General features: G+C 41.9%; 4 protein-coding genes across 15 annotated transcripts in view; 3 read left to right on the top strand and 1 right to left on the bottom strand.

Moving 5' to 3' along the window:
- IRAG1 (inositol 1,4,5-triphosphate receptor associated 1) overlaps nt 1–22,761 on the top strand; it is a 97,832-nt gene extending 75,071 nt beyond the window's left edge. For all 8 annotated transcript variants that reach the window (XM_075188475.1, XM_075188476.1, XM_075188481.1 and 5 more), the window contains 12 exons: nt 2,752–2,830; nt 4,293–4,419; nt 6,869–6,899; nt 7,709–7,849; nt 8,367–8,498; nt 8,580–8,721; nt 10,150–10,199; nt 11,035–11,142; nt 12,639–12,703; nt 15,089–15,211; nt 16,103–16,231; nt 17,536–22,761. In XM_075188475.1, coding sequence (XP_075044576.1) covers nt 2,752–2,830; nt 4,293–4,419; nt 6,869–6,899; nt 7,709–7,849; nt 8,367–8,498; nt 8,580–8,721; nt 10,150–10,199; nt 11,035–11,142; nt 12,639–12,703; nt 15,089–15,211; nt 16,103–16,231; nt 17,536–17,776 — 1,368 coding nt within the window. In that variant the 3' untranslated portion in view covers nt 17,777–22,761. The remainder of the gene's footprint in view (nt 1–2,751; nt 2,831–4,292; nt 4,420–6,868; nt 6,900–7,708; nt 7,850–8,366; nt 8,499–8,579; nt 8,722–10,149; nt 10,200–11,034; nt 11,143–12,638; nt 12,704–15,088; nt 15,212–16,102; nt 16,232–17,535) is intronic.
- Nucleotides 22,762–26,437: 3,676 nt separating this feature from the next.
- LYVE1 (lymphatic vessel endothelial hyaluronan receptor 1) lies at nt 26,438–38,284 on the top strand. Its single transcript, XM_075188484.1, has 6 exons — nt 26,438–26,748; nt 32,862–33,033; nt 33,434–33,573; nt 35,362–35,697; nt 36,671–36,749; nt 37,398–38,284. The coding sequence occupies exons 1-6, from the start codon at nt 26,664–26,666 to the stop codon at nt 37,561–37,563; spliced, it is 978 nt and encodes a 325-aa protein (XP_075044585.1). The 5' UTR covers nt 26,438–26,663; the 3' UTR covers nt 37,564–38,284.
- A 17,024-nt stretch (nt 38,285–55,308) lies between these two features.
- On the top strand, nt 55,309–76,582 carry RNF141 (ring finger protein 141). Of its 3 annotated transcripts, none has more exons than XM_075188487.1 (6): nt 55,309–55,329; nt 66,542–66,740; nt 68,430–68,538; nt 70,188–70,372; nt 71,016–71,123; nt 73,662–76,582. In XM_075188487.1, exons 2-6 carry the CDS (start codon nt 66,604–66,606, stop codon nt 73,816–73,818), a joined length of 696 nt encoding a protein of 231 aa, XP_075044588.1. In that variant the 5' UTR covers nt 55,309–55,329; nt 66,542–66,603; the 3' UTR covers nt 73,819–76,582. The 3 variants fall into 3 exon arrangements, with proteins under 3 accessions (XP_075044588.1, XP_075044586.1, XP_075044587.1); XM_075188485.1 differs by lacking the exon at nt 55,309–55,329 and adding an exon at nt 63,977–64,118; XM_075188486.1 differs by lacking the exon at nt 55,309–55,329 and adding an exon at nt 64,630–64,640.
- A 1,218-nt stretch (nt 76,583–77,800) lies between these two features.
- On the bottom strand, nt 77,801–118,260 carry AMPD3 (adenosine monophosphate deaminase 3). 3 transcript variants are annotated; one of them, XM_075188489.1, is made up of 15 exons: nt 118,155–118,260; nt 107,825–108,050; nt 95,827–96,043; nt 95,121–95,286; nt 94,257–94,476; nt 91,507–91,636; nt 90,482–90,676; nt 90,047–90,178; nt 89,079–89,242; nt 88,372–88,498; nt 86,152–86,315; nt 84,379–84,499; nt 83,831–84,004; nt 82,521–82,631; nt 77,801–80,196 (listed from the first exon to the last, which is right to left on the bottom strand). In XM_075188489.1, the coding sequence occupies exons 2-15, from the start codon at nt 108,043–108,045 to the stop codon at nt 80,020–80,022; spliced, it is 2,319 nt and encodes a 772-aa protein (XP_075044590.1). In that variant the 5' UTR covers nt 108,046–108,050; nt 118,155–118,260; the 3' UTR covers nt 77,801–80,019. The 3 variants fall into 3 exon arrangements, with proteins under 3 accessions (XP_075044590.1, XP_075044591.1, XP_075044589.1); XM_075188490.1 differs by having other exon boundaries at nt 107,825–108,047; nt 118,155–118,259; XM_075188488.1 differs by lacking the exon at nt 118,155–118,260 and adding an exon at nt 115,725–116,763.
- Between the last annotated feature and the right edge of the window lie 25,919 nt (nt 118,261–144,179).

The raw sequence follows: 144,179 nt of genomic DNA on the forward strand, positions 1-144,179 counted from the left end.
GGCAGATTACTGTCTTCTCACCGGTTAGTGTAATGTTATGGGAAACCACGAATAAAGGAAGTCCTGTATTATCACCTGTCAGTGAAATGTTATGGGAAACCACACAGACGGCAGGTGCTGTATTCTCACCTGTTAGTGTAATGTTATGGGAAACCACACAGACGGCAGGTCCTGTATTCTCACCGGTTAGTGTAATGTTATAGGAAACCAACAGAAGGCAGATTACGGTCTTCTCACCTGTTAGTGTAATGTTATGGGAAACCACAAATAATGGAAGTCCTGTATTCTCACCTGTTAATGAAATGTTATGGGAAACCATCCAGATGGCAGGTCCTGTATTCTCACCTGTTAGTGTAATGTTATGGGATATTACACAGAAGATAGGTCCTGTATTCTCACCTGTTAGTGTAATGTTATGGGATATTACACAGAAGGTAGGTCCTGTATTCTCACCTGTTAGTGTAATGTTATAGGAAACCATACAGTAGGTAGGTCCTGTATTCTCACCTGTTAGTGTAATGTTATGGGAAACCACACAGAGAGCAGGTCCTGTATTCTCACCTGTTAGTGTAATGTTATGGGAAACCATCCAGATGGCAGGTCCTGTATTCTCACCTGTTAGTGTAATGTTATGGGATATTACACAGAAGATAGGTCCTGTATTCTCACCTGTTAGTGTAATGTTATGGGATATTACACAGAAGGTAGGTCCTGTATTCTCACCTGTTAGTGTAATGTTATAGGAAACCATACAGTAGGTAGGTCCTGTATTCTCACCTGTTAGTGTAATGTTATGGGAAACCATTCAGATGGTAGGTCCTGTATTCTCACCTGTTAGTGTAATGTTATGGGAAACCACACAGAGAGCAGGTCCTGTATTCTCACCTGTTAGTGTAATGTTATGGGAAACCATCCAGATGGCAGGTCCTGTATTCTCACCTGTTAGTGTAATGTTATGGGAAACCCCACAGACAGCAGGTCCAACAAATGAACCTCAAATGTGACAACTGACCATAATAATCTCTGCCCTCAGCACCCCTTCCTAGTGATCTTGCTGTCACAGAATAATCCAGGATTAGACACTGAGGTCTTTTCACCAGTTTGGTTAAATACTCATAGGTCAATATACTGTTTAATGATCTGTTCACTTAGGCGACAGATTTCCACCCTCCATATATTCCTTCTTTAATGAGATAGCTGATAAAACACATATAAATAAAAAAGATGCACAATATAATACAATTACAAATTCAGAAAGCTATTTGCTGGGTGTAGAATGCACATAAACAAAAGGCAGCAAACATTTAACGTGTGTCCCCTGAAGATATAGATATACATCTGGTGTTAGAAGTGGGTGATGGATGGAGTCCTGCGGGAGCTGGTGAGAGTCATAGATATGGACAGTGGTGGAACACCATGGGTACAGGGGTAATACCGGCTCCACCCCACCCCCCAGGCCTCGACATCCTCCCACCAAAGCTCCCACAGCAATATTAAGAGAGCAGAATGGAAGCCTCTTCTGCGCAGTGGGCGAATGTGCCAGACCGCGCTTGCTCAGATGAGGCCCCGTCTCTGTGCTTTTCAGCATCATCGACAGGCTCCTACACAGGTAATGCTATGGTGCCCCGTGATTCACTGTGGTAAAGGTGTATCATGGCGCACACAAAAATTAGCCATTAGTGGAAGTTAACAGGCAAATGGTAAATATTTCCTAAAATAAGGGGTTCTAGGTTGCCAGGTATGGTTCTAGCTGGCACAAGAAAAATACTGTGGCTAAACAGGCACAGATATAGATGGATACCGCCATAGCAACATGCAGAAAATCTGTATAAATAATAAGTAAATATCAGGTTCTTGGCTGTTAAACTGCTACTCTGGGAAATTATAAAGTACTTATCAGTTATAAAATGTATCCAGGTAAATCCTGAGCGTGGTTTAACTAACCAGGTGTGAAATAATAAACGTGCTCCCATGTTTATATTGCGTTTGCCTTTACGATGACATGTAATGTACTGAAAGGTGTTTGTATCGCGTTTGGTGTTCTGGCTCCAAGTATTACATAAATATATTGGTTGTCAGGGACAAAAACAGTTTCCAGACATAATAATACCGCTGGAAAAAGAAAGAGTTGAAGTGGGTGAAACGAGCTCCAAATCCCAAATTTCAAAGCTTTCCTAAACCTGGTCATTGAGACCTAATCCTCGGTGTGTAAACAGGAAAACGCTGATTAATCGTCGTGTCAGAGGACGGGGAATACTCAGGAATGAAATAGCTGACATGAGAGTATCCTCTTTCCAGAGACTTTCCTTCCTGAATTGATACGAACAACCTGTGAGGATCACATAGTGGAATCATCAGCTGAAGTCCTGGGGATAGGACATAGGATACATAATAATACTCATAGGCAGAATGTCATCATTCCCACATGTTCGTGCCATCTTCTTGTGCTCGGAATGTGTGGATTTAGCAGAATAGGGATATAAGAGAGTGTAGTAATAATAAACACCCTCTGTATATCTCAATATCCCAGAATCAAATCCTCTCTAGTCACACTATTACTCCGGGACAATTATCTGACATGTATCATATTCTTTGCTATCAAATTTAAACACTTTAGTCCATTTAAAAGTTCTTCTTCCTTGCTGGCAGGAGAGGTGGAAGCATGTGGAAGACGAGTTAATTATTGTTTCTTCTCCGGATATATAAATTTATATTAAACACTATCACTCACAAATATATTTTCCTGTTCAGGAACATAAGCTGCTGAGAAGCCAGAACCTCACAGGACAGAAGCTCCCAGACCTCAGTGAGGCGGCAGAACAGGAAAGAGGTATGCCATGGGAGGTATCCAATGTGTTCTTATAAATTATCCATCGCAAAGGAAAGAGCGATGCCCCCGGGATTGATACGGTCACTAAAGAAAGCACAAAAGGAAGGGTGGAAATTCCACTGTCGTTGACTAAGACTGTGGCGGTGTCAAGGTCAACTACCGTTAGTTCATATTTAATTTAATTCCCGTGTGACTGGTTTTCCCATCACGCAAACCAAGATGTGTTCCAGAGTTGGTCTTGGATACATATCTGTTGTTGTATAATTATCGTGGTCTCTCCGATTCTATCTCCTATGGTTGGGTGGACTTAACTATTACTAATGAAAACATTGGTGTGCTTGGTAATGTTCTATTCTAGAAACCTGGTGGATACCAAACAGTTCCAAGAGCTCCAGGAGGTCCTCAAGAGATTGGCCTTGTGACTCTCCTGGCAAAATTGTCCTTCTAGGCTCTTTGTTTTGGGGGTGACGACCTCTGTTTTTCTCCGGGGCAATGCTTCATGAATTAAAATTCCTCTACAGATCTATTCTAAACGCTCAATGAAGAATCAAGAGTCGTATGAAAGGCCCCTGAAGCCTTTCATACTGTCCACCGCTAGGTTTAGAACTTGTTTTGTTTGAGAGTCCATCATGTTGACCCAATATTCCAGCTGACAATCTATATTCAAGTGGTGACCAATAGCTGGAATACTTCATATTTAATATTTCTCAATTGAGGTTTCCATGCTGTATAAGTAGAATGTAGAGTAGACGCCTGCTACCCAATGATAAGAAGTCAGAAGGAATGATGGACGGCTTAGTCATGTCCTGCTGTGGTTGGTGTGGGTTTCTCGATGACAGGGAGCTCTAGACAAGACCTGCTCTTATTCCTGGGATACGAAGCGGCACGGGCAAAAACTCAATGGAGATAACAGGTTTTCTTTCACTTGTTTCTTAAATACCAGGTGATACAGAGTAGACAGTAGACACAGTTGTGGCTTAGTCACATTTATTTTGAGTCAGTTTCATGTTATTTCAAGGTCATGGTCTATGTCAAGGTTATTGTTGCCAGGACAGAGGCTGCAGATTAACTTTCCTTTGCTTATGTTTATGCAAAGAAAACACCAAATGTTAAAATGTAATCAGATATCGTCTATGGAAATACAATTAATCAATAATATTGATTTTAACTATTTGCAGAACAAAGCATTAATTGGCTTAAACAATTATCCATGGTTTCGAATCTCTCAGAATGTTTATGTTATAGGAGAAGACATTATTATCACTTATACAGAGAAGCCTCTTGTTCCCTTTTGAAACGCTACATGTTGCCTTTAGAGTAATGTATAACACCTGAAACGGTGAGAAATCTGAGGTCAGGTTGTAAATGGGAGATGCGCTTTCCCTGTCTGTGATTTCTGCATTGTAGGTGCAGAATTAATTTTGGGAGACATAACAGTTACTGCAGGTTCTGTTCCTCCCAGGTCCGTCTCCTGTCCAGTGTCTGTCCGCTGACGACGAAGAAGAGGCGAAGGGGGAAACGGATGTAATGCCCAATATCCCAGATATCTTGTTACGAAAACTGCGCATTCACAAAAGCCTTCAGAACAGGTAACGTATGATAGAACAGAGCATAGGTTATTGTGGCATTGTCTGGCCAGCCAGGATCCTTCTATTTCCAATCAATCCTGAGAAATAAAGTTATTATCATGTACATGTATTTGCATATTCTGCTGTAAGAAATTTAACCTTTGCAAAGTTCATTTTGCAGAATGATTTAACAAATCATATAGGATCATCATAAACCATTATATTCCCAAATAAGATTGTAGGTTTTCAATAAAGGACAATACTAATATTAACCAATTACAGGCATTGAAATTATTTGAACAATTAATACCAAGGGAGCTTTTCCCCTGAAAAATATTAATTGTAAATGTGTTTTATTATTACAGTAGAGTGTCCATAAGTTCTGCAGAAAATTTCTGGACGATATAGTGCATGTGAACAGAACATACTGGGCCTGATTCATTAAGGAACGTAAGTCCATTTACGTTCTGGATCTTGCGGAAAATCGTTCTGCGCATGAGCGAAAATGAGACTTCTGATTGTGGATTGGCAATATACAATAAGGGGAGAGCGCACACATACGGCCGATTCAATCCGTGGGCATCATGGTTTTTAGCCGTATCACTTGAACAAGCTACGGGGCAGGTGCAAGTGGCAATTGATAGCGATGACGGGCGCAAATGAATGCCCGAACAAGGGTTTGGAATTAAGACAAACTGTAAAAAATTTATTTCATGTACGGGAAGCATTAAGAACATCCTAATATATATATGTATTGCATGTAAAAAAAAAATATTAACTTTTTTTTAATGTGTTTTTATTAATGTGTATAGTATTGAGAGGTGTTAATGTATTTTTTCCCATGCGTTCTGATTTTATATTGCACATATGCATTGTGCGTATTCTGCAGCACGTTCTGTCCCGTCTACATACGGGCAGTAACGTAGAACTAGAGCGTACTTAGACACAAATTTAAATGGAAATGTTTCTTGAGAGACGTTTCTCTTTGATTACCGGAGGAGGTTTGTGCAACTTGCGTGCAATTTTTTTTTTGAAAATGCACGTTGCATTCAGATGGCGTTTCTTAATGACTGAGGCCCACTGTGACATTAATGTGTAGTATCGTATTATGTGAGTAAGAGTTTTTAATTTGTTTTTAAGTTCATCATTACTCTGAATCCTATAGTTCATTTCAGTATAAATGCTGTGTCTTCTTTATGTACTATATGGATAGTTGAGCGCTGCAACGTCTACGCGAGAATATAGCTTAGTAATAGGGGTGCAATCATGAAATGAGTGTGAGGGGTGGACAAAATATATTCCCTTTATTACAGGTGGTTAATATCATAAGACACTATTGCTCCTGTTGTTGTCAGCAGATGCTGGATTTATAAGTAAACTTGGTGCACATCAGTATACCTAAGAAACAGGTTATTTTAGCTATCCTGTACGGCTGTCTGTGATTATCTAATTACCCGTTAAAAGCCACCGGTGTGACGGGTGATGGTTTGCTGTTCCCATCACTCATTCTCCTCAACACCCTGACCTGCCCTGGCTTATTTTTTGATCTGGAACTTGACTTGGTGTCTCTGACCCTTGACCTGACTACCTATGAGTCTCATCCTATTGTCGCCTTGTTTGTACACGGTCAGCTACTAGCTGGTGTGGACAACTTTGGCGGTTCTCACTGCAAAGCCCATTAGCTTCTTTACCTCCGCCACCAGTCGTCCCTCAGGCTCTATGCCCGATGTGAGCCAACGTCAACCACTATCAGCGCAGTGGGTCTACATCCCAAGTAGGCAACCTCACCCACAGTCCGTGACATTATAGCTACCTATCAGTAGCTACAATGGTTCACAAACTACATTGTCTTGAAAAGCTACAAAGTTGGGGTTGTATTGAAGCACAGGACATCATCACACATGTATGGAACAAATGGTGTTACAGGGTGTCTGGTACCCAGGAGCCACTAAAGGAACAACTGGTGACCTGACTTTGGGTTCCTGAGTTGGCGACTCATGCAGTCTAAGGTGTGGAACCACACGGGGAAAGCTGAGTGTTGGTTGGGATATTGGTAGAAGGTTTGAGCGCTACGGAATTTGCTGGCGCTATATAAATAAATATTGATGATGATGATGAGCCAGGCTCTCATGCTTGTCAATACAATTATGGAACAGAATATCATCACAGAGTAATACAATGTCAACTTATATAGGACGCAATCGGTGACCCAATCACCTGCACAGTCCTCATGGGTCTCCTTATCACCACTAGATATTCCCCTATCTCTATCATACATCAGTTCAGGTATTGATCTGTATCTCTATTATTGGTCTGATTATTCCATAGCTGAGCTGACACCTGACAGGGTCACTCATCTCTGTTTCATGGATGTCTTGTTTCTTCCAATCATCTCCCTTTTCCTGTTTCTCTATTTCTTGTTTATATTACATTACATAACGTTCACTTCAGATTATATTTTCCATTTCAGTGCACCGGCGCTGAGTGAAAAGGACATAGAGGTGAGTCATACAGAAATCACAGGCAAGTTAAACAGCTACTTCTGCAGTAGTCCCATAGGATATCAGGTGTATTTCCCCAGTTGTTATTATGCACGTATTATACTGTGTTATATTTTGCACTATTACAGCACATACATAGGGTAAGCCCATCCCAAAATGCTGCTATTTCTGATGTGTGAACATTTGGACGTTACGCAGGGAACGTAGGGATGTCGGCTGGCTGTAATAACACTTCATTCCACTGCCAAATGCAATATTCAAAAGACTTTCTGCACATTAATTAGGGGGGTGTTTCTGGTTCCCCAGTGGTTACAGAACTTTCATGGCACAAATTGTCCAAATTTTTGCATTTCTTTTTGGATGGTGATAATTGCATGTTTAACATTAATTTTCAGGGTCTGTGTTTTGTGCTGCCTGAAATCTTTGGATTTTTCAGTCTGTCCAGACATCGGGTCGCACTTATAGTATAGAAGCAGCATCTCAGAGTGTAGAGTACGGTGGTGAATAATGTCATCTCCACGATAATTGCATAGAAGTTTGCCAGCTTAACACAGTTTGCACAGTTGATCTGCAGAAAGTGTAATTGGCAGATTGTTTAGTTTATGGGTAGTATACTAGATACCAGTATACAGAGAACCTGCCTAATACTGAACTGATTATATAAGTCCCGCGGGTAGACATCTTTATTGGGTAACTAAGTGTCTGAGTCCGCCTTGGCGTGGAAACTTCCATCTTGGTTTCTGTCCTGTGTGAGAGTCGAATTAGCAGCCAAAGATAATAGTTTGTAAAAAAAATCTGTAATTTTACAGAACGTGTTTGTCCAGCTCTCCCTGGCCTACCGGAATGACAGCTACACGTTGGAATCCCGGCTGAACCAGGCGGTGAGAGAGCGGAACCTGACCGAGGAGAATAACGAAAAGGAGTTAGAAACCTTTAAGGCGGCAGTCATGGTAAGAATGTGTTAATTAGTAAGGAGTTATATCTAAATAAATAGGGAGTTTCATTTTACTCCAATATATTTGGCTGCATGTTCTTTTTAAATTAATGGCAAGCAATATGAATTACCTGCAAAAATCCTATTATTATAAAATCGGGTACATAAGAAAAAGGTAGTGTTTCTTATAGCAACCAATTAGGCACTTGGGGCAAATGCAGAGTGGGACGTTCGCCAGATTGCGTAGCGTATCTTGCATGACATAGCGGAGAGTCACAGGTTGCACGCTTTGATCAAGATTAAAACCCATAAATATAAAAATAACATCAGCTTATTTTGGTTCAAGGTGTCTGTTCAATAGGACTTTATACACTTGTAATACAAATAGATGTAGCCGATAAATTCTCCATTAATACTGTATATTCCTGATACATAATTGTAACAAGATGGACTTACTCTACCAACCTGTCTCTTTTATCCCACTGCTGACACCAATGTATTAACTGACAACTTGCTCTTCTCTTTCCTTTCAGTCTTCAGTCTCATTGTGGCAAAATAGCGAGCAGCGGGAGGAGTACCAGAAGTTACTGGAGGACATCGCTGTCCTTCACCGTATAACCACCAGACTCTCCAGCCGGGCAGAGATGGTCGGAGCTGTGCGACAGGTACATCGCAGTCTGCACTGTACCTAATTGTGCACCATCACACAGATGTGTCTATTTAGCAGTTGTGCGTCTTTGTCCCAGGAAAAACGTATGTCGAGGGCCACAGAGGTCATGATGCAGTATGTGGAGAACTTGAAGAGGACGTATGAAAAGGACCACACGGAACTAATGGAATATAGAAAACTCGCCAACCAGAATTCTAGCCGGAATTACAGTGGATCTGGTAAACAATTCGCCAAAACTGGTTATTTTCTGACAGTTGAATGGAATTAATGCCATTTTTATATATAACATTTAATTTGTGTGACGTACATTTACAGAGGTGTCATAAGTTTTTGTCAGTAAATTGTTCTTGCTTTTTCTCACAGAGCCATGCGATACATTGACAGTCTAGATCTAGATCTGTCTTAGATCATCTCAGATAGCTTATGTCATTATAAAATAAATATTTACTTTTTTCCGACTCTCCAGGATGCATTTACACAGAATTGTTGTTGATTTCCGACATGAGAAGTGTTACTTTTAGAGGAGTACTTTAGTGCCATAGATTAAGACAAATCTCAAATGTTGTGAGACAATTTTGGTTCAGTTGCAGAAAAAACCTTTATCATCATCACCATTTATTAATAAAGCGCCACTAATTCTGCAGCGCTGTACAGAGAACTCACTCACATCAGTCCCTGCCCCATTGGTGCTTACAGTCTAAATTCCCTAACACACACACAGACAGAGAGAGAGACTAGGGTCAATTTTGATAGCAGCCAATTAACCTACTAGTATGTTTTGGAGTGTGGGAGGAAACCGGAGCACCTGGAGGAAACCCACGCAAACACGGGGAGAACTTACAAACTCCTCACAGATAAGGCCATGGTCAGGAATCAAACTCATGACCCCAGTGCTGTGAGACAGAAGTGCTAACCACTGAGCCGCCAGGGTGTTGAGTTCTAGGCTGTGTTAGTGGGTTTGTTATTTGCTCCAAGTAAGTGACAGTTCGTGTATATGTTGCAAAAATGATTCAACAACACCACTTTACAAAACATGGACCAAGACACCAACAGCTGTTTGGCAAATATACTGAGTTATGTACTAGGGAGCATAGATTGTTACTCTGTTGACTTACCGACAGAACTTGTCTCCCTTAGATAAGAATATATTTTGTCCTTGGAAAATATTCTCCAATAACATATATATCCTTCTTTAAGGATATGGATAATTAAGTCAACCTGTGGATCTCGAGTTGTTTAACCTACAAGCCCCAGCATGCCTTGCGGATTACTAGCTGATTTTTAGAGTAAGAATATGCAGGGTGTATAACACATAGGACAACAATCCATGTACTTATGGCAGTATAGAAACGGTTTGAAGATAATTTTATTTTATTTTATTTTCCTTCATTGCCTATTTGGTCTTGATCAACCGCCTGTTTCTGCTGGTGGGGTGCATTACATTACAGTGGGGTGCCCTAATTTAGGGTGTATTCGCTCACAAGTCTACACACTACTCTGGGCATATCTTAGATTAGGCTACATTAAATTTCTATTCTTCTATATGAGGTGGCGTCGTACTAATTACTATGTACAGCTCTCGGTTATAATCGTCTAGAAAACAAGGTAAATCTTATGAAAGGGCTCATTGTTTGATTTCATTGCAGACGACGGCGTGCCTCGCTCCTCCCGCTCTATGTCGCTGACCATCGGCAAGGTATGGCATGAATAGGACTCATTATTGACGGTTATGACCAGTTTGGTGCACATCTACCACTGGTGCGCTCACTGCACCGCATGCGAGATTTAAGGGGAGGAGAGTTAGGGGTAGCCTTGCTCTTCAGAAGTATTAGACACACCCCGAGGAGATGACCAGGCCCCATTGTAATGGGACCACACCCCTTTTATGATGTGAGTTGATGTCTTATATATTTATGGTTTACACATATATTTGATGTCATGTTACACTAGTATTATTACATAGACTAAAAATAACCAATGTCGGACCGAGTTATAAGAGGCCCACCGTGGAAAGCAGGGGCCCGCGCAATATCTTGCCATCAGAAGGGGTGTGGCCAGACATAGGAGGGTGTGACCAGCGCTCATCTAGTCAGCCCTCCAACCTCCCCCTCCAAGGTTTTGCAAATGATAAAGTTGGAATAACACAGCCCAGAAGTTTCCTATTAATGGGATTACCCACCTTGAAACAACCCACCAATTTCTCAGTAACCCTCAAAAGTAGTTCAGCAGTACAGGAATCACTATAATTACATTTTTACATAGTAACAGCCGCTCAATGTTGAAGACCAGAGCTGGGCACGGGATGTGTACTAACCGTCTGATTGGACAGAGTTTTTCTGTCCCCCCTCCCCCACCCCCACCGTACCTCCCATTAAATATAGAAGTGGGATCTACTATTATTTATATTTACATATTTATGATTGATTTATGCTTAGATTTTTTTAAATGAATGCAAATAGTATAAAAACTAAAATCAGGTGCATTTCTCTGTTACCCAAAATGCTGTTTTTTTTTGTTTTTTGTTTTTGTAGAACGTGCCCCGTAGAAGAGTGAGCGTCGCTGTTGTCCCAAAATTTAATTTACTGAATATCCCGGGACAGTCCCCGAACACCTCACCCATCCCCGCGCTCTCATCTCTTGTAAGTAGATTTTAAATACTGGAAACTCGCAGGTCAGTGTGTGAGGTCAGTGTGGTGTGAGGTCAGTGTGGTGTGAGGTCAGTGTGGTGTGAGGTCAGTGTGGTGTGAGGTCAGTGTGGTGTGAGGTCAGTGTGGTGTGAGGTCAGTGTGGTGTGAGGTCAGTGTGGTGTGAGGTCAGTGTGGTGTGAGGTCAGCGTGTGAGGTCAGCGTGTGAGGTCAGCGTGTGAGGTCAGCGTGTGAGGTCAGCGTGTGAGGTCAGCGTGTGAGGTCCGTGTGGTGTGAGGTCAGTGTGTGAGCTCAGAGTGTGAGGTCAGTGTGGTGTGAGGTCAGTGTGGTGTGAGGTCAGTGTGGTGTGAGGTCAGTGTGGTGTGAGGTCAGTGTGGTGTGAGGTCAGCGTGTGAGGTCAGCGTGTGAGGTCAGCGTGTGAGGTCAGCGTGTGAGGTCCGTGTGGTGTGAGGTCAGTGTGTGAGCTCAGAGTGTGAGGTCAGTGTGGTGTGAGGTCAGTGTGGTGTGAGGTCAGTGTGGTGTGAGGTCAGTGTGGTGTGAGGTCAGTGTGGTGTGAGGTCAGTGTGGTGTGAGGTCAGTGTTGTGTGAGGTCAGTGTGGTGTGAGGTCAGCGTGTGAGGTCAGTGTGTGAGGTCAGTGTGGTGTGAGGTCAGTGTGTGAGGTCAGTGTGTGAGGTCAGTGTGTGAGGTCAGTGTGTGAGGTCAGTGTGGTGTGAGGTCAGCGTGTGAGGTCAGCGTGTGAGGTCAGTGTGTGAGGTCCGTGTGGTGTGAGGTCAGCGTGTGAGGGCAGTGTGGTGTGAAATTCTTATTTTAATGGCTGCACCCTGTGTAGTTCTGTCACTGTTCTTTATTGCTTATTAGAGATGGCTCTCATGTTTGTTAAATGTACTGTAAATGCACTGAAAACACTAGAGGGCACAGACCATGCCAATAATTTATGAACATTATGACCCGTTTGGTGCACACCTAATTTTTTTCGCCTCTGAGCTGACCGCCATTTGCAGAGGATTTTATTTAAACACACCATCATTTCTCATTGGCTGACAATGGGATGGTTGTTCAGTTAGGTGAATTGACTTGAGCGCACCCAGCGCATTTCTTAACTGAGAAACTGCTAACATCTGCTCCTCCGGCTGAGAGTGTGGCGCTGTGATGTCACAGCCACACTCCTAGTCTGAAACAGAGGAGGGGAAGCCGCAAGCTTCACAGCACTCAAACCCCCCTTTCCACACCCCCAATGCCCTTATCCACTCAACCTTCTATTTATTCGGTCAGTCATGTAAACCCCACGCATTTCAGCCCCTGAAAACTAGAACAGTCTCATTAAATTCTGGACTGTTAGCTGATACACTTTTAATACAGATGTATCAAGAGTCTGAAGTCTAGGATAGGGAATTCTTGATGAGAAGGTCTTCTGCAATGTATGTGAGTCCTATTTCTAAGACCTCGCTCAGTATGTTCATTTTAACTGATGTTTGTCTTATCTCTCCAGGCGGAATCACCCAGCGGCAGAAACAGTCTACCGCCATCCCCGGCGCTCTCTCCGCTGATAGAGAAGTAAGTTCTGTCTTTTATCGCCATCTTGTTTATTAATTACAAGTTGAATCAAACTCCAACTGGTCGACTCAATGACTTTCCTCCGGCCCAAAGCTCCTAAGAGTTCCTACATGTCCTCCACTGTAGAAAATAATGTTGCGTCTTAGCAGAAAGCATAAGGGGTCTGCAACTTGATGAACTTGCAGATAAGTCCCCCAACACACTGCTATAGCCAGCAAAAGACCTGTCATTTCTACTGTAGATAAAAATGTAAAAGTTTTAGTTGCACACATTTGCAAATGTATGTTAAAGCCACCCGCCACTTCATGGCGCTTGTGCTAATAGGGTGGTCCTAACTCTAAACAGTGATAGTCCCATATATTTGGGCCATACATATATGTGTTTTTAAATTGAGGGCTAACTTACCAAAATGTACCCCAGTAGCCTCCAAACAGCAATACAGCGTCAGTATTCCCCCCTCAGCTACTGACACCAACATACCTCTCAGACAAATACAGAAGTGGAAGTTGCTCAATCATTTTATAGGCTCATAGCAGGTGCTTGAAAGGGTGGGTTATCCTAAAAGGAACAAACACACAGAAAATTCCCCCAGCACACTGCTATAGCCATCAAAAGACCTGCCATTTCTACTGTAAAAAATGCAAAAAGTCTTAGTTGCACACATTTGCAAATGTATGTAAACGCTACCCGCCACTCCACGGCGCTTTTGCTAATAGGTGGTCCTAACTCTAAACAATAATATATATATATATATATATATATATATATATATATATATATATATATATAAAATTGGCTGATTGGCATCAACGCGGTATAGTACCATTTAATCGCCTTGTACTGATTGGCATTTCTACTATGTCCTGTGTGCAGTTTAGATAACCGTCTGTAAATAAAATAAGAGGACACGCCCGCCGCGGGTGGCAAATTTTGACGGATGTTTCCACTGGGAACACAGGATGTCATACACTGTGGAAATACGTGTGACACACCCAGATCTCGTCTGGATACGGGTCACTCTCAGATATTAGTGCAGGAAACTGTCTCTTCACTGAAGAAATGGACTTTGCTGACCTGTCACAATGGGTGGAACATGGAGGATGAGATAAGAGAGAGTCTTTCAGAAGTCGGGGCGTTAATTGTGGACTTTGATTCATTAAATACAACTTTGTTAATGACCATGGAAAACCCAGGATTCCGTACATTAAAGCAATGTACGACGCCAGCTGGTCATATCGTTCCTTCCCGGAAGAAAATCGATGAAAAAATGCTTTATTATTTCAATAAAGCATTTTTTCAATTGTGAATTATTTTATAATATATACAAATATATATATTTTTAATTTATACAACTTATTTTTTATTTTTTTTACTAAATGAAACCAAAAGTCCAAGTCTATTTGACACTTTAACGGGTAGATTGATCAAACCGTCTAAAAAGAAGTGGAGGTGTTGCCCATAGCAACCAATCAGATTCTAGCTAGCATTTATCTACTAGATTCAAGAAAATGATAACTAGACTCTGATTGGTTGCTATGGGCAACACCTCCATTTTTTTCTTTTTAGACGGTTTGATACATTTACCCCTTGCTGTTTTCAATAGGGTCCGGACAGCAATATCTGTATTTATGGCAACTCTTGAAGATCATTTTGAAGATTATCCCCAATACCAAAAAAATTGTAACAAAGGAAGATGAGGAAATATTACTTAACAATATAATAGTGGTAATTATAACCTCCTACCCCACCTTTCCGGTCTTGGGCAGAGAAAATCAATTAAAACCAACTTTAATTTCCATCCAAAACCTAGATCTGTTTTTATGGACCAGTTGAAAATAAACAACGCCCTTTACATTCAGGACTCGGAGCTTGACAAAGGTCCGCACCCTATTTTCGTTGGACTGTCTCACTGTTCTGTTTTCTCACACTCGCCCTCATTCACCCACACACGCACGAACATTTAAATCTAAGAAAAATAAGCCTCAACGTTATGGCTTCAAGGGGTGAAATTGAAGTTAGATGCTTTCTGGAAATAATTGTATCAACCTCTACTAGACATCTCGAGGATTCTGCTCCAACATTCCGACCGACCAATTAACAAATACATGTAGCCATAATTATAGGAATATGGGGAACCCAGTATGTTTAGGTATGACCCAGAGCATGCTGGAGTATTATTTGCGTAATTAACACATGAGCGGAAGCCTCAGCTTTCAATATGCTTGGTGTTCCTCACTTACCCAGGTGTTTCCATGTTTTTTCCCACTACCTAGACAGTTCAGTATATGTTTGATGTTCTATAAAAGTATTTAATAGCTATCTATGTGCTATATTATTACTGTATTAGTGATGTGTTATTGACGCGTCTCTCTTCTGTGTAACAAGTGGAAAGCCCGGTGTGGATACAGACGGTTGTGAGATTCCGGTACCGGTGATAATACCGAATTGCGCAGAAGACATCAGTGCGGAGATGAAGGCAAAGATTGAAGAGGATGCATATAACAAGGGGTAACAGCGTCTTACTAATGCGGGGACTGGGGCTTTACTAAATGGTCATTTATACTAAATATTTGTTTTGTCATCTATCCTGTAGTGCTTAGACATTTAGAATGAATTTGATCTGTATGGGGGGGGGGGCATCAAGATGAGGGGCAAATGTGTACGATGCGGCTAAGTACATCATCACGCCGCTATCCTCTCCACCTGAGAGGTGGGCGTAGCTAGGCGACACAAACTGCGTCGTGTCCTCGCCCACCACTCAGGGAGGGAGACGCCCATGCTGGAGAATTGCCTGCCCACTCAGGATTTTAGGGGGGTCTCCCCCTAATTCAGAAGTATCCCAGACATTTGGGAAGATTAGGCGAACCTGCTGTATGTTTGCGGGATGAAGTCAGCCCCTGACGCAGGAAGTAAACACAACACTCGGCCCGGTCATACATGGGTAACTGCCTTAGTGCCTCAAAAAGTTTCGCCTTACACTACTAGGAGAGACAGTTTAATTCATAAATTATAAAGAACACAGGTCCCCAAAAATTAGTGCACTGTGTTTGCATTTTAACTACCCCTTTATAGACCTCAGAGATGAAGAATAGATATTGAGAAATTCATCTCACATGCAGAAAAAAACAATAGATTTTTAATGTCCTACAAAAATAGGGTTATTTCCAAAGACAGATTTTTAAAACCTGGGAATATACTTGTAAGTTCGAGTAACTTGGTATCAGTGCGGTTTCTGATGCTATGTGTAAAAATAAACTAGGATTAGACAGATTTTAAAAATAGTCTTAAGAGTGATTGCCTTTATTCTATAGAGAGAATGAAAACGTGTACATTATATTAATTCAGTCTGTGCATCTATCCCATTAATGTAATTTCAATAACTCCAAATCACCTCCCAAGGTATCAAGAAGGTTTAAAAAAAGTTCAAGTGCTTCAGGAATTTAAAGAGGAAGAGGAGGAGAAGTTATCTGAAAATCCAGCGGAGTATAAGGAAGAAGAAAAGGAAGAATTCACCAAGCTGAAGGGCAGGTAGGACCCCGGAACTCTGCAATACTTGTATAATCGTCACGCTAGGAAATGCTGAGACAGGGAAGTGTTATGAGTTTAAAGTTGTTTAGTATCTAAAGGGGGTTTACAAGTTGCAAAATAGGCGTCCTCCTAACTGTGCCTCAAGATTAGTGCTCTGCATCCATTTACTTGTCAGGCGTCTTGTCATTGCTGTTTATTTATAGATAGTGTTTGTCCTTATTTCCCTTCATTCAAACTTATCCCAGCTCCTCTGTCACCCCGATGAGATATCCTGAGATATCACAGAATCAGAGAACTATCCCCGGGACACTGACCAGCAAATGAGAGGCTATTTATTTTTGTACATAAAAATACAGAAATCTCAGTTGCACACATTTGCAAATGTATGGAAAGCCATCCGCCCCGTGAAGGTGCTTCTGCTAATAGGGTGGTCCTAACTCTAAACAACGAGAGTCTCTATTTTTGGGCCATACATAAATGTGTTTTTAAATTGAGATCTAACTTACCAAGAGGTACCCCAAACTCCTCCAAATGGCACTACAGCAAAACCACTCCCCATCAGCTACTAATACCATATCCTGCCTCTCAAACAAACAGAATCACCAACAATGTGAGGGCTCTGTTTGTTGGATATCACTAATTTTATTGATGTAACCTTAAATAAAGATTTCAAAACCTTTAGCTTTTATGTCCCGTGCCGTAAATTGATATTAGGCACTCATCTGTAACTAGGTGTCTGGAACTCTCTATCCATAAATACTTAATGGGTAGTGCAGAAGAGTTTAGAGACAATCAAAGAGATACATTAATTCAGTTTCCCCCCTTTCAGCTTTTAACCCATGGCTGGACGGAGTGTTCATCTAAGCCACATCAAACTATAACTATGAGTCACAAACACATTGTGCAGTTTTATATGACTAGTAATTAGCTTGCATATGACTCTGTAAATATAAATATTATAGGAAAAATATTACACAATTTCATTTAGCAATTGTGCTACCCTAAAAGGCATTGTAAACAAGCCATTGATAAGTGTGTTAACATTGCCCTGCCTAACAGCTTGCTGGTTTTATCTATTAAAATGAATGCTTTAACAGGTGCCCCCTAATTGGCACTGTCCGAGGCTGATGCTTCTTGTTGACGTTAGTGTTAGCACAGTTCAGATATATTATATGATATCAAACAGCTAAAGGGAGATTTGGGGTTTCTCAATGCAGATCAGGTCAACACAGAAAATTAAATAATAACATCTTATCTGACACATTGCAAATAACTGAAATTAAGTCCTTATTGCTTTGTTGCAGTAAAATCGAAGAATGCATTGACTACTTGCATATGCTGTATCCCAAATTACTCAAGCACTGGAGCGTCTTCTCCATTGTGGCAGCTGGGATAGTCCTACTTGCTGTCCTGATGAGCATTTACAATTCCTTCTCTTCTTGCACTGAACAGCCGGAAGGAGGCCACGGGAAGGCCACGTGTTCTGTGTCCCAGAAATTTTCCTGGTGGACATCAGGATCTCAGCACAAACAACGCAGACAATAGAAGACACAGGGTCCACCTCGTAGTGGTACCATCCTGGCCGGTGGTTCACGAGAAAGGACAATACAACGTGGAGGAACAGCTACCACCTACGGTTGGATAGGTGGATGGACAAATAGGTTTTAATTTGTTTGGGGTTTTTTTTTAGATTATTTGCCAGTTTCCTGCAAAAGACAATATTTTGCTTCATCACAAATGTAATGACAAGTAAAAATATTGCCCATGTTTGGGGTGTTCAAGCCACGATGAATAGGTCATCCTCTGCGGTATAATAGTGGGATCCATGTTTCGAAGAGACTCAGCTCCTTACTGTACTTTGTTGCGAGATTACCTTGTCCCTTCCGAGGCTCTGTGGTGAGTGTAAGAATTATTATAGCCTACCAAAATACCAAACGGGGCGAGCAGAAACAATATCACAAAAAAGTGATTATGTAATTATCTCATTGTGTATTTTATGCATAGTTGCCAACTTTCCGACTCTGAGGTCAAGTGACTAGTAGAGAGGAGGACTGCGCCATTACGCCATTGGGGGCTTGTCTTCAGCAAGGTCCTCGTCCTGGCCACTTAGCTAGGAATTTGGGAATCTCCAGGAGACTGGCCTAGTATTATTTTATGTAGGGAAACAGACACATGAACACAGTGTTGACAGTTAACGCAATCTGTTGGGCAAGGGTCAGTATAGTCAACGCACATGTATAAAGCAGTCAGCACTACCTAGGACATACTTGAATATGGTAAAGCATTATATAAATAAAGACATTTATGTAACTCCCCCTAGTGATTGCAGCAATGAAGTCACTTTATAAAAGCCATGCAAAACCAAACTTTATATAGCATGTGTTTATGACATTGCATTTGTTAATTATGGATATGTACAGAGTTTTAAGTAAAGTTCTAACAGGCCAATAATGAGCAAGGGTCAAAGTCAAGTCAGGGTCAAAGTTCAATGGGTCTATTGTTCAAATATAACCCCTATTTTATATCTAATCATTGGAAAGATACATTAGTTGAGTAGAGTGATCATGTCAAGCGGATTCTCTGTCTTAAATCCTCTGTCTCACCTGATCCGCACACCAGCATGTAACAGTCCTGGCGTCGCTGGGTTTGAACCAACAAGAGAGAACAAACAGCTTTTCATTCTCGTAATTTAAGATGCTGATGTTGACCAAATGTTGTAGCCAGGGGGACCTGATCTATCTTGTATCCCACTGATCTAGAATTAGCACCTTTCCTAGAACACTATTCTGTGAACATTATCAGATGTTGCAGTTCACGGCTACTGATGAAAATCTACATTTGCCTTGTGCCTCAGTGATGTCACTGGTTTCTAGTGACTGGATAGGCTGCATTCTAAGTGATGTCACTGGTTCCTAGTGACTGGATAGGCTGCATTCTCAGTGATGTCACTGGTTCCTAGTGACTGGATAGGCTGCACTCTCAGTGATGTCACTGGTTCCTAGTGAATGGATAGGCTGCATTCTCAGTGATGTCACTGGTTCCTGGTGATTCCTAGTGATTGGATAGGCTGCATTCTCAGTGATGTCACTAGTTCCTAGTGACTGGATAGGCTACATTCTCAGTGATGTCACTGGTTCCTAGTGACTGGATTGGCTGCATTCTCAGTGATGTCACTGGTTCCTAGTGATTGGATAGGCTGCATTCTCAGTGATGTCACTGGTTCTTACTGAATTAATTGGCTTCATGAATGTTCAGCCCGCACAATAGCTGCCTACATCGTTTATGAGATTGGCGCACTTTAATAATTAACTGATGTTGTTGAATTTTAGTTCTCTAAACCAGGAACAAAGAAATGTTAATCTGACATGTATAACAAGGATACTGGATTTTTTCATGTTATTTGCTTATTGTGTGTGGAGTGAGATTTTGAAAGCTCTAGATTCCAGCTGCATATACAGTTAATCTGCTTTTGATAAAGCGGAAATGAGAACCGTCTGGAATTAAATTCTTAAGAATACGAGTTACTCTCATGTCCTAGAATGAATCTGCAAGTGTTCACCTTCTATCAAATCACTCATAGGGGAAAGTTTTTAAAACTGATGGTGATTTCAGGGAACGTTTCATCCCGAGCGTGAAGAGAACTGTTTTAGATTCTGGGTACAGTCAGAAGGTTTATAGCACGTTGGATAAAATTCAGCAAAATATTCGTGTTCCAACAATGAGATAAAGGAGATGGGGACAGGTTTGGAGTTAGTCGTAATAGGCTTCTGCCTAAGGTGCTGAAAGTCAAGAGCTCCACAGTCACAGTTGCTCCGCCCATCTGGCAACAAGACACTCCCATATATAGCCTATTATTATGTGGCCCATTAAGACTTTTGTTTTTATGTAAAATCACACCTAATGTGGAAGCACACCAAAAATGCAGGATAAATGATTGTATTGGGTACTGCACTATGTACTTTCAGCATATAGTCTTCTTCCAGTGTGAATTACTCCATCGAGACACTCTTCACAGGAGCTCCTAGGATGCTAATTGGGGTTTGGTGATGACCTAGGACTGTAAAACTGTCTGACTGTAGGTTCTATCACACGTCAATTAGACCACCCGACATTCAGAGGAACCTAAAACCCGGGATGTATAAGCCATTATTTAAATTAAAGTCATTATTCATCTGTCCCAGTTGCCTGCACACCCCAATATACGGAGAGTATAAACCACCCTAATGCTTTGGAAAATTCTGGCCTCTCAACCAAAGCTTGGCGTTCCTGTGAGCCCTTTCCTAAAATAATTTGTATTCAGTAACTTTTATCTTCTCATTTTTAGAAATATAGAACATAAAGGTCCTGAATCATTAAGGCACACAAAATGAACGTAGTGTGCATTATCTTTAAAAAAAACGCATGTAATTCGGGTATACGCACGTCCGGATTCATCTACAAGCGGATCTGAAGAAACATCTCTTGTTTAATGGGAGTAAACGCGCTCTGCTTATACGGCACTTGGCGCATTGAGAAAGACAACGCACTGCTGGATACGTACAATATATATGTGGAATATAAAGTCCAAGCAGAACACACAGAAAAAAAAAGTATTAATTGTTACCTGTTAATAACATAGTAATTAATGAAAAAATCTAAAAAAAAACCATAAAATACATTTATTAGGATGTTATTAATGTCTACTGTACATAAAATACATTGTTACAGTTGCTCCTGATACAAACACATGTTCTAGCTGTATACACAGCCGTCATCACTAGTAATCAGCACTTACACCCGATCTGTAGCTGGTGCAGGTGATACAGCTGAAAATCACGTACCTGAGAGATGCCCAAAGCTTGAGTCAGACGCTGCTGTGTGCGCTGGAGCTTGTGCGTTGGAGCCCTTACTGTACACTGACTACGGGCATACGCCAAGTTCCCTCCCCAGTCTGCCCTTCAAAATGTAGGCTGTAGTAGGGTCATTTACGTGCGAAAATGAATTGCGTTCTTTGGCGCATGTTTCAATTTTGAGATTGAAAAAACTGAAAATACGCCACGTAGATGGACTTACGTTTCTTAATGAATCAGTCCCAGAAGCCCTACCTGTATAATGTACACCTCGATCATGGTTACCAGTAAAAACTTAATAGACATCAGTAAAAATATGGTAAGTCCGAACAGTACTAAAGTTCACATGTTGTTCACCACTTAGATGGTTTTGGGGGGTAATGGGGTTAAGCGCTCCCTATAAATACCTCCCAACATTTATAAATTGGTACCAAATAACACCCCAGATACACCCCAATACTGCCATGATCCGAAAACATCCACTGAATCGGGACATTTGGGGTATATGTCCTATTTTCAGACCCTAGATAAACAGCAGACGGTTTGGGGTCTGATGGATGAGAGTTGTGTATCTCCTATGTTTGATAACCCTGGTTGTTATATTAACGCAATAAAACGCTGAACATTCAATGTCGCTGATGAGAGAGATGATGGATCTCCTGGCTCAAGGATCAAATATTTCTACTTTATACAGAAAACGTTTTGTGTGTTTAATACAATGTTTTATTTATGTTAAATGCTGTCTTGAAAATGACTACTAGACCGAAAATTAAAAGACATCTTGTAAACCTCACAGATGTATAGACGTGTACGCCGCTGTGGTATCTAGCTGAGGGCAGTTGTTGCCCTCTCTAATCTTCCATGTTATACCTTGAGTAGCTCTTAACAATCATCTAAACGGTGTGCAGACAGGAAGGCGGGTGTGCATAGACAATCTATTCCCCCATGGATCGCTGAAATATCTTGAGTATATTTTGGATAACACCTACACAGATTTCTCTGAGAAACTTGTAAAATTAGCTATTTATTTGTTGCCCAATCCAAGCATTTTCTAAATGATCATTAAAAGATTGTTGTATATGGGGGCGACAAGAGATCGAATCTGCTCATTCAAATCATATATTGGTATATATGGATCTGGCTGTATAGATTTTTCTGTCTCTGGGTTTTGTAACCAACTAATGTACAAAAGTCACCAGTCTCTCTCCCCCCCCCCCCCCCACTACCAGTGTTTTGGGGTTACCATACCCCGTACAACCACCGTTTTGGCACCTTCGCCTGTACTGCATCGGATCCTCTTTCAGACTATGATCAAATTGGTCAACCGGAAACAGGAAACTCATTCGGTGTCTCCCGCTGAACTCTTCAGCAATTTGCAAGTGCAGTTCAGTGGTCCTCTAGAACCATCGCTGTTTAAGTTACTTTTATTTAACGCTTGCCTGACGATTCATCCTTTGTGTCATATATTTAAAGTTTTGCCTGATTTATAACCATGTATGTTGTTTTCAGGTTTGATTTTTTTTTTGTTCTCCCTTTTTGCCCTGCTCAGCACTGAAGCGTATTGATCTGAAAACAGAAGTCACTATTTTGTGTAGATTATTTAAATTTTTGTAGTAATGTTACCTGTTGCACAAGCCGTGCCGGTGTTGTACTGTAAAATACCACGTACTTGACTGTGAAAATAAACTAAGTGCAGTTTAAGCGTTGTGTTGCGTATTTGTTCTTTTACAACGGCATAACAAGGGGTTTGATTTCCTCGCTCCTTATTCCAGAAATGTAGCTAATATGGCATGGAAAAGCAGAGAATTTGCAACGCTAGAGAGATGAATGAGTAGAGTTACTAAACATTCTAAAAAAGAAGGTGGAGGTATTGTCCATAGTAACCAATCAGATTGTAGCTATCAGTAAGAATTTATCAGATAGATTTGTCTGGTACATTATAGAACATGATAGCTAGACTCTAATTGGCTGCTGTGGGAAACACCTCCAATTTTCCGTCCTATAAGCTTTATTAAATCTAGCCCCAAGTGTATATAGCAGCCGATTTAACTTCCACCTAAAGCAGCCAATGACTAAATGTTATTTGTAGTGTATAGTTGAGAATATTTTATGCTTCCTTTGGTTTGTCAGCCCTACTAATAAGGTCAGTCTTCGCTTTTCGTCTGGCCCACTGGTACAGTCAGTAACCAGGCTGAAGCCGCTGTAGATGTAACTATCGTCTTGGGCGTGTTTGCAAAACACATTTGTATCTGCCTCTGACCAATCACATTGAAGCACCTCTGTTACTCTAGAGAGTGCTCTTTTGTGACAACTACGGAATGTCTCAAGCAAAACTCTCCGGAAGAAAGTGGAAGAAACAGGTGCACACCGTAATTTCACTACGGCAACAAAGCAAATCGATTAGTAGTTGTCTAAGGCACCAGGTAGCAGTATAAAGATAAGTTGACAATTAAGTCCAATAAAAACATTTCCACAAACACAAAACACAGGCTTGCGTGAAGATTCTTCTGCGGTACCCATAGACGGCACAGCCATAAATAAATGAATGACAGGTAGGATTGTATTAAGTCCCACTTTTTAGCTTGTCTATAACAGGGACAAAAATGATTAATGTAGTCACAGGGGCAAAAGTCATGTAAATTGGGATAGATATGTATCTTGCATGCTACATTACTACAACTATTACCATATGGTCATGTTGCATGCATGTTAATTGCAGTACAGCCATGCATTATGTGTAATTCATTGTGTCAGGATTTACATGGCCAGTTTGGTAGTTCCAGGTGGAGTCGTATCACAATCTGTATAGACATTTACAGCACTGAATGTGACACAGTTGTGTAAAACTAAATGGCCCAAATAATAAGTTATGGATAAGTTTATTGAAAGAGAAGATTGTCCACATGTTCATGGAAACCTACATAGTGATTCCCACATCAGACACAAGGGCAAACGCAGGATTTGTAGAGGGGGGTTTCCACACCACACCACCAGTGGGCGTGACCAGCATGCATGGGGGCGTGGCTATGATATTAGACAGTACTTGGCTGCTCTCCAACTCTTCCTATCCCTATAATATACATGGGCAATGCTGTGTGCACTACTGTTAGGTGCATGTAGCTCTCCCTTTTCAAGCAGAGCCGTGTGAAGCAGGGGGCAGGGTCCAGTCACCTCAATTATACAGTGCCCCAGTCTTGGAGAGGGGTTTTCAGGCACTAGAAAACCCCCCCGTCGGTTTGCCTATGAGACACATTAACAAATTAAGTCAGGCAGCACAGTCCTAATTGACCTGGGTGGCTGGAAGCAGGTGCTGGGGATTTGGGTAAATATTAGGGATCATATAGGAGAGTAGGAAGCAAGGACAGGTATTCCAGCCTGCAGGGAGAAGAAAGGTTGGCTTATTTTGTACTAAAAGCTAAATTTATTCATTCACTTTTCTACCTAAAGATACAGTTGCCATCTTTGTTTATACTACTAAATAGCTAACAGCCAACCATGATCACAATCTGTCAGTTACATCCACTTTCCTAAAGCTATAATCCACTTGAAGGTCTGAAAATCAGGATAGTCTGACAAAATCAGAACTATTGTTAAGACTGTTAAGCCAAAGGCTATGTATGTATGAGCTGAATAATATATATCCAAAATAACTGGAGTGTTTAACGTTAACTAAATATGTTCATCACGCTCTCTGTCACTCCTCTGCAGCAGTTTGCAGTGATCGGAGGGATCAGCTTCTGTAACTAGACAGACAGCGTGTGACTGACAGCTTTGCAGAGTTGCTGTGGAGAAATGCACCACATGGATTGGTGGATTCATGCACAGGGAGGAGCATCAGTGATGTCACAGCAGCTCAACTGCCTGCAGTCCCAGCTTTTTTAGCCTGTACCAGACTGCAGGAGCACATTGCCCTATAAATGTAAGTGGAGCTGCACCAGTCTGTAATGGAGCGGGGTAATGCTTTAATTTTTAACAGATTTTCAGTAGAATGTATTTTACCTTCATTGTACATATCTGAGATTTAAAACTTTTGACATGTGGTTCTTTATTTCATAGGTATATGTCTGTTTTATTGGCACTTTATAAAACTAGCCTTAAACTGGCAAAAACATATAGGCACAATCCTTCATTAGTGCTACTAATGCCTCTGAATAAATCGTGTCTAACGATGAAACGCATCAGAAAAATAATAATATCTGTTTGCCGGACTCAAGCTGTTCCTAGTGTACTTTATTTGAAGACCAGTGGGAGCGGAGGAAACGGGTTTGATATCCATTCCACAGGTAAGCCAATGTATTGGACCTAGCGCACTTCTATCGAGACACACACATATACTTTTATCAAGGATATTTCTATCACGGATATTTATGTACCGAATGAAGCAGGTTTATTGACAAACACACTTGACTATCAGTGACTTTTATATATATCGTGTTTGAGGGAAATATATACCCAATTAAAGATCTAAGTGGAGTTCATACACTTCTATCAGTATTTCTGCTATGGGCGGAAATATGATACAGAAGGACTAATTGTCTCAGTGATTAGTCGGTCAAACAGCGATCATTATATTTAAACTGGATGGGTTTCATGATATCAACTTATTGATGTGATCTTGGTAATTACATTGGATTATATGATACAGTATAATTTGTATTATTGGTCTATTTTGAACTATTGTGTTTTATATTGTGGTATAATAGAGTTACCTCTAATATCCCTACGTATTGAATCGCTGTGATAATTCTACATAGAATATCATTACACATTGTACTGTTTTTATTTGATTGGTATTTTATTAAACTACTTGTTGTTACCATTTCATGAACTCAGCTATAATATTGGCAATTGGTTTCCAGCGCTGTTTCCTTTTTTTATTTAGTACCTTTTTAAAGAGCTCACAGACTCTTTTTACAGCAGCAGGTTACATTATCATCATCATCACTTATTTATATAGCGCCACCAATTCCGCAGCGCTGTACAGAGAACTCATTCACATCAGTCCCTGCCCCATTGGGGCTTACAGTCTAAATCCCCTAACACACACACAGACAGACTAGGGTCAATTTGTTATCAGCCAATTAACCTACCAGTATGTTTTTGGAGTGCGGGAGGAAACCAGAGCACCCGGAGGAAACCACGCAAGCACAGGGAGAACATATAAACTCCACACAGATAAGGCCATGGTCGGGAATTGAACTCATGACCCCAATGCTGTGAGGCAGAAGTGCTAACCACTGAGCAACCATGCTAAGGACTATTTCTCTGTTACAGGACTAAATAATCTGTTTACATGTTCCACTCCTAGTAGACATCGTGTTATCGTGTTTCCTCAGCTCCATGTTGCATGAATCAGCATTAGTGCAATTTTCCAGACTCCCGGCCACCAAATGTAACAGGGGGTTTTATACGTCAGGAGTTTCCACCCATTGTCCTCCAAGTGACAGGAGCACAGAGATGTTTATGAATTGAAATCCTTCTTCCCAACTTTCATTGTTATTCTGTAAAGAGCCTCATAAACCTTCATTCATTCCACAACACCCGGCCGGAGTGGATTCCCAGATCTCAGGATCCTCCGCCACTGTTAAAGTCTTTCAGCAAAGATGCTCTTTCCTTGTGGGATAATATTCCTGTTTCTGTCATTCTTCCTGACAATCTATTTAGCCGACAGCTCTGTTGATGTAACAGGTATGTATCATATTATAGTACATTTTCCGTATGCAGAGTATATTACTGGTATCAACATCTCACAATGGCCAAAGATGGATTTTCCTGATTATACGTTGGAAGCATTGAAAACTGGATCATTTATGATTTAATAACAATCTCTGCCATGTGGAAATGTTGGTAAAGCAGACACAGATAAAATATAACAAATTTGGGAATCCTTTCTCAAGAGTTGTGTGTTACATGTGCATTTATGACTATAAACACAGATTCTGCATCGCAATCCTGGGATGGTCCTAGTTTTTCCATTCTTTTGGAACATTTGGCAAAACAATGTCTCTGGTTTGAAATATTGACCAATGAGTAAAATTACTATTGTGTCTGTTGTTTAAATATAATTATGTATTAAAGATGCATAGTTAACATTTGTAGAATTTTCCAATTATTAGGTCATGTTGGAGGTGTAGTGTCCTATGTCTGTATACAGTGTAATAGAATTGTATTATGATCACATCCAGTGGTCAGGTCATGTTGGAGGTGTAGTGTCCTATGTCTGTATACAGTGTAATAGAATTGTATTATGATCACGTCCAGTGGTCAGGTGATGTTGGAGGTGTAGTGTCCTATGTCTGTATACAGTGTAATAGAATTGTATTATGATCACGTCCAGTGGTCAGGTCATGTTGGGGGTGTAGTGTCCTATGTCTGTATAGAGTGTAATAGAATTGTATTATGATCATGTCCAGTGGTCAGGTCATGTTGGGGTGTAGTGTCCTATGTCTGTATACAGTGTAATAGAATTGTATTATGATCATGTCCAGTGGTCAGGTCATGTTGGAGGTGTATTATTATTATTATTATTATTATTAATATTTATTTATAAGGCGCCACAAGGCATCCGCAGCGCCGTACAGAGACAAACAAAATCACAATACAATGGGAGACAGCACAGTACAGTAAACACAGCAACTCAGTACGCTCAATGCACAGCTAGAGAGGGCGGGGAAGGGGGAGGGAGGATCTGCAAACGACGGGGCCCAAGAAGGAGGGCGCGGAAGACAGGGAGACCCCCAGGGGGGAGGAGGGAGCGAGAGTGGACGTGGGGTGGAGGACCCTCGAGGAGGAGGGCTAAGTAGCTGGAGAGCAGAGTTAGAAATGGTGGAAACAGGAGGAGAGATGTCCCTGCTCAGAGGAGCGTACAATCTAAGGGGAGGGGTGGACAGACAGAGAGACGCAGGGGAGAGAGGGAGAGTAGGGGGACAGAGGCAGATGATAAGGTAGGAAGTTAAGTGGGAGACAGAAAGGCTTTAAGAAAAAGGTGGGTTTTTAGGGCCTGTTTGAAGCTGGACAGATTAGGGGAAGTTCTGATGGAGGGAGGGAGCTTGTTCCAGTGGAGGGGGGCAGTGCGGGCGAAGTTTTGGATACGCGCGTGGGAGGAGGTTATAAGGGGGGAAGAGAGGCGACGGTCAGAGGCGGAACGGAGAGGGCGGGATGGAGCATGAATAGAGAGGAGGGTGGAGATGTAGGGCGCAGTGGAGTTGGCGAGGGCCTTGTAGGTGAGTGTGAGGAGCTTAAAGAGGATTCTGAAGGGGAATGGGAGCCAGTGAAGGGCTAGGTAGAGGGGGGAGACAAAAGAGGAGCGGCGAGAGAGGAAAATAAGCCTAGCTGCAGCGTTAAGGACGGATCGAAGGGGATCGAGATGAGAGTGGGGGAGGCCAGGGAGGAGGAGGTTGCAGTAGTCCAGGCGGGAGATGATCAGAGAGTGGATAAGGCATTTGGTGGCATCTTGGGAGAGGAAGGGCCGGATGCGAGCGATGTTGCGCAGCTGGAAGCGGCAGGATTTAGCAAGAGAGAGGATGTGGGGGCCAAAGGAGAGAGAGGAGTCGAGGATGACACCAAGGCAGTGAAGTTGGGGGACAGGGGAGATAGAGGTGTTGTCGACAGTGATGGAGAGGTCAGAAGGGGATGGGGTATGAGAGGGAGGAAAAACTATGAGCTCAGTTTTGGCAAGGTTAAGTTTGAGGAATCGAGAGGACATCCAGGAGGAGATGGCAGAGAGGCAGGCGGACACCCTAGAGAGGAGGGAGGGAGAGAGATCAGGAGAGGAGAGGTATAGTTGAGTGTCGTCAGCGTAAAGGTGGTAGCTGAAGCCGAAGGAGCTGATGAGTTCACCCAGGGAGGAGGTGTATAGAGAGAAGAGTAAGGGTCCCAGAACAGAGCCCTGAGGGACCCCGACTGGAAGGGTGGATGGGGGGGAGAGAGACCCAGAGGTGGTGACAGAGAAGGAACGGTGAGTAAGGTAAGAGGTGAACCAGGACAGGACTGGGCCGGAGAGGCCGAAAGACTGGAGGGTGTGAAGGAGGAGGGGGTGGTCAACGGTGTCAAAGGCTGCAGAGAGGTCAAGGAGGATGAGAAGGGAGAAGTGGCCCCTGGCTTTTGCAGAGAGGAGGTCATTGGTGACTTTAGCCAGGGCAGTTTCAGTGGAGTGGAGGGGGCGGAAACCAGACTGGAGAGGATCAAGGAGGGAGTATTCAGAAAGGTAGGAGGTGAGACGGCTGCAGACGAGCCTCTCGAGAATTTTGGAGGCAAAAGGGAGAAGAGATATGGGGCGATAGTTCGAGAGAGAAGTGGGGTCGAGATTAGGTTTCTTAAGAATGGGGGATACGAGAGCATGTTTGAAGGAGGAGGGGAAGATGCCAGTGGAGAGGGAGAGATTAAAGAGGTGAGCGAGGTGGGAGCAGGTGGTGGGGGAAAGGGAGCGAAGAAGGTGGGAGGGGATGGGATCCAGGGGGCAGGTAGTGGGGGGGGAGGATAAAATGAGAGAGTGGACTTCCTCGCCGGTGGTGGGACGGAAGGAGTGGAGGGGAAGGTGGTTGGGGGGGGAGGACAGAAGAGTGGGAGGGGTGGAGGAGGAGATTTCAAGTCGGATGGCCTCGATTTTAGAGAAGAAGGAGGCGAAATCAGAGGCAGTCAGGGAGGAGGGGGTGGGGGGGGTAGTGTCCTATGTCTGTATAGAGTGTAATATAATTGTATTATGATCATGTCCAGTGGTCAGGTCATGTTGGGGGTGTAGTGTCCTATGTCTGTATACAGTGTAATAGAATTGTATTATGATCATGTCCAGTGGTCAGGTCATGTTGGAGGTGTAGTGTCCTAGGTCTGTATACAGTGTAATAGAATTGTATTATGATCATGTCCAGTGGTCAGGTCATGTTGGGGGTGTAGTGTCCTATGTCTGTATACAGTGTAATAGAATTGTATTATGATCATGTCCAGTGGTTAGGTCATGTTGGGGGTGTAGTGTCCTATGTCTGTATAGAGTGTAATAGAATTGTATTATGATCATGTCCAGTGGTCAGGTCATGTTGGAGGTGTAGTGTCCTATGTCTGTATACAGTGTAATAGAATTGTATTATGATCATGTCCAGTGGTCAGGTCATGTTGGGGGTGTAGTGTTCTATGTCTGTATAGAGTGTAATAGAATTGTATTATGATCATGTCCAGTGGTCAGGTCATGTTGGGGGTGTAGTGCCCAATGTCTACATAGAAAGTAGTTAAAAAATTGACTACAGATATTTACAGACATGTAATGAATATTAAATAAGACTAACCCAGAAGCTACTACATATTAATACATTAAATCAGTTTTGAGCCTGAAATAGACCCTTAATGGCTGGTGAATTTCTGACTCAAAAGCACCTTAGTGACTCCATAAATAATTGTTTATGAAATCTGAATTGTAGTGGTCTTTTGGGCATTTCTGTAAACTGGTGCTTAGTTATCAACCATTTAAGACCCCCTCTGAGAGCCGTCCTTGTTGTTGGTACCAATACAACTTTTCCTTCATCTAAAAATTGTCAGCAGAATCATGTGCACCCCGTGCGTTGCTGAGATCCAGAGTTTTGTACTGTTGTTTATGGAAATCTATTGTGTTAGATTCTTATTTGAGTCCAGATTGATATTGCGCTGCCAGGTTCATGTTATGCAGCTAGAACAACTTCTAATCTTAAAGTGCAAATTTCACCTAAACAATAATGGCAGCCGCTTTGTGGGATCAACCAATGTGCAAAAAAATCCAGTTCACTAGTAACCAGTTTCTTCTGCATATTAATCATGAAGTGCCTTAATGATGTCACTGGCTTCTAGTAAATTGTTAGGTTCTGGAATGCAGCATGGTGGCACAGGGGTTAGTATTGCTCCCTCACATGACTTGAGTCCTGAGTTCCAGTCCAGCCAGTGCCCTCTCTGTGTGGAGTTTGTATGTTCTCCACTAGTTCTCCGGCTTCCTCCTTCACTCAAACAAAATATACATAGTTGTAAGTTAATTGGCTGCTTGCAAAAATGGACCCTAGTGTGTTATGTGTATGTGACTGATGACATATACTCTGTACACAGCTGTGCAATAGGATTGGCGTTATATTAATAAGTGATAATAATATTGAGTTAGCCAATATAATGCCTGTCTCTACTGTGTTTAGTAATAGGCTGTCCAGAAATATCATTTTTTTCCATTCCAAAGGCAAATGTTGGTTATTAAGTTAATTAAACACGCAGGCTTACGTTTAGTGCAAATCTTGTACAAGATTGTGTCTCTTTGCACTGATTATTAATATATTTCAAAAGACAAAGTGAATTCTATTGTTTCATTTCCATTAGCAATTTCCATATTTTCTGTCCAAATAACCAGTGTATTAGATACACTAGTAAATAACCACAAATCTGTACTATGTTGTTTTTTTTTTAATCAAAGTACAGAATAGTATATCTTGTTACACCCTCAAATGCTGTATATATATATATATATATATATATATATATATATATATATATATATATATACTTTTTTTTAAATATTATTTGTTTTCCATCCCATAATATTTGTAACTCTATAAATTTATTTATATGACTACCGGAATTCAGTAAATAAGAAATAGCAAATAGTATGCATGTTATTTAAGAAACATTGCATTAAAGCTTAAAGCAGAAAACAGTTTGAGATTTCAAGGATAATTTTGATTTTTTTTTCCATGCAAAATAGGATGTGGTTTACAATTGTAACTGGGCAGTGCACATGGGTTCATTTTAAGACCAATTTAGCCCTTTCTGTAATTTTTAGTATTTAGGAAACAGAATCAGAAATATTTAATGTCTTCTAATCAGTTTGATTATTAGTCGTGGCTGTCTGGCTAATGTTAGCATCATCCAACTACTTGTCTAGAAAAAAACACAATAATGCAGCTACTAAAGAGAATTAGGTCATCAACATTTAGGTTCTGACATTTGGGTTCAAGATCATTTTGGAATGAATTTATTTAGGTGTTCAGTCAGTTTAAGCTTCCATGCATTTGTGTATTAGGCATAAGGGAATTTGGATTTAAGAGACTAGAATTAAGCGATCGGAACTGAGGTATGGATTAGGGACTGTATTTAAGGATTCGGGATTCAGGTTACGGATGGGATTTGGGTTTATGGCTGAAGACTGGGGACTAGGTTTAGGGAGAGGCAGGGGCAAACGCAGGATTTGTAGAGGGTGGTTTCCACACCACGCCACCAGTGGGCGTGACCAGCATGCATGGGGGCATGGCTAAAATTTTAGAGAGTACTTGGCTGCTCTCCAACTCTTCCTATCCCCATAATATAGATGGGCAATGCTGCGTGGACTACTGTTAGATGCACGCACCTCTCCCTTTTCAAGCAGAGCTGTGTGAAGTGGGAGCAGGGTCCAGCCACCTCAATTATACAGTGCCTCAGGCTTGGAGGGGGGTTTCCAGGCACTAGAAAACCCCCCACCCCCTCGGTTTGCCTATGAGAGGGTTAGAGAAGGAAGTCTAAGGGCTAGATTTACTAAGCTGCGGGTTTGAAAAAGTGGGGTTGTTGCCTATAGCAACCAATCAGATTCTAGCTGTCATTTTGTAGAAGGTACTAAATAAATGAAAGCTAGAATCTGATTGGTTGCTATAGGCAACATCCCCACTTTTTCAAACCCGCAGCTTAGTAAATCTGGCCCTAAGACTTAACCGGAAAGTATCCACATGAAAGTTCCTCTAATGAACTTATAATAAATGTTACCCAACAACTTAATGATACCCAACAAAAGTCAACGGTGACCCATTTTACCTGTGTGTCCATTGCAGACTTTGTGCACTCAAAATGCAGAATCGCTGGAGTGACTGTCGTTGAAAATAAGGATCGCTCAAAGAAATTTAACTACACCATGGCCGAGAATGTGTGCCCGTTACTGGGAATGCAGCTGGCCAGCAAAGCCAATTTGGAGAAGGCTTGGAGATATGGTTTTGAAACATGCAGGTATGCGCTTAGTGGAAAATAAGTGTACATGCCTGCAGAGGTGGTTGTGTCATTATGTGGAGCTATAAGTTGGGCCCTTTCATCCTAAGTTCCTGTAGTCATGTATTAAAATAGTGACACCGACAGCCTAGCACTGCGCTGAGAGGTCCTGAGATGTCTATGAAGGACTGACACCCAGTAACGAGGAAGCCACTACCTCACACGATCAATGCAAGTGGCTTTCTCACTCCATGGTGTCACAAATAGGGCAGCACCTGTCCGCAGATAATCTAGTCTCTGGCTGTTATAAGCTAAGTACATGGCTACCAGTGGTGCCGTAAATCACGCTCATATTGTAGAAATGCAATTTGGTGTTATCTTGTCCTCATTCTCCTGTTATTGTTACACTCATTCTCTGCAGCTATGGCTGGGTGTCAGACAAATTTGGAGTCATTTCACGAATTCAGAACAATGAAAAATGCGGCAAGAACCAGACCGGAGTACTTACATGGAGTATTCCGCTCTCCGGTTACTTTAATGCGTATTGTTTCAATGTATCCGGTGAGTAAAGTATTCTTATTATGGTATAATACATCAACGTGTAATCTTTCCTCATCTAGTCTGCCCATTTTTAACCTATGGTAACCTCAAACCCTATTTGATCCTTCGCTCTTTGTAAGGATATCCGTATGTCTATCCCAAGCATGGTTAAATTGCTCTACTGTATTATCCTCTACCACCTCTGATGGAGGCTATTCCATGTATCCACTACCCTTTCTGTGAAGTAGTTTTCTTCACATTTCCTCTGAACCTCCTTTTCCCCAGTGTCAGTGCATGTCCTCGTGTTCTAATACTTCTCTTCTTTTGTAAAATGTTTCCCTTGTGTGTCTTGTTATAACCCTGGATATATTTGAAAATTTCCATCATTTTGCCCCGTTCCCTTCCCTGCTCCAAACTATACATATTAAGATATTTTAGTCTTTCCGGGTAAGTTTTGTGCTGTAGACCATGCACCATTTTAGTTGCCCGTCTTTGTACAGTCTGTAATGTATTCTTCTGGAGATACGGCTTCCAGAATTGAACACAGTATTCTAGATGAGGCCGTACCAATGACCTATACAGAGGTATTATTACTTCTTTCTTTCTGCTACTGATTCCTCTCCCTAAACAACCAATCATCTGACTTGCCTTCATCATGAGGTAATATGATGTTTTGTGTGCAGACTCCGAAGGAACAGCACCCATAGGGGCCACATCCCGATTAAAAACAATTAAAAATTGCTTAATGGGCACCTGTCACAGACAGTCATTTGCTCACAAAATGGCTGCCTCCACTGTGTACAGGCGACAGATTCAGTTAAACACAGATATTGTGTACTCTCTTGCTCTTCTGTCATTTCTGACTCTGACTTTGCACCACAGCAAATCTTCTACAATCTTCCACAATATCACCTATTAAAGAGTAAAATTAAACTAGTAACTCCCCATTGCTTTTATTTCTCAGGATTTCAATAGTCTTTTCCTATGTGCCATTAGAGCAACTTAGGTAGTGACAAGCAACGTTACATTGTACTAATAACTAGCTGTTTCACTTCCTATGCCACCATCCCAAAAAAAACAAAACAAAGCTCACACACCACAGCAACCAATCAGAAGTGAGTTTTAATCTGTTCAGTGCAAGTTAGGGAATGAAAGCAAATACCTGATTGGTTGCTATGGTTTAGTGCAAATCTTATACCTATGTTAAGGGTTGGGTACTAAATCCCGACGGAAGAAATACCGTCACTCATCCTGCCGACATGAAAATGCTGACAGGCTAAGTGCTGGTACTTCGATTTCCCCAACACAGATAAAATATTGACATCGTGATTGCCAACAGTGAAAATGAGTTTGGGTCCGCAATAAAAAAAAAAAAAAAAAAAGCAGGCTCCCTCCCTAGGGGGTGCCGAGCCCCGTGCTGACAGCACTAGGGCTTTTCCCACACCAAAAGTTCATCATTATAAGACCAAACGCATAAGTATATTTGTCACATTGCAGTAATAGAAGTCAAAGAAGAAAGGACAAGGGATGTAGATAGACTCTGCGGCCGTTTCACACTTTACCATGTCGTGGGGACCCTAGATTCACCTGCTAGATATTAATTATGTGGAAATGGTTCATGTCAGTCAGTGAGGCTAATAATTGCTAACCATCTAGCTGTTGTGTCCAGTCATTATCAAGTGCTATCTGGATGTTTTGCGCTGTTAATTTCTGCTTTCGATTAATTATGGCAATCTGGAAAACAAGCACTGCTTGACCAAGGTGAGAATTTTATATTTGCTCATTCATCGCCTATTGATTTAATTTCAGATACCCAAATAAATTCTTGTAAGTCGGAGCTCATGGTCACTCGCCAACCAAGCACGGTGGCGCCACCAACTCCATCCACAGAGGTAATTAGCACTCGCGACCCAACTACCGAACTACACACTGTACAAACTACACCAAGAACCTCTGTGTATGTACCGTCCACGCCTAAAGAATCAACCACCCAGTCATTACTTACCACCCTGAAGACATCAAGGACTACAACAACACAAGCTACGACACAAAGAGTAACACCAACGACCGAACTACTCAACGAACTGGAGCGTCAGGAGACACCTAACCAGTTGCCACAAATGAATGAGAGACCCCTATTTGGAGGTATACATGACAAATTACTATAATTAGTAAATTATAGTTTTAACTGATTTGTTAAATTATTAAGTCAGTTGTTTTTTTGTTTTTTTTAAACATATTTTATTAGAAGGATTTTTCAGTTTTTAAAACAGTGTAAAGATTAAGTTACATTGATCAAACAACAAACACCTTACAAATGAGAAGAACAATGTAAGCTTTTGTCAATAACAGTAAAAACATAGAAAGGGAAAGAAAAGAGAGAAAGCGGGGGACAGGGGGGGGGGGCAGGAAAGGGGGGAAGGAAAGGAAAAGATGTTAGTATGGTTAGAGGGGGAAGGAAGAGGAGCACCCAACTTGGCATCCGTTTATTGAATCAGTTGTATGTTTTAAAGGTGAATGAAGAATAAAAGCCATAAATCCTAGGGGTACTCTCCTAGCCATTTGAAGGGTTCTCTCCCAACCTCTGACCGCAGATTACTCTCTAGGCTCCATAGGGCATATTGAGGTGTCAGAGTAGCGGATTATATTCCCCCATAGACCCAGTTATGATTGAATGTTTTCTAGGCAATGTGGCCTGGAGAACAATGAAAATAGAGGCAAAAGAGGGCTGGGTAATCATAATCTCTACTTTTCTTCTGCGTTCCCCTGGAGTCAGGATGCTTTGTACTATGGTTGCATGTCTCTAGATATGCTCCAACCATCATAGGACAGCTTAGGATAAGTAGTAGTGTACGGCTCATGACCTCTGAAACACCTCCAGAGATCTGCAATCTAAGTCCTCCCCAGTGGCGCCTCTTACTCAGAGGTCATTCATCAATGGAATATGGGATTCAGACGGAAAGGAGAGGTTGTGGGAATGGAAGATACTGTAGAGAAAGTAATATGAGTTTCATGAGTGTCCCTTTAAATATTAACTATGATAAGTTATAATTTTCCAGCACTGTGCCTGAACCTTCCATTATTGATAGAACTAATCGCATTGTTTACTCTCCCCCAGGATTACCTGTGACGTTGCTCATCTTGGCGCTCGTCTTTTTCATCGCAGCCGTGGTCCTCGCCATTTGCTACATGAAAAAGTAAGTCTGTCGCTGCAAATTGCTTTATAGTGACACATCTGATCGATTAATGACGACTGTCTGGTTCTGTTCTCTCGTCTCCATATTTGTTCTCACCTCAATTACGCAAAATACATTTTAAAAAGTTGGACGAAAACAGCGGAGAACTTCCCACAGGGAGGTGATAATAGTAGACATAAGATCAAGATCCGCTCGGTAGAATTACACTCAAGTTCCGTACACTTATTCAACCATAAGTTGTGTTTGGACGTGAATCAGGCCCATAAGGTCTACTACACACAGGTCCAGAATGAGGAAGATTGTGACAACATTAGAAATGCAAGCAATCTTTATTGGGATAGAGGTTTAATGATACTTCTGTACCTTTCGGAGTCACCCTGTTCTCCTTCATTCATTTGTGTCCACTCCTATAAACTTGACACTGTGCCATAATTCATGATTGATAATGAGTTTTCATTTTTGACCTTTGATCTTGAATTAGACAACCCAATATGCTTTGGTGACCAAAAGGAATTGTCTCCCGTGCTCTCAAATCATCATCTAAAAAATATCTAATTTGGCCAGTCCCTGCAGAAACACATACAGGATGTAGCATAACGTTTTACAGTAGGATGATGTGATTTATTGTATGTATGATTTACACTACAGGTACAAGACGAACTTGCTCTTCACCGAGAAAAAAGAGGAAAAAGAGTCCGTGGAAACAAAATTGTTTAAAGATACCACAACTGCCGAAAACACAGAAGAGGAGGAAAAAACCCAAAATGGAAAACAGGCAGCGACCACAGGAAATAGTATTGAGGCGGAGGTGTAATATCAGTAGGACTGGACTGAGCGATAAACTGATTATTTACTGGGCGTCGTGCCCAGTGTGTGAATCCGTGTGACTGCTGGTGGATAAACTGCTGAATTCTTTCCAACGTGGGAGTGTAATCCAGACTAACCCAGTCGCTGACACTCCTCAGACAGTTATGCCAACCGGAGATTTTGGTGGTTTTGACCTTCTCCCCCCCCCCATAACTAAATCATTATTTGACTAAGTGAACCATGTTTGAGAAATGCATGTAACTGAGACTGGACTCTGCAACAGGAGAGGATAAGATACAAGTTGTCACTTCCTGTCGCCCACATTACAATCAGTTCCTGCGCCTTAATAAATGTTCTGTGCGCTAAGGTCTTGGTGTTGTTTTACGATATACTAATGAACCAGTTTTCAAACCATCCCATGTATCCACCAGACTGTGAGGTCCGACAACAGATTTGAGAACCACTGGACTACCGTATAGGATCAGTGGTCAAAGTGGCGGGGGGGTAGACGGTGGTATGTCATATCACTTTCATATTCCAGTCACTTACATTCCCATTACAGTTTTCATTCCGTCACTTCTAAATTTCCACTTCAACCACTGTATAGGATGTCATGTATTTAACTTTTAATATGCTTTGTATTTGCTGGGCAATAACATTTTATGAAACAAAAAAAAAATGTCACCACTTGTAAAATTTGTTCCAAAAATAAAGGTCTTGAGAAACAATATGTTATTTGACATTTTTTCCATTTAACACAAATCCATTTACAAGAGGGCTGGTCCCCCCCAGCACTCCCCCCACCCCCACCTTTTATTGCATGCTGAAATACTTTGAAGCTACTCGCTGTTTAATTAACATTTCTTAAGACCGACCCATCCTGTTTTGGAACTCCGACAACCTTTGGGGGGTAAACTGTAAAATGCAGACACACACATTTGCTATAGTTCTCTCTGTAGCTGGACACACAAATATACACACTCTATCCCTTATCTAGACATCATGGGAGGAGTTCATGTGGGCCCTTATGGGCGCTGGTAATATTTGAACATGAGAGAATAGATAATGGTTAAATATTTTTCCATAGCGTTTAATGTGTTTCAGAGATATTGTTACTACAGATTGCATTGTGTAATTTATTTTACTAACATGTGCTCTCACCCCCTCGCCCTAAGGGAAGTCGTGAGACATGTATAAAGAGGACAATGTGTAATGACTGGTAGATAAAGAGATATTTGTGGTGGACTTGCAAGTATTGTATTGGATTAGTGTAGATTTACTGCTAACACTGGTTGTGTAGTTTAATAAGTTAAGAACGGGGCCTGTTGCAATAGTCATAAAGGTTGCATTGTTAATTATACGGACCGTATTGTGGTGACATGGTTTTGTGTCAGTAATAAATATACTATATATATATATATATATATATATATATATATATATATTTATATATATATTAGGATTGAGATAGAAATAATGCAGCTGACATGGGAATTGTAATGAATTCTGAGATACATACGCATACGCACACATACATACACGCATACACAAACATAATTAGCAAGAAATTAATAAGATATTTTACCTGCAGACAGAATGTCATCTATTAAATGTGCCGTGTGTAAGATTACGTTATTGAAATTATATTATTACATTGTTGTACAAGTAAATATTCTATTTCATGTTAGTATATAGGAGCGCTATGCTCCGTCTCCTAGCAACCCGGCGGTCTAGTGGAGGAGTAAATGGGGCGGCACTCCAATGTCCTGAAAGCGCTACTGTGCATGCGCAAGCATCACAATCCGCAGTTTGGCTTTGTGCTGTTACTTCCAGCCAATGTACGGGACCAGTCGCAGTATTAGTAGTTGCTTGCCACAGTATATGAAAAGCTTCAAAGTGCCCACAAAGTGACCCGGAAGCTCCCTATACATATGAGGAGAGTCTGTACCCACCACAATATAAACCTGCATGGACGTACTGTGTATTAGAGAGCTTGTACTTGCATCTATGTGTATCAGTGTGTACAGAAAGCTGTCACACACACATACAAGTGTGTCTTCATAAACTGTATTACCTGCTGTACTACCAACTGTGAGTACCTGCTGTGAGTACCTGCTGTGAGTACCTGCATTTATCATCTGTTGTCAAGTTCAATAAACAGCAACCTGTTTAAGTTCAAAAGCCTTTGTGGCCTCACATCCACCTACCACGGATGACACCTTACACAACATCAAAGGTATAAATAAAATATTTCAAACATACATATATGTCTGCGTTATGAATTTATAATGTCTTGATACAGGAGATATTATATATAGAATTCTGTGAGATACAAAAAATTAGGTTGAAAGGACTGACGTAGACGTGTCATAAGAGGGAAAGTGTAAGAGCGCGTGGTTATGTAACCGTGTCCCCAGCAGCAGAACTACGGCCTTTACCTATATTTATTTATTTTTGGGGGGAGAACGGCCCAATCATTACTCACTGTAGTCATATGAGGCTCCTACCTAGTATCTTTGTTAAAGCTTTAATCAATTTGTTGATTGAGGTGCACGAGGGTTATATATCCGTCACAAGCCCTAAGCAGCACCCCCCAGAGGCATCCCCCCCTTTTATATTGCGCTAAAGGACCTTTAACTTACCACAATTTAAAGTTGGTGGAACACCGTACTTTCAAAATCAATTTCAACTAAATCCCTTGGCTCACTGAGATATGCACGGTGCTCAGTCCAAACAAATATGCACGGGTAAACTTATATATTTTATAAAGAAATTGTAGGTGTATATAACGTCTCTTTGCCGAGCATTGTGTATTGAGAGAGAACCATAAACACCTTAGTGGGGGAGGGGTGGTGGATGTGATAGTAGGGCGTAGGGCGTGGTCAGTGGTATCAACTTGACATCTGCGAGAACTGCGCCTTTCCGTTCCACCGTTAACACTGCATGGATCGCGCACAAATCAGCTGCACCAGGACCTGAATGGAACTGCGCCAAAGACATTCACCACTAGGGCGTAAATATTCCCATGTTGGGTTTTATGTCCACAACAAAATAACAAACCTAACAGGCGCTAAATATTAATTATACAGAGAATAGAGATAATAACCCAGCTGACGCTTTAAGGAAATAGACGGGAATAAAAAGTGAGGCTTAGATGGTTATTAAATCAGAAATACAAAAAAAACTGTCAGTGATGCAAAATTCATTAACAAATACAGATATATACAAATATTACCACAAATAAATGGAATATAAAGGTATAATTCCTAATATAGTAAGGACATGGTGATCCTTCGTGATTGCAAACTCAAAGAGAGTTTAAGGTGCTGAGCTTCGATACCCTTCCTACTTCGTGCCCAAACTCACTACCCAACAGATAACGGCACGCAGACAATGTGTATGGCGGAAAACGGTCACAGCGCTTGTTTATGTTAAACTAATGAAGGGGAAAGGAAGGATAAAGGGGGTCAGCTAATGCGGACACCAGCTCTAAGCATCGCTTAACTTGAGGGCGGAGCCCTATATTGTACCCGCCCCCAAGGATCGTGCACTTCTTCGGGGGAGGGGACGACCCATCATCCACTGCTATATGTGGCCCTTGCATGTATTCACAACCTCCTTGGCTTTGTTTTTGATGTCCCCATGCGGGGGTGTCCTTCCCGTGTTGCCGAAGCCAAATGTATACCGCAGTGCTATTTTCCGTGGCTGGTCACAGCATTACCACCACCCCTGCACTGTATTACACCCACTTGTTGGGGTAGGGAGAGTGGAATTTTTTCAGGTCACTTGTAAAGAGGGACGGGACAGGAGAGTGAAGCCTCTGGGTTGAAGCTTTCGCACAATGGAAGCCCCCAGCCCAAGGGCCTCATTAAGGCTTCAGGCCGCCCTAGGCTAATACGCTTGTAACGCTCCCTCACCCTCCCTGCCTGGATGATACTACCATTGGTGTGGCAGGTGCCATACACTGGGGCCCCTGGAGATAATAGGGGTTAGGGGGCTCCAGTTCCCTCCCGGCCTCCCTGTACCGGGGCCCACAGGTTGCTTGTTCCACCTCTCAATACGTGATCTATAAAAACGAAACCATCCTTAGTTTAATATCCGGCTTCCTCCACCCCCACCCCTAATATTTATGTTCCTGTGTTTTCAAAACTAAGCTCCACTTGCCTTTTAAATGGGTCACAGTAATCTGTCACTCATTTCATTATCATTGTTAAATAAGAACTGTATTTCAGACCACAGGCGTCAGCGAGTGATACAGTTTTTTGTTTTTTTTTTATAATTTTTATTTTTGAATGGTCAAGTAACAAACAGAACCGACATGCACTGTCAGTAAGAAAAAAAACAAGCAATAGAAGCACATCACAGGTAACAAAGCATAAAATCAGTATAAAGATATAAATAATCAGTGCAACAATATGCGTGTATGGCAGTTGACCAAGGATTTTTAAAGAAATAAGGGAGGGGGCGAAATGCCTCAACAGAGAGTGGCATGACGCAGGAGGAGAAAAGGAGAGAGACTAGTGCAGTAGAGAACAGGAAAGGAAAGACCTGCCTCCAGTCTGCTGCTATTTGGCAGGTGAGTGATACAGTTTTACTTCCACCTCTACATATAAAATTAGGACTGATGAAACAATTTGTAAAAGCACTGCCTAAAGATGGAGAAACTTTCAAATATCTTTGAACCAAATTCCCTAACATATCCGATGCTAAATTGAAGGAGGCATTTTTACAGGCCCTGACATTACGGGCGTGTAATGAATATTGTGGAACTTTCGGCGTGGACTTCATTCAAACAAGTGATTTAAAAAATTTTAGGCAATGTCCAAACTACAAAAAAATTGTCAGGGAAATGCTTAATAGTTACAGAAACCTTGACTGCAATATGAGTTTAAAGGTACATTTTTTGAATTCCCATATTGAGCATTTCCAGAATAATTGCGGAAACTACAGTGAAGAACATGGTGAACGGTTCCACCATGACATTAAAGATGTAGAAAGAAGATACCAGGGTCGTTGGGACGTCAGCATGATGGCTGACTGCTGCTGGATGACACACAGAGACGTTACCAGGGTCGTTGGGACGTCAGCATGATGGCTGACTACTGCTGGATGACACACAGAGACGTTACCAGGGTCGTTGGGACATCGGCATGATGACTGACTGCTGCTGGATGACACACAGAGACGTTACCAGGGTCGTTGGGACGTTAGCATGATGGCTGACTGCTGCTGGATGACACACAGAGACGTTACCAGGGTCGTTGGGACGTCAGCATGATGGCTGACTGCTGCTGGATGAAACACAGAGACGTTACCAGAATCGTTGGGACGTCGGCAGGATGGCTGACTGCTGCTGGATGAAACACAGAGACGTTACCAAGGTCGTTGGGACGTTAGCATGATGGCTGACTGCTGCTGGATGATACACAGAGACGTTACCAGGGTCGTTGGGACGTCGGCATGATGGCTGACTGCTGCTGGATGACACACAGAGACGTTACCAGGGTCGTTGGGACGTCGGCATGATGGCTGACTGCTGCTGGATGATACACAGAGACGTTACCAGGGTCGTTGGGACGTCAGCATGATGGCTGACTGCTGCTGGATGACACACAGAGACGTTACCAGGGTCGTTGGGACGTCGGCATGATGGCTGACTGCTGCTGGATGACACACAGAGACGTTACCAGGGTCGTTGGGACGTCGGCATGATGGCTGACTGCTGCTGGATGACACACAGAGACGTTACCAGGGTCGTTGGGACGTCGGCATGATGGCTGACTGCTGCTGGATGATACACAGAGACGTTACCAGGGTCGTTGGGACGTCAGCATGATGGCTGACTGCTGCTGGATGACACACAGAGACGTTACCAGGGTCGTTGGGACGTCGGCATGATGGCTGACTGCTGCTGGATGACACACAGAGACGTTACCAGGGTCGTTGGGACGTCGGCATGATGGCTGACTGCTGCTGGATGACACACAGAGACGTTACCAGGGTCGTTGGGACGTCGGCATGATGGCTGACTGCTGCTGGATGACACACAGAGACGTTACCAGGGTCGTTGGGACGTCGGCATGATGGCTGACTGCTGCTGGATGACACACAGAGACGTTACCAGGGTCGTTGGGACGTCGGCATGATGGCTGACTGCTGCTGGATGACACACAGAGACGTTACCAGGGTCGTTGGGACGTCGGCATGATGGCTGACTGCTGCTGGATGACACACAGAGACGTTACCAGGGTCGTTGGGACGTCGGCATGATGGCTGACTGCTGCTGGATGACACACAGAGACGTTACCAGGGTCGTTGGGACGTCGGCATGATGGCTGACTGCTGCTGGATGATACACAGAGACGTTACCAGGGTCGTTGGGACGTCAGCATGATGGCTGACTGCTGCTGGATGACACACAGAGACGTTACCAGGGTCGTTGGGACGTCGGCATGATGACTGACTACTGCTGGATGATACACAGAGACATTACCAGGGTCGTTGGGACGTCGGCATGATGGCTGACTACTGCTGGATGACACACAGAGACGTTACCAGGGTCGTTGGGACGTCGGCATGATGGCTGACTGCTGCTGGATGACACACAGAGACGTTACCAGGGTCGTTGGGACGTCGGCATGATGGCTGACTGCTGCTGGATGATACACAGAGACGTTACCAGGGTCGTTGGGACGTCGGCATGATGGCTGACTGCTGCTGGATGATACACAGAGACGTTACCAGGGTGGTTGGGACGTCAGCATGATGGCTGACTGCTGCTGGATGACACACAGAGACGTTACCAGGGTCGTTGGGACGTTAGCATGATGGCTGACTGCTGCTGGATGACACACAGAGACGTTACCAGGGTCGTTGGGACGTCGGCATGATGGCTGACTGCTGCTGGATGACACACAGAGACGTTACCAGGGTCGTTGGGACGTCGGCATGATGGCTGACTGCTGCTGGATGACACACAGAGACGTTACCAGGGTCGTTGGGACGTCGGCATGATGGCTGACTGCTGCTGGATGACACACAGAGACGTTACCAGGGTGGTTGGGACGTCGGCATGATGGCTGACTACTGCTGGATGACACACAGAGACGTTACCAGGGTCGTTGGGACGTTAGCATGATGGCTGACTGCTGCTGGATGATACACAGAGACGTTACCAGGGTCGTTGGGACGTCGGCATGATGGCTGACTGCTGCTGGATGATACACAGAGACGTTACCAGGGTCGTTGGGACGTCAGCATGATGGCTGACTGCTGCTGGATGACACACAGAGACGTTACCAGGGTCGTTGGGACGTCAGCATGATGGCTGACTGCTGCTGGATGATACACAGAGACGTTACCAGGGTCGTTGGGACGTCGGCATGATGGCTGACTGCTGCTGGATGATACACAGAGACGTTACCAGGGTCGTTGGGACGTCGGCATGATGGCTGACTGCTGCTGGATGACACACAGAGACGTTACCAGGGTCGTTGGGACGTTAGCATGATGGCTGACTGCTGCTGGATGACACACAGAGACGTTACCAGGGTCGTTGGGACGTCGGCATGATGGCTGACTACTGCTGGATGACACACAGAGACGTTACCAGGGTCGTTGGGACGTCGGCATGATGGCTGACTGCTGCTGGATGACACACAGAGACGTTACCAGGGTCGTTGGGACGTCGGCATGATGGCTGACTGCTGCTGGATGACACACAGAGACGTTACCAGGGTCGTTGGGACGTCGGCATGATGGCTGACTGCTGCTGGATGACACACAGAGACGTTACCAGGGTCGTTGGGACGTCGGCATGATGGCTGACTGCTGCTGGATGACACACAGAGACGTTACCAGGGTCGTTGGGACGTCGGCATGATGGCTGACTGCTGCTGGATGACACACAGAGACGTTACCAGGGTCGTTGGGACGTCGGCATGATGGCTGACTACTGCTGGATGACACACAGAGACGTTACCAGGGTCGTTGGGACGTCAGCATGATGGCTGACTGCTGCTGGATGATACACAGAGACGTTACCAGGGTCGTTGGGACGTCAGCATGATGGCTGACTACTGCTGGATGATACACAGAGACGTTACCAGGGTGGTTGGGACGTCAGCATGATGGCTGACTGCTGCTGGATGACACACAGAGACGTTACCAGGGTGGTTGGGACGTCAGCATGATGGCTGACTGCTGCTGGATGACACACAGAGACGTTACCAGGGTCGTTGGGACGTCGGCATGATGGCTGACTACTGCTGGATGACACACAGAGACGTTACCAGGGTCGTTGGGATGTCAGCATGATGGCTGACTGCTGCTGGATGACACACAGAGACGTTACCAGGGTCGTTGGGACGTCGGCATGATGGCTGACTGCTGCTGGATGACACACAGAGACGTTACCAGGGTCGTTGGGACGTCAGCATTATGGCTGACTGCTGCTGGATGACACACAGAGACGTTACCAGGGTCGTTGGGACGTCGGCATGATGGCTGACTACTGCTGGATGATACACAGAGACGTTACCAGGGTGGTTGGGACGTCAGCATGATGGCTGACTGCTGCTGGATGACACACAGAGACGTTACCAGGGTCGTTGGGACGTCAGCATGATGGCTGACTGCTGCTGGATGACACACAGAGACGTTACCAGGGTCGTTGGGACGTCGGCATGATGGCTGACTGCTGCTGGATGACACACAGAGACGTTACCAGGGTCGTTGGGACGTCGGCATGATGGCTGACTGCTGCTGGATGACACACAGAGACGTTACCAGGGTCGTTGGGACGTCGGCATGATGGCTGACTGCTGCTGGATGACACACAGAGACGTTACCAGGGTCGTTGGGACGTCGGCATGATGGCTGACTGCTGCTGGATGACACACAGAGACGTTACCAGGGTCGTTGGGACGTCGGCATGATGGCTGACTGCTGCTGGATGATACACAGAGACGTTACCAGGGTCGTTGGGACGTCGGCATGATGGCTGACTGCTGCTGGATGACACACAGAGACGTTACCAGGGTCGTTGGGACGTCGGCATGATGGCTGACTGCTGCTGGATGACACACAGAGACGTTACCAGGGTCGTTGGGACGTCAGCATGATGGCTGACTGCTGCTGGATGATACACAGAGACGTTACCAGGGTGGTTGGGACGTCGGCATGATGGCTGACTGCTGCTGGATGACACACAGAGACGTTACCAGGGTCGTTGGGACGTTAGCATGATGGCTGACTGCTGCTGGATGACACACAGAGACGTTACCAGGGTCGTTGGGACGTCGGCATGATGGCTGACTGCTGCTGGATGACACACAGAGACGTTACCAGGGTCGTTGGGACGTCGGCATGATGGCTGACTGCTGCTGGATGACACACAGAGACGTTACCAGGGTCGTTGGGACGTCGGCATGATGGCTGACTGCTGCTGGATGACACACAGAGACGTTACCAGGGTCGTTGGGACGTTAGCATGATGGCTGACTGCTGCTGGATGATACACAGAGACGTTACCAGGGTGGTTGGGACGTCGGCATGATGGCTGACTACTGCTGGATGACACACAGAGACGTTACCAGGGTCGTTGGGACGTTAGCATGATGGCTGACTGCTGCTGGATGATACACAGAGACGTTACCAGGGTGGTTGGGACGTCGGCATGATGGCTGACTGCTGCTGGATGACACACAGAGACGTTACCAGGGTCGTTGGGACGTCGGCATGATGGCTGACTGCTGCTGGATGACACACAGAGACGTTACCAGGGTCGTTGGGACGTCAGCATGATGGCTGACTGCTGCTGGATGACACACAGAGACGTTACCAGGGTCGTTGGGACGTCAGCATGATGGCTGACTGCTGCTGGATGACACACAGAGACGTTACCAGGGTCGTTGGGACGTCGGCATGATGGCTGACTGCTGCTGGATGACACACAGAGACGTTACCAGGGTCGTTGGGACGTCGGCATGATGGCTGACTGCTGCTGGATGACACACAGAGACGTTACCAGGGTGGTTGGGACGTCAGCATGATGGCTGACTGCTGCTGGATGACACACAGAGACGTTACCAGGGTCGTTGGGACGTCAGCATGATGGCTGACTGCTGCTGGATGATACACAGAGACGTTACCAGGGTCGTTGGGACGTCGGCATGATGGCTGACTGCTGCTGGATGATACACAGAGACGTTACCAAGGTCGTTGGGACGTCAGCATGATGGCTGACTGCTGCTGGATGACACACAGAGACGTTACCAGGGTCGTTGGGACGTCGGCATGATGGCTGACTGCTGCTGGATGACACACAGAGACGTTACCAGGGTCGTTGGGACGTCGGCATGATGGCTGACTGCTGCTGGATGACACACAGAGACGTTACCAGGGTCGTTGGGACGTCGGCATGATGGCTGACTGCTGCTGGATGACACACAGAGACGTTACCAGGGTCGTTGGGACGTCGGCATGATGGCTGACTGCTGCTGGATGACACACAGAGACGTTACCAGGGTCGTTGGGACGTCGGCATGATGGCTGACTGCTGCTGGATGACACACAGAGACGTTACCAGGGTCGTTGGGACGTTAGCATGATGGCTGACTGCTGCTGGATGACACACAGAGACGTTACCAGGGTCGTTGGGACGTCGGCATGATGGCTGACTGCTGCTGGATGATACACAGAGACGTTACCAAGGTCGTTGGGACGTCGGCATGATGGCTGACTGCTGCTGGATGACACACAGAGACGTTACCAGGGTCGTTGGGACGTCGGCATGATGGCTGACTGCTGCTGGATGACACACAGAGACGTTACCAGGGTCGTTGGGACGTCGGCATGATGGCTGACTGCTGCTGGATGACACACAGAGACGTTACCAGGGTCGTTGGGACGTCGGCATGATGGCTGACTGCTGCTGGATGACACACAGAGACGTTACCAGGGTCGTTGGGACGTTAGCATGATGGCTGACTGCTGCTGGATGATACACAGAGACGTTACCAGGGTGGTTGGGACGTCGGCATGATGGCTGACTACTGCTGGATGACACACAGAGACGTTACCAGGGTCGTTGGGACGTTAGCATGATGGCTGACTGCTGCTGGATGACACACAGAGACGTTACCAGGGTCGTTGGGACGTCGGCATGATGGCTGACTGCTGCTGGATGACACACAGAGACGTTACCAGGGTCGTTGGGACGTCGGCATGATGGCTGACTGCTGCTGGATGACACACAGAGACGTTACCAGGGTCGTTGGGACGTCGGCATGATGGCTGACTGCTGCTGGATGACACACAGAGACGTTACCAGGGTCGTTGGGACGTCAGCATGATGGCTGACTGCTGCTGGATGACACACAGAGACGTTACCAGGGTCGTTGGGACGTCGGCATGATGGCTGACTGCTGCTGGATGACACACAGAGACGTTACCAGGGTCGTTGGGACGTCGGCATGATGGCTGACTGCTGCTGGATGACACACAGAGACGTTACCAGGGTCGTTGGGACGTCAGCATGATGGCTGACTGCTGCTGGATGACACACAGAGACGTTACCAGGGTGGTTGGGACGTCGGCATGATGGCTGACTGCTGCTGGATGATACACAGAGACGTTACCAGGGTCGTTGGGACGTCAGCATGATGGCTGACTACTGCTGGATGACACACAGAGACGTTACCAGGGTCGTTGGGACGTCGGCATGATGGCTGACTGCTGCTGGATGACACACAGAGACGTTACCAGGGTCGTTGGGACGTCAGCATGATGGCTGACTGCTGCTGGATGACACACAGAGACGTTACCAGGGTGGTTGGGACGTCGGCATGATGGCTGACTGCTGCTGGATGACACACAGAGACGTTACCAGGGTGGTTGGGACGTCAGCATGATGGCTGACTGCTGCTGGATGACACACAGAGACGTTACCAGGGTCGTTGGGACGTCAGCATGATGGCTGACTGCTGCTGGATGATACACAGAGACGTTACCAGGGTCGTTGGGACGTCGGCATGATGGCTGACTGCTGCTGGATGATACACAGAGACGTTACCAAGGTCGTTGGGACGTTAGCATGATGGCTGACTGCTGCTGGATGACACACAGAGACGTTACCAGGGTCGTTGGGACGTCGGCATGATGGCTGACTGCTGCTGGATGACACACAGAGACGTTACCAGGGTCGTTGGGACGTCGGCATGATGGCTGACTGCTGCTGGATGACACACAGAGACGTTACCAGGGTCGTTGGGACGTCAGCATGATGGCTGACTGCTGCTGGATGACACACAGAGACGTTACCAGGGTCGTTGGGACGTCGGCATGATGGCTGACTGCTGCTGGATGACACACAGAGACGTTACCAGGGTCGTTGGGACGTCGGCATGATGGCTGACTGCTGCTGGATGATACACAGAGACGTTACCAAGGTCGTTGGGACGTCAGCATGATGGCTGACTGCTGCTGGATGACACACAGAGACGTTACCAGGGTCGTTGGGACGTTAGCATGATGGCTGACTGCTGCTGGATGACACACAGAGACGTTACCAGGGTCGTTGGGACGTTAGCATGATGGCTGACTGCTGCTGGATGACACACAGAGACGTTACCAAGGTCGTTGGGACGTCGGCATGATGGCTGACTGCTGCTGGATGATACACAGAGATGACACAGAAAATCTTATGAGGGAAAAGCGACAAAGCAAAGTTTGAAGACAAAAAAAACAAGATATTAACGATGTTTTCAATAATTATGGTTTTGTTTCTATTATTGTTTGATTTTATCGCTATTTTATTATATAATTAAGACAAAAACACAGTGATATCATCTACACTTCTTCGTATTTCACAATAAATATGTCAAGAACAATTTATTTTTCTTAAAAATGTATGTAACCCCCTTATAGGTAAATGTGATGTAGTAATTTTTTTATATACTATTTCTTGATGTACACTGGAGTATAATTAAGAATATAAAAGTATTATTAAAAATGCTTTAATACCTTAAATTTCGCAGACCTGTGAATCAGTTCCCCTCCATTACCCTCCATCAGACCTAATTACAGCTTTCTATCCTCTTTATAGAAGGACCACTGGTAGATTGTAGCCGACTCTAACATCCCAGCCGTCTGCTGCTGCTTATTAGTTTGTAAACCAGATCTCTCTCTAAACGGAGCCACTAATCAATGTAGTAAGAATGACTTATCAAGGTCCAGGACCCTACAAAGTGCCACAAAGCCTGGAGTCGCATATTAACCTACCAGTATATCACTGGACTATAGGAGGAAACCCACACAGAGAAAACATACAAAGTCCTGAGGAACATTTATCTGAAGGTTGAAAGCCTGTGTAACACATCAACTTACATGTTTGCTGTCCTACTATATGTTTAATTTGTACATTAGGTCATTTAATGGGTCACTTTTCTATACAAGTTTTCAAGCTCTCTCCTTATAAGGTCTAAGCAGATCTAGATTGAGGACGGGGAGTGTATTTCTCAGAAGCTTACCATGACAGTTGAAATATTAGTCCAAATTAACAACACATATATTTTAGATACATTGTATACTATAACTTATTGTCTACACTTTTGTTTATTATATGTTGAACTCCTACAATTGTTCCCAGGTATAACTCCCACCCAACATTATCTCCCACCTCTCCGTAGTCTGCCTGTATGTCTGCGGCTATAATGGCACAAGAAGAAATATAGACCTCTGTCCACCCATTACCCACTCTGTGACTATGGGAGAGGAAGTCATCAATATATGTATCACAGTATAATGTACACATACAGGAAGGTCAGGAAGAGACAGATGGTCATGTGACTCCTCTCTACTCGGAGGATCTTTGTGCTCAGTACTTCCCATACTTAGGATTCTATGGAACATTAGAATAAAGTGGGAATCTTCAGGCATTCAATGTTTTTAACCATTTCCTTTTAGCCAAGTCTTTTTTTCCTGTCTCATTGTATTGAAGAACATTTAGAGTACATTGAGTTCTTTTCGGGGGAATGTTAGAGGTGGAATCCTATTTATTTATTTTTTTTGACTCCATAGAAAAAATGACGTTACCATTGATCCCCCTATTGTCACACGCAAGTAGTGCTTCGGCAGAAATGTACTGTACGAAACACAGAGCACTTAAACTATGAAACGCTGGGCATGTTCTACCGTGCTGTACAACTAGGAGATTACAGATAGGGACAAACCTCTATACACCGACTTACATTTGCAATCTGGCAAAATAGTTTACAAGATCCTGCCCCTGAGAGCTTACACTCTAAAAGGCTGGGAGAATGCGTAGCACAAAAGAGGTGATGGGATTATAAGATGCGTCACATCTAGCTACACCCCTGGGTGAGGGCTGGTTATTTCGAGAGGCTTCTCCTGTTTAGTGGATGTCCTCAGACTGTTTTCGTGTATAATTAATAGCCTTTTATTCATAGAGTACCAACATTTTCCAACATAAGAAATATTGATGAGGTGAGATCAGTTCGGACCTTATAACCAACATAATTACACATTACATCATTCATTTTATTCTAAATAAATAACCAGTCGGAGTCTGTCTTTGATTTGTGGGTGTCTCTTTATAAACAGATTGTCAGTTTGTTATATTTCATTACATTATTTTGTATCTTTTATGGCCGTGTTTTCCTAAAACTAGTACAGACAACGATTATTTCCCAACTCAACGTAATGTTGATTTTAGAACAGACAGAGATATCAGTATTTGTATATTCTTAAGTATACTTTGTAATGTTTGCTGTATAAGAAATATATGAATGTAATTGCTTAAATTGCAAACGTAGCTGTTACAAGTTATTGCCCATATTGCATCAGTGTTCACTTCAGACCTTCATTAGACCTCGCTGGGGAGTTACGATGATTGTATCAGATCTCCTCTGTTAAACTATTCCTTGGTGCAGGATTCAACTTGATGGCTGTTTGCTGAATGTGAGGAATTATGTGTTTGTCTAACAACTTATTGAAGCTAAGTCATTTTACTTGATATTAATTATTAAATCATATTTTATACATTGTTTGTGAGTGTTTATTCTTTCTTTGTTCTAGTATTGGTGGCAGGGGCGCACGCTGGAATTTTAAGGGGGGGTTTCCACCCCCACCCAAAAAAAAAAACAACAACCCGCGAGAGAGCTGCTGCGCATGCGCAAAAGCTCAGTTTCGGCAGCATTGTACTATACAGCAGCCGCGGCTCTGTCAAAGAAGCGTCCGCGGCGGTGCTGTATTGTATACAGCACCGCCGGAACGCTTCTTTGACAGCGCCGCGGCTGCTATATAGTACAGTGCCGCTATGTAGGGGCACTTCTTTAGCGGAGGGGAGGGGTTTCTGGAGACCCAGAAACCCCCCCTCCGTGCGCCCCTGGCAGGATTGTAATCTTGAAACCTGATATATTTTTAATCCATAGCAAGAGAAGTGCTACTGTGCAATTGGCCAGTGAGAACTAGACTCAGCAAACAGAATGAGAGAAGTGATACTGTGTATTTGCAAATCAGAGCTATTTTAAGGTTTCCTCCCCTACAAATATATCGCCATCACATTACTTTTTAAACTCACAGCAATATCAGAGTGAATGCTCATACTGACTGTGAGCTCTTGAGATCTATATCTCAGTAATTGGTTATCTCTATTACCCAGGAATGCTACCGATGCTCAATTACTATTTATTTCTTCATGCACCCTACAACCTAGCGCACAATAAATCTTATATTTCTAATCCTATGAGTCAAACCCCTTGTTTATTCTGTGCTCAAGACTCTGTATTAACTTAATATATACAAAATTATAACAAATAGATAGAATTTAGCTTTCCATCGCCTTCCAAACAAACTTTTTTTTCTTTTATTGAAGCGTGACTCCAATCGCCCAGTGCAGTGATTACACTGTGCTGGGAGCTTGGTCCTTTGGGCCCTCTCCAGAAGGATTAGGACTCCATTCCTCCCCCATCAGGCGGAGGGACAAGTAACTTCATGTGCAGCCGAAGCTAGGGAAAGTCCCCTGACACCCACGACCTCCAGAGGCGAAAAGACCCCTTAGGAGGTTGGGGTCTTCAGGCCCACCTCTGACACAGGGCTCGGGTGGGCCCCTTTTTCCAGGCATCAGCCAAAGCCTAACCTTGAGCCGAAGTCTTCAGCCCCCCATAAGAAGAGGCATCCTACAAACGTGGGGAGGATGGTGGCCAATAAGGGTCTTACCCCCCAAAAAACGTGACAACTACACACAAACACAAAAAAACATGAAAAGCTTGAGTTGTACTTCAGTATGTGTACAATAAATAAAGCATGGTGGCTCAGTGGTTAGCACTTCTGCCTCACAGCACTGGGGCAATGAGTTCAATTCCCGACCATGGCCTTTATCTGTGTGGAGTTTGTATGTTCTCCCTGTGTTTGTGTGGGTTTCCTCCGGGTGCTCTGTTTTCCTCCCGCACTCCAAAAACATACTGGTAGGTTAATTAACTGCTATCAAATTGACCCTAGTCTCTCTCTTTGTCTGAGTGTATTAGGAAATTTAGACTGTAAGCTCCAATGGGGCAGGGACTGATGTGTATGAGTTCTCTGTACAATTAGTGGTGCTATATAAATAAATGGTGATGATGATAAGTGCCACGAAAGCCACAGGCTTTCGGCCGGGAGTTCAAAAATTGTCCTTGCACTTAACACAAAGCCTAGCTCAAAGGAAAGTGGAGCCGCTCGAATATCAAAGTGCTGTAATGCAAAGTTCCTTACTCGGTGCAAAAGGTGCGCATTTATGGGAAACCCTTGGCTCAGTCCGCACAGGGGGCACAAAGCATCTCGGGCTTCAAACCAAACGATCGGCCTCACGGAGAACAGGTGACGGCTCATCCCCTACCGGCAGGGGCGGGCAGGGGGGCAGTCTAACCGCTGTTAGGGCCGGCCGCCCTGTCCCCTCTCCCCCCCCCCCCCCCGGATGCAATATTGCCTGATCATTACCGGCGGCCGCATCACATGACACGCGATGCGGCCGCGTCATCAATGACGCGGCCGCATCGCGTGTCATGTGATGCGGCAGCCTGTACAACCCCCGCGCTGAAATTTGCCAGCCCGCGTCTGCCTACCGGGGGCACATTTAAGCTCTTCTGCCTACACAGGCATCTAAACCTGATCTTAGCCACAACGCCGAGTAGCGGCACATTTCTTCCATAGCTGTAGAAGCTCTAATTTCATATTTGAAACCCCAGTAATATCAACAAACTTGTAATTCCCTCTGGGTACATTAACAGAGTGTACATACAGCATATTTGTAGGAACATATCGCTGTCCTTGCCAGAACTTTGCACAAAATATCTTAATAAACTATAGAAACCGCTGTTTATTTTAGATTAACCTCTCACTGGCAAAAATGACAACACCTATGTATACAATGCAACAGCATATTATGCATATTAAAATCTACGTGTATGTTCCTATATGTACAGGAAAATAAGGAATTTACAGTGAAAGCAACAAAACAAGATTTGCAGAAGTTGCCCCAAATGATTTATCTTTGTAAGGACAGAGGGTCCCGGAAACCAGCCAGAGTCCTCCCTGTTTGGTTACTAATCACTGACAAAGGATGATTTGTGACACCTCCAGGTCAGTTATTATGTGAATAATACACTAACCAGTGACACAGATGTTTGTTGACCTTTTGTGAGCACGAGAACTGTCCACAGGAAATCCTCCGAACAGGCTGATGACATCGGTTTTGCAGAATCTACAGAGCTGTGAGGTAAATAGTTATAACTCCGCCAGAACAGAGATAACATGGCTGCTGAATAGCACCTGCCTAGGGATAACCCGGCACATTATGTCATGTTGGAAGTGCCCATTTATTAAAGATATAAACTAGGGATGAGCGCACTCGGATTTATGAAATCCGAGCCCACCCGAACGTTGCGGATCCGAGTCGGATCCGAGACAGATCCGGGTATTGGCGCCAAATTCAAAAGTGAAACTGAGGCTCTGACTCATAATCCCGTTGTCGGATCTCGCGATACTCGGATCCTATAAATTCCCCGCTAGTCGCCGCCATCTTCACTTGGGCATTGATCAGGGTAGAGGGAGGGTGTGTTAGGTGGTCCTCTGTGCTGTTTAGTTCTGTGCTGTTTAGTTCTGTGCTGTTTAGTTCTGTGCTGTTTAGTTCTGTGCTGTTTAGTTCTGTGCTGTGCTGTGCTGTGCTGTGCTGTGCTGTGCTGTGTTCTGCAGTATCAGTCCAGTGGTGCTGTGTGCTGTGCTCTGTCCTTCTGAGGTCAGTGGTGCTGCTGGGTCCTGTGCTGTGTCCTGTTCAGTCCAGTGGTGCTGTGTCCTGTGCTCTGTGCTTCTAAGGGCATAGTTATTTCCCCAATATTCCCCTGTGTTTAAAAAAATAAAAAAAAGTTTTTTTAAAAAATACCAAAAACTACTTTAATTTTTTTTAATTACCACAAAATTTGCACAACCAATCCTGCAGTATAAGCCCATTGGTACTGCAATATTACCAAGTTCACACATTCAGCAGTAAAAGTCCAGTGGTACTGCAATATTACAAAGTTTACACATTCTGCAGTATCAGTCCAGTGGTGCTGTGTCCTGTGCTCTGTCCTGCTGAGTTCCGTAGTGCTGCTGGGTCCTGTGCCGTGTCCTGTTCAGTCCAGTGGTGCTGTGTCCTGTGCTCTGTGCTTCTAAGGGCATAGTTATTTCCCCATTATTCCCAAGTTTTTAAAAAATAAAAAAAAAGTAAAAAAAAATAAAAAATTTAAAAATAAATAAATATATATAATAATTATAACCAAATTTGCAAAACCAATCCAGCAGTATAAGTCCATTGGTACTGCAATATTACCAAGTTCACACATTCTGCAGTATCAGTCCAGTGGTGCTGTGTCCTGTGCTCTGTCCTGCTGAGTTCCGTAGTGCTGCTGGGTCCTGTGCCGTGTCCTGTTCAGTCCAGTGGTGCTGTGTCCTGTGCTCTGTGCTTCTAAGGGCATAGTTATTTCCCCACTATTCCCAAGTTTTTTAAAAATAAAAAAAAAGTAAAAAAAAATAAAAAATTTAAAAAAAAAAAAAAATATATAATAATTATAACCAAATTTGCAAAACCAATCCAGCAGTATAAGTCCATTGGTACTGCAATATTACCAAGTTCACACATTCTGCAGTATCTTGTGCTACATATAATGGAGACCAAAAATTTGGAGGATAAAGTAGGGAAAGATCAAGACCCACTTCCTCCTAATGCTGAAGCTGCTGCCACTAGTCATGACATAGACGATGAAATGCCATCAACGTCGTCTTCCAAGCCCGATGCCCAATCTCGTAGTACCGGGCATTTAAAATCCAAAAAGCCCAAGTTAAGAAAAAGTAGCAAAAAGAGAAACTTTAAATCATCTGAGGAGAAACGTAAAGTTGCCAATATGCCATTTACGACACGGAGTGGCAAGGAACGGCTTAGGCCCTGGCCCGTGTTCATGACTAGTGGTTCAGCTTCACCCACGGATCTTAGCCCTCCTCCTCCTCCCCCCCCCTACAAAAAATTGAAGAGAGTTATGCTGTCAGCAACAAAACAGCAAACAACTCTGCCTTCTAAAGAGAAATTATCACAAATCCCCAAGGCGAGTCCAAGGGTGTTGGTGGTTGTCAAGCCTGACCTTCCCATCACTGTACGGGAAGAGGTGGCTCGGGAGGAGGCTATTGATGATGTAGCTGGCGCTGTGGAGGAACTTGATGATGAGGATGGTGATGTGGTTATTGTAAATGAGGCACCAGGGGGGGAAACAGCTGATGTCCATGGGATGAAAAAGCCCATCGTCATGCCTGGTCAGAAGACCAAAAAATGCACCTCTTCGGTCTGGAGTTATTTTTATCCAAATCCAGACAACCAATGTATGGCCATATGTAGCTTATGTAAAGCTCAAATAAGCAGGGGTAAGGATCTTGCCCACCTAGGAACATCCTCCCTTATACGTCACCTGAATAACCTTCATAGTTCAGTGGTTAGTTCAGGAACTGGGGCTAGGACCCTCATCGGTACAGGGACACCTAAATCCCGTGGTCCAGTTGGATACACACCAGCAACACCCTCCTCGTCAACTTCCTCCACAATCTCCATCAGATTCAGTCCTGCAGCCCAAGTCAGCAGCCAGACTGAGTCCTCCTCAATACGGGATTCATCCGAGGAATCCTGCAGCGGTACGCCTACTACTGCCACTGCTGCTGTTGCTGCTGTTAGTCGGTCATCTTCCCAGAGGGGAAGTCGTAAGACCGCTAAGTCTTTCACAAAACAATTGACCGTCCAACAGTCGTTTGCCATGACCACAAAATACGATAGTAGTCACCCTATTGCAAAGCGTATAACTGCGGCTGTAACTGCAATGTTGGTGTTAGACGTGCGCCCGGTGTCCGCCATCAGTGGAGTGGGATTTAGAGGGTTGATGGAGGTATTGTGTCCCCGGTACCAAATCCCCTCGAGATTCCACTTCACTAGGCAGGCGATACCAAAAATGTACAGAGAAGTACGATCAAGTGTCCTCAGTGCTCTTAAAAATGTGGTTGTACCCACTGTCCACTTAACCACCGACATGTGGACAAGTGGTTCTGGGCAAACGAAGGACTATATGACTGTGACAGCCCACTGGGTAGATGCATCCCCTTCCGCAGCAACAGCAACAGCTGCATCAGTAGCAGCATCTACAAAATGGCTGCTCATGCAAAGGCAGGCAACATTGTGTATTACAGGCTTTAATAAGAGGCACAACGCTGACAACATATTAGAGAAAATGAGGGAAATTATCTCCCAGTGGCTTACCCCACTTAGACTCTCATGGGGATTTGTGGTGTCAGACAATGCCAGTAACATTGTGCGGGCATTAAATATGGGCAATTTCCAGCACGTCCCATGTTTTGCCCACACCATTAATTTGGTGGTGCAGCATTACCTCAAGAGTGACAGGGGTGTGCAGGAGATGCTTGCGGTGGCGCGCAAAATTGCTGGACACTTTCGGCATTCAGCCAGTGCCTACCGCAGACTAGAGGCACATAAAAAAAGCATGAACCTGCCCTGCCATCACCTCAAACAAGAGGTTGTGACGCGCTGGAACTCCACCCTCTATATGCTGCAGAAGATGGAGGAGCAGCAAAAGGCCATTCAGGCCTACACAGCCACCTACGACATAGGCAAAGGAGTGGGGATGCGCCTCAGTCAAGCGCAGTGGAGACTGATTTCCGTGTTGTGCAAGGTTCTGCAGCCATTTGAACTTGCCACACGAGAAGTCAGTTCCGACACTGCCAGCTTGAGTCAGGTCATTCCCCTGATCAGGCTGTTGCAGAAGCAGCTGGAGAAAGTGAGGGAGGAGCTGGTAAGCCATTGCGATTACACCAAGCATGTAGCTCTTGTGGATGTAGCCCTTCGTACGCTTTGCCAGGATCCGAGGGTGGTCACTCTTTTAAAGTCAGAGGAATACATTCTGGCCACCGTGCTCGATCCTCGGTTTAAAGCGTATGTTGTGTCTCTGTTTCCGGCGGACACAAGTCTACAGCGGTGCAAAGACCTGCTGGTCAGGAGATTGTCCTCTGAAGAGGACCGTGACATGCCAACAGCTCCACCCTCATTTTCTTCCACATCTATGGCTGCGAGGAAAAAGCTCAGTTTTCCCAAAAGAGGCACTGGCGGGGATGCTGATAACATCTGGTCCGGACTGAAGGACCTGCCAACCATTGCAGACATGTCTACTCTCGCTGCATTGGATGCTGTCACAATAGAAAAAATTGTGGATGATTACTTTGCTGACACCATCCAAGTAGACATGTCAGACAGTCCATATTGTTACTGGCAGGAAAAAAAGGCAGTTTGGAAGCCCCTGTACAAACTGGCTCTATTTTACCTGAGTTGTCCCCCCTCCAGTGTGTACTCGGAAAGAGTTTTTAGTGCAGCGGGGAACCTGGTCAGTGAGCGGCGAAGGAGGTTGCTTCCTCACAACGTTGAAAAAATGATGTTTATAAAAATGAATAATCAATTCCTCAATGAAGTACAGCACTGCCCTCCAGATACTACAGAGGGACTTGTGGTTGTGGAGTCCAGCGGGGACGAATTGATAATGTGTGATGAGGAGGAAGTACACACTGTAGGGGGAGAGGAATCAGAGGTTGAGGATGAGGACGACATCTTGCCTCAGTAGAGCCTGTTTAGTCTGTACAGGGAGAGATGAATAGCTTTTTTGGTGTGGGGGCCCAAACAAACCAATCATTTCAGCCAAAGTTGTTTGGTAGGCCCTGTCGCTGAAATGATTGGTTTGTTAAAGTGTGCATGTCCTATTTCAACAACATAAGGGTGGGTGTGAGGGCCCAAGGACAATTCCATCTTGGACCTTTTTTTTTTTGCATTATATGACCAATCAACAGTCGTTTGCCATGTTCAAAAAGTAAAACCAAATTTAAAAAAATACAAGAAATTAAACCAAAAGTAAAATGCTGTGTCATAATTTAAAACAAGAGGTATTGACGTGCTCTAAAACTACTGTATTGTTGTTTATATTTTATAAACACTACACTTGACAGCTTGAGTCTTTCAATAAAAAAGTAACTGTCCATTGCACGAATATTTGCAACAGGGACAATTTTAGGGTTAAGAAAGTCAACTAATAACACTTCGACGCTGTCTGTCTTTATAAACACTACACTTGGAAGTTGGAGGAGGTATTGTGGCCCCGGCACCAAATTTACTACCGGGGCCACTCCACTGTGCAGTCCATATTTAGGTGTATCAGATATTAAACAACGGTGACAGTTGATGCCCAATTTTTTAATTATATTGTGGCCTCGGTACCAAATTGTGTACCGGGGCCACCACACTACGCAGTCCAGATACTTGTTTGGTGGAATTCAGACCAGTTGAGGGTTTTATTATTATTATATTGTGTGGACCACTCTATCTATACCACACTACAACTCTATACCACTCTATTTCATACTTTAATTCTATTTCATACTTTAATTCTATTTCATACTTTAATTCTATTTCATACTTTAATTCTATTTCATACTTTAATTCTATTACTAATTACCATAAAGAGGAACAAAATAAACCAATTTTACCAAAAGTATAATATGACTTAGACTTACAAACACTACACTTGAAAGATCGTGCCTTTAAATGAAAAAGTCAGTCTTCATTGCACGACTATGTGCAACAGGGACAGTTTTTTGGGTTTACAAAGTCAAACAATAACACTTTGACCCTGTCTGTCTGGGATCTCAATGACGAATTGTCTGTACCATGTTTGGAGGAGGTATTGTGGCCCCGGTATCAAATTGGGTACCGGGGCCACCCCACTATGCAGTCCAGATACTTGTTTGGTAGAATTCTGACACGTGGAGGGTTTTTTAATTATATTGTGGCCTCGGTACCAAATTGTGTACCGGGGCCACCACACCACGCAGTCAAGATAGATAGATGCGTATCATAGATAAAGTACATTCAGTGGTGTGGGGCAAATTGAAAAATATTCAAAATGCACTGACATTATCAAAAACAAGAGGTTGTCACACGCTAAAACTCCAACATGTATATGATGGAGAGGATGGAGGAGCAGCCGTATGTGTAGTGTAATGCAGATCTGTTGAAGGTTTTTTATATATTTTATTGTGGTGCCCAGTGCCCACTCCTCTACGCAGTCCAGGTACATTTATTGGTGCGATTCATAAAAGTTCAGGGTTTTTAAGATATTGTGGTGACCCACTCCTCTACGCAGTCCAGGTACATTTATTGGTGCGATTCATAAAAGTTCAGGGTTTTTAAGATATTGTGGTGACCCACTCCTCTACGCAGTCCAGGTACATTTATTGGTGCGATTCATAAAAGTTCAGGGTTTTTAAGATATTGTGGTGACCCACTCCTCTACGCAGTCCAGGTACATTTATTGGTGCGATTCATAAAAGTTCAGGGTTTTTAAGATATTGTGGTGACCCACTCCTCTACGCAGTCCAGGTACATTTATTGGTGCGATTCATAAAAGTTCGGGATTTTTAAGATATTGTGGTGACCCACTCCTCTACGCAGTCCAGGTACATTTATTGGTGCGATTCATAAAAGTTCAGGGTTTTTAAGATATTGTGGTGACCCACTCCTCTACGCAGTCCAGGTACAATTATTGGTGCGAATCATAAAAGTTCAGGGTTTTTAATATATTGTGGTGACCCACTCCTCTACGCAGTCCAGGTACATTTATTGGTGCGATTCATAAAAGTTCAGGGTTTTTAAGATATTGTGGTGACCCACTCCTCTACGCAGTCCAGGTACAATTATTGGTGCGAATCATAAAAGTTCAGGGTTTTTAATATATTGTGGTGACCCACTCCTCTACGCAGTCCAGGTACATTTATTGGTGCGATTCATAAAAGTTCGGGGTTTTTAAGATATTGTGGTGACCCACTCCTCTACGCAGTCCAGGTACATTTATTGGTGCGAATCATAAAAGTTCAGGGTTTTTAATATATATTGTGGTGACCCACTCCTCTACGCAGTCCAGGTACATTTATTGGTGCGAATCATAAAAGTTCAGGGTTTTTAATATATATTGTGGTGACCCACTCCTCTACGCAGTCCAGAAAGATACCTTGTTGCAACGTTTTGGACTAATAACTATATTGTGAGGTGTTCAGAATACACTGTAAATTAGTGGAAATGCTTGTTATTGAATGTTATTGAGGTTAATAATAGCCTAGGAGTGAAAATAAGCCCAAAAACTTGATTTTTAAACTTTTTATGTTTTTTTCAAAAAAAATCCGAATCCAAAACCTTAAATCCGAACCGAGACCTTTCGTCAAGGGTTTTGCGAGACAAATCCGAACCTCAAAAATAACGAAAATCCGGATCCAAAACACAAAACACGAGACCTCAAAAGTCGCCGGTGCACATCCCTAATATAAACACATAACTTTAATAATAAAATACAGTAAGAGCTACGGAATATGTTGGTGCTATATAAATAAATGATGATGTTTTAGTTACAAATCCGATTACGGACTCCAGCAGGTTGTTGCTGATGTCACACATAACTAAACCCCGGTCATCCCATACCAGCCACTAGCCGCAGCCTGGGAGAGCTCCCTGGGTACCTGTATTATTACACCGGATATTTCTCAAAACGTATGATTAATAAAAAGTTTCCAGGGCGTATCACCCTAAAACGAGCCCCCAGCAGGTAAATTCATACAAACCCAATTACCTCTCACCGGCCGCTAAAGCAATTACCTTTGTAAATTGCCAGAAACCAGCAAAAACATTCAGGATTATTGCGATACCCCCTGAATGCCTCCAAAACTAACTTCAAACCCTCTCAAAATCCTAAGTAAACATCCAGACCAACTCCTGTGAGGTGTTCTCCAAAACACAGAGGGTCAGACTCCAGTAATGTCTGATACTCTGACACATACCAAAGCGCTGTACAGAGGTATCTGATTGTCACAGGGGTGTAATATTATGATGTATATCTGTGATATATACCACAGCGCTGTACAGGGGTATCTGATTGTCACTGGGGTGTAATATTATTATGTATAGCAGTGACATATACCACAGCGCTGTACAGGGGTATCTGATTGTCACTGGGGTGTAATATTATTATGTATATCTGTGACATATACCACAGCGCTGTACAGATGTATCTGATTGTCACAGGGGTGTAATATTATTATGTATAGCTGTGACATATAGCACAGAGCTTTACAGAGGTATCTGATTGTCACAGGGGTGTAATATTATTATGTATAGCTGTGACTTATACCACAGCGCTGTACAGAGGTATCTGATTGTCACTGGGGAGTAATATTATTATGTATAGCTGTGACATATACCACAGCGCTGTACAGGGGTATCTGTCACTGGGGTGTAATATTATGTATATCTGTAACATATACCACAGCGCTGTACAGGGGTATCTGTCACTGGGGTGTAATATTATTATGTATAGCTGTGACATATACCACAGCGATGTACAGAGGTATCTGATTGTCACTGGGGTGTAATATTATTATGTATAGCTGTGACATATACCACAGCGCTGTACAGAGGTATCTGATTGTCACTGGGGTGTAATATTATTATGTATTTCTGTGACATATACCACAGCGCTGTACAGATGTATCTGATTGTCACAGGGGTGTAATATTATTATGCATAGCTGTGACATATACCACAGCGCTGTACAGGGGTATCTGATTGTCACTGGGGTGTAATATTATTATGTATATCTGTGACATATACCACAGCGCTGTACAGGCTGATGGCTGGGGGGGATTAGAGGTATTAGGGGTCAGGGCTATGACATGATATTTCCCACACTAAAGATGTCCGCCGGTGCATTCCAGCCAGGTACACAGAGGCGCAGCGTGATGACGTAACAGAGAGTGACAGTGGAGGGGCAGTGAGTCCTGCGCTGTACTATGGATCTTACAATGTCGGGACCAGATCAGTACAGGGTCCAGTCCCTGCACCCCTGAGTATCCCGTATGTGTGTACATGGACCCCCTGATATATACACACAGGTATGTACACAGCGATATATATACACAGGTACGTACCTACTGACACACACATGTGCACACTGATATGTACACACTGATATATACAGGTATGTACACACTGATATATACACCCAGGTATGTACACACTGATATATACACACAGGTACGTACCTACTGACACACATTTGCACACTGATATGTACACAGGTATGTACACAGTGATATATACACCCAGGTATGTACACACTGATATATACACCCAGGTATGTACACAGTGATATATATACACAGGTACGTACCTACTGACACACACATGTGCACACTGATATGTACACAGTGATATATACAGGTATGTACACACTGATATATACACCCAGGTATGTACACACTGATATATACACACAGGTACGTACCTACTGACACACATTTGCACACTGATATGTACACACTGATATGTACACAGGTATGTACACAGTGATATATACACCCAGGTATGTACACAGTGATATATACAGGTATGTACACACTGATATATACACACAGGTACGTACCTACTGACACACACATTTGCACACTGATATGTACACACTGATATGTACACTGACAGAGGTATGTACACAGTGATATATACACCCAGGTATGTACACAGTGATATATACAGGTATGTACACAATGACACAGGTATGTACACACTGACACAGGTATATACGCACTGATATGTACACACTGACACAGGTATGTACACACTGACACACAGGTATACACATTGATATGTACACACTGGCACAGTAATATACACACTGACACAGGTATATACACACAGGTATGTACACACTGACACAGGTATATACACACAGGTATTGATATGTACACACATTGATATGTACACACTGACACAGGTATATACACATTGATATGTACACACTGACACAGGTATGTACACATTGATATGTACACACTGACACAGGTATGTACACACTGACAGGTATGTACACACTGATATATACACACTGACACAGGTGTATACACACAGATACACACAAGTATGTACACAGTGACACACACTGACATGTGCACACAGGCATGTACACACTGACACAGGTATGTACACATTGATATGTACACAGGTATGTACACACTGACATTTAATTTTAAGCACTTAATTGTTTGAAATATGATCATGTACAGAGGGAGCATGTTTGTAGGGGCTGTGTAGAGCGTCACACGGATATTCTTGCTCTGCAGCAGGACTTGGAGTTGGAATCAGTACAGAGCTGGTTGTCTCCAGGTCTCGTCTTATGCGTTTAGTGGAGAAGTACTGTCCAGGCGGACTCCGAGCAGTGCAACTAAGAATCCCCTCGCGCAGTTTAAGCCATAAATGAGGGTAATGTGAGCAGTACTACAGGATTAAAACTGAAACGTTGTATGTAGTGGACGGGCTGCTTCTAAGGTGACAGTAGGTTGGACTTCAATGCAACATTTATACGGAATTTCTCAGCATTTTCCATCCCGCCGTACACTTAGATGCACTTCTACATTGCGAAGGTGTCTAATAACAGTGAGAGTGTAGTGAGCATCAGCGGAAAACCATGACGTGCATCCAGTGTTCAGTGTAACCGAGGCTAGTATGCACATACTGACACTCAGACACATGTACATGTATGTTATCACAGATAAACTGACACATCTTATATTGTACAAAGCTACTCATGTTGTCATGAGTAAATATTCTACACACAGCAACGTGTATGTTATAATGTACAGTGATACATAGACACACAGGATTCTATGTACCAAGGTGTACACACACACACACACACACGTATGTAGACACTGACATATGTACATGTATATTATCACAGATAAACTGACATACATTATACAAAGCTACTCATGTTATCATGAGTAAATATTCTATACACTGCCACGTGTATGTTATAATGATGACCATAGACCCACATGTTTCTATGCACTGAAACATATATGTATACCTACGTCTTAATAGTATATAAGACAGCGCATAGCGAGTACTATTAATGCAGTGTTATATATTTGTACACGTGAGAGACATGGGTGGATCTTTATCTGTTGTCAGTATATCTTCTTCCTATATTCCCAGTAGATAATTACAGTGACGCTGTTTCTGGTGGTTGCATAGTCTGGTAATGTAGGCTCTCGATGGGTTTACGAGCCTGAAGTGAAGTGTTTATATATAGTGACTAAATACAATGACTAAAGCTTTGTGGTATTTACAGATCACACAGGGATTATTTTGTAGTTTCCTAGTTTGAGGTGTGCTTGTAGGGTCAGAGTTCCTTATTGCTATCAGTCTTTGTGTATCCAGTTCTGCAGTGGGTGGGAATAGAACAAGCTGTAGCCAGTCTGGTCATTGGATATAATAATATAATGTTAATTAAACTGTGTCCTGTGTTCTTGTGTTCTAGGAACTGTGCTACTAACGAAACCTAAATTGTTTGGGAGCTGTGTTTCACTTACTCCCCCAACGATGGGGCAACAATTCTCCGGCCAGACAATGATGAATAAACTTCCTGAGAAAGTGGTAAAACATGTGACCCTTGTGCGAGAGAGCGGCTTCCTGACGTACGAGGAGTTCCTAGGGCGAGTGGCTGAACTCAACGACGTGTAAGGGCGTGTTCTAAATCACTCAACGGCTTTATGGCATTTGACCCCCAGGAGGGATAATTCGTATGTTATTTGCTCTATAAAGCCAACTTAGCTGTCCACCAGTCCAAAACATGGGGTGTTCAACTAGGACCCTAGTTTTTGGGCAAGGTGAAGTACTTGTATGTGCTGATGACCTGCTGGAGACTTGGGGGTAAATGTATCATACCCCAGTTTTGTCAACTCCAGCGAGTTCAGGGTCTTCGCAGCTTAAATTTAAAGCATTTAAAGGGAATTTAAAAGGAAACTTCCCTTTACAAGGCAGCGCCGCTTTAAATTGAAGCTGCGAAGACGCCAAACTCGCTGGAGTTGACAAAACCGGGGTATTATACATTTACCCCTTGGTGTAACACTTCACAAGCATCGGAGACCAGGCGTCCAGCACACGGGGCTAAAATTACCGCTGGCTTCTGCTTGAGCAAGATGGCGGCTATCGAGTCAGAAACAGACCTCATTGTACTACCATGAATTAGATTCTTTTAGATCTACTGCAATATTATGCCAAGACTCCAGCAGAGGGTCTCCGTACAAATTGGGTCTGGTGCACCTTGCAACGAGAGGGGGTCCCATGGAAGTTGGAATAAACCCTTAAATAATCCAAGTGAGAGCTGCCAGTTTATTTGTTGGCCTTGGAGAATGAAATATCACCCAAATCCTTCAGAGTAACACTGCCTCTAGCGGCCCAATAATCCTGACAAATACTTTAGTAATAATTTGTAAAGAAAGCATTTTACAGGCATAGGAGTACAGGTGGTACATGTGAATCATTGTACAAAGGTGTGTCAGAGGATGTTGTACATTCACCCTGTGCCTCTTGGCGGAACCTTGGCTGCATTTTTTAAGACATTGCGCTAATAATTTAGGCAAATTAGCCTAACATGTACGCAGAACCTATATCATTATAATACAAGTTAATTCAATAAGCATCTTTTAATTTGTATGTTTTACTGTCCGATAGCTGAGTGCAATCATCATGTAATCCTCCATCTATCTGCTCTGTCCTTCAGCTACACACTAGAAGTTGTCTTATGTACATAGGAAAACCTGTTTCCTCCGCCAGATGAAGCGAACAGGATATGTATTAAGCTCAGACAAGCCCTTGAAACATTATATATTCTGAATTTTCCAGACAGCTGTTATAGAGAGTAACAGCTGATATAAGGTCCCTAGAATTTTAGTTTTAATGGTGATTTAAGAAAATATACACTATTAACTTAGTCACCAGCTATTAGCTGCACGCAAGGCTGTGATGTTAAACTAACATCCGGGGCTAGGCTTCACAACTGATGTGGAACTATAAATCCCAGCATGGCTGTCGGAGCATACTGGGACTTGTAGTTCCACACCAGCCAGGGAGCCACAGGTTGCCTTAGCCTACCCCTGATAAGCCTCAGAAAGCAGGAAGTTTGTAGGTTAAAGTTTGTATCTCTAGGAAAGGCATTTAAATCCCCAATATATAGTGTTTCTGTGTTCCTACATATACATATCATGCTCTGTATTACAGCTGTGTTAGTATCTGTGCTGTGATATATATAATACGTAGGCCAGTCTGTAACCAGTGCAGTGGAACGGTTGATTCTGTAAAGACACACTGTGTTTATTTAGTCCATCTCTCTGTTATGATTCCATTTATTTAATTTCCTTTTTCAGAACAGCTAAACTGGCCTCGGGACAGGACAAGCATCTCCTGTTTGAAGTAGAGCCAGGATCAGACTCCTCCGCTCTGTGGAAAGTGATTGTGCGGGTTCTGTGTACAAAGGTGGGTGTTGCCCGGCTTACAAGTAAACAAGTCGTTCTGGGTGTTTGTACAGCGGGTTTCACCTGTAGATTTGTAGACTGACTTCTCTGTCGGTGTTAGAAAGACCTGGGCTATAGATAATGTGACTTATCGATGTATATTATTACAGTGTGATCTTGTAACACATTCTCTTATATGTTATTGAAGATGGAAAAACAAACACATAGGTCGGAGCTTGTTTTATACAGAGTATTTTGTTGTATACTGTATTTGTTTTTTTTACTATAAGCTTGATCTGCCTTATGGTTGTTATAATGAAATTAGTAATCATCTGTAGTCCCAATAATAGGTGAAACGAGTGATGAATTGGGAAGAGAGGGGGGACTGGAGGTAAAGGGTTGGAGAAAACCCCAGAGCTGGTTCCTCTTTCTCCCCTGTAGCCCCCGCTGTAACTTGTAATGAACAACTTGTATCATAGACAGGAGAGCGATGTCAGCCCCCACTGGCGCTTCCTAGATTATTGAATAGCTCTCTCTCCCTAAATAAGTGGGTGCTGGGGGCTTGTTCAAACTGCCCCTTTAATGCTTTCCCCATATGGCAGTGCTTTGTTCTCTCCCTATGCTAATCCAGAGCCCGGTTGTCATACAGGTAGCAATAGGGTGTGTCTGGGCTCCTTACCGCTTCCTGGGCACACAGGGGCCCCTTCAGGGTTCGTCTGAACCCCAGTAATGACCATGACATCATCACTAGAGTACCCCTACTGGATGGAGAGAATGTAGATGTTACAATACTCGGATCACCCACGGCGCCCCCTTGTGTCTGCACAGTGTTACTGTGCCTTAATATAAACTTTGGATATTGCCTAATACACGTTTCCTCCAATACAGTATAAAAGGAGTTAAGCTAAAAACATAAAAATAATCTTTCATAGACACATTATTGTAGTCCGGACACGTGTAATAAAACGCGTGGGGTTGGTGTCCATATAATTTTTAGAAATCAATTTATTCATTGCAGGATAGTAGCTAAGGGGCAGAGTCTTTGTATTTTCATGTTATGTTTGTCTGTTTTTCCTTATGTAATACACATTAAAAACATTTACTTCACTATGGTACAGAAAAAAGCAATATAACTTTAGTTAAAAAATAGTACACAGTAACGTGTTCCCAGCACAAGGCAGAACTGGGAGACTGGTATTTCCCATCACTGAATCAGGCAATGATGGGGGAAGGGGGTGACGTGATAATAATGGGTGTGCGCTGGTGGGGAATCATCACCATTTATTTATATAGTGCCACTAATTCCGCAGCGCTGTACAGAGAACTCGCTCACATCAGTCCCTGCCCCATTGGAGCTTACAGTCTAAATTCCCTAACACACACATACATAGACAGACACAGACACATAGACTAGGGTCAATTTGATAGCAGCCAATTAACCTACCAGTATGTTTTTGGAGTGTGGGAGGAAACCAGAGCACCCGGAGGAAACCCACGCAAATACAGGGAGAACATATAAACTCCTCACAGATAAGGCCATGGTCGGGAATTGAACTCATGACCCCAGTACTGTGAGGCAGAGGTGCTTTTTCTTAGGTACAGGTGCTGTGTCCTCTCCTAGTAGTATTTCCGCAGTAGAACAATAATCTGTTTATTATGTTTGTGCCGTAGATTAATAAAACAAGCGGCATTGTGGAAGTATCGAGAATCATGAATCTCTACCAGTTCATCCAGCTTTACAAAGACATCACCAGCCACGCGAGCGGCGTGTTCGCCCAGAGCTGCGCAGCCGCTGAGGGGAACGCCGAGGGCTTGTCGTCCTTGTCTTCCTGCAATGCCAGCATCTTAATGGGGAGGTAGGTGGTCTCCGTACCTCCGTCCTCGGTACATGTCAGCGAGGAGACGGCTGTTTACAACGAACCTTTCCTGTCTGCTGCGTGTTCCTCTCTCTGTGTTTACGTTGGATGACGGCTTATCTGGCTCATCTGTGGGATAAAGGGCTGAGAGGAAATGAAATCAGTTTGTTGGAACAAAGTTCTGCGTATTTACCCTGCATTAATGGGATGTTGTTTTGTATAAGATCCTTTTCCTGGCAGGGTCTTCTGTGCACCTGAAACCACTGGGCCTTCTCTCCAAACACCCAGAAATGTAACCTGACCCCCCCGTAACCATTGTAAATACTCTACACCCCCATAAATCTATCCTGCCACCATATTCACTATAATCTCCACACCTATCTTGTAACTATAACCTGCTCCCATACCCACTGGGAATACGGTTTACATTGCCGTAAATGGAACAGTAACTTTCTCCCTGTAACCGGTGCAAATCCATCTGCCGCACTTCTAGCAGTAACTGTAACCTGCGCTGCCCGAGAACTCTCTACTTGTCACCACCTTGTTTTCTGTCAGCCACAACATTATTTTGCAAAGAGCCGAGTAAAGCAAACAAGCGGCTCTGTGTGCTGCCCTCAGTGACACATTACTTTCCATATTCCAGGGTCAAGCAGCTGACGGACGAGGAAGAGTGTTGTATCTGTATGGACGGACGAGCCGATGTCATCCTGCCCTGCGCCCACAGCTTCTGCCAGAAGTGTATTGACAAATGGTGAGTGCCGGCTGCCACATCCAGCGTCATTTCTATTCTTTAGATTTTTGACAATCAATCTATTGTTTGATTTGTTCCATCCAGTGTCGTTTCTGGTATTTTATAACCACTCATTTGCGTTAGGTTCTCTCAGCCTCTTTTTACAGTATCTCCCTCTACTGATGGGTGCAAGTGTTCAATGTGAACTTTGGACTTGTCTAGTGAGGCGCAGAGTGAAACCGTGTGCTTGTCTGGATTAGTATGGGGCGGGTGTCCTGCGCTGAGCTTTAATAGAGGTAGATACAAAATTCTTTTATCAAATCAGCAGCTGTACTATACAAAGGAGAGATGCCAAACCCAAAACTGAAAGACACTTAGAAACACCTAACACCACTAGATATATGTAAATAAAAAAAAAAGTTTGCATTTAAAAAATCAACCTCCCTATGGAGGAATACATATGAATGTACTAGGAATAGTTTTTCTTTAAAAACAAATATTTATTACTCTCATGTAATCACATATAGAAAAACAAGTCACAATTTACTGTATGTAAATAGAGACCGGTCTCCTAAAAATATGACCAATGTCCACTGTACTCGTGAGTCAGGATCCTCTGGATTTCTTAGAACGTGGTAAGGTCTTACCTAATATCTGCCAATTGCTCCTGACACGTTCTTGCAGTAATTAAGTTTACTTTACACAGCTTAGCGCGGATGCATTGTAGCTGCAGACGGCAAAGACGTGAATAGTGTTAGTCCCGTATGAGACCACATTAATTACGTGATGTCAGGTCTCCTAAGTTTAAGCATAGAAGGAGTTCTTAATACCCCCGGTGGTCACTGTAATGAATAGCGTAGAACCAGGTAGGGATCCGATAAGCCGATGTCAGTTCCGGGGTACACAGGACAACCAGTAACGAGTAGTACTTCTTACACCTTGCCACCCACGTGTTTCATTAGGCTCAGCCAAACTTCATCAAAGACAAGTGGTTGTGCCAAACTCTATTCAATAGTCCCAAGCTCTGTCCTCTCAGTTGACGGATTAGTGACCCCACTCACACACCAGGTACCTGGATAAGTCTGAAAGGTATCACAATCATTGCTAAGAGCGTGGTGTTGAGGTGAGCTTTCATATGAATGCGGACAGTGGTTCTGATTTGGAGCGAGGCGTGAAAAAGTGTAACTTGCAATTCAAAAAGGCGTATTACCGCCCGTTATCGGAGTTAGAGATACGTCTGTATCTGAATGAGCAGCATCTCGTCAGCATTCCTCAGACACACTGTCACAATTGTGACTATAACTTACTCAAATAACCTCATACAGTAGGAACAACTTCCAGTCATATGCTCCAAAAACTAAGAAATACGGCCGAGCGACTACTAAAGTATCAATCTGTTAATTATTTACAAAAATCTGTATACAAGTGGTTGGCTGGTTCGTGTGTAAGTCATCATCTCCATCCGCTACTTCCACCCGTCCCTGACCGCTCGCAACTATAACACATTTCCTGCTATATCTGAATCAGTACATAACTGGGAGAATGTGCCCTTACTGTACTCTGCCTAAGTTAGAGCACCCCCCATCACACATTTTTAAGCGTAAGAAGTCATAAGCAGCACAATGTCCTAGCTCTGCATCGCTGCTATGGGCACATTCGTACCCACGCAAACGGGCATCCGTCTCACTCTGAATCAGACTCATTAAATCTGAAAGCTGATTTCTGATATCTCGCTGATTTCTACCATCACTTTCACACATTGTTCCAGATATTATTTGGTTTGCATGACCATGTTACCTGTGTGTCTGTGTTTTTGTTTGTGTTTTTGCATTTTTTGTTCTTCATATTTTGTTCTTTCTGTATCATGTTGTGTCATGGGACACTGTTTTCTGTATATGTCATGTACGGCGCTGCGGACCCTTTGTGGCGCCTTATAAATTGATAATAAGAATAATCAAAGCAAAAACATTTTGATGATTTCTCTGGCTGAGTTGATCTGTCATCTAATGATCATTAGTGCAAGTGATGCTTAACTAACAGTTATTAAGGAAGAAAAAGGGGTTTATAATGAAACATAAATGTATCTTTGACAAACTTAGATTTATAAGGGTAGGTGTATGTATGTGTATATGTATACGCACTCACCACATTATATACACACACGCATATATATATATATATATATATATATTAACCTGCTCTCCTCGCCTCATATAACCAATGCTACCGTTGATTTGATTTAAAACCAGATTGTGAAAAACTGGGACATCTACCCTATGAAGTGCTCTGCCTCCCCCCCATGCGGCTGCTGGGGGGAGATACCTCCTCTAGGGCTGAGTTCTCCAAGCTCAAGTCTATAAGTCTATAACCCGTGGGCACAAGGAGTAACGTCAACATATAGCTTGTGTCACTGGGAACCCAATCTAAACGCTGTATAGGATCATTATTTGCAGTTATGTTTCTTGGCTGTTGTGATTCGTTACAATAAAGTGCATACAAAGGTCTGTTTGGATCAGAATATTTAAATCCCAATCTAACCAGAAAATGTTCTTCCGACAGGAGCGATCGTAATCGAAACTGCCCCATCTGCCGCTTGCAGGTGACCGGGGTGAACGACTCCTGGGTGGTGTCCGATGCCCCCACCCAGGACGATGTGGCGAGTTACATTCTGAATTTGGCTGATGAGGTTGGGCAGCCCAATGATACTCTATTCTGACCACTCGGACATCAGACTTTTCCCGCACATAGTCTGGGTCATTAATGTCTCTGCACTGTTTTTTATGTTACGTGTTACACTGTTTAATTTGCTTAAAGGGTGTCAGTGTACTTTTAGCATTAGAATATTTAGAATAAATAGCAAGACACTGGCGACAAGCTGTCGCGTTACTGCGTGGCGCAGTCTTCAATATGAATACAGACAGAATACTATATTTTATCTACCCGCAGTCGTGCTTCTAAGTTATTATGTGTAATCTGCAGTTACTAATGTAGGACAACACTTGGGTTTCTTTTGCACCTTGTGAATACTGTATATATTTTCAGCTTCTTCAGATCTAGGGGGTTTTTACTAATGGACTGTTAAAGATATTTGTCTATTTTTATTTTGCACCATCAATATAAAAGGTGTAAAATCCATGCTACGTACATTTAACTTTCGATGCGTTGTAAAGTCCTGCGACAAGAGCATTATTATCCTGAATGTGTTGGCAGACGTCTATTCGTCCCACTTAACCTTTATTAATTAGTTGTTTTAGGCTATTTAAATCAGATTTCGGCAACCGGTGGCACTACGTATGTTGGGGATCTACAACCACCAACTGCCAGTTCGTTTCCATTTTGAAACGTATGAATTTTACTTTTAGGTGGGAATTAATTTTTGAATGAATATTTGCATTTACTAGTATCCGTTGAATAGTATAAATGGCAACTACTGTGTTGAAGTGAGCTGATCGGTGTGAAATAATGCTATACAGTGATTTAAAATAATAACCTTCAATGCAAAATTCTACCTATACCAAATAGGTAACAGCTCTCCACTTATTTAAGCTATGGAAATAAAGATGATTTCTGTAAAACATGTCTCCCCCCCCCCCCCCCCCCCCGTGCCATTTACACGTACATATTTTGGCGATGTCCCCGTATTAATGAGGAGGCGTATGAATTTGCGAGACAAATATGACTGCGCCCCTTTATACATGCAAAAATTAAATGTACTTATACAGGACAAAGAATTATTTAAATTGGATTGAAGGGTTGTTGGAGGCATTTTGACTCGAGCCTTCCCTGTTTCATAGGGGGAAGCTGTAGAACATTTTTCTTTTGTCGTCCAGGTCTTCTGTTAATAAGGAAGTGTGCCGATGTCCCGTCGCGCTCATTAAAGACATAACTGATGTTAAACTGAGCAGTATTTCAGAAGCAAAACAGAAAGGTTAAAATCAGTCAAGACGGGGGTCCTAAAACCGGAAGTAGGGAGGGCTTGCAAAGTGGAAGCGATGTTTCCACTCCTCAAAGCGTATTTTCCCGTGTGCATGTGAATGCGCCAGGCTCCCAACACCCCCCCTCATGTTTTCTACTTTAAGAAATTACATTTAAATAAATTCAATCTGAATTATGTCATGCTGTAAGGGGTTGAGCCTGGTTCGTGAGTACGTTCAGCCAAAAAGACACAGGTTTGCTACTTTAGACAAAACCTACTTAACAAAAACAGACAGATGCGTCCGTTTTATAACTTACAAACTGAAAACTAATATATTTTTCCTTTAGTCAAACTTGATGCAAAATACTATGATTTGGAGACTTGCAAGGAGAGCAGTTTTTGGCCTTATATTTTGTAGAACTGGACTCTGAGAAGCATTACTAATGTATACAGGCCTTTACGTCTGCACATTGACCTTTCTACAGAAAGCGGTTTAATAGCAAATAATACATTACCTCCCTATCGGCTCCACCCGAGTCTGTACACCCGCGTAACATGCACTCGGTAGGACAACGTTCGATACGTGTATAACAATGGCCGGAATTCACAGACCCGTCGTCCCCCAATGACCAGAATCATCCTCAAACTAGTTTTTGTTTAAATGCTAAATCTCCCTCACATTTTAATAGATGTTTCTTAGAGACTATTTTAGATACCAATGACAACCTGAAAATATGAGTTACACAAAAATATTACACTAAGGGGTTCAGATAGTCCCCTCGCACAGAAGAGGCAGCCATTTTGTGTGTTGAACCAATATTTATGATGTCGCTAGTGAGTCCATTGGCTACATTCTCATAACCTATTTCCTCAACCACAAAATGGCTGCCTCCACTCTGTGTATGGGCCACATCATATGTGTTTTTTTTAATTTTAACAATAAAACTTATCCTGATTTTTTTTTTTTTATTATTATTTTGTGTGTGAGTAAAATATATGTTAATCATAAACTGAGTAATTTAATATTTTGTTTGTCCTCCACGTGTCTGATTCTTGTCCACTGCGTTCAAATTTACCTTGTCTATGGGATAACACAAATGTATTTATTTGCATGAAGCCTTTGTAACAGAAAATGGAGCAAGCACTAACTACTTTATTTAATTAGCTTAGTTTCATTGGGGATATTCTATAATAATGGAGGAATCTGAAAATGTTCATAAAAAATGTATTTGATGGAACTACTACTACTTTATTCCATGTTGTATTAAATGGTTGTTTCCAGGATGTTTAACGTCTTTTCCAACTTTTTGTGGCGTGTGAGGACTACGTAAAGTTTAATCAATAAAAGTGACCGTTTATTGCGGCAGTAATTAAACCACACCCACATTTTGTTCTCATTAGCATAAGAAGAGGCGGAGGAAACGATGGTGATATAACGTTATACAATTTGGCGTACAAAGCAGGACAATCTCGCTACAAGAATTGTCAAAGCTTCCTCTTCTATAGAATATCCCCCAATGTTTTTTTTTTTAATTGTCCGAAAATAAAAACTATTTTGAAACAACGTTGTTGTCCTGATTGTTCTCAGTATTTGGCTTTGTTTTATTGATCTTTCATCCTTTCAGTAACAGATGTTTGACCATATTATATAAAAGTGTTAGGAGTGGATGTGGAGACAGAGGGGTAAAAGTACCAACCTACGGTGTTGTGGGTGAGATTTAAATGCCAATTTAATATATATATATATATATATATATATATATATATATATATATATATATATATATATATATATATATATATATATATATAGTTGACTGTTGGAGTTGGTATTAGGAGAGAAAACGAATGACATTAGTGACTATTAGGTGCCACTGTCAGCTGCTCAGTTAACCACATACGACGTAGCTCTATGTCTATTATAAACCATTTATACACATCTGGAACTTTCTGAGCTGCGAATACACACTAAAAACTTCATTAAATTATGTTTATGTCCATTGAGTTTGAACACAGACTTGGTGACATAATTGCTGATTCAATTTCTGGGCAATAATGATTAAACTTGGACAATCACTTTTTGAACTATATCTTAGATTAGATTGTGTCATTATAGATCCTTTTGTGCACCAGGGGTATGTAGTAATTATGACGTGATCTCTCAGAATGATGAATCATTAGTAAAAATTGTCCTGTCAGATGGGACTGCACTATATACAGGTCAGGTGGGGATGGACTATATACAGGTCAGATGGGACTGTACTATATACAGGTCAGGTGGGGATGGACTATATACAGGTCAGATGGCACTTTACTATATACAGGTCAGATAGGGATGGACTATATACAGGTCAGATGGGGATGCACTATATACAGGTCAGATAGGGATGGACTATATACAGGTCAGATAGGGATGGACTATATACTGGTCAGATAGGGATGGACTATATACAGGTCAGATAGGGATGGACTATATACAGGTCAGATGGGGATGCACTATATACAGGTCAGATAGGGATGGACTATATACAGGTCAGATAGGGATGGACTATATACAGGTCAGATGGGACTGTACTATATACAGGTCAGATGGGGTTGTATCACATGGTCATTTGGGATTGCATAACAAAGTGATCATAAGTTATCTAAAATGCATGTTAGTAATGTGGGTGTGATGAGGGGACACAAAATAGCAAGATGTGTGGTCTTAAATTTTGTTAATCCCCTTGTGGCCCCCACACCCCGGCTGTGACCACACTGACTCAGAAAATTTAATGACACGTTTATTACACTTTTATGACACTTTATTTTATTTCATTTACAACACAGAAAAAAAAAGTCATTTGGCAAAATAAAACATTACTGTAACCACTTGTTACTGCTTCATTACCATAAACATTGGTGATAGTGGTTACAATGCATAGAGCGTAAATACAATGTTACACCAGTCAGACACATAAAGCGATGATACATTCCCACCTGGTGAGACTGAGGGGGCGGCTCACGTGCAGTCATAATATATATATATATAGTGTGCGGCATTGTTAGTTACTGTACTATGTGGCAGTGACTTGGAGCTTCCATCGTTCTAACAGAAACCATCAAACCGGAAATAAAAGTTAGCCTAATACAAATAGCCAACTTGCAAGTTTCCTTATGTATATATAAATGTAAAAGATGACATTTTAATTCTATTTACTATAATTTTGTAGCTATTTTTAGCATCCCGTGTCCCCTACTTTGTCCTTCAGTAGACGTACAGACAGGGAGCCTATAGAACGTCATCAATATATTTCCTTCCGTGTCTCTGTAATGAAGAGTTTATCCGTGAATATACCTGGTTAACCATCCCAGATTTAGTAAGATGTAGCGCAAGCGAAGACATTCACGCGAATCAAAGGAATCCGCCCTTAGGGGTAAATGTATCAAGCCGCGAGTTTCTGGTGGATTTGAAAAGTGAAGATGTTGCCTATAGCAACCAATCAGATTCTAGTTATCATTTATTTAGTACATTCTACAAAATGATAGCTAGAATCTGATTGGTTGCTATAGACAACATCTCCACTTTTCAAACCTGCTGGAAACTTGCAGCTTGATAAATATACCCCTTAGACTTCTTGGGGCATATTCAATTAGCTTTTGGATTCGCGGTAATGTGCGTTACCGCGAAAAGTGCGCGTTCTTGCGGGTATTACGGTACCGCATTAACGCGGATTTTCGTGCGCAAACCTATGGGCTGCGTACGAAAATCCACGTTATTGCGGTACCGTGTATTACGTTTCGCGGCCGTTCCGGCGCGTTACCGCGAATCCAAAAGCTAATTGAATATGCCCCCTTATGTTGAACCAGTCCCTATATGAGCGTTGGTAGCAAAAAAAGTATCAAGACTAAAATTAGGTGAGCTGGAGACGTAACTAGTTTGGTGCCTGCTGTGGGATTCCTCAGATGCAGTCCTGCAAACGCATTTTTATTCTTCATCTTTTTTTGTTACCAACGCTAATAAAATATTGTTTCAACATTAGATTAAATGTAACTTCCTTGTCACCTTTCAAATTCACCATCATCATGATATCTTTAGTTCTGGTATGTTTCTTAAACATTTTCATATAGGTATAATAAGGTTCTTAATATCACTCTTTAGCTATGTTAATTTGTAATATTCTTTGAGTGGTCCTTTAAATATACTCCTAGAATGCCTCGGCTTCTTTGCAAAGACACACCAGCTAAAAACCACGTTTGGTAGAATGATGGATGAAATAGTTGCGGCTTTGGGAGGGTTTATAGAAAATGGGTGTGGCTATGCTAAATAATTTGGCAACAACAAACATAAGTGAAAATTGAGTGATTTTACATACTGTAGTTATAAATCACATCTTATGTGCATAATACGAGCTGTCTCTACGATGAAGTAAACTTACGTACAACAGCACAATGTAGGCAATTTATAAAAAGCTAATTTCCTTGCATTAAATTGGTGGTTGCTACCTTTTCGTTAGATCAAATATGGAGTAAAGTTTGTTTTTTTTCACATTACTTTTATACAAGTGTTTGTGTAGGAGATGAGAACGGCGCCTTTTACGGGTTTTTTTCACCCGTGTCGGAAAAGTATTCACATTTTTATATCTCACATTTTTCTCTGTTAATCTTTGCTGAGGCTCCATTTATATAAATCTCCCCTTTATCCCCCATTCACATCAATATTTCATTATGCACCATTATTACAGGGCATGGAAGGATGGCCATGGAAAGAAGGTGATTGTCTCGTCTTTAGAGGTTGAACTTTCCAGGTTGCGTTAACAAAACAATTAACTTTCCATTTTTGATAAATGTAATAAATATTTCAGCAGGTATACATTTCCGTTATGTAGATATATAGTTATACGTGAGAGCAAGGCCAGAGTCTGGAGGAAGATGTAAGATGTCCATCATCGTCGTCAGTTACCTTCCAGGGGGTCAGGTGTGAGGCACAGAGATAAGTGGGTACCTCCTGGTACCTCCTCATTAAGACTGAGCCAGAGGAACGACGGTGGAATTCATGGCGTCCGTTAGGAAGCTGAGCTCATTACATAACGTTTCATATCTGAAAGCCATTCGGATCTGTGCCACGTTGGTTCTGCTGATGTTGTTCCCTTCTGGACCCTCTTTCTTGTAATCAGCCCCCAGAAAATGCTTCTTTTCCTGCAGATGAGAGAGACGTTCATAACGTGTCATATCTATCTGGGCTCCCTATATTTACTACATCGCTCATCACTTGGCCTCGGAGCCAGTAACTGTATCCATGTTTAATATCAGGTATGTCAGCTCTGGAAGGAGACAGAGTGTGTTTATTGAGAATATCCAGAGTAGATGGCCTGTGTCCTACCCTGTACAGAACAAATTTGTCACACTGTTCCCATTAGTGAACGTTACAGGCTGTGATCAGTGATTAGAACAGGTGGATTCTGTTATATATAACAAAATGTGAGCTCTATTATTTACAGCCAAAAGGTGTGATTCTATTCTATAAAACAATGGATGGGTTATATTCTGTAGAAAAATAGGCATGGTGACACCTTATTATATACAACCAGAAGGTAAGTTTTGTTCTATATAACAATAGATGGATTATATTTCTACTAAACAATAGGTGGATTGTATTCTACAGAACAATAAAAGGATTGTATTCTGTAGAACAATAGGCGGATTGTAATCCACAGAACAATAGGTGGAATATATTCTACAGAACAATAAGCATGGTGACACCTATTATATACAACCAGAAGGTAAATTTTGTTCTACACAGCAATAGGTGGATTGTATTTCTACAAAACAATAGGTGGATTATATTCTACAGAACAATACGTGGGTTGTATTTTACAGAATAGGCATGTTGACACCTATTTTATGCAACCAGAAGGTAAATTTTGTTCTATATAACAATAGATGGATTGTATTCTACAGAATAGGGGGATTGTATTCTACAAAACAATAGGGGGATTGTATTCTACAAAACAATAGGGGGATTGTATTCTACAGAACAATAGGTGGCTTGTATTCTACAGAACAATTGGCATGGTGACACCTATTATATACAACCAGAAGATCAATTTTGTTCTACACAGCAATAGGTGGATTGTATTTCTACAAAACAATAGGTGGATTGTAATCCACAGAACGATAGGTGGGTTGTATTTTACAGAATAGGCATGTTGACACCTATTATATGCAGGACGAAGAAATTATGAACAAAGGTTCAAAATAGATGGATTGTATTCTACAGAATAGGGGGATTGTATTCTACAAAACAATAGGGGGATTGTATTCTACAGAACAATAGGGGGATTGTATTCTAAAAAACAATAGGGGGATTGTATTCTACAGAACAATAGGTGGATTGTATTCTACAGAACAATAGGTGGCTTGTATTCTACAGAACAATAGGCATGGTAACACCTATTATATACAACCAAAGGGTAAATTTTGTTCTATACAACAACAGATGGACTGTATTCTACAGAACAATAGGTGGATTGTATTTTACAGAACAATAGGTGGATTGTATTCTACAGAACACTAAGGCAGATTGTATTCTACAGAACAACAGGATGATTATATTCTACAGAAGAATAGGTGGATTGTATCTATAGAACAATAGGGATGGTGACACCCTATTATATACAACCAGAAGGTATATTTTTTTCTCTACAACAATAGGTGGATTGTATTCTACAGAACAATAGGTATCTTATATTCTACAGAAAAATAGGTGGATTGTATTCTACAGAACAATAGGGATGGTGACACCCTATTATATGCAACCAGAAGTTAAATTTTGTTCTATACAAAAATAGGTGGATTGTATTTCTACAAAAAATAGGTTGATTGTATTCTACAGAACAATTGGTGGATTGTATTCTGTAGAACAAAAGGTGAACTGTATTCTACAGAACACTAAGGCAGATTGTATTCAACAGAACAACAGGCGGATTGTATTCTACAGAACAATAGGGATGATGACACCCTATTATATACAACCAGAAGGTCATTTTTTTTGTATACAACAATAGGTGGATTGTATTTCTACAAAAAAGAGGTTGATTGTATTCTACAGAACAATAGGTGGATTGTATTCTATAGAACAATAGAGATGGTGACACCCTATTATATACAACCAGAAGGTATATTTTGTGCTATACAACAATAGGTGGACTGTAATATACAGAACAATAGGTGGAATGTATTCTACAGAACAACAGGCGGATTGTAATATACAGAACAATTGGTGGATTGTATTCTACAGAACAATAGACAAGCTCTTTATGTACAAAAATAGGGACACAGTCGTTTGTCCCGCACAGTGATCCCAAATCCTTAACACAGGGAAAAGCGTTGAACTAATACTTTTTTAACGTTGATCATTGTCTTATCGTTAACGCAGTGGATGCTAATAAACACCATTTTTTCACACTTGTGATTTTCTGTAATGTCACCCCGGAGACCCCACCTCACACTCATGTACTGACCTTGTCCGAGAGCCCGCTCTGCAGAACGCTGTTTCTCGCAATCTCACACAGGTCACAGGTGGTCAGTTTCCAGACCTGCGCAGCGATGGCGTACTCTTCCATTAGTGCTTCCTGCAAAGTTTACATTTATTTATTCCACATATATATATTCATTGCATGGAATCTAGCAAAACATATGAACCTGTGGATGTCAAACTAGTGGCCCAGTTACCCTGAGATTTCCCATTACCTTAAAAACTCCTTTTATTATGTATCTATATTAAACAGGATCTGTCCTCCCCCCACATACAATACACACACTGTCCAGCCTGAGCCCGTGAAAACATTAATGAATTGGACCAGGTATCCTTAAAACTTTTCATCTGTTTCATCATCTCCTGTACTTAACATCATCTCAAGCTGTAAATATTGTCATTCATTGAGTCATTCAAGGTCATTTATGAACACGTGGAGCTATTTTATGACATCACATATTTATTTTTGCTGATAAGCACCTGTTTATACGGGAAGTGCAAGGATTTAAATGCACCTAGCCATGTGCCCACATGCAAAAATTAGGTTTTGTGGCATTGAGGAGTGGTGAAGGGGCATTACGGGGTCTCCCTGCTTTTTGGTGGGATGCACTTAATTTTTTTCCCTACACCGAAAGGCTTTGGGATTATAGGTTCATAGAAGATCCTTTTAATAGAGAGTTATCCGATACTTTCTATGTGACACCGTTTTCTCTTACCAGTTTAGCAGACACCAGCGGGTATATGGTATTTTTTAACATACATCAGGGGTATTTAGCAATCCTTAGCATATATCAAGGGGCAGTTAGTATTCTTTAACATACATCAAGATGGTATTTGGCGTTCTTTAACAAACAGGAGGTATTTGAAACACACTTACAGATATTTAGGGGGTATTTGGTAGTCTGTAACTGACAAAGTGTTTGATAAATAAAGTGGAAGTGAAAAGCCTGGATCTAGGGATACTATTACATAGATGGTTGGAAGTTTAATCTCATCAGTAAACTGCAGAGAGTCCTCAGTGGTGAGAGAGGAGCTGAATTTGGTTGCTCAGAATCAGTTTGTGGAATGGTAAGGTCAGAGGATGTCAACTATGACCTGTTCCTGACTTAATCCATGCCAACGATGTATCCGACCAGGACTATCCAAGGTCTATCCAGTCACAGCTGACACAGAGAAGAAGTTCACCAGGTGCCATACAAACCTGAGACCTGATTGTGGAATCTAGATCCTTTATATCACAAGTCAGATTAGGGGTCCCTTGACCCAGAATGGGGTTACCATGATTTGCACACGCACCTTGGTGTAGTGAAACTGCATGGGGTCATCCGTTGACAGGGACACTACAAGGCCTTTATGTAAGAATTCACGCAGAGGGTTCTTAGAATACTCGAGGAACAAGCTATTGTTGCTGAGTGGGGACATGGCAATGGGGATTTGCGCCAGGTAATAGAGGTACTGTAGCACTGGGCTCTAGAGGAGAGATATAAAATACAGGTTAAGTCTTAACTAGATCACAAATACCTAATATCATATGCTTATTTTTGTAATATACAGCTCAAGCCTGACACCTTGTGGTAATGATGCAAACTGCAATAGATTTTTTTTTTTCCAATACATTTTTCAAATTTTTTAATGGACTACCTCGTTCCAGGTTTCTATTACAATTATGAGATTATCTTGTAGAGTATCCAAACTTTGTGTATGCTATATTCTCTTTTCTCTTATATCTCATCCCTTATTTCTTGTTTGGTTTCAAAATATTTAGTGCTACAGTACATGAGAAAGAAGCATATGGTTTTGTAGATCAGTATATAAAATACAGGACACAAGGATCTGTTCAATACCTTCTTGAGATTTAATCCGTGAGAAATGTTGTCCGCTGTCATGAAAGCAGACACCAGGTGAGTGATGGAACCGGCTTCACCGCAGTGCGGCCGAAACAGGAACGTGCTCATCCCCCTCTCTCTAAATGGAAGACAAATGGTAAAATTATATTATCAGTCTATATTAATAATATATAAAATTATAATTTAATATAAACTCCATCTTACACTTGGTAGCAAGGCATGGTACTTTTCTTTTTACAACCTAAACCTGTTTATCTATAATAAGTTGTAAAACATAGTTAAACACAGAAAAGCAGATTCACACTCAGCATTATGCATATATACAGCACAGCTCCACCCACTTTCTGAGCTTTCATCCTGGCCACTACCATTATTATTAGATACAGATTGCAGAACTGATTTAAGTTTGTATTAAACAAAATCAATGCCAGCTAAATGTGTTGAAAAGATCTTATAGGGATATAAAATGACATTGTAATTTAATAAAAATTTTGGCTCACTTCTCAGACCAATAAGCTTCTTTTAATTTGTTACATTTGTCATTTCCACAATTATTATAAGATGTACATAGGGCTCCCATATTTCTGAAACTACATGGTAGGAAGATTGCCCAATCCACCCCCATCTCCCAATGCTTCCACTATGGAGGGAAAAGTGTAATTCTCCCGAGTTGTGTCCTTAAAGTTAGATACGTTGTTTAATTCCAGTCATAATTTTAAGTAAAAGTTCCCATTGGCAAAATTAGGACTTTCCTTGAAGAACTGGGACAATGTAGAACTTTACTTTTCCCTGGAGTTTTTGGAATGTTAACCAGATCCTATATGTGGTCTAGGCAGTCTCTTCTTACATAACAATGAACCAAGTGTGTGTATAACAGAACTCTCTATTATTCCTGCACAATTCCCTCTGTAATTTCCATTATATATGTTTTATTCTTCAATAATAAAATAATATTGTGCTACATGTAACAGTCTGAAGTTTGAGGAACCGGAGATATCAGACCCCTCATTAAACTCTTTACTACACGAAGTGGAGGATGATTTTGGTGTAAAAGCCACAATGGGGTATATTTAAGAAAGCACGGTAGTGCACTATCGTGCACTTACCGTGTAAATTAGGCCACGATGTGCTCTCCGCAAATTTATTAAAGGTGCATCGCAGCAGATATCATTGATATCTGCTGCTTTGCACTCCTGATCGTTTTTGCGAGCAGTCACCATTCAACAGAATGGTGACTGCTCCTGGCCGCAATCTAACAAGTCCCGAAAAAATGTTTTTTTCGGGAACTTGTTGTGTTAATGTACCAGCTGAAGCTGACGTACATCATAGGAAATGCTGCTAAAACTTCTGTTCTTCGCTATGTCCAGCTCTGCTCCGGAGAGCAGAGCTGGACAGCGCATGCGCAGGGAGTGATCTTGCGATCCCTCCCTGTCACAGACTAGAGCTCTCCAGACGGCACATGCGCAGTAGCATGAAGAAGAGAAAGTGCACCGAAGAGGAGGAGACCCGGAGTCAGCGCGACCGAAGAGGCAGTGGTGAGTATGGGTTTTTTTTATCACAGAAACAGCAGTTTTTTCGGAACTGCTGTTTCTGTGTTCCATTTTTCATAAATTTGAGAAATACATCAATCCTTATCCATGCGATAAGGATTGATAAGTACTTCTCGTTTTGTCCGATACATGATAAATGTGCCCCAATCTGTCCAGGACTCTTATGATCGTTACGGAGATTGTATCGGTCAGTTACTCGCAGGCAGAACCTCTCACTCACTTGCGCAGGTTGTTGAGGATCATGATGTTGGCGTACATATAATATAGATAATAGCTGTATGGAGGATTCTGCTCAAAGTTCCACTGGTCGGGGGTTGGGCTCTTGTTAGAGAACATGTGGTCATTGTGCTTCGATTCATCGTCGACGCTGTCAAACCCTGTAACCTGGAACCAGAAATATTCATGTGTCATAAGACAATTAACTGTGATTATCTTGTACGAAATGAGCTGATAACTAATTCAGTAAGCACTTTTCATATAGACACCTGATAAAGCAATGGATTGGTAAAGAATAGTTACTACAAAATAAAAAATGTAAAAAAAGAAAAGTTCTAGAAAAAATATTGGTGTTTTTGCAAAAAACGAGTCAGGGCGACTGTCCTACCTCGCCGAGCTGGGTGATATGACAGGATAACTAAATACTGCCAGGCGTTTACTCAAGCCACACCCATGAGCTAGTCATGCCAACAGTGGGAGGGGCCAGACAACCAGCTCAGTGACACATAAACAACTGCAAAAGGAGATGGCCAAGGCGATAATATATTACACATATATATATATGCAAATAATCACCCAGCAGCTGAATTTGAACGAATAGTTGCCACTCCCTAAATCAGAAACAAAAATTAAACTAATAAAAACTAAAGCAAACAGCACTGAAGATGGTAATAGTAAATCATATAAAAAATAAGTAAATTATATATATATATATATATATATATATATATATATATATATATATATATATATTATAAACAGAGATGTATAAAAATGTGATTGGAAACTGTACAGAATATATAAATCTAATAATGCATATATATATATATATATCTATCGGCACTACGTTCTATATGAACAACTCCACCTCTCCTTCTGCTGATTCAACTGTTATAGAGAGATTTTAGTGCCATTCTTTATTTTTTAGTTTCTTGTTTAGTTTCTCTTAAATCTATTCGAATTAGACATTGTTTTTTAACACAACTGATCCAAATCTTCCCATGTTTTGTAAAATATATCAATGGGAGTACTCTGATGTATCATTGGATAGAAATCTGATTTACATTGGAATCTAGGTCTCTGATAACTTTCTGATCCACTCTATCGATATCAAAAATCATCTGTGGATCCAAATTCTCTTTTTGTAGATCCAAAGGTCCAGTCTCACTCGAAAGGGACTCTAATATATCCTGACATCCCTGATCGCCCTCATCTAGAATGATTGGAATGCCTTTTCTTCATCTCCTTAGTACCAAAATATCTCTTTCTACATAATGTACGAATATATTTATTCAACTCAAGATACAGTTAAAAGGGATTCGGCTCAGTTCTAGAGGCAAAGTTAAAAAAAAAAAAATTGTTATATCTTGTCTCCAACCAGCTCAGTGAAACAGAGAAAATCTAAGTTTGTGGAATGGGAACTAACTGTATAAAAATATATTTTTATCAGTTACCATTAATGAATGTACTTGTGACGGTTCCTGGCTATAAACTGTTATCCTTACAGTGTTTCTGACAGAATTCATCTGTTCTGGCTCCCCCTATCAGGGGCATACACAGGGTTTGTAGAGGGGGGTTTCCACACCACGCCGCCAGTGGGCGTGACCAGCATGCATGGGGGCGTGGCTATAATATTAGACAGTGCTTGGCTGCTCTCCAACTCTTTCTATCCCCATAATATACATGGGCAATGCTGCGTGCACTACTGTTAGGTGCACGCAGCTCTCCCTTTTCAAGCAGAGCCGTGTGAAGCGGGGGCAGGGTCCAGCCACCTCAATTATACAGTGCTCCAGGCTTGGAGGGGGGTTTTCCAGGCACTAGGAAACCCCCCTCGGTTTGCCTATGCCTCTATCACCCTACATAGCACATGATAATATAATAAGCCGTACTATAATGTTCCATCATAGTATAGCACATTTTAATCAGCCAGGCGCTGCATGTTAAGAGAACCCAGGGAAGCTGACAGCTATGTCATTATGTATTTATGCATGTATAAATTAGATAATTCAATGTATTATGTGTGCTATCTAGGGGGGGGAAGATATTTTTCTCCGTACACCTCATTTCCTGTTCTTGCTGGTTTTTGTGTTTGTAATTCTTACAAGTCAGATTTAAGTCCCAACATTGCAATCCCTGTACAGTCTGGTTCATATGCTGTATATATATATATATATATATATATATATATATATAAATATACATACACCGCCCCCATTTTACTTACGTAGTTTAGAAAAAGATACAGTTCCTTGTGATCCGAGGGGTTAATCGTCGCTTCGAACAACGGTAAGAAAATATTTTCTAACATTTTGCCAAAATTTGGAAGGATCTTCTTTGATGCAAAAATATCACTGGAAGGCAAAATGGACCATTAGGTCAATAATTCATCATCATCTTTATTCTTATTCTTATTATAACATTATATTTATATTGAATAGTGCCAAAATATGTTGCAATTGACAACTCTTCTACTAGACATTGGTCCTATTATTTTGTAAAAGCTCAGACACCTGTCTTTTCAAATTGACTTGATACATAGCAGCTGTAATCTTCAGCTCACAAGTAGATAGGTTATTAATGTTTATTATTATTTTTTTCCACCAAAAGGCAGCAGAAAGGTTAATACTAAAACAATTTTCAGATCCTCTTATGAGCAATCAGACACCACACAGACAGCAGCGGATGGTCAGGAATGAGCCAGGTGTGGGTTGGTTATTATTAATGTGAATGCAGAGTAGTACACACATCAGTTTGGACCATAAGTCAAAAACATATACAACAACATATAGTACACTATAATAACCAGCTGAGACCTGCCACCATCCTATAACAGGATGATGGACGCCACACGACAGCTATGGTTGGATGTCTAGAATTGCATCAGGATTCTTGATAATAGTATTTATTGTTTTATTGCTCAGATTGACTTACAAGATCCGAGGAACTTGGATCATCCAGCGCATGTTGGGTGAGTACAGCTTGTGGTTGATGAACCACTTGGCCATGATGTCCCATTCTTTGGGGGACCGTCCGTAGATTGAAAACCGAGGCTCTGTAAACTGGTACTTGCTCTCCTCCAGCTCTCGAGCCACTTCCTGGGGAGACAGGGGTCATGTTAACCAATGGATTTATAGATCTAATACTACTTAATACAATGTAACATATATGTCGGATTTAAAATTTCAGACATATATTGGTGGTAATCTATAAAGAGGTGCACACAGTCCAATGTTATAAAAAGCAAATAGTGCAGGCATTTCTCACTGTCCATTGTAGGTGCTGATTACTTAGCACAGTGGGCCTGATTTGCCGCTAGTTTTTTCCCTGTCTTTTGGTTTCCCTGATTCCTGCCCGGTTCTAAGCTGTTGTCTTAACACTGACCAATCTCTGGATTGTCGCCTGCACTGACTTTCGGCCTGGACCCTGATTATTCTCTGGATCGCCGCCTGCCCTGACTATTACCCGCCTTTTTCTGGCCAGTGAGAATACCTACCTGTGCCTCCTATATTTCTGCCCACCTCGGTATAAGCCTCTACTACTGCATGCACAAGACCTGGGGCAACTGAGTACCGGTGAGAACTTCCAGCTCTAAGGGAAATGCAGGTTGCTAAAGGTGAAGACCACGAGTAGCACGGTTGTAGAGTTTTAACCAGGGCATCTGGACACTGGCGCCATACCTTGAGGGGTTGTCAGTGAGTGCCCTTTTTTTTTTTTACAAAAAACATAATAAACAAATACTAATAAAACAACACTAAGAAAAAAAAATAACAAAAGAAGATCACAGGGAAGAGACGCATAGTAAATGATAACAAAAAATGTAGCTTCCACTGAGACCACTTGTGATGACCTATGTCAATCGTGTCAATCGGACACAGTGTAAATCATCCTGGAGTCCATACCTTGATGATACGAGCAAAATACTCCCCTTCCAGGTCATTGTCAGACTTCAGGTACAGATCTCTGAGCTCGCTCGCTCCCACTGGGTTGTACTTGGCATTGAACTTATCAAAACGATGGAAAGTTTGACGCCCCTGCAAGGAACAAGCATCGTTAGCGACTCTTTATCTTAAAGTTTTCATTTTCTTCTTGGGGTTATCAGGAAAGGGGGAAACACTGACCAGGCAAATATACTTCTGTAGAATCAGAGTATGTATTGTACACATCTTGTTGCTTTAAATTCATGATCATCAATATAATGCACTAATGACATATTACATCTCTGGCTGATTCCATGCTTTTGGTGTCAGGTTACCGGCTGTCTATATTGTCGTCCCAGATTGCATTGGCTTCTATATCGTTTGAGCCTTTGCAATAATGATCAGATGATATCTTACCGCATGGACATCGAGAGAGTCTACGGTCAGGTCATACGGGTCCATGTGAAGACTGTCAAATAGTTCCTTAAGTGTCATCTTTTTCCCATTCTTCTCAGTCACCACCCTGTCCGGCTCTGTGCGGTACGTATGTTTAATGAATCGGAGCAAGTGCTTCTGGTTCATACAGGCTGCAGCGTGGATGTGAGTGTCCACCTACATACGGATCAAAACAGAAGGTTACCTAACATCCGGAGAGCAGAACCAACCGAACCTGATTACTCATCACCTAATCATCTCACCAATCTACCAGTGTCCAAGCCAACCAAATCATATTACTCATCATCTAATCATCCAACCAATCTACCAGTGTCCAAGCCAACCAAATCATATTACTCATCATCTAATCATCCAACCAATCTACCAGTGTCCAAGCCAACCAAATCATATTACTCATCACCTAATCATCTCACCAATCTACCAGTGTCCAAGCCAACCAAATCATATTACTCATCACCTAATCATCTCACCAATCTACCAGTGTCCAAGCCAACCAAATCATATTACTCATCATCTAATCATCTCACCAAACTTGGCTTTTTAGTTTTTTAACATAGATAACTGATAACGCTCTATATGTAACACATACATGAGGCTCCAATGAGTAGTATTTCAGAAGAAAGACGGGAAAGTTAAAAATGATCAAAATATTGTTCCAATGGGGATATTAGACTGGACTGTTTGAGTGGCCTTTATACTTTTTCCAACTTGTGCCTTCACACGCAAATAATGGACACCATGGGTGAGGGTCTGGTAATTTGGGTAAGGGCCCACCCATGCTGCTCTCGTCTCCCTGGTCTCCCGCTCTGTTCTTTTTAGAGCAGCACTGTGGCCCCCGGGGGCCACCTGGTGTTGTTGGGCCTCCCTCATCTCTGGGCCTTGTGGCAGCTCCAGTTCCGTCACTAGAGCAATTTCATGTCTGCGTTTTAGGTTCATAAATTAATCTAAGTTTCCCTCTAAATAAAGGTCTATTCTGATATACAGACCTTCCTGACGTTATAGAAGTCCCGGTGTGGAACCCCTTTCAGTTCTTTAAGCTCATATAGTTCGTTCAGCATCTCATGAAGATTAAACTTGGATCCCAGGAAGTTAAGTCTGCGGTGACAATAGGTTTTGCTGCAGGGAAAAAAATGTACAAAATATAGAGCCGAATATTTCTTTTTTTCCCCTGTATTTGGGAGATTGCTCAGTACTTTGTCATTGTTGGTACAGTGATTACAACACTATTACCCCAGTTCGCTCTTACAGGGTCTCATGTACTATCCATATGTGTAAATATATCATATGTCTCAGTACATGGCTGTAATTTCATCCACATAACCGCTCACTCTGTGTCGCAATAACAACATTTCTGTGTGATACAAAGATTAACCCTTCATGATCGTTTTACACTTTAAAGCAAACTTGTAAAGAAAAGACAAGAAGTTGATCGTTTTAATGGGCTGCAAAGAGTTAATAAATGTAAAATCGACAAACCTACTCTTGGTATCCCCCCCTCAACAATGTTGCTGATGTAAAATCAGGACCGGTGCTCAATGTTCGCTATAATGTACCCGCTGACGCTCTGAAACTAGATTTGGGACAGAATTTATCAAAGTGTGATTTTGTCAAACCGACATTTTTCCATCATTTAATTTTATGTACGGTTTGCAAACTGTACAGCGGATCAAAGATAAAAACTGCCCGTCAAACTGTTAAATTAGGTCTCCACCAAATATTCGATTTTAGGATTTTAGTTCTTCATTAAAGTGCTGATATTATTTTTATTTGCAGGTTGCTTGACACAGAACAAAATTAATATTTCAGAAATGTGCAGATTTTTAAAATGAGGAGAAAATTGACATATAACGTTGTCCTGTGGAGACAAAGGTAATTCTATATGTAGCATCATTTTATATCATGTTAATACTTCAGTATACTTCTTCAAACACTACGTCTACACTAGTTCCCGCCTTACAGAATATACATTCTACATGACAAGTTATTTTATGTTGATCACTGCTCATTGCTGTTTTATTACAATATAAAGGAATGCAGGATGGGTGAGAGAGGGTGGATAAGAGAGAGGGCAGGTGAGAGTGGGCAGGTGAGGTTGGGCAGGTGAGAGTGGGCAGGTGAGAATGGGCAGGTGAGGGGGGGCAGGTGAGAGCGGGCAGGTGAGAATGGGCAGGTGAGAATGGGCAGGTGAGGGGGGGCAGGTGAGAGCGGGCAGGTGAGGATGGGCAGGTGACAGCGGGCAGGTGAGAATGGGCAGGTGAGAATGGGCAGGTGAGGGGGCAGGTGAGAGCGGGCAGGTGAGGATGGGCAGGTGACAGCGGGCAGGTGAGAATGGGCAGGTGAGGGGGGGCAGGTGAGGGCAGGCAGGTGAGGGCGGGCAGGTGAGAGCGGGCAGGTGAGAATGGGCAGGTGAGGGGGGGGCAGGTGAGGGAGGGCAGGTGAGGGGGGGCAGGTGAGGGCAGGCAGGTGAAAGCGGGCAGGTGAGGGCGGCAGGCGAGGGCGGGCAGGTGAGAATGGGCAGGTGAGGAGGGGCAGGTGAGGGCAGGCAGGTGAGGGCAGGTAGGTGAGAGCAGGCAGGTGAGAGCGGGCAGGTGAGAATGGGCAGGTGAGAGGGGGCAGGTGAGAGCGGGCAGTTGAGAACAGGCAGGTGAGAATGGGCAGGTGAGGAGGGGCAGGTGAGGGCAGGCAGATGAGAGCGGGCAGGTGAGAATGGGCAGGTGAGAGCGGGCAGGTGAGGGGGCAGGTGAGAGCGGGCAGGTGAGAGCGAGCAGGTGAGGGTGAGCAGGTGAGAGCGGGCAGGTGAGGGGGGGCAGGTGAGGGCAGGCAGGTGAGGGCGGGCAGGTGAGAGCGGGCAGGTGAGAATGGGCAGGTGAGGGCGGGCAGGTGAGGGGGGGCAGGCAGGTGAAAGCGGGCAGGTGAGGGCGGGCAGGTGAGAATGGGCAGGTGAGCAGGGGCAGGTGAGGGCAGGTAGGTGAGAGCAGGCAGGTGAGAGCGGGCAGGTGAGAGCGGGCAGGTGAGAATGGGCAGGTGAGAGGGGGCAGGTGAGAGTGGGCAGTTGAGAACAGGCAGGTGAAACACCAGACACACATCATTCTCTCCATTTTATTAGAGCACTGGGCTGAGCCAAACATTTGCAGACAAAACCAGACAAACCTGTTTATTAAGTACATACAACTATGAAGAATACAGCTTGTTAAAACAAAGTGTCACGGGTTTGGTTCATGAATACTCAACTGCAGCTGCTTAGCAGGAAATAAACCATCCTTCACTTTTACATGACGGCAAGTTATGACCTAACGCTGCGCCTGCGGACGTAATCAGGGGGACAGAGGTGTAACTTCTATGGGGATATCAGGGATAATACATCTCTTCTGTAAATCGTTAGTACATACAAACTCCAGAGAGTTTCATATCCATTTAAAGGGCCGGTCGAGACTGTTCCATCCCCCGGGGCAGATAGGTGATGTTACCAAAATTACATTATACATCACCTGCGTTAGGTAACCTAGAGTAAGGCAACCTGTGAATTTCCAGCTGTTCAGAACTACAAGTCTCAGCGTGTCATATCAACCTTTGTCTGTGGCCTCTTTGTCTTTCCCTACATATTATTTTGAAATTTCATTAATCGTGGGTCCAGTCCATAGGGAGACAGAACAGCTTGTGTCAGTGCTGCTGTTATATTCATGTGTAACTGACCGTATAACTAATAGGTCTACAAGGCATCAATCTGGTTACTTACGTTGGTCCGTCGGCGGTGAGCGCCAGGATGTGACTCAGGTCTAAAGTGTAGGTTTCAAGGTCTGGGTACGGTAAACTCCGCGGCTCGTTGGATTCAGCCATCTCTTCATTGTCATAAACAAAGGGGATCCCGCCCCTCATTCTCACTATATAACACAGGTTTGGGGGAACGTTTTCTAAATTATAAGGGTCCTCGTCCACCCCTGGGGAAGGGTAAAAGTCTGTAAAATAATAATAAAAGGTAGTGATTACATTGCATACAACTTTGAGAATATATAAACACACATCATATAGAATAGACAGGAACTGCAGGATACAATAACCACATTGTCTACATTCCTGGTTTTTTTTACTACCTAACAGATCCTGACATCCTTCACTTTAATGTTCCGCTGGTCCATCCATTAGATGGTGTAATATATTGTGCAGTATCAGGTTTTAATGAAAACCACAAAAATTCACTTATATTGTGTAATTCACAATGTAAATTCTGCTCTCTCTGGTATTGTTCCTAATGATTCTAATGTCACAGAGTGAGCGCAGGACACACATAATTTAGCAGGTTATTCTTTGATGGATGGTAATATCTCTTCACCAGATTGACGAACCAATCAGAGGATAACTTTTCTGATATCGTAATGTAATCTGATGATTCCTCATATGCGGCCTTCTTGTGCAATATAGGGCCACTCGTGGGGCCCCTGAAAATATATGTTGTCCACCTTTGCTTTAAAATATGTAATGTGTCAACGGGACAGCTCTGCAAAACCCCCTGCAGCCTGTAAGTGGCGCTTCAGGAGTTGTGATATATATTATAGTATTTTTGGCTTAAATAAAGCTAAGAAGAAAAGAGAAGTTTCTGTACCTGGATAGACCTCATCATCCGACTTCCAGCTTTCATCGTTCATCGTGCACAAATACCGAGCGGTAGTTCTGGGGAACCGGTGATACGCCAGTCTGGCGTATTTCTCCCTTATCAATAGGGCCTTGGCAAGTCCAATTGCAGCCTGTTCGTAGTCATCAACTGTGACCTGATGATTGATTTTGTACACGACACAATAATTTTATCCCCTTCATAGCAAAAATTGCTTTAAATTCAAATAATTTTAAATGCATTCTTTCCAAACAATAAAACAATTTAAATATTAAATATGCAACCCTGTCGTTCTAAAAATTCTTTAATTTACATTGCATCAAACCCCAAGAAACCACGCATCTTTGAAACCAAAGCTAACAATTACAGTGTCTTGACCGTTTATGTGTTTTAACAAAGGTGATGGTAACCTTGAGAAAGGTTACGTAATTTGGCCTTAATTTTGCATCAATTCACTTGTGCAAAAGTGCACAAAACACATCAGACTGCACAATTTGTTTTCCATGACATTGTATTATAGATTTCTGCCAACTTTAATTAAAATTGTGCTAGAATGTCAGGCTGAGCCAGGTGATATTTTAATGTTACGGAATCAGGACAGTGTACAATAGGTGAAGGGTTAGTTAATAAAATCTACTTGGGAACAGAATGAAAATGCGAATGAATGAAGATGGAATGAGCTGAGCGATGTCCTTACCCCAGCACAGTAATCACCGCTAATGGTTACTCTCTGAAATTCTGGGACGTCGTATGGCACTTGGACCACTTGACCGGGGCCCCGTAGGATGGGAATGGGTGGTTGGTCAGGAGATACCGGAGATGGAATTGGCGTGATGGATGGTGGGGCCTTCCAGTCAAGAGGAGGCATTTGGAGCGACAATGATTGGGAACGAATGATCTTGAAACTTTTCTTCCTATATTCCAGAAAAGTACACAGGTCACAATCCAGAGCAACAATGACTATGTTTAAATAGATGGAACGTGGTTGACAAAATACCTTAAATGCTGGGAAAGACTAATTAGACCAACGATGGACAAGTACTTGGGACACCAGTCACTACTTTAAGGGGGCTCCCAAAAACCACTTACCTTCCAATTGAACTGGATTCAGCCAACGTTGTCACACACATTGGCTGAACATACGTCATGCAAAATGTAGAAGAACGAGGAGAAAGGGCTGTTTGCATTTATTATTAAGCTTTGTCGTTGTTGTATTAAAGTATTTTTGAGTGTCAGATCGCAAGTTCTATTAGCTCTTCAGAACTGGTTAGACACAGACTAAGAAGATGAAGTGGTTGAAGTTAGAACAACCTGTAGCTTCTAACCTCTAAGAATAAAGCTGCGGCCTCTAATCTCTAAGAATAAAGCTGCGGCCTCTAATCTCTAAGAATAAAGCTGCGGCCTCTAACTTCTAAGAATAAAGCTGCAGCCTCTAACCTCTAAGAATAAAGCTGCGGCCTCTAATCTCTAAGAATAAAGCTGCGGCCTCTAACCTGTAAGAATAAAGCTGCGGCCTCTAACCTCTAAGAATAAAGCTGCGGCCTCTAATCTCTAAGAATAAAGCTGCGGCCTCTAACCTCTAAGAATAAAGCTGCGGCTTCTAATTTCTAAGAATAAAGCTGCGGCCTCTAACCTCTAAGAATAAAGCTGCGGCCTCTAACCTCTAAGAATAAAGCTGCGGCCTCTAACCTCTAAGAATAAAGCTGCGGCCTCTAACTCTAAGAATAAAGCTGCGGCCTCTAATCTCTAAGAAGATGAAGTGGTTGAAGTTAGAACAACCTGTAGCTTCTAACCTCTAAGAATAAAGCTGCGGCCTCTAATCTCCAAGAATAAAGCTGTGGCCTCTAATCTCTAAGAATAAAGCTGCGGCCTCTAACCTCTAAGAATAAAGCTGCGGCCTCTAACCTCTAAGAATAAAGCTGCGGCCTCTAACCTCTAAGAATAAAGCTGCGGCCTCTAACCTCTAAGAATAAAGCTGCGGCCTCTAACCTCTAAGAATAAAGCTGCAGTCTCTAATCTCTAAGAAGATGAAGTGGTTGAAGTTAGAACAACCTGTAGCTTCTAACCTCTAAGAATAAAGCTGCGGCCTCTAACCTCTAAGAATAAAGCTGCGGCCTCTAATCTCTAAGAATAAAGCTGCGGCCTCTAACCTGTAAGAATAAAGCTGCGGCCTCTAACCTCTAAGAATAAAGCTGCGGCCTCTAATCTCTAAGAATAAAGCTGCGGCCTCTAACCTCTAAGAATAAAGCTGCGGCTTCTAATTTCTAAGAATAAAGCTGCGGCCTCTAACCTCTAAGAATAAAGCTGCGGCCTCTAACCTCTAAGAATAAAGCTGCGGCCTCTAACCTCTAAGAATAAAGCTGCGGCCTCTAACTCTAAGAATAAAGCTGCGGCCTCTAATCTCTAAGAAGATGAAGTGGTTGAAGTTAGAACAACCTGTAGCTTCTAACCTCTAAGAATAAAGCTGCGGCCTCTAATCTCCAAGAATAAAGCTGTGGCCTCTAATCTCTAAGAATAAAGCTGCGGCCTCTAACCTCTAAGAATAAAGCTGCGGCCTCTAACCTCTAAGAATAAAGCTGCGGCCTCTAACCTCTAAGAATAAAGCTGCGGCCTCTAACCTCTAAGAATAAAGCTGCGGCCTCTAACCTCTAAGAATAAAGCTGCAGCCTCTAATCTCTAAGAAGATGAAGTGGTTGAAGTTAGAACAACCTGTAGCTTCTAACCTCTAAGAATAAAGCTGCGGCCTCTAATTTATCATCTGGGAGTTGGTTGACATTTTTCTATACGTTCCTTATCTCCTGTTCTCAGTGGTCTCATAGAGTACAGTTTATGAATATGTTATCTATGAGCACAGATAAAATTACCATCTCTAGAACACAGCTTTGGAATAAACATCATTATAGCGGTTTGCCGTGCGGTGGGTGTAATTAATGAGAGACACTGGAGCCACAGAGAACGAAGCATTAATATAATGAGTCTCACGCTAGAGGCCAGTTACCGTTTATCTGCTTTATAAATGGGGGCGCAGGATCACTGAGAAATCTATCCAACAAGTAGCGAATGGTTCTTTAATATAGAGTGGGTCAACATAGTGCAAATCCCCCCTCCCACCCGATGCAACACAAAGAGGGTCAGTAGAGTTGGATGTTAGTCCAGCTTGTAAGTGAAAAAAAAATGTTTTGTACAACTGCGCATGAGTAGTAAATAAACGTAGGAATCGCTCTGACCTCAGACTGAGATGTATCTTGCCCCTTGCGACTCTCTACACTTAGAAAGGAGGAACGGGGTGGGGGTGGGGAGTGGAGGCAGCGGGCGGACAGGTGTAGGCATAGTGCAGTAAGGACAACAAGCGGACACCAGGGGGGTATATTTAGTAAACTGTGGGTTTAAAAAAGTGGAGACATTGCCTATAGCAACCAATCAGATTCTAGCTGTCATTTTGTAGAGTGCACTAAATAAATGATAACTAGAATCTGATTGGTTGCTATAGGCAACATCTCCACTTTTTTAAACCAACAGATTAGTAAATATACCCCTAAGAGTGTGCAGGAGACAAAGGAATGTCAGCCAGCACTCGAAGGACATTAGGGGCCGCTGGAGACCCTGAACCCCCGGAGGCCGTGTACTTAACCCTTTGGGCCCAGGTGTTTGTTGTGAGGTTCTATCCAGAACTAAATGTAACCTTGTAACCTTCTACTATAGAATTCACAGTCTCATGGTCCTGTAGGTTTTTATCTCTCTACATTTACCCATTCATTAAAGGGTGATGATAGCTGTACCACCGCAATACTTGAGATTACGATAACAGAAGAAAGTCATTAAAAATATTCTTTATTCTTTTTCAGCAATTTTTCAATGTTTAAAGGTGTTTTTTTTTTTTTTAAATTGTCTTAAAATATTTGTGATCGATTTTAAAACAATTTTTTTTTTTAAATTCGTTTTCTATTTGAACTGAAAGACCAAAGGGCAGGTGTACATCGCTAAAGACCGTCCTGGAGCAGCGGTAAGTTAACCCTTAGCGCCTCAGGACAGAATCGCTTGCGATATATTCTGGGTAATTCACAGTGATGACTCATTTTTCTTTAAAAAAAAATAAATATATAAACAATTTACTTTGAAAGGATAACTTGTACGAATTGAACTAATGAATAATACAAAATATTTAATAATTTATCAGTAACATAATATAAATAAGTTATGGGATAGAAAAAAAAATTGTCATTGTGCCATGTTTATATTTTGAAACTTAGATTAGTAAGAAAAAGGAAGAAAAATAGAGAAGTTTGTGGCGGGGACGTGTGGGGAGGGGAGGGGGCATCTTACCCAAAAATCACTCAAAATAGATTACACTAGAACAGCAAAGTCACCCCATAAGGATATCATCGAGATAGTACCAGTAATTATGGGGTCACCAGGGTGGGTGAAGCAAAACGTAAACGGGGCTCCCAAATAATATTAATTGTATCTGATTTTTCTAGTTGTTTTAAAGTAATTTTTTCCTACAGCAATGAACCAATTCAGGACCTGATTCAGGGCACAGACCGGCCTGGGCTAATATTCTCTTAGCGCCCACCCAGCTTCCACGCCAGGCTAATATGTGCAAAGACAAATTTGTCCTTAATTTAAAATTCAGCTCCCCTCCCCCTTACCAAAGTTTATATTCTAATGAGTTCAAAACTGGACCTAGCTTTTTAAATGGGTCACAGCATTAATGGTCACTCATTTCATTGTCACTGTAAAATCAGATCAGTAACGCAGAATGGAGGCACGACTGAGCGCTACGGAGGGTGAAAGCGTGAGGGGGAGGGGCTGTCACCTGCGCCTGACGCCACCCTGGTCTCCTACTCACTAGGTACACACTGGCCCAATGACTGCACGAAAAACCTCCAATCAGCCGACGTCCGACCGTTTGGTCAGATATCATGTGAGTGTGTATAGTGACTCGATGATCTAAAGTCATTCCAAAGTGCTGATCATTGATTCATTTGGTTGGTCGTACTGTTTAATATTTTCCGACCAATCAGTGACCGGTCATGTAGTGTGTATACACTCATGCGCACGATCTCCATAGAGGTTACAGAGTCGGGCACTTTTCAGCCGATGCTAGCGATGAATGTCCCGGTGAATAAATGTAGAGAGCGCTGTAGAAGGAATAATTCATTTGTTTGTTCTGAGACAGAATGTTTCGTTTCAGAGTCACAGAAGCTAACGGAATTCGTTAGGACATGTGGATAGCTATAACAAGGCGTTTTAATCAGTGTGACAGTGTGACAATAATGAATATTGTGCTGTCATTCTCTGAAGACTAGAGGACCAGATGAAGGACCAGATGAAGAGCACAGATCTGAAGGTAAATCGTGTCAGTGTGTATGGATGAATCGTCAGACTGATCGGACCTTCAGACGTAGGTACAATCGTTTGAGATAACACGTCGGTCGGAGAATTCTTCAGTGTGTACCCAGCCTTATCCTCAAGCTCCAGCCCAAGGATGACTCATTGTCTTCAGCCTTTACCACGGGAATACATCAAGAGAAAAAGCTAACTACATTTTTCTTTCATTTTCTGTTTACTTTGGAGAACAACTATTCTTTTATATATTTAAAATGAATATCAGTTTATACCTCTTCCTGACACAATTTTGTGTGCACCCAAAACCCTTGCACCCCAGGCAGCTGCCTATTAGATAATCAAGCTCTGGACCAAATTTTAGACAGAAGCAATAAGTCATTTTTTATCGCCATGATAAACTGAGATTAAAATAAAAAACTGCCTTATTCAAGCTAATGGTGAAATAGACCCCTGAATGCGATGTGTAATGTTTCTATAGTAAACCCTGATAAAAGTAACATATTGCGTAGCTGCCAACATAATAAATGGTTTTCTGGGACACTTTGCCGGTGTATTTTAGCACGTGACGTGTCCTAAGAGAACCGCGCAGAACTACAAGTCCCATACACACATCTTCACTGTACTTGATTCTAACATCATTTTTTGCATATTAATTTCTCCTCTATAGTAAAATATTAACTTGTAAAGCTAGTACGTGATACAGATACTATGGAGGTGGGTCTTGGTGCACTACAACTCCCATCATAACCTGCTTTCTGGAGTGTAATATATTTTCCTGCATTTTGAACACCTTTTCAAATAAAAGTGTAACTTATAAAGTCCCTAAGAACAGATAGTGACATTCATGGAAATTTTAAAGAACTGGGTCCCTGGAAATTGGTTACAGTCCCTGATATTGGGACTGTCATACAGTGACACCTTCTTATAACTGGTAGCGTCTACCTCCTGTACAATGCCATGGGGCATACTGTCCGTACTGGCCACACTGGTCCCCTAAAGCTCTATTATATATTATAATATCTAAGTTTCTATTTTCTATTAGTGTTTCTTCTTCCTGCCTCCACCCTCTTACACCCATTATGTGTCTGCAATATTCATGCAGCTTTTAAACAAAGTAATCTAAAAGCTAACAAGCTCCCTGCTTGTTCCTGTCGTTTCATCAGCAGAGCTGCAGCTAGGAGACATTATCAGATTACAGGTCCTGTGGTCGTGCCCTAACAAGTGACAAGAAACGGTCGCAGCCTTCCTTAGAGAGAGCCAAGGCCGTGTGCAGAGCAGTGACCGCAGAGAGGAAAGACCCAGGAATCTAGAGGTGTAAATGTACTTAATGACTGAACACGCGGAGATCCACCTCGCTCCGACCTGTCATCCTACTGGGCAAACTGGGCACATGCCTAAGGCGGCAAAGAGCAGCATAGCAATCGTTTTATGTTAATGCTATTTTCTTTTAATATTCGTATCTATATATTTAGTCTCCAACCACCTCTTTACCTAATAATGGACAATGTTGAATAGAGGAACGTGAACTTATGGGGAGCATGATCATTAAATTAGGACGTATTCACCTACATCGAGCAGAGCAGTGACAGTTATAAATAAATAATTTTTCTGGCTTTTTTTTGCATATCAATGGATCTATTAGAGCTGATCCTGACCCCAATCTCTCCTACTGACAACCTCCTGGTTACCCCCTGTGATATCACGAGACGTGATCTCCTTCACTCTGAACGCTGAGTAAAGTGATCACACGGTCAGGAGTTATAGAGTTAATCAATAAGTAACATTAGGTTTAACTCTGTTACAAGATGAGCAAATATTATGTAAAGTTATGCCGTAAAACACAGTGTTTGCATGTATCTGCCCCATCGCCTGTTTCCCCTTTTTTAGGAATTGTTACTGTCGATTACAGGTTTGGCACAGTATTTACTATGTATGTAATCAGCCGATAAATCATTTTATAAGATCCTTTCAATTTAAATTTGCGTCCCATAGTCAGACAATTTTAATGTATCGCGTTGTGCACGCCACTCTGCAACTTTTACCGGATACATTATATTATTCTGTAATCCGGAGTAAGAACTCAGATTTCACACTGAGCAAGAAATATAATATATATGCACAGTGCTAAGATATCAATAGAGAGACAGCTATATGCAGAGTACAGTAGAATCCCTCTAGAAATGACCTTGGCATATATATATATTGTGGCAAGAGCCCGCTACTGCTGAAGCACACGCGAACAACTTCTTCTTTTTATGCAGCTTTATTGTCAGGATGGTTAAAATGAATTTGACACCGTATGACTTTCACAGCAGTTATGGAGACCCTAAACGCTAGCTAGACATAGACCAGCGCTCTCAAGACCAGCCAGCTTCCCCAGCGTTGGTCTCACTGAACAAATGATACAAACAAGCTTTTATACCTGATACTCCTCCCCCAGCCTTAGCTTGATGGACAGGTGACACACCCACCTTCTCTTTAAGAGGAAACGCCTATCACTGGCTCTGTCTGCACAAACAGACACACCCTGTCTGTTTGCTGAGAGGAAGGAGCTTTCTAATCATGTAAGTTAACCAAACTTTAAGCTATACATAAGTCTTTACCTGGTTTAACCTCAATCTAGGTGCATAACTGCGCCAATGTTTTATTCTGCTTGTATGTTTTCTCTGCATTTTGTCAGATAAATGCCTCCCTTTATATATATGTATATATATATATATATAATATAGAAACATTTATATATATACAGATCACATCAGAGAATGAAGCAATTTAGAGGCCTCTGTAAGGAGTTTACAATCAGGATTGGCGCTATACATAATTAGGCTGCGAGCGCAGTATATTTTCATGACAAATTTCCTGTTTAGACCAACAATAATTACCAACACTTGCTGTACAATAGGTAGGCTACAAATTATACTTACACGAGTGAAAAGTATACATGCAAGAAATGATTGATTAATACATAAATGATATCAGTTATGCAGTTTTGGGAGAGGAAAGTCTTCTGGGCACTGAATACAAAGTGTGTTCAGAATGGTCAATAATTGTGAATTGTGATATTATTAAGGAAACAGAGAAGAGGTTACAGATATAAGTGAGAGACAAGTTCATACCTTCCCCAATACTGCTCCTGCCTCCTCCTGGAGCACTGACAGAGGATATAGAGACCTAACATGTTCATATCTGCGGCCGAGAGCTCCGTGATAATGGGAGGTTCAACGTCTTCACATAATCCCATTAAATCAGATTTAAGCTCTATATTTATCTTCCTAAGTCTCATACTGCAGTGTGTGTAGTGGGGAAATATATTGATCATGTTATTTATATAAGAAACAGAACTTTATGTTCCATATAGGACCCTGGGGGGCAAAATCGAAATGTTTAAGAAAACTTTGTGGTTTAAAGTGTATCCATTCCCTGCGCACAGTGGAGGCAGCGGAAACAATATTTATTATAATGTAGCCTAACAAGTCACTAGGAACCAGTGATGTCACTGAGGCAGGAGGCACTAGGAACCAGTGATGTCACTGAGACACTATGAACCAGTGATGTCACTGAGACACTAAGAACTTGTGATGTCACTGAGGCAGGAGGCACTAGGAACCAGTGATGTCACTGAGGCAGGAGGCACTAGGAACCAGTGATATCACTGAGGCAGGAGGCACTAGGAACCAGTGATATCACGGAGGCAGGAGGCACTAGGAACCAGTGATATCACTGAGACAGGAGGCACTAGGAACCAGTGATGTCACTGAGGCAGGAGGCACTAGGAACCAGTGATGTCACTGAGACACTAAGAACTTGTGATGGCACTGAGGCAGGAGGCACTAGGAACCAGTGATGTCACTGAGGCAGGAGGCACTAGGTACCAGTGATGTCACTGAGGCAGGAGGCACTAGGAACCAGTGATGTCACTGAGGCAGGAGGCACTAGGAACCAGTGATGTCACTGAGACACTAAGAACCAATGATGTCACTGAGGCAGGAGGCACTAGGAACCAGTGATGTCACTGAGGCAGGAGGCACTAGGTACCAGTGATGTCACTGAGGCAGGAGGCACTAGGTACCAGTGATATCACTGAGGCAGTAGGCACTAGGAACCAGTGATGTCACAGAGGCAGGAGGCACTAGGAACCAGTGATGTCACTGAGGCAGGAGGCACTAGGAACCAGTGATGTCACTGAGGCAGGAGGCACTAGGTACCAGTGATTTCACTGAGGCAGGAGGCACTAGGTACCAGTGATGTCACTGAGGCAGGAGGCACTAGGTACCAGTGATTTCACTGAGGCAGGAGGCACTAGGTACCAGTGATGTCACTGAGGCAGGAGGCACTAGGTACCAGTGATGTCACTGAGGCAGGAGGCACTAGGAACCAGTGATATCACTGAGGCAGGAGGCACTAGGAACCAGTGATTTCACTGAGACACTAAGAACCAGTGATGTCACTGAGGCAGGAGGCACTAGGAACCAGTGATGTCACTGAGGCAGGAGGCACTATGAACCAGTGATGTCACAGAGGCAGGAGGCATTTTCCATACTTGTTTCTGAGCTCCCTTCTGGTCAGATGGGACTTAATGACGTGATTTGCGTCATGATGCTCTGCCCACAGTGATGATGCTCCGCCCACGTGGTCACACTGTGTTATCCCCACTATATCTCATGCTCCTTGGACATTGTTTAATGACTTAGACCCTCCAATATTACTGAGCCTGTTGGAGGCACTGGTACTGGTATTGTACTATATTATCATCGTCATGTTTGTCACTAACAGGCTCCAGACAGGAAGCTGAGTTTAGGAGAACAAAGATCTTGTAAATAAACAGTTAGAGTATTATTATACTGAATAGGTGGTGGATGCAGGGAAAGGACGCCCAGCAGAGGTGGGAGAGACCTGCGGCTGGACGAGACGGACTATTGATCATCAGTCTGTCTCAGGATTGTATTTCTAATGTACCATTACCAGACACAATGCCGTGTATTGTTCCTTTACTGGACTTTGTCCGTCGCTCCCTAGTCTGAGATGTGGACTCACCGGACTTCTGGTTATTTACACAGAAAATTGGGGATGTATCAGAGTGTGCTGGGCTTGGGGGGGGGGGGGGGGGTCATCTGCCCCCCCGGGCCAGTCCCATAGTCGGCTACCTTGGGCTGGGTCACTGGGCCACCTGCATTTTCTTACCTTTAAAATGTTCCTAACAGGCTGCTGACTTCAGTATGTCCCCCGGCTAAAATTTTCCAGCCCTCCCAGGATCAGAGTTAGTTGGGCTGGGGGGGAATCTCTGAGGATTGGCTCCTGGTATTTACCTCCTTGTTGGCGCCTTATACTTAACATCAGGTGGTCTGTGGTTTGGGCACAGCATCCAGGGTCTTACCTGGTACATCCCCCCCCTTGTTGCAAAGTAACCATTGTATCTGAGTTATGTAGTTATAGTTCGGGGTCTGCATAGAGCTGGTGTTAGTTATATAGTCCTAGGTGCTTATAGGACCTGCAGTACGTCACCCAACACCCTACGGCCGTCAGCCGACACTTCATTCCACCACCTCTAATTTTGGGCCAAGGTGCAGATAACTATGTAAGTGGGGTCTGTGAAGACTAATTATAAAATGACAGATTCTTTATCCTACAGCTTTATCACAGTTAAAGATTACAAGACCACAAATTACTGTCTTTTTTTTACTACATAAAAGCATTTGTGAATCTACGCTCCACATCTAATACACGGACGAGCAATTATTCTTCAATCCACAGAAACTGAACGTCTCCCGTTTTGAATTTGTACCATTCATTTATTAACAGTTATGTATACAACGCCCACATGTTACTCTGCGCCATACAGAGAATATCTAATCATACTCATCAGTCCCTGCACCATCAGAGCTTACAGTCTATATTCTATAACACACACACTAACGTTAATGTCATCAGAAGCCAATTAAACTACTGGTCTTTTTTGGACTGTCAGGGAAAACTGCAACACACCCATGCAAACAACACGGTAGAACATACAAACTCCACACAGATAGAGAAATGGTTGGAACCGAATCCAAGACCCCACCCCTGTGTAGCAGCAATGCTGACTACTGTGCTGCTACCACTCAGGACCTCTTAAATAGATTGTTTGTTTTTGCAGGATGTATTGAAATGAAATCACCCTTCATAATCTCCCACATCTTGATACCTGCTAAATACAATTTTCCTAATGAACTTAGAGTGAAGAATACCTTTAATTAACTCTCTTCCTGCAACAACCCCATTCCCAGTGCCTGAGGTCTGCAGCAGACCAGAGGATTGCAATCAAAACTTTACATTCACATTTTAAACATTTCTGTATCATAATTTCTATGTTTGTCTTCATTTCTGACTAATGTGGTCCAACTGGTTACATTGACTGTTGGTGTTGATGCATCATTTTGTAATAAAAGTTCCAAACACAGCTAAAGAGATACCTGTCCTCTAATATCAGATCCGCAGCACAGGAGGTAGAACAGAGGGGGCGTAACTTGTATCTACTTCGATGAACGACCCCGTCTTAAAATTCTACCACAAATCTAAAATATCTGCTTGCAATAAAACTCATGCCTAATTACAGTGAATAGTATTTATAGTATATTTTTTTGCAAGGTATAATTTCATTTTAAATAAGTTGTTTGTTATAACCTTTAATTTAATTTTATTGGTGTTTTTTTTCTTTGGTTTTTTTTTTTTTGCACAAGTGACAAAGTGAGGAAATCTCTCTCCGTCTGTGTGATAGACATAACTTTTAATTTGCTTGCTGTCACCTTGTTCGTTTATTTGTTAATGTTGTTCCCAGCACATTATCAGCAAGCTAACCGCCCTCAAGCTGCACGTAAACTCATTAGTCGCCATGACAAGTAGTCCTGCCCAGTTACATCTGCAAGTTCATTAGGCTTGAAAATCTCCTATTTAATGTTTCTTGAATATATACGTTTGTAATCCTAGGAGGTGCTACCCTCAAACAGTCTTACCCATATGGAGCAGAAGAAGATAGCAGGTTACTGCTGGAATCCACACTGGTAGAGACCTGCCCTCTTCTAATGCGCCATCAGATATGAGGGAGCAGTGATCCCTACAGCAGCTGCAATTTCCCACTAGATCGGGGGGAACTCCACGGCTTAGTTAAGCAGAACTTTGTATTCTATCATAACTTAGTGATCTCCACCAAAACCTACATATTAAGCTCAATTAAATTGCACCATGAGAAATAAAATTCACAGAAAGTATCTAATAATTTACCCCCAGCAAAAAATTAAACAAAGTTTTCCCAACATGGATCAAATGTTCAACTTCAAAACTTAACAAGGATGCGGTGTATGAGAACAGACCTTTTCACGGTTTCCGCAGATTTCTGTTCCGCGATCTCTTTCTCCAGTTCCCTTTCTTTCGCCTCCTTCTGTCCGATAGGGCAATCCTCCGGGACGGTGAACAGCGAGAATCCATCTTTGTTGTCCTCTTCTCTAAGTACTTTGGCAAAAACTTTCTCGGCCAGAAGTCGGACCTGTTCATCCACCTCTGAAATACTGAGGCGGGGGAAGGTACGCGGCATCTCTACTAGAGGGGCGAGAAAAAACGGAGCATTAAACCACAATTTCCAGCCACTTAAAAAAATAAAAACAACACTTGAGATCAAACACGAAAAGAGTTTAGAAGAGCAGCCAAGTACAAGGTAAGTTCTCTGGCTGAATGGTCATGCTGTGTATTATAAAATCATGTACATGGCAAACATGACTGGATAATTACCCATTAACAGCGAGGAGATAACTCCGCCTCATTCATTTAAGAATATTACACATCCCTGAATCTCGTATTGTTTTGTCTGATGCAAACAAGGAAATGTTTTGCATATTTGTAGATGAAATCATTCCTGCTAAGATGCTATAAATGTTCCAAACAATGACTTCATTGTGAGCAATAACAACATGCTGTAAATTAATATAATTTACATGTTAATGACATATAAGCATTTCTCATGGAATTGCGGACTGACACGTAAAGGCAGATTGTCCATCTAATCTGCCCGTAGTACTTTCTCATTGAATGCTTTCAGAACAGGCTTGTTTTTGAGCTACATCTGCTAGAAGTTATCTTTTTACAATAACATACAACTCTTAAAGGAAAATCAGATTTTCTGACAGATTATTTATTACTGAGCGCTCAGAGCAGGTTTACTTATTCTTATTTTAACTGGCCATCCTCATCATCGTCATTGTATTTGCAGGGCCCCACGACCCCTGCAGAGCCGGACAGTCACCTGTGCGGATCATACAAGTACATACTAAACATAAAAACATAACAAGTACATACTAGGCAGACAAAGGAGGTTGAGACATAAAATAGAGGGTACAGCCCGGCTTTCAAAAGCATACAGTCTAGGGCAGGCTTGGCTAACCTGTGGCACTCCAGGTGTTGTGAAACTACAAGTCCCAGCATACCCTTCCAGCAAATAAGCTGCTATATATTGGCAAAGCATGCTGGGACTTGTAGTTTCCCAACACCTGTAGTGCCACAGGTTAGCCAAGCCTGGAGGGCGTAAATTTACTAAAACGTCTAAACAGGAAAAGTAGAGGCGTTGGCCAAAGCAACCAATCAGATTCTAGTTAGCATTTTCTAGAACATACTGTATAAATGATAGCTAGAATCTGATTGGTTGCTGTGGGCAACAACTCCACTTTTATTTTTTTAGGAGATTTAGTAAATCTACTCCTAGATCTTTTTCTCTTTTCATGTTCTATAATGCGGTATCATATTCTCATATTGGGTAACATTTAGATAGTGGGGTACACTGTAAAGTTCTTATTTTTCCTAGTATTAATGGGTGTAATAATAGTAATGATAGTTAATATTTGTTTCCTCTCCATAGTATCCTTATTTTAAAAAAAAGAAAGAAAAAGTCTCTCATTTTTTGTATTTTTCTCCCTCTCAAACCTACCCTGTGACACACGTGAGACAGTAAAGTATCTATATTATATGATTTTCTGGATATGAAAACTGAAGCTGTTACAAAAGGCTTCCCACAGGCTTTGGTGCCAGATTTGGGTCAGGGGAATGACTATTTTTTTCCTTGCAGAAGACCAATTATCATCATCATCAGCTATTTATATAGCGCTACTAATTCAACAGCGCTGTACAGAGAACTCACTCACATCAGTCCCTGCCCCATTGGAGCTTACAGTCTAAATTCCCTAACATACACACAGACAGACACAGACAGACATAGACTAGGGTCAATTTAATAGCAGCCAACTATCCTACCAGTATGCTTTTGGAGTGTGGGAGGAAACTGGAGCACCTGGAGGAAACCCACACAAACACGGGGAGAACATATACACTCCACGCAGATAAGGCCATGGTCGTGAATCAAACTCATGACCCCAGTGCTGTGAGACAGAAGAGATAACCACTGAGCCACCGTGCTGCCCCCAATCTGATTCTCCATAAGATATACTAATAACTCAGTAGCTTTGGATAGCAAAGAGAAAGAATCTAGTCTTGTTGCCTAGTGGAACCCTCTTATTTGGTAGAAGTCTTAGATGTATAAATTAGTCGGTTTTTTAAGTGGGCTTCATCTGTGCCAAATTCTTCATTACATTTTCCTGTAGAGGTGGTAGAATGAATTCAGATGAAATGACCAAAGGACCTTCACAAGGTATCCACAAAGAACGATCTAACTGTTTGTGGGGCAAGATTCTAAAAACTGGATTCGTAGATACCTCAAGAAAGATGACTAATGGTCGAAGATACCCTGTCTTTTAAGGACCCTATAGAGAAGAAGATGGACACTGCAGTGTAGACCTTTGGTTTCCATAATTTACCTAGCCAAAGTGTTGGACGTGCGGATTGAGAATATTGACAGAGCCTTGAGTACCGACAGAGGAAGATGTGAATTCTCTTTGGTGAACAGTTTCCTTTCTGACGTGTCTATGGATACAAAATGATCAGCTAGACCTGCGTCTATGACCATGGTTTCTAGGAGAACTCTATGGCTGGGAACATGGGCAACAGACTTCACATCCAAAAATGGTCTTTCCACATTGTCGTTTCAAGTCCAGGTTTTGTTCAGGAAAAGATCTAAGGAACTTGTGGTAGAGTCCCTGGAGGAAGAAGATTATTCCCCAGAACAAGAAAGTAAGAAGTTTTCAGAATTATATACCTTATAAATAAAGATTAGAGCTAGAGGTTTCAGGTTCTATTGTCATGGGCACGAGTCATTTTGTCCCTCATCTTTGAAAGGTGGCCAGTCCGTGTTGGCTAGAGGCAGCGGAAGACCCTCAATATTCAGTGCTTGCTAAGTGATTCTTCTTACTATTGTCTTCTTGCCTGCAGCAGGATCCATGCTGATTCACAATTTAGGTTAAGAAAACACATCCAACATTGCAGTGCCTCAATCTCACAATGTTTTTATAGCCTCAGGAGTTCCAAGTAATCCAGATAACATATTTAAGACAATACATTGTAAAATTATGAGCCAGATGAAAGTTAGCATGTCCCTCTACTCCTGTCAGGGTCAGCACAGGGTTTTGTGGACCCATGTGCCTGATGTCCTTGTCGGTCAAGATTGCCAGATTGACGTAATGGCATCTCAGAGGTTCGGCAACAAAGTTTTCCCTATTACTGTAATCATCTACCAGACAAATGGGACCAAATATCTTTGTGTCAAAGAATCACTTTCATCAGCTTCAATTCTATTTCTTATTTCTTCTTTGTGTTTATCTAGTTAAGTATTTCAACTAGTTGACATATTTAGAGAGGAATGTAAAATTATATGCTTATAAAACATTAGTTACTAAATCTACCTAGTATATATTTACCTCTGTGCTAGGCACAGATAAGCAATATAAATTATTGAGGTGACCGTCCCTTTAAGGCTGCTCCTCGATTTGTATAAGAAGGAACAGCTGATATATAGATGTGATCTGTTGTAAAACCCTTTCAAAACTAGAGCCGTAGGTTATGATGAGAAAAGCCAAGAGGAATGAGGGAGGAGAACAATGAGTATAAAAGAAAATAAGTAAAGAAGTCAAACATTCTAGAACGCTTAGTAAGCAGCGTATATAGGTAGTTTGTTATATCCCATCAGAATCGTGACAGGTGCATTATAAATACATAGGATGAGGGCTGAGGTTATACGATGAGAGAGGCAGTACGAGTAACAGGGAGGACTGGTCACATGCTATTTTCCATGGACTACCCTCTCTTCCTTTCTCCTGTGCACTATGGAACACACTGTTTGTAACAAACTTACATCCATCCATGATCTATTCATTTAAAAATCCCTCAACCTCCTTGTCACTACAAGTACTTGGCTGACCTCCTCTGACACTACATCCCCTGCAGCTCTCTCCTATGGGGGACTCTCCCTCAGCCATATCTCCAGACCCAGAAACAGACAAGGTGGTGTAGTAGGCATTCTACTCTCTCCAAGCTGCACCTTCCCAGTCATACCCTCTGCACCCTCCCTCTCATTCTATTTTATCCTCTCCACCTTTGTGTTGCCATCAGTTATCACCCCTGGATCCAGTTTCCCAATTCCTTGACAACTTTGCGGCCTGGTTCACTTATTTCCTATCCTTTGACATGCCTACACTCATACTAGGTGATTTCGACATTCCCATTGATAATCCCACTGTCTCTTCTGCAAATAAAATTATTTCAATTACTTCCTCCTTTGGTTTAAGCTTTACATTATCTCATGCTACCCCCCTGCATTCAAATCTACATGTACATAGCGCCACCAAAATACACTCCATCCGGTCCACTTCCAATTTCCACTAAAACAACTACTCTCTCCTATGACTACACTGTCCTGTCCTGATCAGGCTGCCTCTTTCTACAGCAAAATATTACCTTCAGCCATAGACAATGTAGCTCCAGCCACCACTGATAGTCTCCGATGGCATGGCACACCAAACATAACTGTTACCTGCAAAAGAGCTCCAGCATTGCTGAGCCCCACTGGAGATAATCACCGATGCTGACTTCTTCCACTATAAATTCATCTTAGAATGCTGCCTTTTCACTTGTCTAGCAATCATAGTTCTCTAATATCCCCGGTTTTGGAATCCCCATTGCTGTTCAGAAAAATCACAATTACTTGAATTGAAGCAGCAGAAATGCCTGCAAATAACAAGGAAAACACTGCAGGCAGCTGTCCGACAAGGCAGAGGAACCCATCTAGACATTTGATTGCGTCGGCTGAGAACCCAGCCAGGCACATGTTACGGCTGACAGTGAACACCATAAACTTGTAGAACAGTTTGAAGAGGTCTTCACCTATAGCAGCCGCCTTTCCCGTAGAGCTGGACGCGCTCACAGGTACTCAGATGCCCCCAGGTCTTGAACTCAGAGTAGTACAAGTTTATGATGTCGCCACAGCGCTGGCGAGGGCCTGATAGGAGGTAGAAACGGAGTCCAGTAAACAGGCCGAGGTCAGAGGGCAATAGCAGTCAGCAGGGTGAAGTCCAAGCAAAGGTCGGGGGCTGGCAGAAGGCAAACGAATCCAGAGAACAAGCTAATGTCAAGGTCACAGGCAATCCAACGAGATCCAGAAGCAAGCCAGGGGTCATACACGGGAAATCAAACTAGAGAACTCAGAACAGGAGCAGGAGTGGAGAACAGGGAGCCTAGCTACACAGGAAGCTATAACTGGCAGTAAGACTCAGTCCTCACTGCCTTAAATAGTGAGGGGAACCAATAAGAGCGGAGTGCCAGCTCCCTCCATCCCTAATTCAGGTGCAGCCTAAAACCCCTATGCTCGCATGCGCCTGACTACTAGACAGCTGGACGGGCACTGCGGCAGGGGAAACAGAGCGTCCCGGTTGTTGCCTAGACAACCGGGACGTAGAAAGCAGAAGTGATGTCCCGGTCGTCATGGTGATGGCCAGAGGCACCAGGAAGCGAGCCGCTGCGGCCCGTCTTGGAGCCGCGACTCGTAACAGCACGAACATTATACAGCAATGGCTATGGGTCACATGTGAGCAGGAGAAGGAGTGCAGCTACAGGCAGAGCAAAAGGTTAGGGAGCAGCCATGAAGAAGCAAAGCGGCATGGACATTCCAGCTAGTGAGTCAGGGACTTGATAGCACAATCCCATTAATCACTCAGGCCAGGTCTTTTGCGTAAGAATGTGGTAGTGTCCGTTAATGCGGTGCTATGCAAGATCCACAGGTCTAAGATGGACCAGTTAGGAAAAGGGAGGTGGGTCCAGAAATGGCGCCAGGCGGATGCGGCGGTTTGCCCTATGGGTGCAGTGCAGCAATATCTCGGCTCAAGGCCGGAGGGAGGGGAAGTCTTCCAGGTGCACGGGGACGCATCCCCTTTAACAAGGTTTCAGTTCACAGCGGTTTTTAAGAGATGCGTGCAAGTCTTAGATTGGGATGTAACAAGATTCGGGAAGAAAAGGGAGGCCAAACTGATGTGGTAGTTTTACACCTCGGGGGTAATGACCTGGGGAAGAGGAAACCTTTAGATTTAGTACAAGCTATCGGGATAGATTTGGTGTGGATGTAAGGCCACTAGAGTGCCTTGACATTAGTATGGTCATATATCCCAAGGTTGTCCTGGAGGGGTGCGAGGAAGGGAGCGGGCATTGACAGAGCTCGTAAGAGGTTGAAGTCGAAGATAAGTAAACTCATTTCCGCGTGTGGCGGCTTCCGCATACGGCATGAAGACATTAGCATGAAATGCATTGGTTTTTATAGGAGAGATGGGGTACACCTGTCAGAGGTCGCGCTGGACTTGTTCAATACAGGAAGCGTTGGAGATGTTGGGAGGTTGGTGTCACAGCATGGTGGTGGGGGCTTCGGCCTCATGAAGGGTTCACAAAGACCTCGTGTGGTGGGGGCAAGCAGCGTGCAAGGTATAGCTATGGGGGGAGCCAGCATCGGTGCATAATCACCCCGGAAAGGCGGCCGTCTGCCCGGCTCCAGCTTCAACGGTTGGGTCTCTACGGGGGCGTGCCAAGGGAAAAGAGGGTATGTGGGCACAAGATGCGGGCTCCAGGGGGCGTGCCTGCAGTGCCCACATGGTGGGCAGAACACGCCCCAAAAAATCCTGGGGGGGCATGCTTGCGGTCCTCACAGGATGGGCAGAACACGCACCCCAAAAGGTTGAGGAACTGGTAAAAGGAAAGAGAACCTTGCGCACGGCTTTCCCTGCATTTGTTGTTGATTTTAAATAAAGCTGTTAACGGTATTTACACCAACACCAGCAGTGCGTTTTTTATTTCACAAAAGGGTTCCTCCCGCTGGATGCCAACAGGTAGGCATATCCTCCCTTATCAACATGTAACCTTTTTGGGTATGTAATGGGCCTCTTTTGTGAGTTGTAGCCTCAGTATTCTGGGCCCTGGCAGTGCCTGCTCATTTTACCCTGTGATCTTCCAGCGTCAGGTCTAATAATATAGATTCCTGTGAGATACACAAGAGCACTTCACAGTGTAATAACTCTGTGTGCTCCAAGGAATGTAGACATCTTTTCACAACCTCTAATATACAAATCCGCGTGAAGATGATAGTGATGTTGGCAACGACCCAAAGGCACTGACACGCAAGCCTTAGAATGGAACAACAAGCCGGCTTAGCTGTCTATTATCACTAACCTCTCAGAATATTATATATTACGACACCGTGACTTGCTGCTGATATTGAAACTATAATATGAGTGTGTTTTTTATGCCTTGTTAGAACTCAGTTACCCAATGTTAATTCCACAACCTTTACAGGAAAGCCTAAGAGTGTCAAAACATCAATCGCCGGAAGTGAATGAGGAACAGCTAATTCTTAGAGCAATAAGTGTATCTTGTTGTTCCTGAAATAGCTATCTATAGACATACATATATACATACATAAACATACATACATACTTATATTCATACCTAAACATACATAGGTGATACATACTTGCAAACACACACACACACAAATTATAATCCAAATGAGGAAACCTAGAAAACGGAAGTTAAACCCAGTAAGCATGTCAGTGTATACTAAACAATGCAATAAGATACAACTAATATTACGTCAGCTAAGGTTTGTAGTTAACCCTCTATATGCCAGTGTCACCTCTATAGTGGGCAGAGAGAGTTGGGATATGGAGAAAGAATAAATATTGTTTTACATCACACGTGGGTCAGAATGCAACAAAACATTGCAGATGAAATGCTGACATTAAATGAATATTGTCAATGTGGTTGAACAGCGTAAGTCTGTTTATGAATTCATCAACTTACCTAGTGATGCTGGGGCAGTCATTCTAAAGGCCGCTGATCACAGACCAATATATATCTTTACAACTGAGGGAAGGACAGTCCTGTTTCAATTAATATGAACCCAATGATCAGTCAAGGTAGCCCAGATTTATACCAGGTGAGCCCAATCCTTTGGCAGGTTAGTCCTACACTATTCCGAGTGAGACCAGTGAGCACAGTCTTCTAGCAGATGAGGGTATCCTAGAGGTAGGTAATTGTACAACAGGTGAGGACAGTCCTGTGGGAGGTCGGTGAGGACAGTCCTGTGGGAGGTTAGTCCTTCACTATTCCAAGTGAGACTAGTGAGCACAGTCTTCTAGCAGATGAGGGTATCCCAGGGGTAGGTAATTGTAAAACAGGTGAGGACAGCCCTGTGGGAGGTCGGTGCAGCTCTACAGCAGGTGAGGACAGTCCTGTGGGAGGTCGGTGCAGCTCTAAGCAGGTGGGGACAGTCCTGTGTGAGGTCGGTACTGCTCTACAGCAGGTGAGGACAGCAGTACTGTGGGAGGTCGGTACTGTTCTACAGCAGGTGAGGACAGTCCTGTAGGAGGTAGGTACTGCTCTAAGCAGGTGAGGACAGTCCCGTAGGAGGTAGGTACTGTTCTACAGCAGGTGAGGACAGTCCTGTAGGAGGTAGGTACTGCTCTAAGCAGGTGAGGACAGTCCCGTAGGAGGTAGGTACCCGTAGGAGGTAGGTACTGTTCTACAGCAGGTGAGGACAGTCCTGTGGGAGGTTGGTACTGCTCTACAGCAGGTGAGGACAGTCTTGTAGGAGGTAGGTACTGTTCTACAGCAGGTGAGGACAGTCCTGTGGGAGGTAGGTACTGTTCTACAGCAGGTGAGGACAGTCCTGTGGGAGTTGTGCCTGGGATGCTTGGCTGATGCTCTCCTTCCTCTGTGTCCTCTCGCACTGAGCACCTCTATGACAGCAGGGGTTGTTTTACTGAGACACACTACAGGAGATAGATCACGCTGAGAAATGTGAACACTAACAGGAGCAATAGGCACCAAGGACAAGCTCTGACTGATGACAGATTAACATCTCTCGCATCTCAGGAAGGAAAGTATTTTTAGAGCTGATTACAAGTGGTATGAACGCTACTCCAGTCAGTCTACTGTATGGTGTTTTTATAAGTCACTGTACGTCACTGGGAAGGTAGAGCCACCTGTTTAGCATAATTGTCACTTTGGATCATAGTTACATTGTCCAGATTACTGTTTCATGAGTCAGAAGAGCAGAATCCTCCTCACAGTGAGAACCGGCAGACTGAGCGCGGGAGAGGGACAGAGACGTGGGGAGTTTGTCTGGGACGGTACATCTGTCAAACCGTAACGGAGGTGTCCTAAGGTGAGCTCAGGGAGGACTGATACCTCCCGTGGAGCAGAACGGTCAGGCTGATCGGTAGGATGATAGCGAAGAAGTATGAAGGAAGTTACTGTAGAGTGTGCACAAGCGAGTGAACACAGATGTGCAGAGCAGTGTGCAAAGAACGGTGTACATGAGAGATGCACAGGGCAGTGTATCCTGAAGAGTGTGCACAAGACAGAGGACACAGATGTGCAGGGCAGTGTGCAAAGGACGGTGTAAACAGAAGAGTGAGCACAAGACCGAGTACACAGGACAGTGTACACAAGTGAGGCACAAGACAGTGTGAAGCAAATTGCTGGAGAGTGTGCACAAGACAGATGGCACAGAGGTGCAGGGCAGTGTGCAAATATCAGTATAAATAATAGTTGAGTCACAGAATAGAGTACACAGGGTATATATACAGATAAGGCAGATAATAAAGTACAGGGGAGATGCACACATATGAGGCACACAGAATTGTGCACAGGTGAGGCACGGAGTAGTGTGCACAGGTGAGGCATGGGGTAGTGTGCACAGGTGAGGCACGGGGTAGTGTGCACAGGTGAGGCACAGAGTAGTGTGCACAGGTGAGGCACAGAGTAGTGTGCACAGGTGAGGCACAGAACTGGGTACACAGGGTAGTGCATACAATAAGCAGATAACAGGCTGACTACATTAACTATTGAACGTTATAAAATGACATTAGTCACATGTGATCTGAAACCTGAACAAAACTATAAAACAGTTGTTATGTATATATATATATATATATATATATATATATATATATATATATATATATGTGTGTATGTGTGTGTGTTGTGTGATATATAATATATATATATATATATATATATATATATATATATGTGTGTGTGTGTGTTGTGCTGTGTGATAGATATATATATATATATATATATATATATATATATATATATATATATATATATATGTATGTGTGTGTGTGTTGTACTGTGTGACCTTGACTCTCCTACACGCCCTTCTGCACATAACACCCGGCACAATGTCCCCATCTCCCCATGTTACACAGATAACGCCCCTACCTCCAGCTGATCCTGCACCAGGGGACACAAGCGGAGCCCTCTCCCGGCTGACGGTCCCGTCCCTGCAGCTCTGCTGTCTGATTATACCAGGAAACTTCTTGCAGAGCTCCTAGTGCTGTCCCTCTGCTGGATAATATATTTATTGTCATTCATGTGCTCCCAGCACCACAGCCCCAGGATCAGAGCCCAATAAGAGCTCCTGGGATCAGCCCTGAGATCCACTGAATGCAGCCTGTGATTCATAGGATGCGCAGAGATGGGCGATATTAATGCTGAGACTCTGAGTACATTGCACTAATGCATCTACTGACCTGACAATCACTTGTACATTAGGATCACTCTTATTACACGTTTCTCCTTCAGGGATCCCATGTATGTAATATATATATCCCCCTCCTCTAGAATTGAGTGAAGTTACTGACACATTTTGCACAAATCATGTTTTGCAGCAAAACAGGAGGTTTTTCAGAGATGCAAAATTCCAAAGACACAATCGTTTGTTTCTCCACACAAAGCCCTCAGCCCCGGAATAATCACTTTGTGTTTCATGGAATTTAGGTAACACGGTAACGTAGATCATATTATATGAGGGACAGTGAGTGAGAGTCATGGTAGTAATCAGCGGGAAGTAGGACTGAGCTTAAGGGCTAGGAAAACAGGCCAAGAGGTACAGAGGGTGATGGAATAGTAGAAGGAGCACACAAGGAGAGAGGGCCCTGATCCTGAGAGCTTACATCCTGAAGCAGTGTCTCTCAACTCCAGTCCTCAGGACCCCCTAGCAGTACATGTTTTCCATATCTCCTTGCTGGAGCACAGGTGTATTCATTACTGACTGACACAGTGTAGCAGGTGGTATAATTATTTCACTGGTCACCTGGCAATCCTGCACTGTTAGTGGGTCCTGAGGACTGGATTTGAGAAACGGTGTCCTAAAGGACAGGGAGAGACACAAATAGGGTGGTACCGACTGGGGGAGGGGGTATGACCCCTTACCACAAATTATGAAAGATTATTACATGAATCCATCACTCTTTACCTTTCAGTCTTTTTCCCTCCAAACGTGTCTCTTATTCTAGAAATTCTCTTATTGTACAGAATACGGCCATCCTGACCTACTAATACATGTACGTTTCTATCAGTCTCTCCTGTCCTCTAAGCAGTACAATATTTATCATGTAGTCTCCCCTAATAACTCTTGTTATATAGCGCATGCACCATTTAGACGCCCCTCAATGAATAGTTTGTAATTTTTTTGTCTTTTTGATGATATCGCCGTATACAGTATTCCAGGTGCTGGAACTGCGTTCTGTCACGTCCTTCTCTGCTCCCTCGCCCACTTCAAAGGATCTATAAGTCATACTTCCATGACAAGGAGATTGGGAAGGAGATGTCTGCAGGAAGCAGTGTATTTGGCAGGAGACGACCAATGTTCTGATGACATGTTGTGTATGTTTGTAGTCACAGCTATGACACGTGTTGTACGACTGTTCATTTACAAACAATAGCTTCTGTAATCTATATCCATAATATACACCCCCTCCAAAAACTGACCACGCCCCCACCGCTTAACTAGGGTCACATACACTTTTTATTTAAAAAAAAAAAATAGGGTGACTTTAATATATGAATACTGAGTATGAATATATTGTAAATCTTTTTATATCTACTGATGGGTATTGTAATTAAAATGCACGGCCAAGGGAAAAAAAAGATAGCAATAATAGTATTTGATATGTAAAATAATTGGAATTATAATATACACTTGATCAATATTGAAAAATAGGGACATTTTGATGGGACAAGAAAAAACTTTAAAATTTGAGACTGTCCCTGGGAATTAGGGATGGTTGTCAAACAGCCACACCCAAAACAGCCACACCTCCAAACAGCCACACCCACGTGGACGTGGTACACGGGGTGGGACCATGCAGAAATGGTGCCTGGGTTGGGACCCCGCATAGGTGGTGCGCCTAGATCCGGGCTGAATTTGTGAAGGGGAGGAGAATAAAGTTTCCACTTCTACGATGATCTCACATAGGATAGAACAGCTGATGACAAATCATTCATCTTCAAATCATTTGCAGAACAGTCGTTTATAGAAGTGACACATGTTCGACAACAGAACGCACTTGGGGATGTCATACGTGTGTGAGACTCCATGTACAATATTCAATAAAATCCAGCAAACACAATTTATAAACTTTTATTACAGGAGGCGAAGGTTCGAGTCTGAGGACATTAAAAAGCTGTCACTAAAGGTTTTTTTGAAAGTGTATTAGCATGGATGGATGGATGCTAATATGCACATTAAATTGTAAGCTCTTTGAGCAAGGTTCTCAATCCTATTGTCTCATGATAAAATCATGTAGTTGTTGCAATGTCCTGCACGTATTACTGATTCTGTACAGTGCTGCGGAAGATGTTGGCACTATATACGTGGGATCATTTATTTAATACACTTTCTATGGTAACTTTAACGATAGAGTTATGTGAACTCAATGTGTACTAACTGACGTAACACCAGTGACCAAACAGGAAACCTTTGTCAACAGGATGATGAGGATTGTAGTTCCCTTAGTATCATCATATGAATATCTGGTCCTACCTGTGTTTTATACAGGATATATTGTTACATGGTCCTACCTGTGTTTTATATAGGATATATTGTTACATGGTCCTACCTGTGTTTTATACAGGATATATTGTTGCATGGTCCTACCTGTGTTTTATACAGGATATATTGTTGCATGGTCCTACCTGTGTTTTATATAGTATAAAGTATATATTGTTACATAGAAGCGATGAGCATTCTCCATTGTTATATTAACACAGGATGATACAGTCAGGATAAATGTTGCCTTTTCATATCCTCGTTATTGATTCTGCTTTCTAAACTAATGGATCACATGACATAAAGCTTTTAAATGTGTAATGCAGCCATTAACAGAGGCACATCCAGCATAAGGCCTCTCAGCATAATAGAGTTTCCTTATTCACTCCTAATTGCTTCCTCTCAGTTTTATACAGATATTGTGTCCTTTTATGAGCTGCGTGAGAGATGAGATGGTCGGGTTCTGTTCTTCAGGAGCGTCTGAGACGTAGGATAAGGATGAAAGTGTGTCCGTGACTCGCACTGAGCGCAGGCAGCCATGATATGGGCTGAGCCTATAGAACAATGCAGCCCAGAGTTTAACTTCTGCTATGAAATGCAGCCGGGTTAGGTCATAACTAATTACCTATAGCATTTGCCATTAGTCCATGTCATGATTAGAGTTTATAAAATAAAATATAAAACTATATATACTCCCCTATGATAGGAGTACCTGTGAATCATCTACAGTGTAACATCAGCCACATAATCTATATGCTGCAATACACCGCCAAGGAAAATGCTGCACCCACAGATTGCAACAGTGAATTCTATTTTATGCAAGAGATTATATGAGAGGATTATCTGTGCTCATTGCGTATATAACGACTACAGACCTGAATTATGATTGCAAACACATGTTATAGCATGCATATTGACTTGTCAGCCAGAACCTTTATATACAATTGTACGGAGCACATGTTATTGACTGTTGATCCTGTAAATAGACATAATGTGTCTTGGGTTCTATGTACAGTGATACAGGTTATAAATAGCTCCGTCTTTGTACACAATTAAATGTTCCTCGCTAGGTGTCTGCTCAGCAATGTACACAGCTATATTTATTCCGCAGATATTGCTTAGCTAAGGAAAATGCCATGGAAATTGAATTATATATAACATTACTCAAATACTTATCAGAATTTCATCCCCATAGAAAATGTTATTGGTTTCCTTCTGTGATAATTACACATATATCTGTACACTTTACATACTGAAGTATTATCAATTAAATGAGCTCTCTGAGAAATGTCATTTTCATCACAATCCTCAATGTTGCAACTCGTGTGTTTAATTATCCGGTGGGTGCTGAGCTGCCTTCTTGGAAATTAGATAGATATGTGTTCAGACGTGGGCAATGACATCCGTGTTCACAAGACCACGTTTTTTAAGTAACCATTCTTTTCAAATTCTCATTTTATTTCTAAGAAATACAACCAGTAGAATTAAATATTTCAATATTTCCGAATGCAAATTCATAGAGGTATTAGATCTCCCATGTGTTCCAGTTTTGTCACACTGTATTTGTCTAATGGAGATATTGAGAGTCTAGCATTATCCTTACTATAAAACCTCAGTTTATAGTGAACTCTAAAAATAAGATATTTCCTTCTCTCCTCTCAGAGCCCTCCTGTTAGTCTTATTGATGTATGATAATCTCTTGATACAATAGCTCATGGGCATCACCTAGTGGCAATGGATGGTAGGGCACCATTGGGGCTGGAATAAGGTGTTATTGGAGTATCCTGAGATGGCGATAGCAGTACAAGTTTCCTAGTGGTACAAGTACTATTGTAACACTTGTTAAATAGGTTTTCCGGTGCAAAAGCAGCAATTCTGCCGGAGTAGAAATAAGAATTAGTGCCCGCAAAAATGGAATAAGTCTTTTCCCCCTTTCATAAATATGCCCCTAACTTACAGATACCCCAAATCTGCCTCTTACGATCTGTCACTGTCTAGAACTTGTCTTATATTCTTGTCAGTTTAATATGAACACATAAACTGAATGCTTGCGCAATAGATGTAGATATAGATTTTATATGTATTATTAATGGGTTACTCATTAAATTCACGGAAAAGGACCGGTATTCTGGTTTCTTATGTATCACTGAAATATATTTACCTACTTTCCAAACTCTTGTCCCAACCAAACTTTCCCCTCTTACCGCTGATCTCAGTCCAATGATGTCATTAATTTTGTCTTAAGTGACATTGCGGGTAACTATTAAAGATACTATATTTCAAATAAACAAAATTCAACAATAGAATATACTGTTAGACATACAATTGTCACCATTATAGACACAAATTGCAACAGTGTTATCTTCAGATGAATCATTGTTATTGAAAAGGGACAATGATTGCAGCATGGTGGCTCAGTGGTTAGCACTTCTGCCTCACAGCACTGGGGTCATGAGTTCGATTCTCTGTGTGGAGTTTATATGTTCTCCCCGTGTTTGCGTGGGTTTCCTCCGGGTGCTCCGGTTTCCACCCGCACTCCAAAAACATACTGGTAGGTAAATTGGCTGCTGATAAATGAACCCTAGTCTATGTGTGTATTTTAGGGAATTAGACTGTAAGCTCCAATGGGACAGGGACTGATGTGAACACAAAATATTTTCTGTACAGCGCTGCGGAATTGGTGGCACTATATAAATAGATGATGATGATCACTCAATTGACTTATAGCTGAGAAAGCCAGCAAGTATGACAGATCGGATTATGAAAAACCAAATTACCCATTATTTTTATGAGAGCATAATTTAGGAAACATTTTGCTGCAAAGTAAAAATACAGTATATGTATTATTCTGCGTCTACATACTGCACTTACAGTGATATACAATATGCAAGCATCTAAAATGTGACAAACTAATCTGAAAAATGAAAATAAAATATAAAACAAATGTATTCATGTAGCAAAATTGAGGTAAAAGCTTTCAATGTTTTATTTTTAGTAGGTTTTTTTCAGTTGTGACAGTTCCTCTTCCCAATTTATAGTTATGTTTATAAACACCACATTGTTATATGCACAAGTGCCTGAGCTGTCACAATATTTACATTCATAAGTTAAGTCCTGTGATACATTTTCTCTGAGTTTTATCTGGTTAGCTGGTTGTCTTCACATACACAAAGCAATGTCTGATATATCCAATCTGTGTATGGCCAACTTAATTAAAATTTTGATTTTGCAGGGGCAAATGTAGGATTTGCAGAGGGTCGTTTCCACACCATGCCCCCCCCCCCCCAGTTGGCGTGACCAGCATGCATGGGGGTGTGGCTATAATTTTAGAGAGTGCTCTCCAACTCTTCCTATCCCCATAATATACATGGGCAATGCAGTATGCACTACTGTTAGGCGCATCTCTCTGTTTTCGAGCAGAGCTGTGTGAAGTGGGGGCAGGGTCCAGGCACCTCAATTATACAGTGGGGCTTGTAGGGGGGTTTCCAGGCACTAGGAACCCCCCCCCCCCCCCTCGGTTTGCCTATGTTTTGGATTAGCCTAACTTAAATTTTCTCCATTGTTCCATCCATCCAAGATCAACGGCATTGTGTAATTTTGCTACCACCAGGTGTCAGTGTCATTATCTGATAAGTTACAGCCTTTATGATGAATTGGGTTATTGAGGGTAAGCCAGTACTCAGATGTTTTACTCATATTACTATTACTAATCAGGTGTTATGTTATAGGATGTTACAATTGACAAGCCCTTTACTCTCCTGGATCTTTTCCACTCATCCTGAATGTCCTGGGACAGTCCTGGAACTAAGTCCTATGGTCCTCCAAGTCCTGGGACATGTGTAGGGATTGAAGTCGGCAGCACACAGCACTCAAACTCAACTGTGAAGATTTGGTGCCCGCTGCGGCCGTAGCCCCTCTCTCAGAGTTATCATTGGATGAGGACATTCCATTCCCAGTCTTACAGCGAACTGCGTCAGCCTTTCAGAACTCATTGTAGAACAGGGAATGATCTGACAGATCCGATGGGCCCATATATCTTTACTGCAGATGTCCGGGTTGTTATCTGCTATATTCAGACCTACAAAAAAAGATTCATTTTATATATTAATCACTGTATAATAAGATTGGACTGTAATGTACACTAGCCACCAGAAAAAGTGGTCTACCTTCTTTGCTGTACAGCGAAAAGAGGTCTTCACCCCACTGTGTACTAGCCGCAAGAAAACCATTGATTTCCTTCGCCACCAATCCCGCTCCTCCACAAAAAAATGTGTGTGACCCACTTCTAATCTAACACAACAATTATTCCTGGAAGTGTACCCCAAATGCTGCCAACATTAGCCAAGTAGCTGGTTCAGATATATAGCCAGTTCTGGGCCCCCAACTTCCAACACCCAAAGGAAACTCTACAATGGGCAGCTTCCTTATACCTATATACTCATCGCTTTATGCTACGTTCTCTACATAATGCCAAGTGTCGAGATGTCCCTTATTCCTCTGTTCTCTATGGACCACACATGCAAACTGGGGGGCTTGGGGGGGGGGGCATAAGAATATTTTACTGTATGGCCTTGGGAGCCCAGCTTATACTAATTGCTTTAGCCTATTAGTGAGCTGGTTATAATGACACCAACACCTTGGTATTGGATAAATGTCTTTACAGGTCTGTAGAACCAGTGAGCTCCAGTAACATCTCATTAATAAGTATGTCTGAGATATAATAAGTAACCTCAGCAGCGTACATGTGATCATTAAATCAGAATACTTTCCATTAAATCTCTCTGCATCTTACGGTGGTTTTATTTAGCTGAGGTTGCTCAGAGAACTATATTGGCAGAACATATCTGATACCTGTGTTGGGAGGTAGAAGGCATTTTGAAATCATTGATATATTTACCATATTTGCCAAGCAGTAATTTAGTTATTTTTTTTATTATTGCTGAATACACAGATAAATATAGTATTTATGTATTCATATTAATTATTTCTTTGTAGCAATAGTTTCTCTACTGGCACGCTCACAGAGACAGAGGGCGGAGCTGGAATGGTCACATTGTATCACACCTCTGATACAATGTCACCATACACAGTGTTCTCGTGTGTTATACAATGTGACATCTGATCACTTCAGTTACATCACCACTGCTGACGGGAGAGAGGTGTTTTTTGTTTTGGGTGCATTATAGTGATGTAACGAGAATATTTATAGTTTCTGCTGCCTTAAAGATACAAACGTGAGTTCAGTGGGGAAAATCTTTTTGATGTTTGATGCTATTAAATATACTGACTACTGTCCATGCTACAAAACAAAAGATATCAAAGGTCTTTTTAAGAGTCCAAAACATGCTTTCGCCATTTGCCTCTATATTTGCGCCCGTTCTTCTGAGGAAGCGCATGGATTTTCCGATACAGAAGGTGGAATTTGCAGTTTGGGGCAAAATCCATCTTCTCCCCACAAAATGTCACTAAAAAATATAACATTTTCCCAGAAGCCTCCAGGGCACAAACTTGTCTGGTCTGACACGTGTTCTGTGGAATCTGTACTTACACTTGTGTCCTGAGTGTAAGATTAAACGCTCCGTACGGTATAGAAACGTGTCCATCTCCTTTCTGATCTTGTTGTAAGAAGTACAAGAAGTAATGAATGATTGCAAGTCATATAAATTATAAATTATTAACAGAAGGAACCTGTCTTGTTTAACAAGTCCCTGTGTCAGGTGCAAATGTGAGGTCATGTGTGTAAAGCTGGGTACACATAATGCAATTATCCTGCAGATCACATAATAAAGGACCGTTTGGTCAGATATCACATTAGTGTGTACAATCCCACTATCATGTGTTATCGTACCAAACGTCATTGCATCTGTTGATTTGGTTTTATAAACTTCCTGAAAATCAGGGTCAACGATGGAACGATGTCAGGTAAATGTGGCAGTGTGCACGCACTCACCACCAGCAGTGCAGGCAGATATCTGTACAGTGTACAGAGTCACCATCTTTTCAGCCGATGGTTATGAGAGATGAAGATCACAGATCTGACGGTATATTGTGTAGGTGTGTACACATGAATCGACTGCTTATCGGGACTTTCAGTTGGTGAAATCGTTACAGAAATCGCATATAAGATCACCTTGGTGTGTACCCAGCCTAAGACTCTTGTTTATCTACTCATATGTCAGGTGTGTGCAGTAGGTGGCTAGGGGCCACATGTGGCTCTCGGATGGATCTCAGTCTCCGGTCTTTTTCCTAGTTACTCTGATGGCCTGGAATAATCGCAGTACATTCACACAAAAGGTAATTTATAAACTAAAACAAATTATCCTTAAAGTTTATCTAATCCTACACACCATACGGGGAAAACAGTCAGCCGGCTGCTGAGGGTAATTGCTGGGTTGTGAGGGTAGTTGCTGGGTGCTGACACCTGAGATAGCCTCTTCCACTAGCACTTTATGGGCTCAATGCCCAGCTGAATGATACAGATATAGTGCCATAAAATAGGGAATGAAGGTTGGCGGCTACAAAACAACTTGAATGGGCTCCAAATTGCCAGAATACACAAAGTATCTATATATTAAGTTTGTCATTTGTTCCAGAAATGCTTTTTTTTGTTTTTGGTCCATTGATCTTTATTCCTTTATATTCAGGGGATAAAAGAGGTAAATAAGAGGGGGTTGAGGCAATTGATATGTGATGTATATACACCATATTTTATATTTGACATATATATTTCATATAATAATTGACCTCATCATCGGGTCAAGATACCACCTGCAAGGTTTCTATAACTTCTCCATGATTGGATCATCTAGATATGGTCCTCTGCACTAGTAAACTTGGCTGGTCATTCATATATGCTCAGATTTATATGCAAAACTCTCCCACTAATCCAGGCAAGGGAGATTGTTGTATGTCGTGGGATTGTTGTATGTCGGGGGATTGTTGTATGTCGTGGGTTTGTTGTATGTCGTGGGAGTGTTGTATGTTGTCGGATTGCTGTATGTCGTAGGATTGTTGTATGTCGTGGGTTTGTTGTATGTCGTGGGTTTGTTGTATGTTGTGGGATTGTTGTATGTCGTGGGATTGTTGAATGTCATGGAATTGCTGTATGTCGTGGGATTGTTGTATGTCGTGGGATTGCTGTATGTCATGGGATTGCTGTATGTCGTGGGATTGTTGTATGTCGTGGGTTTGTTGTATGTTGTGGGATTGTTGTATGTTGTGGGATTGTTGTATGTTGTGGGATTGTTGTATGTCCTGGGATTGTTGTATTTTGTGGGATTGTTGTATGTCCTGGGATTGTTGTATTTTGTGGGATTGTTGTATGTCCTGGGATTGTTGTATGTCGTGGGATTGTTGTATGTCCTGGGATTGTTGTATTTTGTGGGATTGTTGTATGTCGTGGGATAGTTTAAGGATCTGTATCATTGTGATGTCCTCACTCTGCACAGAGGGATAAAATAATAGAGATTCAATTTCTGGACCTAAAATGACCTTTTACAAATCTCCTCTTTTTGCAGACACTGCCTAATACCAGCGGTTCCAGTGTGTAATAACTGGAGGAGGCAGATTCAGTATCCCAGTAGTGTGAAGGAAAGATCCCCTATGACATAAGAGAGGAATGAATAAGTATTTACTAGACAGATGTTTTTTTAGTCTTCCTTACTATTTTGTTATTGTTAATTGTATATTATTTATTATACAATTAAATGTTTTTAAAAAAATGTTTTCAATTATATAGCAGATGTGTCAGGTGCATCTGAGCCTCCAAAATACACAAACTACTGTAGTACTGGAATGCAATTTTTACAGCAGTTATTTTATTAAAGCTTGTTCTAACCTATCTACCGGTGAGCTGGAGAGTTCAACTGGCATGTATCCATTCAGTTTGAGCTCTCATATCCCCACTACTTCTTCTATTCACGACAAAGCAACTTGGCAGCCTGCAAAAATTTCTGTTATTTTGTTACTTTGATGCAACAATATTGCGGCACTATGTGAAACAGTTCAACTTTTATAATCTGCAGAGAAGGTGAGTTTAAAAAAATGCTTTTGAATCACAGGAAGCAGAAAATGACTGAGATCATATTGTTATCGTTTAATAAGGTGTCTCATACACACTGGTGTGAAAAGCAAAAATCTGCATCAACGAAACCTTGTACTTTATCCTGACTTTAACAGAGTGCGCAAAGCACGTTCATAAAGCCTCTTTGCAGCACAATGTACTTAACGAGCGCTCCCATAGAACTGCTTAATATCATAGCACATTATAATATTAGTGTATAATAACATTCTAACCCCCTATATACAGAACCTTTGTGATGTCTTATAAATAAAAGATAATAATAATCCAATGAAGAACATTTGACTTTATCTAATCACACTGAAGTGCATGGCTGATATAAATAAATATGTTGAGATTGTTTGAGGCATGTTACTTCTGTATAGAGATACGAAATAAAGTGAAAAGGGGCGCACATTATACCTTTACACCGATGTCATGTTTTCATCCAGTGTTAGTGAATTGCGATCCTCTCCTTAATAATCTACCGATACAAATATTCCCGGATATTTATATACCAAACAGTGGTATTATATTCATAATGATGAAATAGTCTATAGAGCACAAATTATCGCATTACATTATCTCGATTTTGGACACTTTGCCAACATTTGTTTAAAAGAAAGCTACAGAAATATGTTGGGAAGATTGTTTGATAAGTTGGACAGGGGCAAACACAGGATTTGTAGAGGGGGGTTTCCACACCACTCCACCAGTGGGCGTGACCAGAATGCATGGGGGCGTGGCTATAATTGTAGACAGTGCTTGGCTGCTCTCCAACTCTTCCTATACCCATAATATACACGGGCAATGCTGCGTGCACTACTGTTAGGTGCATGCAGCTCTCCCTTTTCAAGCAGAGCCGTGTGAAGCGGGAGCAGGGTCCAACCACCTCAATTATACAGTGCTCCAAGCTTGTAGGGGGGGGTCTCCAGGCACTAGAAAACCCCCCTCGGTTTGCCTATGTTGGAGTAGGTTAATAGGACACGTTTTACTCATAACCTAGACTGACCCTGTTTTCTTTGTCACTTACTTAGCGCAATGCTTTTGGGTGGTTCAAATCCTTCACCAAACAAGAGAGACGCCCATGATTAGCTCATGTGTTACCTGCGTGTGTTTGTCTGAACCTGAAATACCAGTGGTGTCATGAATTAAATATTTAAGGTATGTGGAATGTAATATAAACAGAACAGTCTTAAACCAATCATGTATTCACAGGGAAATATCACTGATTTTACCTATGTACATTTATAGAGTTATCCCCACTGATTGTGTTTCCTGGAAAAACCAATCAACTGATTATCACATTTGTCTCTATGGGGGAGATTCAATTTAGCGCGATGTGTTTTGCAGAACAGTCCGCGGAGGCGCACTGCACCGATGTTGGGGCTGATATCTCCTCTCATTTTTTTCTCGCACCCCGTAGAGGTTCGAGGAAACACGAACGGAGATTCCTTACCGTATTGGCCGGCAATGTGCGTAGCCGGATATCTAGGTGCTGTCCTGTGGCTCTTCGAAACCAATTGATGTCCACCTTTGCATGTCAGGAGCCAACTGCAATCTTTGGAGTCCCTATGATCTTTTTGCTACACCACCTGCTGATTTTTTTTTATTATTATTATTATTATTATTATTGTATTTGGTCCGCAAAGGAGGTTAATTTATGAAGACCACAACAATGGTTTGGCCAGTGGTGGAAAAGTCGAAGGTCCATTCTCCTCCCTCTTTCGTACCACTCACATTTTTCTTAAAGAAGGAATGCCAGAAATTCCCCTAATCTAACAATCTCTTCTAAGCAAAATTTCTGCAGCTCAGTCCATACATTGAACTTGAAAACTTGGCAAAATACTGAATTCCCCATTACCTGAGGTCTACTGAGTTGCCGCACCCTTCTGGTTTCCAGAAAACGCCAGTGGCAATAGGGAGGTAACTTGCAAGTTAAATGACAATAAAAGAACAAAACTGAGGGAGGAAACTTCTAACAAAACAACAACTATTCTGTGTATCACGCAGGAGCCTCTGGTATAGGCTTAAACTGTTGATTCTTGGTGACAGGTCTCCGTAAAGAAACTGTTCATGTCATAACTGTTTGTTTATGCTCTTTTATAACAAACAAAATTGATGGTTCATCGCCTTGTGACGTCAGTAATGACAGTCACAAATAGAGGGATAGAGAGTTCACTGAGTACGACACAGAGTAATGAAAGAATTTTCTTGAGTTGAGGTGGCCACACGCACGGTGATCTTCATGCTCAACGCAAATATCGAGCAACTGGGTCATTGCTGATCTGATTTCACCAATATGTGGTTGGTGAAATTAGATGAGATCCCGCTGTTTTGTGAAGAAGCCAAATGGCTAAATTACCTCCAGCTTCACTGCAACCACATAGAAGACGATCGCTGGTCACAGTCCTCTTATAACCGTCTTTTCCTCCATGTCCAATAACGGTCCTAATGAAGTGAGATTTATTCACCAGTGTTTGGTAATGAGCCACTTTTAATGATATAGGTTGAATTCTCTTCTTTTTTCTGTAAACTTGTTTTACAATATTTTTATTATAGTTTTGTGAGTTTATTAATAATAAATAAATCCATCAAAAAAAATACATAATGCACTAGTTCTTTTCTCTTTTTTTCTCTCCTTTCCACCTCTCACTTTAAGGGGCATATTCAATTCCGATCCGATCCGCGGTAACGCGCATTACCGCGGAAAATGCGCACTACTGCCGGTACTACGGTATCGCAATATCGCAGATTTTCGTACGCAGCCCTGTGGGCTGCGAACGAAAATCCACGTTATTGCAATACCTCGGATTAGGTTCGCGGCCGTTCCGGCGCGATCCCGCGGACCGGGATCGGAATTGAATATGCCCCTAAGTGATAGGAAAATCAACAGGTTGCAACAAAATCAGCTGCTAAGGAGTGCTGCAATCATCTAGTATTGGTGTAAGAGATCCCAAACCATCTTCTCCTATGAGTCATTTTGCCGTTTGAAATAGAGGAAATGACCTTTTGGGGGTATATTTACTAAACTGCGGGTTTGAGAAAGTGGAGATGTTGCCGATAGCAACCAATCAGATTCTAGCTGTCATTTTGTAGAATGTACTAAATAAATGATATCTTGAATCTGATTGGCTGCTATAGGCAACATCTCCACTTTTTCAAACCCGGTAGTTTAGTAAATATACCCCTTGGTCTATAGATCTCCCTACTGCCAAAAAGATTTAATATAGACAAATCAAGACGTGTAAACGTAAGTGCAATAATCATAGAGGGAAAAGAATGGAATAAACAAAATCATTTAATGTGCACATTGTACTAATATATATTTGTTTGCACACAAGAGACTGTTTTTTTTGTCTGTATAAACAACTATTTTTTTTGCAGTTTAATGTCTGATATATGATATTTAATTTGCTTTGAACATGGAAAGCGCTAAGAAGGTGTTTTCTCTTTACATGTATATTATTTATGAATGTTTATATAAGTTTAATCACACGGTGCCTCACAAGGTACGTTGCAAAAATACAAGTCACAAAAAATGCAACAGGGGGAAAAAAAGGATTGCTCATTCTGTCCCAAACAGCTTACAATCTAAATGGTTTACATTATATTTTGTTCCATGACTATTTACATTATTATGGCATGTCAAAATATTGCTGGGGAAGTAACACAAGTTTTCAGCGATATATTGAGATATTACCGGTTCTGCGATTAGAGGAAGGGTAAGAAAAGGAAGTGTACGGTGTATCTGCAAACTTTCAGTGTCTTTCTTCATGTCACAAATAACTATTGCACAAAACATACAGAGAGGATATAACCGTGCAGATGACACAGCACCTTAATCCTGGTCTGACTGATTACTGGTTATATTTAGCTGACTGTGAACATATACTGTATTTATGTTGCGCAATATCAGTGTTGAAATAACTACTGAAGTGTTATGGAACACGGACAGATACGAGTCTTTTCATAGCCCGTCCAATGACAGACCGGCTGCTGCATCACGTGTCAGAACCAGAATTTTGTTTTCAACTGTAGACACCTCTGGTATGTGACAGATAACACCAGTTTAAATAGGGTAAAAAGTATATATATATTTATATATATATCCCATTAGACAGAGGGTGCCAAATGGCGCAGGAAAGGGTTAATTTGTTACACTATCGATCAACATTTCATATCTGTTTATTCTTTTAGTATCCGTGAATGTCTGCAGCTCTTTCTTCACTCTATATACTGTATGGTACATGTTAATACTAGTTCTCGTAGGACAGTTTCACTGTTTTATTGTAAAAAACCTGCAAGTGGAGATTAAATGTCTCTACTTTAAACAACAAGGGGTGACCTTATGTCTTCTGTGAGACTCATATTAAACAGGTTGCCACAGAAATTTTGGTAAGGGCCTGTGTTACGCTGGGAGACTGTCAGTTGTGAGGTAACCTCTCTAGAAACCTGGGATGGCTCCATACTGGGCAGACCTATGGACTTCATAAGGCCCAACAGCCCCAGGATGAGTTAGACTACCAAGAGGAAGAAGTGTCATAAACACTATTAACCTCTTCACTTCAAAACTATTAATATTATATATAATTTCCTGAGTTTCTGTGTTGTGTGTTCCTACAAATAAAGCAGCTGTTGAACTGTGCAAATGGGTGTTAGAAGTGGGATTAAGTAAAGTCAGTAGGTCAACCTGTTCCATAAAGAATTTCAAGACTTTTGCTACAATAGCAAGAATTATAGCATGTGCAGATGGCAGTTGTGACCAAACAAGCCTAGTATTTCCGCAACCTGTTTCAGTGGGTGAAGGCTGTTCATCAGGAGGAGGTGGGAAACATCAGAGATGGGGCGGTTCCAGCGACTCTGTTTACCCATATGATGGTGTTGATCCCTTAGATGAAGGTGAGAGCGATATGATCCTTAGGCATTTACAAATACATTTGAGAGTGTGTCCGTGGCTCAGGCCTGGCCCAACAGTTCCTGAACAATCTGATTGGCGCCCATGCTACCTTGGCAACTGAAGATGCTGGAACCTATCTGTCAATCCGCACTCCTCATGGATGTCGGAGACAGGCACCTTCTCCTGCGGTTCACTCTCGTCCCGTTTACTCCATCTATGCTCCAGCTGTATATATATATTTATATATATATATATATTATTCTGCTATTCTGGTTCCTGACTTGGCTCGCCTGACTACTCTCCTGGTTATTGTCCTGTACCTTATTGCTCGTTCTGGTTTGACCCTTTGCCTGTTCCTGACTATTCTACTGGTTACCTTCGTTGTACTTCGCTACCCCTGGCTCTGACCCGGACAGTCTGACCCTTCTACCTCTTTCTCTGCGTTAGACTCCGCGCCTCCCAGTTTAGTAGTGCCAATACCAGCCAGTGATCCGAGTCTCTAAGACTTGACACTATCAAAATATCAAAGTAGATATTTTTAATCTTCTCTCTCACATCCCAGAAACCTATAAATGATGCTTCAGAGCTGAAGACTTTTCTATGTCTTACACTCCTCCGGACCTTGCACAACTACTGTGCGACTATATCAACAAGTGGCCCAGACCGCCAGCTAAACAGTGAAAGCTGTGGCTCTGGTACAGTCTGTTAATGGAATAAGTCCACCTAAACTGGGCCTCAACCCTTTAATCTGACGTTCATCGGGTCAACAATACCCTGGCTGTTGAAGAGTCAACTGAATGTTCCAGTGCGCCAGCCCCAGCTTGAGAGTCCCACATTGACTCGTCGTGGTCCCATCAAGAGCAAGAGAAAGAGGGAGAAGAAAAGAGGTCAAGAATCTGTTACTACAGTTTACAGGAGCGAAGAGCCCTGTTGTCTCAATGACCGACGCAAACCTTGTAATCAGAGGCCCAATGCCCAGGGCAGTTTCCAATCCCCAGCATTCCCTTACCATCACCTGGTTCAGGATTGGATGACTGAAAATCACCAGCTGTTCTGGCTGTGGAATAAAAGGACATTGTGCTGCCCCCAGATGAACTGTGGTTTGTGGAGGTCTTTACCACAGAGCCTGTGGTACCAGGACAACCTCTAATACAGGTACTAATCCTAACTCAGAGGAAAGCGATCAGAGGGGTGGTAGGTGGACTCGGTTGTGGAAATGACCTGATTTAAGAGAGTTTGCTGCTGTCCAAGGAATCTAAACATCCCATCAGTATTGGATATATACATGAGAATGTGTTGGCCTTAACCGACTGATTAAATCCCTCTTACTGTAAAGAGAAAAGAGAAAAGTGTATGTAGACCAGTATGACCTGGAGCAACATTTCCTCTTTCTTCCAACCTCTTCCTATCTTGGGTACAGTGAGGTCTCACAAGAGGTTCATATGAGGGAAGCAGTTGAACCACAAGCTGATAACAAGGATGTGAAGATATCTATAATGAAAACATGTTAAACCTTCCCGTGGTACCATTTTCAAAGGAATGGCTCAAAGGGAAGATCTTGTTTTCTGCAAAACATTTGAACATGTGGTTGTATGGGTAAATGGTCAGACATTAACACGTATAAAAGAGTCCAGGTACCTTTGCTTTTTTTTTTTTTGCAAAAATTATATTTTTGCATAAACAAAGCAGGATAATAAGCGTTGTTTGGGGAAGAATTTTACAATATTAAGTGTATTATACTACAGTCCACCTCTTGGGTGAACAAGGTTAGAAAGATGCTTTTTAGAACAGTCCTAACTAAAGCCTAAATATTTCAGGAAAAACCTAAAAACATGTGTCCCCAGGTCCACATTAAACTGGAGAAATACTTCATCGTTCTGTACATTTGCGCCTGACGTAGAGAGCGTCATCTTATGGCTGCCTGGTTTACTTGCGTTCACAGCAAGATTCTGCAATCCATGTTAGTGTTATAGGGCCTGACTCATTAAGGAAAGTTAAGCAAAAAATTTAGTAAATTTTCTTACTCAAGTTTTCTGGACAAAACCATGTTGCACTGCAAATGAGTTTATTATTTTGCACAAAAGGAAAATACTGGCTGTTGTTTTCATGTAGCACACAAATACTTGATAGCTTATTTGAACACTGAAATTAAAAGTTGATCTAGGACATGCCCTACCCCAAAAATCAATCTGCCATCACATTTTAAATTTTTCTCCCCCTCCAATGCAACATGGATTTGCCTTTTTTTTTAAATTACTTTTGCTTTTGTGTTTATGCTGTTCATAATCATGTGAAACTTTTAGACGTGACACTAGGACATTCTCATGCCATTTACAGAAGAGTTTAACACTCGCTGGAAACATTTATTAGTGAATTGGCAGTTTTCCACATTAAACAGAATGTAAAATTCAATTCTACCGCTCGCTGTCTGCCAGCTGTGCCAAGACAGCCCTTAATCACACTGCTACTGGGAGAGGAATCTAGCACCAGATCTCCCTCGTCATCTCCAATGCAAATACAGTAATAATACCCTGATTAGATCATGCAAACTAACTAACGATACACTTCTCCTTTCGGCCGTGCTGCAGAGCACTGTCAGTCTGCTGTTTGCAGAGGGAACTTCTGGTGCTTCTCAATCTCGGGTCTGAGGCTGTCACTCTCTTATCCCAAATTAAAACAAGTAACTGAATTTTTTAGACTTTTATTGGTGTACAAAAGAAAACTTTCACACTTCCGGTAACAGAGCTCATACGTGTGATTTTGCGCATGTATTGAAAAATAAGTGTGTGTAAAGAAGAACCAATCACCTCTCGCTTTCAGGGCACAAAATGTATTTACTGCTATTGTCAGGATGTTAAACACCTTCATAATTGAATACGATTGGGATTCATCGGCAGATCTACAGCCACTACACATATCTGCCACCTATCTCAATTTCAGCGGCACAGTCCAAAATGTAGGGCTCTATCCTGATGTCGCACCCAGGGATATTATTTAACATCATGATCGATGCATTTGATTGAAAAAAACAACAACTTTTTTTTTTTTCATTACTGACTTTATTATAAACAGCTGATGGGACTTTATATCCCACATACAGTAGGTATTGGACGTATCCTGCAGTGTATTGTGTCTGTCAGAGCAGAACGTACCTAGACCTGTATTCAACAAGAGACGTTACTTCAAATCCGCTTGAATATGAATGTGAATATGGAGGAATAAGGGGCGTTTTTAGAAAAATGCACAATACATTTGTTTTATATATATATATATATATATATATATATATATATATATATATATATATATATATATATAGAAAACAGGGATACTCTGCACTCTCCAAACACATAATTAATGCTGTACCAAGTACTGTTCTATATTAAAAACAGGCAATGTTAGTTCCACATATTGCAATATATGTTAAGCTGACCAACTCACGTCAAAGTCTTCTACAGCATTAATTATGTGCTTGGAAAGTGCAGAGTATCCCTGTTTTCTTGTCTATACAATGTGGGCAACCCCCTCTTGCACCCCAGTCTGTACATGGTGAGTGCAGAGGATCTATGTCTGTTTTTGTTTATACAATGTAAGTCCCATGACTCTTGCACTCCATTCTTTACATTAATTAATTCCAACTTGTGTCAGGTGAGTCCCAGGTCTCCCATGGCTGCTAGTGCTTGGGAAAGACTTGCCTTTAAAAGCTTTGTGCAGGTAAGCCTTAAGCCCAGATAAAATAGCATAGCATTTGATCATGTTAGGAATGACCAGAATGGGAAGACTTTGGCGTCAGTTGGTCAGCTTAACATATATTGCAAAATGTGGAACTAACATTTTCTGTTTTTAATATAGAACAGTACTTGGTATAGCATTAATTATGTGTTTGGAGAGTGCAGAGTATCCCTGTTTTCTTGTCCATACAATGTGGGCAACCCCCTCTTGCACCCCAGTCTGTTCATGGTGAGTGCAGAGGATCTATGTCTGATTTTGTTTATGGCTTTTTACTTTTCCAAAATGCTTCTCAATAGAAATATATAAAGCCACATGTTTGATTGTAATTTTGTGTCATTTTTAAAAAGTGGAACTAATCCCAAAAACGGAAGACAGATATTTATAGATGCCACGTGGGAAGCGTCTATTCATAAAAGTGAAAGTTAGAAGTGGTTATTTTATACTGACAGTCCTGTAGTTCAGCTATGTTTGGCTGGGAGCTGCCATTTCCTGGTACAATGTTATTATTACACACATAATTGTATAATAATGGAAATGATTCACTCTGTACAGTTCTATTGTAACTCGTGTTAATGAGAGTGTTTATTAATGTTACCACTGTTCCTGAAAGTGTTTAAATAATGCTAACACTAACACAGAAAAACAGTGTTGAAAATAGAAATTAGTGGCATGAGGAAAGTGTTGAGATAAAGAACAGGAAGGAGTATGATTAGAAATGAAGACAAGATAAGGGTCAGGTGACATGGAGCACGAGGGGGTAAAACAGCTGAGACAGTTGTGTGAAGGCGAACAAGAGAGAATGGGGAGGACATGTAAGAGGTGAGGAAGAGGAAAATTGAGGAGTAATTAGCAATAAATTATATGAAATGAGAGTATTATGACAAATTAAGAACATAGTGTTTGGTACACAAGAAAGAGAAGTGTATCAACCCACAGTCCAGTAGTAAACAATGTGTGTAATTTGCCTACAAATGTCTATATAGCTGAACTACAGTAGTTTCCCTTTCTCTAAAAAATATAACTGGATCTAGAGATGATCCAATTAAGATTTTATTTCAAGCAGAGACAACTAAATTATAATAACCTTTTACCCAACTCACAGTAGTACGATAATGAACAGATAATTATATAGCGTCTGCAGTGTGTACATCGTCCCACACTTTTGTGTCATCGGTCATTCATGAAATGTTAAATGTTACGATTCAACAACAACATCTTGAAATTTTAAAGAAACAAAGTGAGGTTTTAATGATATGTTTTTTAATTTTGTTAGAAATGGATTCGATGAAAGGCTATTTAGTGTGGCAATAATATTGAAAGTGGAGATATCTTCATTTACTGTAATTTTTGTCATTATATTGGACACTTTAGCGCTGCAACGGTTAAATACCTCAACTGTCAATACATGCACAATCCGCCATTCAGTGGTGATAAACTGGAGGTTTTAGAGGTAAAACATTGGAGGTAATAGTAGAGATAATCTACAGGTAAAAGTGATAATCTGGAGGTAATAGTGGTGATAAACAGAATGTAATAGTGATCTGTTATCTCCAGTTTATCACCAATAATTATTTTTAAAAAAAAAAACAGGTATTGGTATTGCTCCTACAGATTACTCAGCACTTTACAGAGAATATTTAATCATTCACACCACTCCTTGCCAGTGGAGCTTACAATCTATATTCCCTATCACACACACACTAGGGTAGTTTTCCTCAGTACCCAATTAACCTACCAATATGTTTTTCGACTTGAGGAAACCGGAGCACCTGCAGGAAACCCAAGCGAACACGGTGAGAACATACAAACTCCAGCAGATAGGGACATGGTCAAAAAAACGAACCCAAGACACCAGCGCTACAAGGCAGCAATGCTAACAACTGTGCGATTGTACCACCATTCCACTCTTTTATTCAGTTTACTGATGATTTATCCAGTAGATAAAACTAGAGAAATCATGATTACTTTCAATTAACTAACTGCAGTTTGACAACTTAACTTTGTCTAAAAAAAACACCTAATAGTGTTTAGGCGATTTTTTTTTTTTTTATATTATAATTTTTTTTAATAACTTAATTTATAAATAAGATTAACCAAACACAGACAAAGCTGGACAGAGTGAAATCAATGTTTTTTTTTAAGGTGGAAGGTGGCCTGATGGCGTAGTGTGTGAGCTTATGAAGTTATGTTACAGCTACATATTTAAATTGATACAATAAAATTTAGATTTTAGAATATATTATGTATATTTTTGGAATAAATATAGTTCAGCCTTCTTTCCTGTTTAATTTATCCATGATTTTTTCAGTCAGACCTCCACATTGTGTGGGTTTGGACCGATCTGGTCTGCACTAAACATCTGTATTGATCAATCAAATAGACAAAACAATATTTATAAAAGGGGACAAAGGACACAGATCAATAGTCACATTAATTTTGCCTAATGAAAAAGTTGGACATTTTAAATACTTGTGGAATACCACCAGAGGGCAGCAGAGTATCATTCTCATTTTTATTGTTCTCCTATAATATACAAGTAATGCTAAAAGATGTATAAACGTCTGTAAATAATATCTTTATACATCTTTTCTGATGTCTTTGCTTTACCATTCATTAGGAAAATTGGTGTATTATTAAGAAGGTTTCCTGATGATTGATTATGGGGAATGACCAGTGGACCAAGACAGTTCAAATTGTAACTGCCCGAGCATCAGCTGCCGTCCTGCCCCTCGGCTCAGTCTGTCCCTAATGTGAATGTTTCAAAATGTAATCTGACTTGTAAATGTGTGACCTACCTAGATGTAGAAGACACCAATGGCCAGGACTATATAGATAACAAGACGGAGGATTAACATTGTACCAAGGATACACGAGAGATGGACAGTTACCCAGTAGGTGGAGAACTACAAGTTAAAGTTCTATCCTATCCATGAGCCAATTGGTAAAAGACTTCAAATTAGACCTGGACAAAGGAGAAGACATTGAACCCATCCAACGCTTTATTTTCTGTAGTCATTGCACCGTGTCTTAACTCTCACCAGCATATAAATAGCTGATTGCTGAAAATATCCCGTCTAAGTGGAATATTATACTCTGACTGCTGAGCTATCAGCTGAACCATCAAAATATTTGGACAATGTCCGTGGGCTGCTAGTAATGGCTTCCATAATGACCCCCCCCCCTCGGGGGACTGAGTGGGCCGAGATGCTGAGACACCTTCACCGTTAGTCGTCTTTTTGTCATAACTCATTCTCCTTATGTTTGGGTTTTGGCAAGGTCCTGCGGCTCATTGAGTGAGGTCATGATGTTTTGCAGATATTTTAAGCTTTCCGCTAGCGTAGAGGTCACAGGGGTGAAAACTGTTCATGTCTCGATGAATTAAAAATAATTCATGGCTCCACACCCTATTTCTCAATCACTAGAAGAGGGATTGATCAACACCATACAGGCCGTAGTCGGGCGCCACGGGCCGTCCTCGGGGAGGTTCAGTGCTGGGGGAAAGTTCTTGACTTTTATTCAATGACTAAATTATTCTATATCTGTAAATGCCAAAGGTGGGGATTGCTAGAAAGACATTATGATTATCAGAGCAGCCAATGGGCAGAGCAGATCAGTTTGGTGAAATGTCCTTTCGGTGAGGAGCTCGGACCACGGAGTCTATAGAGGAACTGATGCATTTATATCACATCTTATATCACGACAGATGTAAATGTCCTTCAGATACTAATCATTCTCTAAATATATTGTAATAATGTGGGTGGATTAAAGTGTCCCCTATATCAGGACTGGCCTATCGTGGGCCAGTATAGACCTGCAGACACCACATAGACTAATATAGGACCTGGACAATGTACTTATACTGATAGCGTGAAAAGTGTGGAAAGATGAATAATAAAAAGTAGGAAGTAAGGAAATAAGGGGGGGGGGGGGGGGGGCAATGGGGGTAAGAGGCCAGTAGTCCCTGGGCCATTCTCAAAGATGACAAAAGGGAAGATCATCCTAGGTTACTAAGCAACGTGCATTTATCTATCTATCTATCTACCTATCTATCTATCTATCTATCTATCTATCTCTTATCTATTATCTATCTAATATCTATCTATCTATCTCTTCTCTATCTATCTATCTATCTATCTATCTATCTATCTATCTATCATATATCTATCTATCTCTTATCTATCTATCTATCTATCTATTTATCTATCATAAATCTATCTCTATCTATCTATATATCTATTTATCATATATCTATCTATCTATCTATCTATCTATCTATCTATCTATCTATCTATCTATCTATCATATATCTATCTATCTATCATATATCTATCTATCTATCTATTTATCTATCATAAATCTATCTCTATCTATCTATCTATTTATCTATCATAAATCTATCTATCTATCTATCAATTATCTATCTATCTATCTCTTCTCTATCTATCTATCTATCTATCTATCTATCTATCTATATATCTATCATATATCTATCTATCTATCTATCTATCATATATCTATCTATCTGTCTATCTATCTATCTATCTATCTATCTATCTATCTATCTATCTCTTATCTATCTATCTATCTATTATCTATCTATCTAATATCTATCTATCTATCTATCTTCTATCTATCTATCTATCTATCTATCTATCTATCTCTTCTCTATCTATCTATCTGTTATCTATCTATCTCTATCTATCTATCTCTTCTCTATCTATCTATTCATTTCTTATCTATCTATCTATCTATCTATCTATCTATTTATCTATCATAAATCTATCTATCTATCTATCTATCTATCTATCTATCTATCTATCAATTATCTATCTATCTATCTCTTCTCTATCTATCTATCTATCTATCTATCTATCTATCTATCTATCTATCTATCTATCTCTTATCTATCTATCTATTATCTATCTATCTAATATCTATCTATCTCTTCTCTATCTATCTATCTATCTATCTATCTATCTATCTATCTATTATCTATCTATCTAATATCTATCTATCTATCTATCTATCTATCTATCTCTTCTCTATCTATCTATCTATCTCTTCTCTATCTATCTATCTATCTGTTATCTATCTATCTATCTATCTATCTCTTCTCTATCTATCTATCTATCTATCTATCTATCTATCTATCTTTTATCTATCTATCTATTTATCTATCTATCTCTTCTCTATCTATCTATTTATTTCTTATCTATCTATCTATCTATCTATCTATCTATCTATCTATCTATCTCTTCTTTATCTATCTATCTATTTATTTCTTATCTATCTATCTATCTATCTATCTATCTATCTATCTATCTATCTATCTATCATATATCTAATATTTATCTATCTATCTCTTTTCTATCTATCTATCTATCTCTCTATCTATCTCTTCTCTATCTATCTATCTATTTATTTCTTATCTATCTATCTATCTATCATATATCTAATATCTATCTAAGATCGATCTATCTATCTAAGATCGATCTATCTATCCATCTATCTATCTATCTATCTATCTATCTATCTATCTATCTATCTAATATATATCTATCTATCTATCTCTTCTCTATCTCTCTGTTATCCATCTATCTATCTATCTCTTCTCTATCTATCTATCTATCTATCTATCTATCTCTTCTCTATCTATCTATCTATCTATCTATCTATCTATCTATCTATCTATCTATCTATCTATTTCTTATCTATTTATCTATCTAACATCACATCTATCTCATATCTATCTAAGATCGATCTATCTATCTATCTCTATCTATCTATCTATCTATCTATCTAATAACTATCTATCTATCTATCTATCATATATCTATCTATCTATCTATCTATCTATCTATCTCTTCTCTATCTATCTATCATATATCTATCTATCTATCTATCTATCTATCTATCTATCTATCTATCTGTTATCTATCTATCTATCTTTTCTCTATCTATCTATCTATTTCTTATCTATCTATTATCTATCTATCTATCTATCTATCTATCTATCTATCTATCTATCTATCTATCTATCTATCTCTTCTCTATCTATATCTATCTATCTATCTATCTATCTATCTATCTATTTCTTATCTATCTATCTATCTATCTATCTATCTATCTATCTATCTATCTATCTATCTAACATCACATCTATCTCATATCTATCTATCTAAGATCGATCTATCTATCCGTCTATCTCTTATCTATCTATCTATCTATCATACATCTGTCTATCTACCTGCTATCTGTCCCATATTTATCTATCTACAGTAACAGTAATGGGTTAATGATTGCTCTCTTACACTCTGTGCTCGATATGATCCTCAGATTGTCAGCCCACGCTCCACAGAGATGTACAGTGGAAAATCTTATTGTGAATTTAGCAACTATACAAACATATCAGACACACTTGTGGCTTGCGGTCTGGTGAGGTGTACCTAACCACCAACTCAGTCTGATATCTGTCTCATGTGACCTTGGGCAACCTACCCTATACATTGGTATGCTCTGTGTACTAATAATAGATTGTAAACTCTTTGTGCCAGAAACTCAGGGACAATTATTTGTTTTGTGCTGGACAAATATATTGTGCAACCAACATTTATTTTTTTTGCATTATGAAATGTTAGGGAAGTTTTGGCCATGATGTAAAATGTTATGTTAGATAATACATTATACTGTCCTTATTACAGATCATGAAATATATATAATAAC

This window comes from Mixophyes fleayi, chromosome 10, assembly GCF_038048845.1.
Source record: "Mixophyes fleayi isolate aMixFle1 chromosome 10, aMixFle1.hap1, whole genome shotgun sequence".
Lineage (NCBI taxonomy): Eukaryota > Metazoa > Chordata > Amphibia > Anura > Limnodynastidae > Mixophyes > Mixophyes fleayi.

Coding starts and splice junctions, on each gene's coding strand:
- AMPD3 (XM_075188488.1), bottom strand. CDS start 115,746: ATGACTGCCCCAGCATCACTAG. Junction 91,637..94,256: donor CTCACCGCCGACGGACCAAC/GTAAGTAACCAG, acceptor TTTTCCCTGCAG/CAAAACCTATTGTCACCGCA. Junction 84,005..84,378: donor ACGGATTAAATCTCAAGAAG/GTATTGAACAGA, acceptor TCTCTCCTCTAG/AGCCCAGTGCTACAGTACCT.
- RNF141 (XM_075188487.1), top strand. CDS start 66,604: ATGGGGCAACAATTCTCCGGCCAGACAATGATGAATAAACTTCCTGAG. Junction 68,539..70,187: donor TGCGGGTTCTGTGTACAAAG/GTGGGTGTTGCC, acceptor TTTGTGCCGTAG/ATTAATAAAACAAGCGGCAT. Junction 70,373..71,015: donor GCCAGCATCTTAATGGGGAG/GTAGGTGGTCTC, acceptor TCCATATTCCAG/GGTCAAGCAGCTGACGGACG.
- LYVE1 (XM_075188484.1), top strand. CDS start 26,664: ATGCTCTTTCCTTGTGGGATAATATTCCTGTTTCTGTCATTCTTCCTG. Junction 35,698..36,670: donor TGAGAGACCCCTATTTGGAG/GTATACATGACA, acceptor ACTCTCCCCCAG/GATTACCTGTGACGTTGCTC. Junction 36,750..37,397: donor GCCATTTGCTACATGAAAAA/GTAAGTCTGTCG, acceptor TTTACACTACAG/GTACAAGACGAACTTGCTCT.